Source organism: Argopecten irradians, chromosome 2, assembly GCF_041381155.1.
Source record: "Argopecten irradians isolate NY chromosome 2, Ai_NY, whole genome shotgun sequence".
NCBI classification, from domain to species: domain Eukaryota; kingdom Metazoa; phylum Mollusca; class Bivalvia; order Pectinida; family Pectinidae; genus Argopecten; species Argopecten irradians.
In genome coordinates this window covers 27542858-27664753 of record NC_091135.1, presented here as the reverse complement: position 1 = coordinate 27664753, position 121896 = coordinate 27542858, and the positions used below count along the sequence as shown (strand labels likewise).

General features: G+C 36.6%; 11 protein-coding genes across 14 annotated transcripts; 9 read left to right on the top strand and 2 right to left on the bottom strand.

Annotated features, from left to right (window-relative positions):
- The first annotated feature begins 1333 nt into the window (after positions 1–1333).
- On the top strand, positions 1334–38524 carry LOC138315008 (transmembrane ascorbate-dependent reductase CYB561-like). 2 transcript variants are annotated; one of them, XM_069255717.1, is made up of 6 exons: positions 1338–1483; positions 19826–19884; positions 23894–24141; positions 29762–29970; positions 30908–31071; positions 33798–38524. In XM_069255717.1, exons 2-6 carry the CDS (start codon positions 19832–19834, stop codon positions 33949–33951), a joined length of 828 nt encoding a protein of 275 aa, XP_069111818.1. In that variant the 5' UTR covers positions 1338–1483; positions 19826–19831; the 3' UTR covers positions 33952–38524. The 2 variants fall into 2 exon arrangements, with proteins under 2 accessions (XP_069111819.1, XP_069111818.1); XM_069255718.1 differs by lacking the exon at positions 19826–19884 and having other exon boundaries at positions 1334–1483.
- LOC138315007 (uncharacterized) lies at positions 5613–13959 on the bottom strand. Of its 2 annotated transcripts, XM_069255716.1 has the most exons (3): positions 13839–13959; positions 6584–7570; positions 5613–5741 (listed from the first exon to the last, which is right to left on the bottom strand). In XM_069255716.1, the coding sequence occupies exon 2, from the start codon at positions 7554–7556 to the stop codon at positions 6594–6596; it is 963 nt and encodes a 320-aa protein (XP_069111817.1). In that variant the 5' UTR covers positions 7557–7570; positions 13839–13959; the 3' UTR covers positions 5613–5741; positions 6584–6593. The 2 variants fall into 2 exon arrangements, with proteins under 2 accessions (XP_069111817.1, XP_069111816.1); XM_069255715.1 differs by lacking the exon at positions 5613–5741 and having other exon boundaries at positions 6253–7570.
- On the top strand, positions 37889–41944 carry LOC138316568 (putative per-hexamer repeat protein 5). Its single transcript, XM_069258249.1, has 3 exons — positions 37889–37924; positions 40861–41013; positions 41105–41944. The coding sequence occupies exons 1-3, from the start codon at positions 37889–37891 to the stop codon at positions 41942–41944; spliced, it is 1029 nt and encodes a 342-aa protein (XP_069114350.1).
- Positions 41945–42826: 882 nt separating this feature from the next.
- On the top strand, positions 42827–43848 carry LOC138316567 (putative per-hexamer repeat protein 5). Its single transcript, XM_069258248.1, has 2 exons — positions 42827–42941; positions 43394–43848. The coding sequence occupies exons 1-2, from the start codon at positions 42827–42829 to the stop codon at positions 43846–43848; spliced, it is 570 nt and encodes a 189-aa protein (XP_069114349.1).
- Positions 43849–43855: 7 nt separating this feature from the next.
- LOC138316566 (putative per-hexamer repeat protein 5) lies at positions 43856–44960 on the top strand. Its single transcript, XM_069258247.1, has 2 exons — positions 43856–44045; positions 44170–44960. The coding sequence occupies exons 1-2, from the start codon at positions 43856–43858 to the stop codon at positions 44958–44960; spliced, it is 981 nt and encodes a 326-aa protein (XP_069114348.1).
- A 7-nt stretch (positions 44961–44967) lies between these two features.
- LOC138316565 (putative per-hexamer repeat protein 5) lies at positions 44968–46025 on the top strand. The gene is made up of 2 exons (XM_069258246.1): positions 44968–45157; positions 45490–46025. The coding sequence occupies exons 1-2, from the start codon at positions 44968–44970 to the stop codon at positions 46023–46025; spliced, it is 726 nt and encodes a 241-aa protein (XP_069114347.1).
- A 7-nt stretch (positions 46026–46032) lies between these two features.
- Positions 46033–46688, top strand: LOC138316564 (putative per-hexamer repeat protein 5). Its single transcript, XM_069258245.1, has 2 exons — positions 46033–46145; positions 46322–46688. Exons 1-2 carry the CDS (start codon positions 46033–46035, stop codon positions 46686–46688), a joined length of 480 nt encoding a protein of 159 aa, XP_069114346.1.
- A 914-nt stretch (positions 46689–47602) lies between these two features.
- Positions 47603–48166, top strand: LOC138316563 (uncharacterized). The gene has a single exon (XM_069258243.1). It carries the CDS (start codon positions 47603–47605, stop codon positions 48164–48166), a length of 564 nt encoding a protein of 187 aa, XP_069114344.1.
- A 9766-nt stretch (positions 48167–57932) lies between these two features.
- LOC138316562 (triostin synthetase I-like) lies at positions 57933–59627 on the top strand. Its single transcript, XM_069258242.1, has one exon. The coding sequence runs from the start codon at positions 57933–57935 to the stop codon at positions 59625–59627; it is 1695 nt and encodes a 564-aa protein (XP_069114343.1).
- A 1817-nt stretch (positions 59628–61444) lies between these two features.
- LOC138315006 (embryonic protein UVS.2-like) lies at positions 61445–81304 on the bottom strand. 2 transcript variants are annotated; one of them, XM_069255712.1, is made up of 9 exons: positions 81125–81304; positions 71030–71174; positions 68419–68512; positions 67756–67868; positions 66132–66314; positions 65619–65700; positions 65119–65243; positions 64205–64351; positions 61445–62612 (listed from the first exon to the last, which is right to left on the bottom strand). In XM_069255712.1, exons 2-9 carry the CDS (start codon positions 71085–71087, stop codon positions 62224–62226), a joined length of 1191 nt encoding a protein of 396 aa, XP_069111813.1. In that variant the 5' UTR covers positions 71088–71174; positions 81125–81304; the 3' UTR covers positions 61445–62223. The 2 variants fall into 2 exon arrangements, with proteins under 2 accessions (XP_069111813.1, XP_069111815.1); XM_069255714.1 differs by lacking the exon at positions 81125–81304 and adding an exon at positions 80121–80247.
- A 12039-nt stretch (positions 81305–93343) lies between these two features.
- LOC138316561 (uncharacterized) lies at positions 93344–96411 on the top strand. The gene is made up of 5 exons (XM_069258241.1): positions 93344–93348; positions 94533–94927; positions 95152–95303; positions 95816–96014; positions 96239–96411. The coding sequence occupies exons 1-5, from the start codon at positions 93344–93346 to the stop codon at positions 96409–96411; spliced, it is 924 nt and encodes a 307-aa protein (XP_069114342.1).
- Positions 96412–121896: the final 25485 nt, after the last annotated feature.

Sequence of the window (121896 nt, the reverse complement as noted above, 5' to 3'; positions counted from 1 at the left end):
TTTAATGATATATGAAAAATGTACATAAAGCGTTGGGAGTTGAATTAATCTCCTCCTATAGGTGCGGCGTCGGGCGGGGGAGGGGGGGTTACAAAATATTGAGGACATTTGCCCCCCCCCCCCCATTACGTTTCATCTTCCTACGCCACTGCTTATATTATTTTTTTTTACATGTTAGTGAAGATAAAGTTTTTTAATTTTTAGCAAGAAAATGCTGCAAAACCACTGTAACCAATTTTGTATCATCAATACTTTCAAGCACACTGACCTAATATTTTATGATGGTTTTAGAAACAACAACTTTTTTCTTTTGAAGGGCAAACATTAAAAAAAAAAGATGATAGTCATCAATTACTTTCTCCTTTAAGCGTTTAATCTGCCAAAAAATGTAAAAAAAATGGAGGTTTTCATGTTTTAAATTTAGGGGGTAGTGGTAACATATACAGCTGTTCTGAGTTAAAATTATGGGTTGACTGTGATAATATTTTCTTTAGGGAAACATTGGTTTTATCAGTTTTGTGTATAAAAAATAGTCATAAGAACATTTGGACTTTTACCAGAGCAGATCCTTAATAGCACGTTATTTGATCACCTTCTTGGGCGATTGCGCACCTTTGTGAGGCTCGTATTTCTCCTTTCGCGGTCTTTATTCCTAAATATCGATATAGTTAAAATTTCGAGTTAGTATTTATATTCCTCTTGGAAAAACAGACACTTGTTTGTCATCCAGAGTACATTTGTTTAAAGATGCTCCACCGCCGACAGAGCATAAATGATACCCATCATTTGAGCAATAATTGGTGTCTAATCGTGTATATATTTGTCTAATTAACACAAACAGTAATTTGAAATAATTTATTCTGCCTTTGGTGCATGCGCAATCAATACTGCGTTCCATATAGGACATAGTGCCACAGAATTTTTTCGGGATGCAATTAATTATTTTTGATATTTTTATCTTGAAGTAAAATAAGAAGCTCAAACTTTTCAACGGTGGTAATGGTGTAAAGTAAGTAACTTTTGTCACTGAACAAAAACACTAAATCGTCTGCTCCAGTTTTTGATAGAGAAAAATAATCATTTGTCAGCGATGGAGCATCTTTAAGCTTTTCAAATAGTCTACAAACGCTATTTCTGATATTATAAGTTGTACAATACAAGTGAGAAACATTTTTGTCCTTACTATTAATACAATTTCCGAAATTCTACTATGCAAAAGGAAACATTTTAAAATAATATATAACATTAAAAATAAAAATGTTATTCAGCATGGCATGTGTCCCCTGCGAGCGTCGAACGCGCTCTGAGCACGTGTTATCGACTACATTGTCCTGGCATAAATACCGGAAATGAAATTATCGATTGGAGAACTCCGAAAGGCTTGTCGACGATTACCTAAGAAGAAAGCAAACATTGTAAATATTTGACAGCATTAGATTCGGATACGGGCTCAGGAATACTTATATATCTGTTTACCTGACAGGTAAGCGTCTAAAGCAGTCATGACTTTATCCCAGAAAATACTTTGCATTCACGTTAGGTAAAAGGATTCCGTTTTGTTTACATACGTTACAAATTTGTACAGTAGGAACGTGTTATTTTCTGTAACGATTTAACGCATGTGTTATGTATTATTCAAAGCTCAGAACTGCTATATAAATCCGTTCGATTAATTGCACACACTTTATCAGTATTATCAACGGGCCAACCTTTTTATAAAACTCTGCCATATGTTTGACTCGTTACTCATTATTATTATAATCACATGGAGTGATCTGGTCGGTTCGTCCCCTAGCCTGTCACCATAACGTGGTCAGTTGGAGCCGTGGTCAATAGTCTGATGGACTTCGATGGTCAGTCTAAAAATGCGTTGTGTTCTGTGATGTTATCATTATTAGCTAGGGTCAAATGTACTTGTACATGTACGTTTATAGCTTTAGAAATCTCAAAAGTCTCAGGATTTTTAATAACTGAATGATATTAATAATAATCCCATATTCACTGTCTAAGTTATATGTGCAAATTGTGTTCTAGCCTCTGCTTTGATGGGAGATCTTTTGGTATCCTAATGAATAGTAATGATGACATTAGACATTAATTTGAATAACTTTAATTTGCTACAAATTCTCTAGCTTTAGCAGAAAAGATTTTACACTTTTTACAACTTTTCAGTTTTCTTCATAAGTGTAATATCTTTTTGATATTCACATACATCCATAATAGTTAAACATATTGTATAACCATTTAAATGAAAAGAATATATTGACCTTAAATTTTATGTAACTGTATCTTAAATGTTTACATTTAATCATGTAGAACCACCTAATCTGTGACTTTTGGGTGACCTATATATTAACTTTTACATTAATCTATTAATTAATGCTTGATAGTAAAAGAACTGAAGTATCAGTAGTATAACTAGTCTACGCATAAATAATGAGTTCTTTCAAAACATTTGTTCAATGTATTTATGCTTTACTTAAAACATCAGGTAAAATATTAATACAAAAAATATAAAATTAATTAATTAACATTTAAAATATACCCAAACTTGTATACCATACCCGCCTTATCAACCACCTACACATAAGTGAGTAATTGTGTAATGTATATAGATCACCTGATTTTAATTAATAAAACCACTTTTCTATGGTCCCAAATTACCAATATTATCAACATCATTCACCCTACATATATATATATGTGTGTAATTGTATAAAGACTGTGGCCACTTGGCTATAGAGATTATGTTTTCTCTGTCTGTTTGTGGTCTTAGACAGCTAGGTCTCCCCGGCATGCATAGCCTGGATTACAGCCAGCGGTTAGACAAATTAGTTTACCAACGCTAGCCTTCAGGAGAGTAATTAAAATAAGGGGAGACATGATAGAACTTTACAAAATTATAAGTGGAATATATGACAAGGATTGCAGCAGTTCAGTTGCATTATGGGATCGATGATATCACTTGATCAACGCCACAGTCGTCATTTCACTACAAAAACTATTTCTCAAAAACGAGTCTCAACTAGATTTATACGTAAAATCTTTTTTTTCAATTAGATAAGAAACAATCTGGGACAAATTAACAGAGCGAGTTATTTCAGCAACAAATATCAATATGTTCAAAAGTGAGTTGGACCGATACTGTAGAAACCAAGAACTATTCTTTAACTACAGAGCCAAAATCACATAAGTGTTGAATTTATTAAACTGACAATGTACACGTATTATATTATAATATAATAATTTATTGATGATTTATATAAATGCAACATGAATTGTTCTACCCCATATGATTTGTAATTTGTATAACTGAGTCTGGTAAAGAGGACTTACTCACACAAGTCCTGATCCAGAAATAAACTTATCTTATCTTATCTTCTCTTATATGAAGTTTTGATAATTAACACAGATTACTGAAGAACATGACATTGTTGTATAACTTTGGATATCATTCAGTTAAAATGTTTCATGTGATGGTAATAATATAAGAAAAGGAACTTCAAATGATTGAGCATATTTTATGTTTATAGAAAAAGGATAAACATTATAAGCATTAGTTATCAATGTATAATAGAAAGTTTTAAGAATAAATGAATGGGTGAAAAAACAGATCTGATTATAGCACAGCTAACTTAATGAAGACACAAATCACAAGTTGTTGAGATGATCCCACAGATCATTGTCATAAAAGGTAGCAAAAGTATTCACTTCAACACTTGAAAATAAATAAATAAATAAGATTTAGGGTGAAACTACTGGGGAGCCTTAACTGTAACAGATATATGGCACATTTGAGGAGGTTCAGATGAGGCCAATAGTATTTCTGGATCTAGATATTAATCTCTTGAAAATAGAAAAAAATAAACATTTTGTTTCAATTCATTATTGGGAAGGGTCTTTTGCTTTTGGAAAATAATTAATATTAATAATATATATTTGGTCATTTTATTGATTTTAATACATATTAGTGCATTCTTTAAAATGACAAGTAATGAATAGTAATGATGGCATTTGACATAAATTTGGATATAGCTTTCATTAGCTACCAATACTCTAGCTTTTAGCAGAAAAGATTTTACACTTTTGACAACTTTCCTTCAGAAGTGTAATATGTTTTTGATATTTTTACATGCGCAATAGTTATAATGTATAACCATTTCAGATAACATAAATCTATTGACATTAAATTGACATATAACTGTAGCTTATATATTATATTTAAATGTGTACACTTAATCAGAACCACTTAATAATCTGTGACTTTTGGGTGTCCTATATATTAACTTTTACATGAATTTCATCTTAATACATATAAGTGCATTCTTTAATTAAAATGACAATAACAGCACAATGCTCCTTAGAGTCTGAACAAGTTTGATCTATTAATTAGGAATAATATCTATACATATAATGAAATGATGACAAATGTTGAACTAAATGTATTTTCCTGATTTTGTGTTTCAAACAATCTTTAACCATGCAATCGAAGAAAAAAAAATGTAATCCAGGCATTCATATCCCATACCAGATAATATGAATGGAATCATGCATATCAGTGTAATATAGAAAATAAAATCCAAATGAGGACCTAGAGGTAAGGGAGCATGATGAAATTGTCTGCCTCCATTACCAGTTTCTTTTTCTCTCTCAATAATAACATCACAAAAAGGTACAGGCATTGTACAGTGTATGTATATGTAACGTGCTCGAGTCTACTTAAATAGTATAGCCCTCTGGTAAGCGAGGTGCTCTATAACCTTTGGTAACAAGGTTCAAACCCCTGGTAGCGAGGTACAACTTACACCTTTGGTAACAAGGTTTCTATACAGGTACAACCTCTGGTAGCGAGGTATCACTATTACGCCTTTGGTAGCAAGGCTATAGATATTTAAGTTCAACCACTCAGTGACAGAATTGACAAACTCAGTAAATCAAGTTTCAGTATTTGTATTATTATTTACATGGCCATATAAACAACCAGGAGATTACAGATAACACACAGTACAATATCTAACAGTTATAATACATTATAGCTACAGTAGAATAGATCTCAATAGTATAACTCCACATTAATTCACTTATGACAGATAAATACTATTTTCTTTATAGTAGTATCCCACAACAAATTAATACTATTTCTATTCCCACTAATCTATTGTAGTACCACACTATCTGGAACTACCGCAAGTCTACGACCTTGACAGCGTCGCTAATGTAAATAAACCGAATAGACAAGCTGTAAAACCCCTGTTCTATTAATAGCCTAACTATGACATCACACTTAATACACCAAAGCCATTTACATGGGAAGATAGGGGCTGAGTTACGTAGACCCTAGGTTATCGGTTCCGAGATCGAGAACACGACTTACCTCATCGACTACAGGGGCGCAACTGACTCGGGGGCATAAGATGCCCCCCGATGCCCCGAATTCGCGTGCGGGCACTCCGTCACGCTGATTGGCTGGCCAAAATAACCAAACCGGAAATGTGATTCCCAAGCGCGGACATGCGCAACACAATAGTCGAAGCGGAAAAGGCTGTCTGAAGTTTGCAAGATTCACGATGCCTAAGATGGCAAATAACATCACTTAACGACCGTAATATATAGGTAAACTCGACATCGCGTAGATAAGATACAACTCGCTAAAACCTAGAATAATCGTAACACGTATTGTTACCGCGGGTCAATACGACAATCTCACAAACTTCATCCAGTCACATGGCCGGCTAGTACAACTGTAAACGTAAACATGTCATCGTATATTAAACATTACAAACTTATCTTTACTTAATACATGGAATGATGACCATAATAACCATCTATAGATATATGTACAATAGACGTAATTCTAGTCACGCTACATTACTCCCACCTCACTAAAATGTCCGCCCCGGACATACCTAAATACAACATAAGGTGTAGTTTACCATCTTCCACATGTAGTTATACTTATGCTATGTGGGCTAAACTATCACAAATAATGAATTAGTTAAAGATATACACATAAACATGATATTTCTGTACAATTCTTATTCTTCGGTTACATTCGTCTTAAATTACGTCGTTTATATTTACACTATCAAGGATATAACAATTAAATTAATAAACATGGACTAAAAATTATTTATCGATAAATGTGCTTAATGATTACACACCACTTTCAAACTCTCTAAATATTCTCTATTCTCTTGTATCATACTTCTGAGTTTACTACTAACTCTTCTAGTATAAAAATATTGGATGTACAAACATGTACACTTTCTCACCAGTCTTCACATAAATCTCTATGTACCACTCACAGAAATATTTACCTTGTATAACACTATACAATTATAATAATTCTTACACTATATGACAATAGCATGGTACTAAATACACACTGTACCTATATAATATACACCGTCACTCGTCAACATTCTTACTAGTGTTTGGTTATACTAACACAACACACTATTGTGGCACTATGTGAAAAGTTTAAAATTACTCGCTAGTAATTACTATAAAGATACAAATCATTTACATAGGCCTATTAATATCAAAATATTAGAAATATCCACCCCCCATCCCAACTACCTACTAAAATTGGTCTACGTCTGCGTCGCCTTGTCGGAAGTCTTCTTACATTCAGGGTCCTTGGTCCAAAAGTCGGTCAATTGATACGTCGTCCCGTCTGGAAGTGTCGCCCTCTCTACACGTCGCACACTGAGAAATCCCTCGGGCACAAAATATCGTTTGAATTGCTGTCCCTGGCTCCTCGCTCTGTTCTTGTTCTTCTTCAAGAGTTGTGCAGTATTCCCCTCCAGGATAGAACTAGGGGCACCCAAGAAAAAGAACCGCGGATCCTCTGCCAAGTACTCGAAGTTCAAAACAGTCTGCTTACTGTCCAACATACTATGGTCATGGCTAGCCTGGGGTACCTGTGCTGTCTCAGTAGGCATAGGCTCCTCAGCTGTCACAGCCGTCCCGGGTATGAGGATATCCTCCGGCACAACTACATCCTCCACCATCTCGGCGCCACCCTGTGTCGATTGTTGAGCCACAATAGTCCCACTGGTCGCTGTCTCCACCACTGGTGTAGATGCTAGTATCTTCACTTCAGGGAGCTCCATGTCGCCCAGGCCCAAAAGGTCCACCTCCTCTCCCAGAACCACAAGCGGCGAAGTCCCCCACTCTGACAACAGAGGGGATGGAGGACACCTATCCAACATACTGGTCTGAGGGGGTGTGATGTCCGTCCTCCTAGGTGGGTCAAATGTCACCTGATCCCTCGCCACCTCCCTCGGCCGTCTCCCTCTTGGGTTCCCTCTAGGACTGGGTCTCTCCTGATGGTCCCTCATGTGTTCCCTCAATCGGTAGGCCCTCGCTCCAGGAGTGGAAAAGTTACACATATGGCAATACAAACGTGGCCCATGTACCGACTTGACATGCCGATTCAGCTGGCCTCTGCTGTAAAACCTCTTGCCGCAATCGTCACACTGATGAAGGGGGGTTGGTTGCGCTGCCTGCAGGTAACGCTCTCCTTTGTAGGTAACATAATGTTGGTGAGACATGGTGATATGTTTCTCTGAAACATATGAATACAAACAATCTTTTAATATTTGGTGTACTATCAAATATCCATATAGGTTTTCTCCTGATTGTCTCTATGGCCTGAGTATCCTATCTGACGAGGGTACGAACCACTTCTTTACCCTGCCCAGGTATGGCTTTAACTTCTGCATGTTTACTATTTTTACTTTAGAACGAGGTGCCCTCTTTACTTTGTACACTAGGTCTGACAACTGTTGAATTATAATGTATGGACCTTCCCAGGGTCTGGTTAACTTTCTACTACCACCCTGTAACCTTGTGTTGTATACCCATACAGCATCTCCCGGTTTATATACTGTCGTCGAAGCATTTAGGTCATAGTGTCTCTTTTGTCTGTCACTCGCTCGAGTCATCTGTTTACGTGCAAGGTCATGTACAGCCCACATTCTGGTCCAAAGGTTCTCTAAGTAATCCACTGAGGTTCTCTCGAGATGAGTCTCATCTGTCGGGGGTTTGCCATATAAAAGGTCCACAGGAAGTTCCACTTCACGTCCAAGCATCATCATAGCTGGGGTCTCATTAGTACTTTCATGTACAGACGACCTATATGCGTACATCACTAGTGGTAATTTCTCTTCCCAATCTTTTTGGTCCTTAGACACCATCTTGCTTAGCATATCCTCTATCGTGCGATTCAACCTCTCTACAAGACCGTCTCCTTGTGGATGATAAGGAGTAGTGCGGGTTTTCTCAATTCCAAGCCGCTTACATAATTCTTTGAAGAGGTTCGACTCGAATTGCCTCCCTTGATCCGAATGGATTTGTTTTGGTATTCCAAAGCGAGTAATGAAATTGTTCAACAAGATATCAGCTACAGTACTAGCCTCCTGATTTGGCATAGGAAAAGCCTCTGCCCACCGTGTAAAGTAGTCAGTTATAACTAGTAAATAACGGTTACCCTTCGAGGACTCTGGTAAGTTAACCATAATATCCAACCCTATTCTCTCCATGGGAGCTCCTACTTGATATTGTCCCATTTTTCCTCTGGTACTGCGCCTAGGTTGTTTCCGGGACTGACACTCAGGACAGTGTGCTACCGCTCTCCTCACTGTCCTGTTTACTCCAGTCCAATAGAATCTGGCCTTTACTCTGGCTGCCGTTCGAGTAATGCCCAGATGTCCTGATCCCGGATCTCTATGTAACTTCCGTATAATGTCCTCGGTGAACTTCTTTGGTAAGATCAACTGCCACACTACATTTTCTGATCCCTCTTTGACCCAACGACGACGTAGTACTTCATCTTTTAACTCAATTCTATCCCATTGAGCCCAGTATGCTTTTACGTCCCCTGATAAATATGCAATATCCTTCCACTTAGGACGTAATCCAGCCTTTTTCCACTGCCATATATATTTGAGGGTTTCATCCTTCTGTTGCTGGTCTCTCAACTCATTTTGTGGGATTTCCTGTGTCCAACCACTGGATTTGGTTGTTACCGTTCTAATTATATCATTTCTGTTTTCTGTTTCAGGTAAAATATCTCCATTGTCCTGTTGCTGACGAGCCTCCTTCACTTTCTGACAGAATTTACATTGGTCACATCCTCTCCTCGACAAACCATCTGCGTTACCATGTATACGCCCTGGTCTATGCTGAATAGTATAATCATATGTGTCCAATAATTCCAACCATCTGGCTAGTTGTCCTTCAGTATTCTTGAAACGCTTAATCCAATTTAAGGCTCCATGGTCAGTTCTTATGAGAAACTTTGCCCCATATAAGTAGTGATGAAAGTGTTTCACTGTTTCAACACATTGCCAACAACTCTCTCCGAGTTACACAGTACTGTCTTTCTGCCTTTGTCAATGTTCTACTAAAGTAACAGATCGGGTGCTCGCCATCTTCATATTGCTGTGATAGGACACCTCCCACTCCGAAGTTACTAGCATCTGTGTCTATAACAAACGGTTTCTTTACATCTGGATACTTGAGTACAGGGGAGGTAATCAGAGCCTTTTCAAAGTCATAAATGCTGTCTGACATTCCTCAGTCCAATGGAATTTCTCTTCTTTCTCTGTGAGCTTGTGCAAAGGCTTGGCTATATTTGCAAAGCCTTTAATAAATTTCCTGTAGTATGAGACTGTTCCTAGGAAGCTACGTATCTCTCTCACACACTTAGGTTGCGGCCAATTTGAAACTGCATCCGACTTGGATGGGTCTGGTGCTATGCCTTGCTCATTTACTATATGGCCCAGGAATTTTACCTCTCTTTGTAGAAGCCTGCATTTTTTTGGTGATATTTTAAGACCTGCTCCCCCTATCTTTCCCAGTATAACATCTAACCTTTCCAAGTGTTGTTCAAATGTATCGGCAAAAATAATCACATCATCAATGTAAATCAGAGCTGAATTGCCCCTCTCATCAGCTAAGATACACTCCATGAGTCTCTCAAAGGTTGCAGCAGCATTACAGAGTCCAAAAGGCATGGAGTTGAATTCAAACAATCCACTGGTGGTTGAGAAAGCTGTTTTCTCTCTGTCTTTTGGATCCATTTCTACTTGCCAGTAGCCGCTTTGAAGGTCGATGACTGAAAACCATTTGGATCCCCTTAAGGTATCCAGTGAGTCATCTATTCTGGGTAATGGATACGAGTCTTTTACGGTTACTTCATTGAGCTTACGGTAATCTACACAAAAACGCCAAGAGTTGTCTCCCTTTCTCACTAGCACAATGCCACTAGCCCATGGTGATTTTGAGGGTTTGATCACTCCAGTCTTCAACATCCTTTTGATTTCTGCTTCTGCATCTTCCCTTTTAGCCAATGGTATTCTCCTAGGTGGTTGTTTGATTGGATGTGCATGTCCAGTATCGATCTTGTGTTGGACAATTCCTGTTTTCCCCAAATCGTCCTTGTTTTTAGCGAAGACCTTACTATGTTTCTGTAGTATTGCCCTTACTTGCTCTCTCTGTTCATCTTTGATATGATCTCCACATGATTCCAATACTTGTTCCATGTGAGGGGGTAGAGTTCCTTCTGCAGTATCCATATGCCTAAGTTTTGTATCTCTGTCAGACACGCTGTTGTCTGGAATGGATGTCACTTGATCAGGTCTTATGGTTTCACACTCGGCCGTAACTGTTCGTTTAAATAATGTCTGGGGTTTATCGGACAGGTTAACTACTCTTACTGGTATTAACTCCTCTCGCGTATCAAATATACACCTTCCGACCAAGATCCCTTTATCATTTAATGACTTACTTCCCCTTTCCACCATAGCATTTGGCTCTACAGGACTATCACCAATGACCTCTGCCGATACAATGACCTCAGCAGCTGGGGGTATAACGGTATCTTGAACCATTCTTATACGAAATACCGTTTTAGACCTCTGGCTCTCTAAATGACATGGTATCTGTTTACCATTCAAACTAATTGTTCCTTTCCCTATGTTTATTTCCCCGTTATAGGTCTTTAGGAAGTCATATCCTAGTACTATAGGTACTTCTATATCCGCCACAATCATTTTACATGTGTAAAGATTTCCTGTAATTCTAAGAGGAAATGTAGCTATTCCTTTGGGTGTAACTAATTCTCCATCTGCCATTCTAAGCTTTCCACATCCAGACTCCAATGTTGGTCTCACTCCAGCAGGTAAACTTTGGTACACCTTACTGTGCATTACTGATATGGTTGCTCCTGTATCAATTAAACAATCTACCTCTTTTTGATATACTTTGGTCCATATGAAAAGTCCATCTTGTTTGGTTCCCTTATTTGAAATCTCAAAAACATGTTGGGGTCTCTCTTCATTACTAAGTAATGTTTCGGCTGAGGCATACCCCTCTGTCTCAACCTCTAGTGGTTTAAATGCTCGGCTTTGTCTTGTTTTCCCCTTTGGTTCTGACCTTGACCTTTCTTATGACCTTGGTTCTGACCTTGACTCTTATATTTCTTCTGATTTGGCTGAGACGCCTCCTTGCAGTCTGCTGCAAAATGTCCAGGTTTCTGACAGTTGAAACAGACACGTCTCGTTTTACATTCTGCTGCTATATGTCCCTGTCTGTGACATTTGTAACATTTGATGTTATTAGGATTCTGGACCTGTTTCTGTAAATCATCAACTCTCCTTACCAAGTGTTCAATCGGGTCATTCTCACTGTTCTCATCAGCATCATTTGTTATCTGTCTGAAACTCTGGCGGTCACCTCTCCCTTTACTTCTGCCAGTCTTGAAAGCCTCAAATTTAAGGGCTAAATTCAGTGCTTCATCTATGTTTTCAGCGCTACCCTGACAAACAGCCCATTCCATATCTTGGTCATTTAAAGCATCTCTAAAGTATCGATAACCTAAACTGTCCCTGACCTCTGTGGGTGCAGTAGGGTATCCTAGCCTAACTAATCTTTTCACATCTTGTGCTAATGATACCAGAGATTCTTTGTTCTTTCTCGTCCTTGACTCTGCCTGTGCCCTATACATCTCACACTGGTTCCTTGGTTCAAACTTGGCGGTAAGTGTTGGTACCAGTTGTTCAAAACTTCTCAACTGCTCAGGTTTCAGATCCCCTAATATACTTCGTGCTGTACCTGCCATGCAAGAGGCCAGCTTTAAAGCTTTTACTTCCGAAGTCCAACGGTTGATTGAAGCCACCAGATTAAAATGAGTCAAATACTCAGTCCAGCTGGTTTTTCCATCATAGCTGTCAGGTTTTGAGTACGAAACTTTGTCCTGATTGGTGTTGCTATGGTATCGGTAAGGGCTTAACTCTATATCATCTCTAGGACGTACACATATCTCCCTCCCCTTATCTCCATAACACTGGTCATGTGTCTCACCGAAGTAAAATTGGTCAGCATGGTCAGTTCTGTGGTGATCTGTCCAGTGAGACTCTCCTTGATAACTTTGATTACAGTTATGGTCATGTTGATATGACGGTTTACCTACCCTGTTAGACTGGTCAGGTCTATTAATGTCTCTACAGGTCTGGTCATGTTGATATAATGGTCTATCTATTCTATTAGACTGGTCATGTCTATTAATGTCTCTTTCTGTCTGGTGTGACACTCTATATGGGTCGTTCAGGGATAACCCTAGTAGACTGGTCTTGTCTACTTTCCTCTCTACACTGATCATGGTCATAATAACAGTCACTCTCACTGTCTGATAACCGAGTAGGAGTCTTAGGTACTTCCATCTTATCTAGTCTGTCCATTATTTCTGACAACATGGTTCCTATTTCCTTCTGATGGTTTGTAAACATTTCCATGGTCACCAACTGGTCAGTATTGTCTCCCTGGTCAGGATTGGTCTCTGGGGTTTGTATATCTTCTACTTCATCACCACTATCATCCCTATATCTTATAGGTTTTTGTCTCTTTCTTTTACCCTCTACTTCAACATTTATAATGTCCCCCAAACCTTTCCCACTGATCTCTACTACCCTTTCTGACTGTTTCTGGCCTAAATTCCTATCGGTGTCCCTATCTTCCCTAGCAACTGTCTGTGCTCTACGTTTCTTTGAATTTTTAGGCATCTTAATACTGAGATTTCAAAACTACAATAATACTGTCACTGACACTGAGTGGTTCTATAAGGTACTAGTTCTATACTGGATCCCACCGCTGCCACCAATGTAACGTGCTCGAGTCTACTTAAATAGTATAGCCCTCTGGTAGGCGAGGTGCTCTATAACCTTTGGTAACAAGGTTCAAACCCCTGGTAGCGAGGTACAACTTACACCTTTGGTAACAAGGTTTCTACAGGTACAACCTCTGGTAGCGAGGTATCACTATTACGCCTTTGGTAGCAAGGCTATAGATATTTAAGTTCAACCACTCAGTGACAGAATTGACAAACTCAGTAAATCAAGTTTCAGTATTTGTATTATTATTTACATGGCCATATAAACAACCAGGAGATTACAGATAACACACAGTACAATATCTAACAGTTATAATACATTATAGCTACAGTAGAATAGATCTCAATAGTATAACTCCACATTAATTCACTTATGACAGATAAATACTATTTTCTTTATAGTAGTATCCCACAACAAATTAATACTATTTCTATTCCCACTAATCTATTGTAGTACCACACTATCTGGAACTACCGCAAGTCTACGACCTTGACAGCGTCGCTAATGTAAATAAACCGAATAGACAAGCTGTAAAACCCCTGTTCTATTAATAGCCTAACTATGACATCACACTTAATACACCAAAGCCATTTACATGGGAAGATAGGGGCTGAGTTACGTAGACCCTAGGTTATCGGTTCCGAGATCGAGAACACGACTTACCTCATCGACTACAGGGGCGCAACTGACTCGGGGGCATAAGATGCCCCCCGATGCCCCGAATTCGCGTGCGGGCACTCCGTCACGCTGATTGGCTGGCCAAAATAACCAAACCGGAAATGTGATTCCCAACGCGGACATGCGCAACACAATAGTCGAAGCGGAAAAGGCTGTCTGAAGTTTGCAAGATTCACGATGCCTAAGATGGCAAATAACATCACTTAACGACCGTAATATAGGTAAACTCGACATCGCGTAGATAAGATACAACTCGCTAAAACCTAGAATAATCGTAACACGTATTGTTACCGCGGGTCAATACGACAATCTCACAAACTTCATCCAGTCACATGGCCGGCTAGTACAACTGTAAACGTAAACATGTCATCGTATATTAAACATTACAAACTTATCTTTACTTAATACATGGAATGATGACAATAATAACCATCTATAGATATATGTACAATAGACGTAATTCTAGTCACGCTACACTTATAATAGCTAGATTTCAAATATTTTAACATACATATGCATGTATACAATTATACCAAAGTGATTATGACTGGATCTGATCTAGATTATCTATATGATTATTAAAATTGGCTTGTTTAAAATCCAGAACGTTCCAGATTTTCTTGGGATCTAGCTGAAAGTACATGCTAAAAGTTATCCATTAAAATTGATAATATCTTTACATTATATATATATTTCAGTTTACCTTTTTGTGAATTTCATAAAATTTCATGCATTATAATATATATGTTTAAAACTCTGAATGTACTACGTATGTCAGTGACCGAAAAGAAAAAAAAATCTGTCTATCAATACAAAGTTAAGAAATTAAAAGACAATATCATATGTAAAACTCAAGTTTCCTATTACACAGCTTGATCTTCATGTTTAATCTCTTTATAGGATTAAGAAATGTGTCTCCAAGAAACTAAATAAAATTTCATTGTGGATATGTCAAAAGCCAATTACAGTAAACATGTTTTGACCTTTCTTTTATGTGTTTAGCTTGATGTAAATTAGAGAATATGCTCTGTTGGTATCTTTAACATGGTATTAACCATATTATTGAGACAAAGGAGTGCAATATGTTATTTGTTTTGGTATAATAATAACTGTAAAAAATTATAAACGCCAACAGCTATGTACCTGATGTCATAGAAATGATATATATATCCTGTTTACAAAAGGATCTGTATTTTACTGTACAGGATGAAAGTGGGTATTCCCTGACCAACTTTATCAAAGCTATATGTACTTATGTCAACAGCTAAGCTAGTAAATCATCTTAAATTGTAGATCTATCAAAAAAGATAAATGTTCCTATACTAGTAACAACCAAGCACATGTCTGTCTACAAAATTACATTTTTCATTGTAATATATGTCATTTTGAAGGAATTAGAAGTCATACAGTACGTCAATTGCATACATTTCTTTCAAATACAATTACATGTAATTTTTTCAAATAAATTCGTGAAATGTGTATTTGTTGTATATTATTCATTAAAACTTCAATTACTTTTATGTTATATTACTGTGAGACAGTCAAATGAAAATGGAACATCTGTATGATTTATGTGAGCTAATTTAATAAGCTGCCTATTAATTATAAGGTTATGGTAGACTAAATTTTGATAACTTACAGCAGCGCATGTAAACAGGTAATTTATAATTGTCATTACATGTATACATGTATATATATATATATATATAATACATAGTTGTGGTACACACATTTTGCTTACATGGTTGATATACAACTCTGTACATTATTAGTTGAAAACAAAAATCTCATATCTATATCATGTTAAAATTTCTTAAATTAATTATAATGTATGATGTATACCTACATACACAAGTAACTTTTTATTATTCTGTCAAAGGAGTAGATATGATAGGACCAGTATTTGGCCTTTATTTTTCAGACCGAAAAATATTAACTCTGATCCACATCAATTTCACATCAATAAATACTCTCATACTTGCCATTCATCAAAACATAACTTTTTATAACCATGTACACGATGTGCTCCCCCTATGACGTCATCAAATTGATGATTTTCCTCTTCTCGCCAAATTTTGCTAGAAGTTCATCATCTTTAGGTTAGAAAAGGCTTGAAATGGATTTGGCCGCCACCTGGAGCAACTTTATATTTTGCATGGATATGCGTAAATACACGATACACAACGTGTAAAAATCTCTTTCTGCTCCACGAAGGCGGCCCCATTCATTTTTAGAGAAAACCACTCAAGAAGTATGATTTTTCAAGGATTTTTGTGAAAAATTGGGGGAAACTGCATGTTGATTACGTCATAGTGAACATAATTGGCACATGCCGGATATTTTCTGGATGTAATGACTGTTAGCAAATGTATTCAACAGTTATATGACAAAATATGTTGTTCTTTACTGGAGAATTAATTTTGGGGCCATATTCGAGTCTTAACGTACCTTCTCCTTTGTATACATTATTTAATATATTTACACACAATTACAAATTTGATTTAACACTAACACCTTTTAAGTTACTAAATGTTATTGAAGGTTTTATAATTATAATGATACATTGATATATTATATGCTACAGTTAAAAACAAATTCTGCCACGATTTTTTGTCACAACATGCTTTCCACTCTCCTTTTATACACAATGAAGGGTATGACCATTTTTTTTAGCTCACCTGGTCCGAAGGACCAAGGTGAGCTTATGCCATACCGTGGCGTCCGGCGTCCGTCGTCCGTCGTCCGTCGTCCGTCGTCCGTCGTCCGTCCGTCCGTCCGTCCGTCAACAATCGACTTCTTCTCCATAACCGCTGGTCGGATTTCAACAAAATTTGACTGGTAGCATCCTTATGGGCTACTAACTGAAAATTGTACAAATGATGGGGCTGACCCCCCAGGGGCCTGAGGGGCGGGGCCAAAAGGGGTCAATTTGGCTATTTCCATATAAACGACTTCTTCTCTGAAACTAAGCATGAGATAGCACTCATAATGCAATGGTAGTATCGTTATAGGGTGGGGATTAAAAATTGTACAAATGATGTGGCTGACCCCCCGGGGGCCTGAGGGGCGGGGTCAAATGGGGTCAATTTGGCTATTTCCATATAAACGACTTCTTCTCTGAAACCAAGCATTGGATAGCACCCATAATGCAATGGTAGCATCCTTATAGGGTGGGGATTCAAAATTGTACAAATGATGGGGCTGACCCCCCAGGGGCCTGAGGGGCGGGGTCAAATGGGGTCAATTTGGCTATTTCCATATAAACGACTTCTTCTCTGAAACTAAGCATGAGATAGCACTCATAATGCAATGGTAGTATCTTTATAGGGTAGGGATTAAAAATTGTACAAATGATGTGGCTGACCCCCCGGGGGCCTGAGGGGCGGGGTCAAATGGGGTCAATTTGGCTATTTCCATATAAACGACTTCTTCTCTGAAACCAAGCATTGGATAGCACCCATAATGCAATGGTAGCATCCTTATAGGGTGGGGATTCAAAATTGTACAAATGATGGGGCTGACCCCCCGGGGGCCTGAGGGGCGGGGTCAAATGGGGTCAATTTGGCTATTTCCATATAAACGACTTCTTCTCTGAAACTAAGCATGAGATAGCACTCATAATGCAATGGTAGTATCGTTATAGGGTAGGGATTAAAAATTGTACAAATGATGTGGCTGACCCCCCGGGGGCCTGAGGGGCGGGGTCAAATGGGGTCAATTTGGCTATTTCCATATAAACGACTTCTTCTCTGAAACCAAGCATTGGATAGCACCCATAATGCAATGGTAGCATCCTTATAGGGTGGGGATTCAAAATTGTACAAATGATGGGGCTGACCCCCCGGGGGCCTGAGGGGCGGTGTCAAATGGGGTCAATTTGGCTATTTCCATATAAACGACTTCTTCTCTGAAACTAAGCATGAGATAGCACTCATAATGCAATGGTAGTATCTTTATAGGTTGGGGATTCAAAATTGTACAAATGATGTGGCTGACCCCCCGGGGGGCCTGAGGGGCGGGGTCAAAAGGGTTCAATTTGGCTATTTCCATATAAACGACTTCTTCTCTGAAACTAAGCATGAGATAGCACTCATAATGCAATGGTAGTATCGTTATAGGGTAGGGATTCAAAATTGTACAAATGATGTGGCTGACCCCCCGGGGGCCTGAGGGGCGGGGTCAAATGGGGTCAATTTGGCTATTTCCATATAAACGACTTCTTCTCTGAAACCAAGCATTGGATAGCACCCATAATGCAATGGTAGCATCCTTATAGGGTGGGGATTCAAAATTGTACAAATGATGGGGCTGACCCCCCGGGGGCCTGAGGGGCGGTGTCAAATGGGGTCAATTTGGCTATTTCCATATAAACGACTTCTTCTCTGAAACTAAGCATGAGATAGCACTCATAATGCAATGGTAGTATCTTTATAGGTTGGGGATTCAAAATTGTACAAATGATGTGGCTGACCCCCCGGGGGGCCTGAGGGGCGGGGTCAAAAGGGTTCAATTTGGCTATTTCCATATAAACGACTTCTTCTCTGAAACCAAGCATGGGATAGCACCCAATAATGCAATGATAGCATCCTTATAGGATGGGGATTCAAAATTGTACAAATGATGGGGCTGACCCCCAGGGGGCCTGAGGGGCGGGGTCAGAAGGGGCCAATTTGGCTATTTCCATATAAACGACTTCTTCTCTGAAACTAAGCATGGTATAGCACCCATAATGCAATGGTAGCATCTTTATAGGGTGGGGATTCAAAATTGTGCAAATGATGGGGCTGACCCCCAGGGGGCCTGAGGGGCGGGGTCGAAAGTGGCCAATTTGGCTCTTTCCATATAAACGACTTCTTCTCTGAAACTAAGCACGGTATAGCACCCATAATACAATGGTAGTATCCTTATAGTGTGGGGATTCAAAATTGTGCAAATGATAGGGCTAACCCCCCGGGGGCCTGAGGGGCGGGGTCAAAAGTGGTCAATTTCCATATAAATGACTTTTTCTCTGCAACTTAACATGGGATTACGCTCATAATGCAATGGTTACATCCTTATAGGGTTTGGATTCAAAATTTTGCAAATGATGGGGCTGACCCCCCGGGGGCCTGAAGGGTGGGGTCAAAAGGGGTCAATTTAGCTATTTCCATATAAACGACTTCTTCTCTGCAACTAAGAATGGAAGAGCACTTATAATGCAATGGTAGCATCCTTATAGGGCTGGGATTTGAAATTGTACAAATGATAGGGCTGACCCCCGGGGCCTTAGACGGCAATAGATGCGAGGTCGAAAGGTCAATTAGGCTACTATTTTCATATAAATTACTTTATCTCTGAACCTATGTATTGGATAGCATATTTGTATGGTATCAATAGCATCATTGTATGGTTGTGATTCAAAATTAAACTTTGGGAGTCAATTTGCTTATTTTTCTAATTGTCAGAGTCTTGTGATAATTACTAACAAAAAACCAGGTGAGCGATACAGGCCCTCTGGGCCTCTTGTTTATCTAGACCACTAAATCTCCTAAAAATGGTCCATGGGATTTTGATAGACTTAAATACTTTTTTTCTTCTAAAATGGGAAAATGATAAAGACAATGTTTGTATTTAATTTTAACAGAGCAGACCTATTGAATATATTTTTTTTTTCAGTTATGTAGTTCCATCAAATCAATTTCAATTATATATAAAAGTGCCAATTATTTTTTTATGAAGCACAATGAATTGATAACCTGTAAATGTTACACTTACAAACAGCATATCAGAGTTTGCACCGGATTTTCTATAAATCATTAACAGTTTCTTCTCAGATAAAATTGGCCCCCTTATAACTGAAACTATCCAAAAAACAAAACCTGCATAGCATTTATAAATAATGTGATGTTCCCTAGTAAGTCGCAGAAAATAAGTTTGTTTCTCATTCAGAATTATACTGTTTGCAGATTGAGCATTATTTTAATGTTTTCTAGAGTAAGATGGCAGAATCCTCCAATATCATCAGTACTGTCTCCCATTCTTATACAAACAGGTATGACGTTGGGATTACTAACAAACACGTGGGATACAACTAACTGCTTGCATACACTTCACTTTCATACAACTTTAAATATGTATAATTTTAATTTGTAAAGAAAAAAATCTGAAAATGGGAATTTTGGATATGTTTTTTTTATTAGTACACTTTGTTTTTTAGTCCACCTTTGCATTTTGACTTTATTTACCATGGTCCCGTCACACAAGCATGAATTCTTCTGATTACGATGGACTTGTAAACTATAATTATGCATACACCATATGTATGTCTCCATTACATTTTGATACCTTCATCAAAATCAACTATTACAATAATTTATTGAATTTAAAGATGCACCACCGCTGACAAATGGTATTTTTTCACTATCAAAAAACAGCAGCAGACGATTTAGTATTTTTCTTCAGTTACAAAAGTTACTTACTTTACACCATTACCGCCGTTGAAAAGTTTGAGCTTCTAATTTTACTTCAAGTTAAAAATATAAAAAAATAATTAATTGTATCCCAAAAAAATTCCGTGGCACAATATCCTATAAGGAATGAAGTACTGATTGCGCATGACACAAAGGCAAAATAAATTATTTTATATTATTTTTTTTTTTTTAATTTTTCACGGTTGTTTCAATAATATAAACTTCATTGTCGGACTATATAAAAGCATGCACACATATGGTACGGTGCCATCTCCTCTCGCCAAATAATGATCAGGCCATTGTAATCAAGTTCAAGTCCGTTTCAGACTTGTTTTACACCCAACATGAACAAGCTACATATTCTGACACAACGACCACAACACACACTTTCCAACACCAGTTTGGACGTCGAGCGGCGATCACAACAAAGTATGTCATTCAATTATTGATGACGTTGACAAATGATGACATGACGCCAAAGAAAAAGTAGTTGGTCAAAGTTCACCGCGTCAGCCAATCAATATATGCATACTGAGATATACCACGGGTGGTATATAAAACAAATTGTTAATCAACAGCTGCATTGTTTATTTGATACCGTGAGAGTTTATTAGCACCGCCTATTGTGGTATAAATATGATTATATAACTTCTTTATTTTGCTATTAAGGGCACTAATGAATATCTGACAATTATTTACTCATATAATTGTTTTATAGAATTTTTAGCAAAATATTTGAATTTGTGTTTAAGCTCTCTTGCGAAACATGAAAATTGGGATCTCACAAATATAACATGGTTTACAGTAATTATTGTCATGTCTGTCCATCCTTCTAAATCCCTCTGCATGTATTTGTATGTCTGTCTGTTCATCCTTCTACATCCCTCTGCATGTATTTATATGTCTGTCTATCTGTCCATCCTTTTACATCCCTCTGCATGTATTTGTATGCCTGTCTGTCTGTCCATCCTTTTACATCCCTCTGCATGTATTTGTATGTCAGTCTGTCTGTCCATCCTTCTACATCCCTTTGCATGTATTTGTATGTCTGTCTGTCTGTCCATCCTTCTACATCCTAGGCCTCTGCATGTATTTGTATGTCTGTCTGTTTGTCCATTCTTCTACATCCCTCTGCATGTATTTGTATATCTGCCTATCTGTCCATCCTTCTACATCCCTCTGCATGTATTTGTATGTCTGTCTGTCTGTCCATCCTTCTACATCCCTATGCCTGTATTTATATGTCTGTCTGTCTGTTTGTTCATCCTTCTACATTCCTCTGCATGTATTTATATACATTGTATCTGTTCATCTTATCCTTCTACATCCCTCTTCATGTATGTATATGTCTGTCTGTCTGTCCATCCTTCTACATTCCTCTGCAAGTATTTGTATGTCTGTCTGTCCATCCTTCTACATCCATCTGCATGTATTTTTATGTCTCTCTGTTTTTAGCCCACCATCATCAGATGGTGGGCTATATTCAAATCACCTTTTGTCCGTGGTCTGTGGTAAGTCATTCCTTCCGTCCTTCCATTTGTCCGTTAACAATTTGTGTTATCGTTATTTCTCAGAAAGTACGGAAGGGATTTTTCTTTAACTTTATATGTCGGTTCCCATAGGGCCCTAGTTATGCATATTGCATTTTTGGACCAATCAGATAGCAAGATGGCCGCCAGGCAGCCATCTTGGATTTTAGTAGTTAAAATTTATTTTCACTATTTCTTGGAAAGAATTGAAGAGAGCTTTCTCAAATTTCATATTATGTTCCCTTAGGGCTCTAGTTATGCATATTACATTATGAAACCAATTGGTCAATAAGACAGCCATCTTGGATTCTGGTTGTTAAAGTTTGAAAAGTTTGTCTCTTGTTATTGGTTAATTTGTCTTCAGAGGGTTGTGAAAACTCTGAAGTTATAAGAGTTGCAATGATGAAGAATTCTTTGTGGCTTGCAGAATGAACTTACATCCAGTGTTTGGAACAACTTGGACTGATTCATATCATCACCATATAAATATAAGCACAAACTGCTACATTGTAAGGGTCAAATTAGAGGGGCCATAATTCTGATGCATGCCAGTTTTCTAGTTTGCATGTAAATAAGATTCTTACAACATTTCTCTGAATTTCAAATGTTCTCAATTGTCAACTTTGTGAGCATGTTTGATAATGTATACATACTACGTACTGCAAGGCATGATAAAAGTGTATAATATAATAATATGGTAGTAGGTACATACATGTAGTTAAATTGGTTAGAACACCAATGATCAATACGTATTTTAGTTCATAAGAAGTACGTTATTGTACCAATATATTCAAAGTGTGGATATTGAAATAACAATATATATTAGATAAGCTCTGATTTTCAACTATTTTCATTGACTAATACCTGGTCTTGTGACATCAGTGTTTCCATTTATAGAAACACTGAGTCAATTTTATTCCTTTGTAAACTTCATTGCACAAACGATGCATTCTTCAGGGTGCCTTTCTTTGACATTGCAATGCTTTTCTTATAATTAATATGCACATTAAAGATTGTTTTTGACATTTTTTGAGGCAACAACATATCTAATATAATAATTAAAGTCATTATTTATTCTGCTTGAGTGATATATATAACACCATATGGACTGAAACAAAGGTCTATATTTGATATATGGTGTTTTGAAAGACTCTGGTTCTCTGCAGTAATTATACTGTCTCTCTTTATATATGGCTAAGCTTCTTTACATATCTACATGTTATTTTCACATTTATCATTGAATTAACATATAAACATGCTATCTATTTTACTGTTGATACATAGAGAATACGTGGTTAGTATCTTACAATACAAAGTTTATTTTGGTGCGAGACTTAGGAAAGCTGAGATGACGAGGCTTTACCGAGTCATTTTGGCTTTCTGTGTCGAGCACCAAAATAAAACTTGTATTGTAAGATACTAACCGTGTATTCTGTTTATCCTGCAACCATTATGACATTCAAAACGAAAGCAAATTGCCAGTTATTTACTTAGTTTTGCTCGATGCGAGACGCTTCTTTGATGCACAGGAAAAGATTAATTCACTAAACCGAATGAGAGTATACTCCTTTTTACTGCCGTGGGATATAAGCCCATTCGCAGATAGTACTAGTATTTCTAATAGTGTGTAATATCCCTAAAACAATGTAAAAATACTGAAAAAACAATAATTACACATCAAAGAGTTACTTTACAGTACATATCTTTATCATGAGCCAAGGAAAAGACTACACCGCCACACGAGATTTTCGATATCATAAAAATGACGTCATTCCGATGAATGTGACGTCACTTTTAAACGGTACTGAATGACGTTTCATTCACCGTAAGGTCAAAGTTCGGGGTCAAATTAGAAAAAGTTCCGTCAGATGTGGAACAAATTCACGTGATCGTATAGACGGATAAAGCATATTGTATTGACGGATAAAGCACAAGTTTATCCGGCAGTAGTTATCCGTCAGTATGTGGGGCAGTTGCAGGATAAAATTACCATATGTGTACATGTGTATTATCATCAAAAATTTTGTGTACTTCTGATATTGATAAATTTACACCTGTACAGTTTAGGAACTAAGGAATCGGAGGTGATGGAAAACTACGACTCCCATGATGGTCCCCCTGGTGGCAATCTGGGATCATTCACTGGCCTTGTGCTTCTCGTCCAGGGCCTGGGTTTGAGTGCTGTTATCCTTGTTGCGGTATGGATGGGACATTTCCGCGACGGCTTTGCATGGACAAGTGACCCTGCCAAAGAATTTAACTACCACCCAGTATTTATGGTGATTGGACTCATCTTCCTCTACTCAGATGGTAAGTATATGTAACAGGAGAGGAGGAAATGTAGCAGGCAGACCGGGGCTCTAGTATCCTGGAAACTCTCAACACTAGCTTGATGCCTGCTTGGTCATGATCACCAATGTTTGACCCTTCCCCTCACCCCTGTGGCAAACCGAGTGTGGTCCAATAGGCAGTTTGTAGAGGAAATTCCTTTAAAGGGACAATTCAGTCTAAAAGAACATTACAATTTGCTCACATATTGGAAACAAACCGGTTCTAATGGAACTTAGTTCACTTGGTTTTTCTGTGATATGCCAGAAAAAGCCATGGTGGTGAAATGTATGTGAAATGTTCAAACTCGCTCGCTGTCGGCCATTTCATTTATGGTTGGACATCTTGTATAACAAACCCTGGCCCTCTCTCGTGGAGTAATGCCACCTTTGTCTAGAACTACTCAAATCACTCTAATAGTAGTGTGTTCACCTTATCAGCTAACTGTTTGCCTAAAATCTCATTTTATCAACTCCGCAGTGGTTTTGTGTTTCATTTGTTTATCATACTTGACATTGGATCGAGTATTTGTACAGCATATATATTATACCTTTTTAATTGTATTGCTATACAATTTGGAATTTCAATGATTTCAATTAAAATACTTAACAATGATGTGGAATTTGTCAATATTTTATGTTATATGTTTCAAAAGGAATGTAGAACAATACATTTATGCCATTTATTTTAGTGTAACAGAATAAGCCTGACTGAATTGTCACTTTAAAGCATTTACTATTCCTAAAGTTATACAATGTTTTGTAATCAAATATATCCCAAAAAAAATCTTTTGGTAAAGGGGCACAGAATTTGAATTAATTTTGTCCTGAAAATATTTTTCCCAGGGACAAGAGAGGCAGGGCCATGGGTACAACACTGGGAAATAGAGGTATTTCCATCAGATCACAACTAGTCATAAAGTTTGATCTGCATGGAATTTAGACTTGATAAAAGAGTTTTAATTTGTATACCTGGTAAATGTTGACTCTTATACCTCGTTGGGTATAAGAGGGATGGGGTTCAACTGGGGGAAACACTTGACCACATACTTGGGTCCCAGTACCTTTGCTAGGCCATACAACATATACTTAGCCAGAAGAATGATACATCTTAGTGATACAATGATTTTGCTCCCAGACAGGCAGGATGACAATACTTAACCTGATTTTAACCTAGCTCGAAGATGTGTGCACTGTGCTGGTATATGAAAGACAATTTAGTAAAATAAACTTACTGTATGGTTTATTTAATCAGTTTTCTGTGATTATTGAAGCTGAAGATGTTATTCTGAGACAAGTTTTCTTGTCTGGATCTTGAACTGCCTTCATCATAGAAAAGTTTCGGTAACAGTTAGAGCCACCCTGTGGATTAGTAAATTCATTTACTGGATAATATTTCCCTCTGGCCATAACAGGTGAACCAACACAATTAATCTTCACAAAGTGATAAACTCAATTACGATACATACTCACAGTGTACATTACACTAGCTAGACTGGTGTGGTAAAAACAGAAGAAAAGTTAAATAAAAGGAAACCAAACATGTCAATGATGAATATTTTAATCACGTCAACATACTATCCTCACAGAATATTAATGATTAAGCCGTCATGGTAATGAAATGAGGACAAACAGTAGTTATCTGGTTTGTCTGTCCATAGAGAAATAGTAGTTATCTGGTTTGTCAGTTTATAGAAACAGTCGTTATCTGGTTTGTCTATTTATAGAAACAGTAGTTATCTGGTTTGTCTGTCCATAGAGAAACAGTAGTTATCTGGTTTGTCTGTTTATAGAAACAGTCGTTATCTGGTTTGTCTGTCCATAGAGAAACAGTCGTTATCTGGTTTGTCTGTCCATAGAGAAACAGTAGTTATCTGGTTTGTCTGTCCATAGAGAAACAGTCGTTATCTGGTTTGTCTATTTATAGAAACAGTAGTTATCTGGTGTGTCTTTCAGTAGAGAAACAGTAGTTATCTGGTTTGTCTGCCATAGACAAACAGTCATTATCTGGTTTGTCTGTCCATAGAGAAACAGTAGTAATCTGGTTTGTCTGTCCATAGAGAAACAGTCGTTATCTGGTTTGTCTGTCCATAGAGAAACAGTCTTTATCTGGTTTGTCTGTCCATAGAGAAACAGTAGTTATCTGGTTTGTCTGTCCATAGAGAAACAGTCATTATCTGGTTTGTCTGTCCATAGAAACAGTCGTTATCTGGTTTGTTTGTCCATAGAGAAACAGTAGTAATCTGGTTTGTCTGTCCATAGAAACTGTCGTTATCTGGTTTGTCCGTCCATAGAGAAACAGTTGTTATCTGGTTTGTCTGTCCATAGAGAAACAGAAGTTACACATGTATCTGGTTTGTCTGTCCACAGAAACAGTAGTTATCTGGTTTGTCTGTCCATAGAGAAACAGTCTTTATCTGGTTTGTCTGTCCATAGAGAAACAGTCGTTATCTGGTTTGTCTGTCCATAGAGAAACAGTCGTTATCTGGTTTGTCTGTCCATAGAGAAACAGTAGTTATCTGGTTTGTCTGTCCATAGAGAAACAGTAGTTATCTGGTTTGTCTGTCCATAGAGAAACAGTAGTTATCTGGTTTGTCTGTCCATAGAGAAACAGTCGTTATCTGGTTTGTCTGTCCATAGAGAAACAGTCGTTATCTGGTTTGTCTGTCCATAGAGAAACAGTCGTTATCTGGTTTGTCTGTCCATAGAGAAACAGTCGTTATCTGGTTTGTCTGTCCATAGAGAAACAGTCTTTATCTGGTTTGTCTTTCCATAGAGAAACAGTCGAGATCTGGTTTGTCTGTCCATAGAGAAACAGTTGTTATCTTGTTTGTCTGTCCATAGAGAAACAGTTTTTATCTGGTTTGTGTATCTATAGAGAAACAGTAGTTTTCTGGTTTGTCTGTCCATAGAGAAACAGTAGTTATCTGGTTTGTCTGTCCATAGAGAAACAGTAGTTATCTGGTTTGTCTGTCCATAGAAAAACAGTAGTTATCTGGTTTGTCTGTCCATAGAGAAACAGTAGTTATCTGGTTTGTCTGTCCATAGAGAAACAGTAGTTATCTGGTTTGCCTGTCCATAGAGAAACAGTAGTTATCTGGTTTGTTTGTCCATAGAGAAACAGTAGTTATCTGGTTTGTTTGTCCATAGAGAAACAGTAGTTATCTGGTTTGTTTGTCCATAGAGAAACAGTAGTTATCTGGTTTGTTTGTCCATAGAGAAACAGTAGTTATCTGGTTTGCCTGTCCATAGAGAAACAGTAGTTATCTGGTTTGTCTGTCCATAGAGAAACAGTAGTTATCTGGTTTGTCTGTCCATAGAGAAACAGTAGTTATCTGGTTTGTCTGTCCATAGAGAAACAGTAGTTATCTGGTTTGCCTGTCCATAGAGAAACAGTAGTTATCTGGTTTGTCTGTCCATAGAGAAACAGTAGTTATCTGGTTTGTCTGTCCATAGAGAAACAGTAGTTATCTGGTTTGTTTGTCCATAGAGAAACAGTAGTTATCTGGTTTGTCTGTCCATAGAGAAACAGTAGTTATCTGGTTTGTCTGTCCATAGAGAAACAGTAGTTATCTGGTTTGTTTGTCCATAGAGAAACAGTAGTTATCTGGTTTGTCTGTCCATAGATAAACAGTCGTTATCTGGTTTGTCTTTCCATAGAGAAACAGTAGATATCTGGTTTGTCTGTCCATAGAGAAACAGTAGTTATCTGGTTTGTCTGTCCATAGAGAAACAGTAGTTATCTGGTTTGTCTGTCCATAGAGAAACAGTAGTTATCTGGTTTGTCTGTCCATAGAGAAACAGTAGTTATCTGGTTTGTCTGTCCATAGAGAAACAGTTGTTATCTGGTTTGTCTGTCCATAGAGAAACAGTCGTTATCTGGTTTGTCTTTCCATAGAGAAACAGTCAGTAGTTATCTGGTTTGTCTGTCCATAGAGAAACAGTCGTTATCTGGTTTGTCTGTCCATAGAGAAACAGTCGTTATCTGGTTTGTCTGTCCATAGAGAAACAGTAGTTATCTGGTTTGTCTGTCCATAGAGAAACAGTAGTTATCTGGTTTGTCTGTCCATAGAGAAACAGTCGTTATCTGGTTTGTCTGTCCATAGAGAAACAGTCGTTATCTGGTTTGTCTGTCCATAGAGAAAAAGCCGTTATCTGGTTTGTCTGTCCATAGAGAAACAGTCGTTATCTGGTTTGTCTGTCCATAGAGAAACAGTAGTTATTTGGTTTGTCTGTCCATAGAGAAACAGTCGTTATCTGGTTTGTCTGTCCATAGAGAAACAGTCGTTATCTGGTTTGTCTGTCCATAGATCAAGAGAAACTGTCGTTATCTGGTTTATCTGTCCATACAAACAAATACAAAGTAAGTGCTAAATTCTATCCTGCACATTCTTAAATTTCTTTTTCATGAAAGTTTCATACAAAATTCAAAGATCCGTTATATTCAGTAAATGTGTCATATATTAAAAGTATTGTATTCATCTCAATTCTGGACCTCCCTATAAGTAACCCTAACCCTTTTTAGGTCTCAATACCTCAAAATAAATTCAGACAGAAAATATGAAAACTATGTGTTTCTATATCAATTTCTTTTGGAAAATTATTTATAGCTTACTTGGTGCAATGCTTCTATAAAAGTCAAGTCCAACTTTGGTTCTACTAATCACCCCATGTTTGTTTCAATTTTCTAAGCGCCCTGGTTGCTTATTGTGTTAAATGCGGTAGGTTTATCTGGCCTGGTTTTATTGTGTCGCCTGCAACGCAATGGTCGAAATCTGTCAATATTTGCAAGAGTTATGGGACTTTAAAATTGTCAAAACAGATAAATCCATGGTTTCTGCTCAATAATTTTAGTATTTATTGTACAATTTCAACAAAATTTTATAAGTTGCTTTATTTCAATGTGATCTCGGTTGAGTTTAATAATGGTTGAAATCCGTCAATATTTGCAAGAGTTATGGGACTTCAAAATTTTCAAAACAGATAAATCCATGGTGTCCGCTCGATAACTTACATATTTATTGTCTAATTTCAACAAAATTTGGGATATTACAATATATCAATGATATCTTAGATGGGTTCGATACTGGTCAAAATACTTTAATATTTCAAGAGTTACAGGACTTTAAAATCGTCAAAACATGGTTTCCGCTATATAACTTCAGTATTTATTGTCCGATTTCAACCAATATTTGGTGTATTGCTTTATATCAATGAGATCTAAGATGGGGTTCGATACTGGTCAAAATCCATCATTATTTGCAAGAGTTATGGGATTTGATATCTTCACCTAATTATTAACAATATTTTCAACTGTAAATAACTATTTTTTTGTGATGCTGTGCAGGCGACACATCCACTTCCATGGAATTCTTGTTTCATATACATATCGAGTACATATGCATGTACATGCATTAGCAATCCTGGTCAAAACTCAGTGATATTTATACACAGGTACTGTAACAGTCCATAAGTAAAGTGTTTTCTTCACAATTAAATACATTATTTTAAACAAAAAATGAGTATAAAAAAACATCAATAAATTAATACTAATTAAGTCTTGTAAGTCTGAATGCAATAATATGTCTATAATTGTATTTAAGCTATCCTGGCATATCGAGTGTTCCGTAATGTGAAGAAGATCTACATCAAGGTTGTACATGGATTCATACATCTAGGAGCCCTGATTTTTGCGGCTGTTGGCCTGAAGGCAGTGTTTGATTCTCACAACTTGGCAGCCACCCCTATACCTAACTTATACAGTCTACATAGCTGGCTAGGACTCATCACCATCATCATGTTTGGTCTCCAGGTCAGTGACGTAATGCTTTGTGTCATTCACTGAACGTTTTGTGTCGTATATATTTCATTATTATTATTTTTTTTTTAATTTTCATAAGATATGGCATTGTTTGACCTAATAAAATACATAAAAGTCAAATTCATTAAAAGTGTTTGATTTACAGAGTTTCGTTGGTCATGTCATAACCAAATATTTGACTACATGTATATTCAGATTGTATTAATCAAGTTTTCCCATGGTCCAATCCGATTAAAATACAGATCCATATTATCACTACGTTGGATAAGAGGATCTGAGAAAATCCCATTAGGGGTCATGTCCAGGTGACCTTTGGAAATGGCCAATCAAATTGCCGCTGGCAAAATTTTGACAGTGAATTTCAGGGGACGAAATAGTTTGAAAATCTGTCGGAATTATTTCTGTGTACGTATACGTAGTCATCTTGCCCAAAGAGCACAACAAAGCTAATCGTATATGTATGTTGGGGCGAAATGGCGTTGTCAATTGATATAGCAACGTGCAGAATATGCATTTGATCTGAATTACACGTGGTATAAAGGTCATCCGAACATGACCCTTTACGGGATATTGTCAGATCCTCTATTGAACGGAGTGGTTATAAGGATCTGTATTTCAATCAGATTGCCCATGGTCTCCCCAACTTCAAGCTAACAATGTACGACTGTATATTTCAGTTATCTGGTGGTATTAGCTTACAGACTCATGTAATTGACATTGATATAAAACAGGTTATGCAATAAATATTGACTGTGTTTCTTACAGTAAAACCTATAAATAATAAAATGATTGATGACAGAGTATTTGCTGCGATAGTGTGAGGCAAAGTGGTCGGTGGTTTTTGCACATGGTCTCAGGCTTTCCTCAGTCACTCAAACTTTAACAGGACTTTTGTAGCAAGCCATGCACAATGTTTACTCTGTTACAGTGGTTGGTGGGCTTTGTGACCTTCCTGGCTCCCGGACTGTCCCAGGGAATACGTGCCATGTACATGCCACACCATGTATTCTGGGGAGTAGCCATTCTGTGTATGGCTGCTGCCACAGCTCTCATGGGAATCACAGAGAAGGCCATCTTCCTGAAGGACGTCATGTAAGTACAAACTGTATCACGTGGTAGTTAAAGTTACCTAGAACGAATATACATTCCGAACTAATTATACTTCACATCTATTTATCCCTAAATTTTTCATTAAGTGTTAATTTCCACTACTTTTAAAGCAAAATGTCAATACCTTATTGTAGAACATTTGACAGTTAATTTTCATAGTACGCTTTTACTAGTAAATATTGTACTATTTGATTTATTATCCAAACTGTATAATTGTGTCACTGGTATTTAAAACAATGCTGACACCACCAAGACAGAGATTTGAAATAAGGGAAACTTATGTTAACACTAAGGCTAACCAAGTTTGTTAAAAAGCTTTCGTGATGAGATGAAAAATTTACTGGTAATCAGTTCTTCTTTCGAATGGTTTAAAGACAATACCTCTGAATTCTCTATCTTCCAGTATTTGTTATCAAAGAAGTTTTAGATATTTTAGTTAAAAACCCATGTGTCTGAGAAACAGGAGGCATATAAAATGGGTCATCAGTAAAACCGAGTTATTATGCACCATCAGTGGGGCATGCAGTATTCTTTCCTGTCCCATTCTATTCTGATTTTACATGGAGGTGGGTAATTCATGTCTTACAGACATGCCTACTTAATCTTTGTCTTGTCTACTCAGTATTAGACATGCCTACTTAATCTCTGTCTTGTCTACTCAGTATTAGACATGCCTACTTAATCTTTGTCTTGTCTACTCAGTATTAGACATGCCTACTTAATCTTTGTCTTGTCTACTCAGTATTAGACATGCCTACTTAATCTTTGTCTTGTCTACTCAGTATTAGACATGCCTACTTAATCTTTGTCTGTGTCTACTCAGTATTAGACATGCCTACTTAATCTTTGTCTTGTCTACTCGTATTAGACATGCCTACTTAATCTTTGTCTTGTTAGCTACTCAGTATTAGACATGCCTACTTAATCTTTGTCTGTGTCTACTCAGTATTAGACATGCCTACTTAATCTTTGTCTTGTCTACTCTTGTATTAGACATGCCTACTTAATCTTTGTCTTGTCTACTCAGTATTAGACGTTCGAATCATGTGGGCCTACTACTAATCTTTGTCTGTTTCTCATATTAGACATGCCTACTTAATCTTTGTCTTGTCTACTCAGTATTAGACATGCCTACTTAATCTTTGTCTTGTCTACTCTAGTATTAGACATGCCTACTTAATCTTTGTCTTGTCTACTCAGTATTAGACATGCTACTTAATCTTTCTGTCTACTCAGTATTAGACATGCCTACTTAATCTTTGTCTTGTCTACTCAGTATTAGACATGCCTACTTAATCTTTGTCTTGTCTACTCAGTATTAGACATGCCTACTTAATCTTTGTCTTGTCTACTCAGTATTAGACATGCGTTACTATTAATCTATTTTTTCTCTACTCAGTATTACACCTACTAATGCTACTTATTATCTTTGTCTTGTCTACTCAGTATTAGACATGCCTACTTAATCTTTGTCTTGTCTACTCAGTATTAGACATGCCTACTTAATCTTTGTCTTGTCTACTCAGTATTAGACATGCCTACTTAATCTTTGTCTTGTCTACTCAAAATAAACAAACAAACAAAGTATTAGACATGCCTACTTAATCTTTGTCTTGTCTACTCAGTATTAGACATGCCTACTTAATCTTTGTCTTGTCTACTCAGTATTAGACATGCCTACTTAATCTTTGTCTTGTCTACTCAGTATTAGACATGCCTACTTAATCTTTGTCTTGTCTACTCAGTATTAGACATGCCTACTTAATCTTTGTCTTGTCTACTCAGTATTAGACATGCCTACTTAATCTTTGTCTGTGTCTACTCAGTATTAGACATGCCTACTTAATCTTTGTCTTGTCTACTCAGTATTAGACATGCCTACTTAATCTTTGTCTTGTCTACTCAGTATTAGACATGCCTACTTAATCTTTGTCTGTGTCTACTCAGTATTAGACATGCCTACTTTAATCTTTGTCTGTGTCTACTCAGTATTAGACATGCCTACTTAATCTTTGTCTTGTCTACTCAGTATTAGACATGCCTACTTAATCTTTGTCTTGTCTACTCAGTATTAGACATGCCTACTTAATCTTTGTCTTGTCTACTCAGTATTAGACATGCCTACTTAATCTTTGTCTTGTCTACTCAGTATTAGACATGCCTACTTAATCTTTGTCTGTGTCTACTCAGTATTAGACATGCCTACTTAATCTTTGTCTTGTCTACTCAGTATTAGACATGCCTACTTAATCTTGTCTGTCTAATCAGTTTGACATGCTACTTAATCTTGTCTACTCAGTATTAGACATGCCTACTTAATCTTTGTCTTGTCTACTCAGTATTAGACATGCCTACTTAATCTTTGTCTTGTCTACTCAGTATTAGACATGTCCTACTTAATCTTTGTCTTGTCTACTCAGTATTAGACCATTTCTACTTAAATCTTTGTCTTGTCTACTCAGTATTAGACATGCCTACTTAATCTTTGTCTGTGTCTACTCAGTATTAGACATGCCTACTTAATCTTTGTCTGTGTCTACTCAGTATTAGACATGCCTACTTAATCTTTGTCTTGTCTACTCAGTATTAGACATGCCTACTTAATCTTTGTCTTGTCTACTCAGTATTAGACATGCCTACTTAATCTTTGTCTTGTCTACTCAGTATCAGGTTAATGGATACCATTAAATTCTTCATTTCCGTTACAGTCAGTATGACAAGAAGTCAACAGAAGGCCTGGTGCTGAACTGCCTGGGCATTGTGATCGTAGCCCTTGTGGCCCTGGTGGCCTTTGTTGTAACACGTCCCGAATATAAACGTCAGCCATCCCCAGAGGAAGATCACATACAGTTGGTCGGCTGACTGGAATCGCGTCCAATCAAACGTCTGAAGTGGATCTGACTATAAGGCGCTGTCTTGTGACAAAACTGATCTGAACAATTACTACAGAGATACTAAAGTCTCTTTCTAAACAGTCATTTCTAGCGTTAAAAACATAAGGAATAAAAACAGATAAAGAACAAACTTTAAACATAACCTGTATCTTAAATTATTGCATGGTGTATACTGCTTGTATCCAGTAAATGTAAGCAATATGAAAATAATCATTACTGAATCTATCTTCTAGTACATATGTAACAATGTATTTGAACATTATTGACAAAATGTAATAGATCTTTTATTCCTTTCTTATTTTGCTCTAAGTTGAAATTTATTAGTATTCATATGGTTACTTTTCTATTTAGTTTCAAGTGATTGTTAGGTTAAGTTCTTAAATCTCCCCCATTTTTGTCCATTTTTGTTGCTATTATTACATTTGTAGATCAGGTTCAGATCTTGTTTTCATTGAGTTTGTCTATTGTTTGTTTTATTAGTGGTGTGTGACCACAGATCTCTGTCCTTGTTGTGATGTCAATATTGTTATATTTATGCTGTATACTAGTTGTTAAGTATATTAATGATTCAGTGCTTTCACACTTTGTGTATACATGCATTCTTTCTATTCATGGTCCAATGTTGTCATTAGTTTCATTGACCCAATTACTATCTGTTTAAACTGTTTCTGATGAACCATAAGGTTCAAGGAAATAAAAGAATTGAATTGTTTAAACGGGGTCCTACACTTAATACTGAGACATAAAATGAGAATTAGGCTGGGATTGTTCACATAATGTGTATATACTGTATTGAGGGCTTCAGTAAAAGAGATTATCAACATTCCTGTATTTTCATAAGAATTTACTCACATTCCGATGAAATACTATTGATAGTGTACATGTAAAGCTAGTTTTGTGGGAATGATATCATCATGATTTCATGAGGTATTGCTGTGATCGCAAAATATATGATCTCTAAATATTTAGAATGGTTGACTCATGCATTGTCTGTATTTTTAAATACAAGTATAGATTACTATTATATTACATACGTTATACACAATTTTGAAATGATATATATTGGGTACTGGTATACTAGTTTTTAATTTATTAGTTCATCATTCAAATCGCCTTACGTCCATGGTCCATCCATCAGTTCGTGAACAATATTCCTTATCATTACCACTATTTCTCAGAAAGCTTTGCAGAGATCTTTCTCAAATTCCATTCATAGGTTCTCCTTGGACCATAGTTATGGAATTCCTATATTATTTAGACAACAAAGTGGCCAATATTCAGCTATCTCGAAATTCTGATGGCTGAAGTTTGTTACTGCGATTTCTTGGAAAACACTGAAGTGATATTAATTTGTCTCAAATTTGATTAACACGCTCCCTTTGGACCCATGTTAGATGTATGCATATTGCAATTTGGTGAATGGTCATAAGGCAACTGTCTTGGAATGAAATTTCATATGTAAGTGCTCTTGGTATATATAGATCTGCAATCAGTATCTGTGTATGATTCATAAACAACATACTGATATATACAGCAATATTGGATTTTGATACTTCCTCAGAAGGTACTGAAGAGGTCTTCTTCAAATTTAAAATATAGGGCCTTCTGGTCCTTGTTATGCTCTGCATATCCATTTTGGAATGAATCCAAACACAACATGATGGATAGTGACCAAATTGAATTGAACATTTTTAAGTGTAATGCTGCAATGTTGACTTTGTGGAGTTTCCCAATATAAGAGGAAAAAGAAGGGTAAAGCAGATAAAAGATCCTTTATTTTCATTGACCTTCATTGATCATTCTATAGGGGGTGCCAAGATCTCTCTGGGATTTCTATAAAATTATATTTTTATGAACACACGTGCAATAATGATATATTTATACTGATTAAGCACAGAACCACTCTGCTTCTCCATTACTACAACAATTTGTAATAAGTTACTAGGTTCAGGAATTTCTGTATAACATAATTTTATAAAACAATTCATTTTGTTGCTGTTTAGATGTGTGCTTAAAGGTTTTTTTAAATACTCTTCCATTCTCAATACGGATTTGGGACCGGCTACAGCAGAGTTTGCCTATGTGTAGCTAATCAGGAGTACATGCCGCTTTAATGTGGTTCTAATGATATTAATCATTATTTTTATATTCATCTATCATGACTTATTTGATATATACTAGCATATGATACCTAGTCACAGGACATGTTTGCTATTTTGAAAAAATCTGTTTGATTAATAAGATGTTTTAGTTAAGAATAAACATTTATGAAATTATAAATGGGATATATGATTTGAACAATCCACCATTTACTATGACTTTGAAAATTTTTCAGTTCTTCAACATATCAGACCATGACATCAATTAAACTAGCACACAATTTGATTGTTTTCAAACTGATATATAGTTCAAAAGATTATGTTTATAATTTGGAAATTATTTGTCCAAGTGGTTTTAGTTTTGTGTTTGTATTTTTATAAGAAGTAGGAGTAGGAGTAACAAACATTTACAGAATAAGATTTGCAGCAGAATTTAATAATTACAAAAAATGCAGTTCATAAATGGTGTCGTAGGTCATAAGTGGTAAGGTCGAAGGTGAGAAAGAGCTAGCTGCAATATTGTAGCTCCAAAGACTTTCAGACAGATGATGATGTCGTTTTTAGAGTTGCAATAGGTGCCTATTACTGCTAATGGAGCAAAGTAATGATCATGCAAATCATACTTAACCATTTGTTTCCATTTTGTTGTACTTCTTTTATATTGCTTACCTACTAGGCAATAAAACTGAACCGTGTAAAATAACAATTCCACAGAAAGACATTGTCTTTTTCTCATATAAATATGGTCTTTTCGAAGAAAAAATATACGGCAAATCTACAAATTGTGAACTTGACATCTTGTGATCGGTAAGGTAGATATTAAGAATGGTTGTTTTGTTTGTTTTGAACCAAAAAAAATATTTAAATGCATGTATGTAAAAAGGTGTTGAAAATTGTACTAATTGTGATGATGGAATGTAACCTATCTTTCTATCCTTGGGGAAGGGGAACAGAGTTTGTATAAATTTTGGTTCTGACCTCCGGGAGGCAGGAGGGGCGGGACCCAATAGGGGAAATAGAGGTAAATTTTTTAAACCGCTACTAGTCATAGAGTTCTGCATGGAATGTTCCCAAATTTGGCCAGATACATCCTTGGGCGAAGGGGAACAGAGTTTGTATAAATTTTGGCTCTAACCCTTCGGGGCGAGGAAGGGGGGCACCAATAGGGGAAATATAGGTTAATCCTTTAAATCACTACTAGTCATAGAGTTTTTCATGGAATGTAATCCTTTAAAACACTACTTGTCATAGAGTTCTGCATGGAATGTAGCCAAATTTGGCCAGAAACATCCTTTTGGGAGGGGGAACATAGTTTGTATACATTTTGACTCTGTCCCCCCGGTGGCAAGATCAGCAGGGTGAAATAGGGGTAAATTGCTACTAATCATAGAGCTCTTCACAGAAACATATTATAAGCATGAAAGATCTAACAAATTGTGGCTAATGTGTGTATATTTAATGACGTTGCATGATTGAAAAGTGATGTGATCATCGTTTTTTATTTTGTTCACGTTGCCAAATGACCACCTGGTGTAACTGTTGTTGTGGTGTTATTACAAACCTGTTGTGGAGTTGATATAAACCTGTTATCTAAGCATGTTTAAGTAATAATCTGGCATGAGGAAGTCACGAAAACAGAAACTTAATTATCTTTGGAAATTTTCTTTTTTGGGAACATATGTACGATAACGAAGAAGAATTATAAAATTTACATGCGTTTGTACTAAAAAACACCAGAACTCCAGAATTAATCTATATGAAAGATTATTCTATACATGTATATAACTATATATTCAATTCAAGAATATGTGGCTATGTGTATACGCATGGTTCATGTTCATAGTGAGTCTGATAAGTTCTCATTTTTCATTTATGCTGACACTACACAATGTATATATTTTAAGAGACATTTTTGTTGTATTCTTCAATTCAAAGTGTATTTGGTTATATTTTGATATTATTGTTAGAACGTTATATTTTGTATTAGAAATAGAAAGTTGGAAGGTTTTGGATTGTTTCCTTGATTATAATGCCTTATTTACATGCTATTCATCTAAGAACTTGAAGGCTGGTATATTGATTAGCCCTTTTTAAGTTCAAACAACCTGATTTAAAAAGCATGTCAATATTTTCACTCTCTTAATTATATAACCCATTGAGAATTACAGTCTTGATTTTGACAAAATACTTCTACTATAACCCATTGAGAATTACAGTCTTGATTTTGATAAAATACTTCTACAGTATCCTACAGCATTTTTAAAGGTAAAAAAGGTCAGCTCACGAAGATAGCCTTTAGTTTCTGAGTAATATAATATTTGAAATGTTTGAATTGGAATGTAAGTCCCCTGATGTAAATGTATCAATTGTACTATTTCTTTTGAAATAAACTATTCACCTGAAGCTGTTAGGTAAAACTGACATGGGTTGATGGAACTGTTAGTTTTATTTGTTATTTTAGATCAGGGTATGCCTGAAATCAAAATATAAAAAATAAACGACATTCTTCAGATAAAACCAGAAGTGAGGTCTATTTAAGCAGATTGTAATTCTATGTATGCATATTTACAGTATGCATAATCATATAGGGCCTTAGAAGTGTGGTCAATCCCACCCTCGATACTCCAGGGGATACAATTACAGTTATATCCATCCTTGAGCTATCTCATCGTAAATTGACGGCAGTTCACGAGAAAAAACACTGACCAATAACATGTCTGAAAAGACTTAATTTGAATTGAAGATTACAGAGAGAGGACACCCAACTTCAAAGGCACACCGTCAAACATAGTGTACCGTCATCGATTCTTTTGATGCATATCAATGGACGAAACTACTTGCTCACATACAGAGCTGTCAATTTTACTATAAGATAATGCAAGGGTGGATATAACGACAGTGACAGTAACCCCAAGAGTATCAAGGATGGGTCAAACCAGTCGGAGCTGCTCAACAATATGAAACTTTGAAAGTCGTCAATTCCATGGCGCTGCATAATCGAAATTTGATCAGTAGGAAATAATACAATTTAGTTTAGAGTTATTAGTATTTCTTGACAATTTATAACATTAGATGGTTATATTAAGCAACAAATTTTACAAGATAGATTCCTATTGGGATGGTTAGTATGCCTGTACCAGAGAGAGGACATGTGTGATGGGTTTGCACGGCCTATCGAAGACAGGTTCTGCATGTTACTGAACAATTGAATGTCTCAAATCTGCTTACATGCATTTATAAGAACATGTCTAAGAACTCTTCTTTATTCTATTGATTGATGAGTGGTTCCCATATCGATTGTAGCGTGACTGTGGCCTAATCCCCAGGTGGTAGGCTAGTTCCTGTGACTCAGAAATAAAACATTTGAAAGTTCGGCAAATACATATGTCCTTTATACTAGAACATGTGCATTGACCGAACTTTGAAATCTTTTATTTCTGAATCACAGGAACTAGCAGGCTACCACATGTGGCCTAATCGGTTTATCTTGAGTGTACCGATTGGAATCTACAAAACTTAATTTTCATGTCAAGTTCAATTCATTCTCGATACTCCAGGGCTTCCGATCACTTACGATCTCTACACAGCTCAACATGTACTTTATGGACAGTTGCTGTTATGAAGGCAAAGTGTTCCAATGGTGCGACTACTTTCCCTCAACATATTTACACAGAACATCAATCGATGCTAAAGAAGAATGGTTGAATATATGCAGTATATAAATCTAAATGCGCACCCGCTAAATAACGTTTATTGCTCGATTACATCGATTTATTCGACATTGGTGTTATAGTCGAACTTTACACTTACTTTTTAACTTTATGATACTACTCTAGAAAATGTTCAACTTTTTAACATGTTCCCTTGGCTAGCAAACAACTCTCAGTTGGCGACACAAAGCAAAATTAAAGGAGACAGGAAATTATTTCAAAAGGAATATATTTCATTGCGCACAAGGCTAGGGAACACCTTATAGCATGTAGTTGTATATGTATTCTGTAACTTTTACAATTTTGTTTATTTTCTGTTTTCCAGATACAATTACTGTTTCCCAATACTTATCCCAGCTGACGATCAACATTTTAACTAGCTCGAGATACTATGGCCCTGACACCAGACATTATGATGGATAGACCAGATATCTATCCGTCATAATGTCTTAGTCTGGTGTCAGGACCAGAGTATCCCGGCTACATTTGAACATTTCATGCTTGAGCATTGTCAGGTCAGCTGCAGCGACTGACTCCTGCGATCCAGGTAAAATATCTTTTATAATACAGCCTGCACATTCGGATGCATAAACTGTTGTCTTCAATAGATTTGGTTTGACCCGGGTTAATTACACGAAGATAGCACTATGTTCATAGACAATGCATTTCCGATCACTGTTATGTTGAAAGTCATAGACAATACGTTTCTGATTACTGTATTGTTGAAAGTCACAGACAATAATTTCTGATTACTGGGCCCAAGGGAAACCTATATATGTAATTTGAGACCTATCCCTTCAGTCATTTCTTAGAAATAGCGGTAATGATTTTTAGCCCAAATTCCAAGATGGCGGCTTGCCGGTCATCTTGTTGACCGATCGTTCCCAAAAGGCAATACACACAAAATGGCCCAAGGGGAACCTACAGATAATATTTGAAAAAGATCCCTTCAGTACTTTCTGAGGAAAAGTGGTAACAAGAAAAACGGAGAGACGAACAACCTGATTACTATAGGGCACCCGCATCTCGATGCAGGAACCTAATTAAGATGCAAATTTCCAATGATAGTTAGAGATCGATTTTGCAAAGGCAGGAGTAGAAGTAGGCCTGGTTACAGGAGTGAAAGTAGGCCTGATTACGGGAGATGACCTAGGCCTGGTAACGGGAGCGGAAGTAGGACTGGTTACGGGAGCGGAAGTAGGACTGATTACGGGATTGGAAGTAGGCCTGGTAACGGGAGTGGAGGTATGCCTGGTTACGGGAGTGGAAGTAGGCCTGGTAACGGGATTAGAAGTAGGCCTGGTAACGGAAGTTTAAGTATGCCTTGGCTACGGGAGTGGAAGTAGGCCTGGTAACGGGAGTGGAAGAAGGCCTGATTACGGGAGTGGAAGTAGGCCTGGTAACGGAATTAGAAGTAGGCCTGGTTACGGGAGTGGAAGTAGGACTGATTACGGGAGTGAAGACAGGCCTGGTAACGGGAGTAGAAGTAGGCCTGGTTACGGGAGCCGAAGTAGGCCTGGTAACGGGAGTGGCAGTAGGACTGATTACGGGAGTGGAAGTAGGCCTAGTAACGGGAGTTGAAGTAGGCCTGGTTACGGGAGTGGAAGTAGGCCTGGTAACGGGAGTGGACAGTAAGGGAGTAGAAGTAGGCCTGGTTACGGGAGTGGAAGTAGGCCTGGTAACGGGAGTGGAAGTAGGACTGACTACGGGAGTGGAAGTAGGCCTAGTAACGGGAGTGGAAGTAGGTCTGGTTACGAGATTGGAAGTAGGCCTGGTAACGGGAGTGGAGGTATGCCTGGTTACGGGAGTGGAAGTAGGCCTAGTAACGGGAGTGGAAGTAGGTCTGGTTACGAGATTGGAAGTAGGCCTGGTAACGGGAGTGGAGGTATGCCTGGTTATGGAAGTGGAAGTAGGCCTGGTTACGGGAGTGGAAGTAGGACTGATTACGGGAGTGGAAGTAGACCTGGTAACGGGTGAGGTAGAAGGCCTGGTAACGGGAGTGGAAGAAGGCCTGGTTACGGGAGTGGAGGTAGGCCTGGTAACGGGAGTAGAAGTATGCCTGGTTACGGGAGTTGAAGTAGGCCTGGTTACGGGAGTTGAAGTAGGCCTGGTTACGGGAGTTGGTGTAGGCCTGGTACGGGAGTTGGTGTGAGCCCGGAAACAGGAGTGGATATAGGCCTGGTTACGGGAGTGGAGCTAGGCCTGGTTACTGGAGTGGAAGTAGGACTGATTACGGGAGTGGAAGTAGGCCTGGTAACGGGTGAGGAAGAAGGCCTGGTAACGGGAGTGGAAGTAGGCCTGGTTACGGGAGTGGAAGTATGCCTGGTTACGGGAGTGGAAGTAGGTCTGGTTACGGGAGTTGGTGTAGGCCTGGATACGGGTGTTGGTGTAGGTCTGGATACGGGAGTGGAGCTAGGCCTTGTTACGGGAGTGGAAGTAGGACTGATTACGGCAGTGGAAGTAGGACTGATTACGGCAGTGGAGGTAGTTAGGACTGATTACGGCAGTGGAGGTAGGCCTAGTAACAGGAGTTGAAGGAGGCATGGTTACGGGAGTGGAAGTAGGTCTGGTTACGGGAGTTGGTGTAGGCCTGGATACGGGTGTTGGTGTAGGTCTGGTTACGGGAGTGGAGCTAGGCCTTGTTACGGGAGTGGAAGTAGGACTGATGACGGCAGTGGAAGTAGGACTGATTACGGCAGTGGAGGTAGTTAGGACTGATTACGGGAGTGGAGGTAGGCCTGGTAACGGGAGTAGAAGTATGCCTGGTTACGGGAGTTGAAGTAGGCCTGGTTACGGGAGTTGAAGTAGGCCTGGTTACGGGAGTTGGTGTAGGCCTGGGTACGGGAGTTGGTGTGAGCCCGGAAACAGGGAGTGGATATAGGCCTGGTTACGGGATTGGAGCTAGGCCTGGTTACTGGAGTGGATATAGGCCTGGTTACGGGAGTGGAGGTACATGTAGGCCTGCCTACGGGAGTTGAAGTAGGTCTGGTACGAGGAGTGGAAGTAAGGCCTGGTTACGGGAGTTGAAGTAGCCATGGTTACGGGAGTGGAAGTAGGCCTGGTAACGGGAGTGGAAGTAGGCCTGGTAACGGGTGAGGTAGTAGGCCTGGTAACAGGAGTGGAAGAAGGCCTTGGTAGCGGGAGCGGAAGTAGGACCTGGTTACGGGAGTGGAAGTAAGGACTGATTACGGGAGTGGAGGTAGTTAGGCCTGGTTACGGGAGTGGATGAAGGACTAGTAACAGGAGTTGAAGTAGGACTGGGTTACGGGAGTGGAAGTAGGCCTAGTAACGGGAGTGGAAGTATGGTCTGGTTACGAGATTGGAAGTAGGCCTGGTAGGGAGTGGAGGTATGCCTGGTTACGGGAGTGGAAGTAGGCCTAGTAACGGGAGTGGAAGTAGGTCTGGTTACGAGATTGGTAACGGGAGTGGAGGTGTGGAAGTGGAAGTAGCCTGGTTACGGGAAGTGGACTGATTACGGGAGTAAGTAGATCTGGTAACGGGTGAGGTAGAAGGCCTGGTAACGGGAGTGGAAGAAGGCCTGGTTACGGGAGGTAGGCCTGAACGGGAGTAGAAGTATGCCTGGTTACGGGAGTTGAAGTAGGCCTGGTTACGGGAGTTGAAGTAGGCCTGGTTACGGGAGTTGGTGTAGGCCTGGGTACGGGAGTTGGTGTGAGCCCGGAAACAGGAGTGGATATAGGCCTGGTTACGGGAGTGGAGCTAGGCCTGGTTACTGGAGTGGAAGTAGGACTGATTACGGGAGTGGAAGTAGGCCTGGTAACGGGTGAGGTAGAAGGCCTGGTAACGGGAGTGGAAGAAGGCCTGGTTACGGGAGTTGAAGTAGGCATGGTTACGGGAGTGGAAGTAGGTCTGGTTACGGGAGTTGGTGTAGGCCTGGATACGGGTGTTGGTGTAGGTCTGGTTACGGGAGTGGAGCTAGGCCTTGTTACGGGAGTGGAAGTAGGACTGATTACGGCAGTGGAATTAGGACTGATTACGGCAGTGGAGGTAGTTAGGACTGATTACGGCAGTGGAGGTAGGCCTAGTAACAGGAGTTGAAGGAGGCATGGTTACGGGAGTGGAAGTAGGTCTGGTTACGGGAGTTGGTGTAGGCCTGGATACGGGTGTTGGTGTAGGTCTGGTTACGGGAGTGGAGCTAGGCCTTGTTACGGGAGTGGAAGTAGGACTGATTACGGCAGTGGAAGTAGGACTGATTACGGCAGTGGAGGTAGTTAGGACTGATTACGGGAGTGGAGGTAGGCCTGGTAACGGGAGTAGAAGTATGCCTGGTTACGGGAGTTGAAGTAGGCCTGGTTACGGGAGTTGAAGTAGGCCTGGTTACGGGAGTTGAAGTAGGCCTGGTTACGGGAGTTGGTGTAGGCCTGGGTACGGGAGTTGGTGTGAGCCCGGAAACAGGAGTGGATATAGGCCTGGTTACGGGAGTGGAGCTAGGCCTGGTTACTGGAGTGGAAGTAGGACTGATTACGGGAGTGGAAGTAGGCCTGGTAACGGGTGAGGTAGAAGGCCTGGTAACGGGAGTGGAAGAAGGCCTGGTTACGGGAGTTGAAGTAGGCATGGTTACGGGAGTGGAAGTAGGTCTGGTTACGGGAGTTGGTGTAGGCCTGGATACGGGTGTTGGTGTAGGTCTGGTTACGGGAGTGGAGCTAGGCCTGGTAACGGGAGTAGAAGTATGCCTGGTTACGGGAGTTGAAGTAGGCCTGGTTACGGGAGTTGAAGTAGGCCTGGTTACGGGAGTTGGTGTAGGCCTGGGTACGGGAGTTGGTGTGAGCCCGGAAACAGGAGTGGATATAGGCCTGGTTACGGGAGTGGAGCTAGGCCTGGTTACTGGAGTGGAAGTAGGACTGATTACGGGAGTGGAAGTAGGCCTGGTAACGGGTGAGGTAGAAGGCCTGGTAACGGGAGTGGAAGAAGGCCTGGTTACGGGAGTTGAAGTAGGCATGGTTACGGGAGTGGAAGTAGGTCTGGTTACGGGAGTTGGTGTAGGCCTGGATACGGGTGTTGGTGTAGGTCTGGTTACGGGAGTGGAGCTAGGCCTTGTTACGGGAGTGGAAGTAGGACTGATTACGGCAGTGGAAGTAGGACTGATTACGGCAGTGGAGGTAGTTAGGACTGATTACGGCAGTGGAGGTAGGCCTAGTAACAGGAGTTGAAGGAGGCATGGTTACGGGAGTGGAAGTAGGTCTGGTTACGGGAGTTGGTGTAGGCCTGGATACGGGTGTTGGTGTAGGTCTGGTTACGGGAGTGGAGCTAGGCCTTGTTACGGGAGTGGAAGTAGGACTGATTACGGCAGTGGAAGTAGGACTGATTACGGCAGTGGAGGTAGTTAGGACTGATTACGGCAGTGGAGGTAGGCCTAGTAACAGGAGTTGAAGTAGGACTGATTACGGGAGTGGAAGTAGGCCTAGTAACGGGAGTGGAAGTAGGTCTGGTTACGAGATTGGAAGTAGGCCTGGTAAAGGGAGTGGAGGTATGCCTGGTTACGGGAGTGGAAGTAGGCCTAGTAACGGGAGTGGAAGTAGGTCTGGTTACGAGATTGGAAGCAGGCCAGGTAACGGGAGTGGAGGTATGCCTGGTTATGGAAGTGGAAGTAGGCCTGGTTACGGGAGTGGAAGTAGGACTGATTACGGGAGTGGAAGTAGACCTGGTAACGGGTGAGGTAGAAGGCCTGGTAAACGGGAGTGGAAGAAGGCCTGGTTACGGGAGTGGAGGTAGGCCTGGTAACGGGAGTAGAAGTATGCCTGGTTACGGGAGTTGAAGTAGGCCTGGTTACGGGAGTTGAAGTAGGCCTGGTTACGGGAGTTGGTGTAGGCCTGGGTACGGGAGTTGGTGTGAGCCCGGAAACAGGAGTGGATATAGGCCTGGTTACGGGAGTGGAGCTAGGCCTGGTTACTGGAGTGGAAGTAGGACTGATTACGGGAGTGGAAGTAGGCCTGGTAACGGGTGAGGTAGAAGGCCTGGTAACGGGAGTGGAAGAAGGCCTGGTTACGGGAGTTGAAGTAGGCATGGTTACGGGAGTGGAAGTAGGTCTGGTTACGGGAGTTGGTGTAGGCCTGGATACGGGTGTTGGTGTAGGTCTGGTTACGGGAGTGGAGCTAGGCCTTGTTACGGGTGTGGAAGTAGGACTGATTACGGCAGTGGAATTAGGACTGATTACGGCAGTGGAGGTAGTTAGGACTGATTACGGCAGTGGAGGTAGGCCTAGTAACAGGAGTTGAAGGAGGCATGGTTACGGGAGTGGAAGTAGGTCTGGTTACGGGAGTTGGTGTAGGCCTGGATACGGGTGTTGGTGTAGGTCTGGTTACGGGAGTGGAGCTAGGCCTTGTTACGGAGTGGAAGTAGGACTGATTACGGCAGTGGAAGTAGGACTGATTACGGCAGTGGAGGTAGTTAGGACTGATTACGGGAGTGGAGGTAGGCCTGGTAACGGGATTAGATGTATGCCTGGTTACGGGAGTTGAAGTAGGCCTGGTTACGGGAGTTGAAGTAGGCCTGGTTACGGGAGTTGGTGTAGGCCTGGGTACGGGAGTTGGTGTGTGAGCCCGGAAACAGGAGTGGATATAGGCCTGGTTACGGGAGTGGAGCTAGGCCTGGTTACTGGAGTGGAAGTAGGACTGATTACGGGAGTGGAAGTAGGCCTGGTAACGGGTGAGGTAGAAGGCCTGGTAACGGGAGTGGAAGAAGGCCTGGTTACGGGAGTTGAAGTAGGCATGGTTACGGGAGTGGAAGTAGGTCTGGTTACGGGAGTGGAAGTAGGCCTGGGATTACGGCGAACGGAAGTTGGAAGTAGGCCTGGTTACGGGAGTGGAAGTAGGCCTGGTAACGGGAGTAGAAGTAGGCCTGGTTACGGGAGTGGAAGTAGGCCTGGTAACGGGAGTTGAAGTAGGCCTGGTTACGGGAGTGGAAGTAGGCCTGGTTACGGGAGTTGAAGAGGCCTGGTTACGGGAGTGGAAGTAGGCCTGGTTACGGGAGTGGAAGTAGGCCTGGTTAACGGGAGTGGAAGTAGGACTGATTACGGGAGTGGAAGTAGGCCTGGTAACGGGTGAGGTAGAAGGCCTGGTAACGGGAGTGGAAGTAGGCCTGGTTACGGGAGTTGAAGTAGGCCTGGTAACGGGAGTGGAAGTAGGTCTGGTTACGGGAGTGGAAGTAGGCCTGGTAACGGGAGTTGGTGTAGGTCTGGTTACGGGAGTGGAGTAGGCCTGGTAACGGGAGTGGAAGTATGCTGATTACGGGAGTGGAAGTAGGACTGGTAACGGCAGTGGAGGTAGTTAGGACTGATTACGGCAGTGGAGGTAGGCCTAGTAGGAGTGAAGAGGCCTGGTTACGGGAGTGGAAGTAGGTCTGGTTACGAGATTGGAAGTAGGCCTGGTAACGGGAGTGGAGGTATGCCTGGTTATGGAAGTGGAAGTAGGCCTGGTTACGGGAGTGGAAGTAGGACTGATTACGGGAGTGGAAGTAGACTGGTAACGGGTGAGGTAGAAGGCCTGGTAACGGGAGTGGAAGAAGGCCTGGTTACGGGAGTGGAGGTAGCCTGGTAACGGGAGTAGAAGTATGCCTGGTTACGGGAGTTGAAGTAGGCCTGGTTACGGGAGTTGGTGTAGGCCTGGATACAGGAGTGGATATAGGCCTGGTTACGGGAGTGGAGCTAGGCCTGGTTACTGGAGTGGAAGTAGGACTGATTACGGGAGTGGAAGTAGGCCTGGTAACGGGTGAGGTAGAAGGCCTGGTAACGGGAGTGGAAGAAGGCCTGGTTACGGGAGTGGAGGTAGGCCTGGTAACGGGAGTTGAAGTAGGCATGGTTACGGGAGTGGAAGTAGGTCTGGTTACGGGAGTTGGTGTAGGCCTGGATACGGGTGTTGGTGTAGGCCTGGATACAGGAGTGGATATAGGCCTGGTTACGGGAGTGGAGCTAGGCCTTGTTACGGGAGTGGAAGTAGGACTGATTACGGCAGTGGAAGTAGGACTGATTACGGCAGTGGAGGTAGGCCTAGTAACAGGAGTTGAACGAGGCCTGGTTACGGGTGTGGAAGTAGGCCTGGTAACGGGAGTAGAAGTATGCCTGGTTACGGGAGTGGAAGTATGCCTGGTTACGGGAGTGGAAGTATGCATGGATACGGGAGTGAAAGTAGGCCTGGTTACGGGAGTGGGTGTGGGCCTGGATACGGGAGTGGATATAGGCCTGGTTACGGGATTGGAGCTAGGCCTGGTTACTGGAGTGGATATAGGCCTGGTTACGGTAGTGGAGGTACATGTAGGCCTGCCTACGGGAGTTGAAGTAGGTCTGGTTACGAGAGTGGAAGTAGGCCTGGTAACGGGGAGTGGAGGTATGCTGGTTACGGGAGTGGAAGTAGCCTGGTAACGGGAGTGGAAGTAGGCCTGGTAACGGGTGAGGTAGTAGGCCTAGTAACAGGAGTGGAAGAAGGCCTGGTAGCGGGAGCGGAAGTAGGCCTGGTTTCGGGAGTGGAAGTAAGACTGATTACGGGAGTGGTGGTAGGCCTGGTTACGGAGTTGGATGAAGGACTAGTAACAGGAGTTGAAGAAGGCTGGGTTACGGGAGTGGAAGTAGATCTGGTAACGGGAGTAGAAGTATGCCTGGTTACGGAAGTGGAAGTAGGCCTTGTTAAGGGAGTGGAAGTAGGCCTTGTTAAGGGAGTGGAAGTAGGCCTGGTTACGGGAGTGGGTGTAGGCCTGGTTACTGGAGTGGGTATAGACCTGGTTACGGTAGTGGAGGTACATGTAGGCCTGCTTACGGGAGTGGAAGTAGGCCTGGTTATGGGAGTGGAAGTAGGCCTGGTCATCTCGGCTTTCCTAAGTTTCGCACCAAAATAAACATTTTTTGTAAGATACTTACCATGTATTCTGTCTCTATATATAATTTTGGTATCAGGAGAATTACGGCTAAATAAAAATTACAGTATATTACTAACTGTGCGTAAAAGGAATAATGAAATGCATTTTAAAAACAGCTGCATCGTACTATGCAGTGACCACATCTTCATAACAATGTATACATAAGAATAAACTTCAGACAAAAAATGAATTTATTTATTCAACAATAAAGCCAAATTCTCTTTACTGTTGAATACTTTGACATATGGACGCCAAAAGACATTACTGTCAATAAAATATACTAATTCAAACTAGTTTTGTTTGATCTCTTATGCGTTGTTTCACGCTCGTTTGTACATCACATAGTGAATAAAAAGAAATGAAAGTTTCATATGGTTTTTTTTATATTTTTTTTTGTAAATGTTATAAAGATATTGAATATTCACAGGTGTAGGGACGATCGTAAGCTTTAAATAGGCTGTAACTGATCATTGTTTAACAACCAAACCAGAAAAGCGGACGTCGTCACCTGGCAGGTTTGATGAGAGAAAAAAGTTACCACATCTGATTAACTGTGTTACTACATCTGATTAAATGTGTTTAAAGGCATAAAATTAAGAATTATTTTTTCGTCATTTTGCTGAAATATTATTATACACTGTGTGACGCGCACGACATCCATAGCGTTTTATATAAATGTAAATTGTTTTAATATCACTATTTGACATTTTTTACAAATTTTTGTAATGATGTCGCTAGTCTTTTTTATATTTATTTTCCCGCACACAAAGTAATTGCCATGAAGCATTTGTGAGAACACATCCACTAGTGATATTTGTGTTTGTTTAGGAATTTTGCTGTATTTGAAACATTTTCCCTGATTTCGTATCGCTCCCGCAATGTGGGAAAATAAATCACAGACAAAGGAAAGCTGGTTAACAGTATATCTAATGTACAGAAAGGGACAATTCAGTGAGGTTACATAACCACCGGGACAATTCAGTGAGGGTAATTATGTTACATAACCACCGGGACAACTCAGTGAGGGTGATTTTGTTATATAACCACCGGGACAATTCAGTGAGGTTACATAACCACCGGGACAATTCAGTGAGGATAATTCTGTTACATAACCCCCGGAATAATTCAGTGAGGGTAATTCTGTTACATTACCACCGGGACAATTCAGTGAGGTTACATAACCACCGGGACAATTCAGTGAGGGTAATTCTGTTAAATAACCACCGGGACAATTCAGTGAGGGTATTTCTGTTACATAACCACCAAGCAAACTGTGGCATAAATGTATTGTTCTAAATTCCCTGTGAAACATATAAAAATATTCCACAACGTTAAGTTTTTTAATTGATACTGTTGAAATTCCAAATGGTATATCAATACGATTAAGCAACTTAAGTTAACAAATGCATCACATAACCACTTAGGAATTGATTTTTGAACATGCGCTTAATAAGGTTAAAAACACTGTAAGAGCGATTTCAGTAGTTCTATAAACATAAGTTGCTCTACTCCACTGACAAGGGCAAGGTTTGGCATATAAGACGTCCGACCACATTGCACCACAAATTGCTTTTCAAGCATATCACTGTAAAACCAACTAATCTGATTAGAACACGCTTATTTCCGATCTATGAGAAAATTTTAAGATACTCTATGAGTGAATTGTCCTTTTATACGACGCAGATAAACCTTTACCCGTGTATACCAATAAGATATCTCGGAAACAAACTAGATGGCTTTTCGTTGGGTGGAAATTCGATTTTACGTCATGGCTTTACGAGAGTAAACAATGATATGACATCAGGATTCGGACACGTGAAAAATGGCGGCATCTGTTTGATATCTGCAACGCATTTTGACGTTGAAAAAGATCAATAAAGATGACATCTGTCATCCATATTACCAATAGGAAACACATCAAATATGCATAACATCAAACGAAATTTGCACTCAATTCTTTGTGATACATTTGTTAATAAAGGAAAATGAAAACAAATATTTCTAGATTTAATGATGATGGCTTTGGGGCTGTTTTAGACGTTTCCGTTAGATGTTGATCTTTCAGATAACGAACATTGCTGCTTCGTCGAACCTGAGTTACCTCAATACGCCTGCAGAGATACCATTCAACTATACTAAAGTTATCAAGGCAGCAAATGAAAACGCTCTCTTACATCCCAATGAGGAAGTATTAGTCCTTAGAGATTTAGATGAGTCACGATCAAGTTTAACCAATAAGTTTGTACCAACAGTCAGAACAACTCGGAAGGTATCTAGTAAAATGAGGAGTAACGAAAGGCGACATGGTAACTTTGGTGATACCGCAAACTCTAGAAATGGCTGTTGGAACGCTCGGAATAATTCGAGTGGGAGGCATCGTCCTGAATGTCATGTGAACATCCAAAATTCGTTTTAGTTGATTTTGGTAAAAATAAGAATTTCCTTTATCCCATCACATCCATTTTACAGCAATACAATGAACATAGAGCGAAAGCAGGAACTGACCAAACGTCGATGAAAGTCATATCTCTTAGACAGATTCCACGAATTTGATAATGAAGAAAATCTTCAAAATATACTGTCGCAAGTTCTTAATGGAACTACCACAAGTTTATCCAGAGAACAGCACAATAATCTTTTCAACTTCCGGATGCACTTCTAATCCAAAATTGGTCTATCAATCACATTTCGACTCTACATCCTTCCTCTACACTACTGATAATACAATTGATAAGATTGTTTTCATTAGCAATCAGCTAGCCAGAGCTGTAGGATCTATTGTCAGCAATATAATTAGGAAACAAACGAGGCTGATGATAGAATCGTCTACTTCGAATGATCAGAATGCAGATTTTCTTTGGCGTATTATAAAAGAAGAGCATTGTAATGCCGCTTTCCTGTCAACATTTGTAATATCTGATTTACTTGAACTTCCGAAGCCTCTCACAGACGATGAATTCAGACTATAAAAATGTTTATGGGTGGTCAGATCATAGACAATAACTACGCTAGAGTATTGGAACGATTTTGTCACCAACTGTTGGTATCTTAATTATATCTCTACAATTAAAAGCATCATGCAGCGAGCCTTTACGGATTGGAGATGTCGGTAGACATACACTATCTACAACGACAGATATTTTTCTCAAATAGAACTTGATTATTAGGTGAATCAAGTTCTATTTGAGAAAAAAACATCTGTCGTTGTAGATGTCTATTTTTTTTCCTTAGATTTTTTTACTTAAGCCAAAAAATATGTTTGTTTAGGGTTACATTGGCAAAAAATAGGGTCAGTCGGTCGGGATTATTATTTCTTTTTCTTTTTTTTTTAGTGTTTTTCACTCTAAAATGATGACCGGATGAAAAATATGTTTGTTTAGGGTTACATTGGCAACGAACCTCCTCTGTATGCTTATTGTATACTTGAACTGTTTACCTTCAGACGTGGAACACATTTACCATAGATGCACATTTGTCCCAAGTTCATACTTAGAAATATTAACATTAATCTTTGATCTAAGCATCTGGAAAGTAATCATATGCAAGCACGTTTGTATTTTTCTTTCTTCAGAAAATACGTCTATGCTGACGCCGACGACACCGACGTTATATACATATCGAAACTATTCATACGCTTAACATTCTTGTATATTTCATGCATTTTAATTTGGGCAGATTTTCTTTTAAATCAGATGACATAAAGTTTGTGGCTTTAGTGGATGACATTATAGGAGACGTATATATTGATGCTTTTATTGTAACTTAAGATACTGTGGCCCTAGTTACGTCAATAGTTTCAACAATGCCACTGCAATTGATGGTAGTGATAGTGACAAAGAGATAATGGTCAATGCTGTGATATGCAATAAAGAATGAAAAGGCACATAGTTATAGGATTTGGCGTGTAGGCAACTGTTTTCCAAATTGTGTGGACGTATTGAAAAGATAGAATTTATCTAAGTATTTTATTTCCACAAATTTTCGACATCAATACCATTTTTATTACTGATTGATAAACAAACAGTAAGAAACACATTTTATCAGAGAAATACAGATGAATCGTAAGCCGTGGATGTCAGGAGGGAACAGAGCCTTCCTCACAAGGGCCACGCCATAGGTGAGTTTACGTTCATATCGTTTAATTTGTTTCTAAACAATATACATTTATTGCCGTAGTGTGAGGGAGACACGAAGATCTGTTTCACCTTGACAATTCAAGGGCTTCTCATTTCTCAATCACACCAGGGCATGAACTGTTTTTTTATTTATATCAAGAAACTGCTATTACAGTATATGTTTTAAGTAATATGTACCAAAGAATGCATAAAACTCTATACCACATCCTCGATACTCCAGGGGTTCAGAACACTTATGAACTGTTTTTTTTATTTATATCAAGAAACTGCTATTACAGTATATATTTTAAGTAATATGTACCAAAGAATGCATTAAACTCTATACCACATCCTCGATACTCCAGGGGTTCAGAACACTTACGATCTCTACACCCCTGGACTATGTCACAGTAAAATTGAAGGCAGCTCAGGGGATCAAATCTGAATCAGTCACAGGCATGCAAAAAAAAAAAATTCTTTGAAGACTTCAGAGAGAGGGACGCCAAACTTCAAAACCAGAGTCAACCACAGTCTACCGTTTTATGGCTCTTTTGATGTACATCAAAGAACTAAATTACCTGTTCTCTTCTGTTGCCTTTAGTTTTACTATGAGAAAATCCAGGGGTGTAGAGATCGTATATGATCGGAACCCCTGGAGTATCGCGGATGACTTTACCAGTGTACAAAGAGACTTAATAGACAGTAGTGGTATTTAACAAAAAGGAGGCAATACAACATAAATAGTCTTCAACAATTTAATTTCAAAAATTTAAAATGTGATAAAAATGATTTCAACAACTCCTTAACTTTAACAGCACATTTATTTTTGTCTGATAATATTTGTTATGAAAACACGCGAGAGGTTCCGAGAGGGATACTCGACAGGGAAATTGGATTACTCGATATTTGTTTCCCGTACATTCAACGCTGTTACACCAATCACCGATGCTGTTATATCGATGATGAAAAGTACTTGTTTTGTGTCATAAGTATATTGAGATAAGTCGCTTGTAAATCGCAGATTGGAATTAAACACCGTGTCACAGTGTAATATGTCAAATATTGAAATTAATTACTTTAATGAATTACAGGTAAGGTATTCGAAATATTTCTCATCATGAAAGGATACATGTATATGTCATCACACCAGTTCGCAATCTCTCCAGTAGGTTAGGGAAGTAATCGATCGATTGTTCAAGTATACATTATATCGTTGAGAGCGAATGTTAAGTGGTAGTAGAATGGTATTTTATGTAGGTTAAACATGTATCTTACTTATCTAAATACATTCACAAGGAAAACTATTTGTTTTTGTTCGCAATTTTAGATTGTTAAAACTCTAGATCTGTTCATTTTACGCTTTGAAACACGTATTTAACACATAGGACATATATATGTAGTTGGTACTTTGTTCTTGCTTTATTATAAACATCCTCCCGAAAAATCAAGCGCGTTCATCACGGGAATGCATAAAGCAAAACATTACATAAATAATGCATAAACCTAAAAAACTTTTGCAGTCAAACTGAAATGATTGTATCGACTTTAAACTGAATTTTCTTTATAGATCCCCATATGACTCAAAAATCAAAGCTGCATTATGGATAAAATCTGCTTTATCGTTTAATATATCATTCTTTTAGTGTTGCTTCAAATTTAATGACTGTTGGCAGGTGTGGTCTATAATGTATATAAATCCCCAATGTTTTGTTTGATATTTACTGATAATGATTCCGCCAAACCACCTAGTCCAGAACAGACGTCATACCAACTTCCTGGAGAGGTCGTCATACCATCGACAATTCCATACTCTGGAGGCAATTAGAGGATAGATGAAAGCTTCAAAATTATTCTGAACGGTAATATTTCTCATGATTAACAAATTAGGCCAGGCAATTAGCATCTTAGGTTAGACGAAAATTCTAGCAAAGGTTTCTCAACTGTTTTGGGTAAAAAGACAGCAAACCGCGTTAAAAAGTCCATCCGAATCCCCCATGGCAAAAACTTGCTTTCGGTTCAAATCGAAAAATATTTTTACAAAAATAAAATTTTGGGATTGTTTTCTTTATCCACTGGTCTCCTAACACAGTTTCAGGCTGATCTGCCTATAATATAGTTTAAAGATGTTATATTTGTCAAAAGTATTGGAACATGAGAAAGCTGTCTAATGCAACCTTTTATGTCAACTTATCTACATTAAAGCACATTTATTAATTCTTTTTCGCAGTATCTCGAATGGTGATTACCATGTCACAACAAGTTTCATTTTCAGTTTGCTTAGTAAACTGATAAGATTTTCTGTAAGTCAATACGTTTTTCTACCTGAATAGATGACTGAACTAAACAATACTTGATAAATGCACATTCGATATTCGTGTTTGTTTGTATTTAATTTGCTATTTAGTAAGATGATTACATGTATGTATATATGGTTCAAATGTATTCGAATTGCATGAATGGATATTTCCTTAAACATAAACGCGTTATAATCACTAATATTATTCATTGTTGTTACCCATTTACATTCAACAAACTGCAAATATTTGTTTTCATAGAATCTGACTATCAGCTTCCATCCTTAAAAAATAAAGCTTACTTCGACATCTAAAGATTTAAAAATTATCATTAATCGATTTTTATCCTCAAATTAGTTAAAGTGGACACAAAACGTGTGTCTATGTCACTTAAATTCAGAACTAAGACTAGATCAGAAAATTAATAAGCAATGATGGCGGCTATTTTGGATTTTAGTCCAAAACGAGGTTTTGCTATGAAGGATTCAGGTGGACATTTTCATGTGACAAGGGACATAGTAATAATATATATAAGCACTCCGTCAGCTTCAATTGAGAAAGCTTTGTTAACATTTTTGTCTAACCTATAATGGGAAAAAAATTACTGCTTGGCATGAATAGGGAAAACATTAAACCCAAGTTTTTTTTAAACCCTTGTATCCGAGACTCTACGAGGTAAAGACGGACGTTAAAGCAGATCTTTTTTTCCGGTTCGTGAATTTCTTTGTGCAGACATTTTGGAAACACAAACATTTTTGAAAAAAACCCTTATTTATTGTTACTAAGCAATTTTTTTATTCATGATAACATTAATTTTGCGTTAGATTTATTATTTCCCAATGTCAATAAAAATACATATATCGACTGATATGTATTCTAATTTTGTTACTCTTTTAAATTTATTTGATACATATGTTAACAGTGTATTAAGTTATGCATCGGATGTCTGGGGTGGCTGTAAAGCTCCAGATATTGAAAAGATACAGCTTGAATTCTGTGAAAAGGTATTACATGTTAAAAAAATCCACATGCAACTAATGGTTTATTTTGAACTTGGGCGTTTTCCTCTTTTTTACACCAGTTAGTATCGAATGATAAATTACTGGTTGAAAATCATAAACTCTAATAACTGTATTTTGAAAACAGCCCATAATATTTTATTGAATTTACCAAAATCGAACATTGTATTTAATTGGGTAGAATGTGTTAAAGATATATTGTACAGTCATGGTTTTGGTGATGTTTAGGTAAACTAGCATAAAGTTGTTCCTTCAAATATTTTACCAATAATCAAACAAAGATTTTTTTTTATATATATATAATTTATTTGAACACAATATTGACTTTGTCAATATGAACTTCTATCCGATAACATAGAGATATGAAGCGGCAACAAAACTTCAAATTTAGGATAACTTTGCTATTTCAAAGGAAGGTATTGAAAATAAGAATATTTGGATGGTGAATATAACCCCATCCTCGATACAAAGGAAGCAAAGCAAAACGGACGCGGCCCCATAATTATCATCTCGGAATAATTTGAATGTTTAAAGCTAAAATTATGTAGATCTATTTAAATTTGAAATTCTCTCAATCTGTAATGACCATGGCCGTACGCGACTATAATATAAGCTTAGCGTATGAGAGAAATACATTTTAGTCTAATCATAGCTTCTGTATGTATTGGTATATTTAAACAGAGAATTAATGATATAGCTTTTCAAGAGTTGTCATCTATATTAGAAAACGATAAAGTGCTATTTATATCGTCACCTACAAACTTATTTGACAAAGTATATCCCAAACAAAAATCGCATTGTATTGACAGAAATAAGGTTATCGGCACATAACTTGTGTATTGAATCCGGATGTTTTTCAAAAGATAGAAGTGAGCGTGATTGTAAGTTTTGTTACCCTCATCGTGATATTGAGGACGAATATCATTTTATTCTTATTTGTCCAATTTACCAAGATATTAGAAAGAAATTTATAAAAAAGACATTATTGGGAAAAACCATCTGTATTTAAATTAACCAAACTTTTGAGTACTGCAAATATAAAAGAATTAAATCTACTTAGTAAATATATTTATAATGCAACTATTTTGAGAAAGTCATTACTGTAATGCTTTGTCCATTCTCCACTTATCCTGTATGTATGCTAATTGTGTTTTGATATTATTCTTTGTAAAAAGCAAATAAGTTGAAAAACTTAATGCAAATAAAGAATTTGAATTTGAATTTGATACTCTCGCCTATCAACAATTAATTACGGCACGTTTTATTGTAAAATATAACGGAAATCACTGATTTTGCAAATAACAAAGAAATATTTACGCGTTTCTACTCATGTCGTTTGGAAATGGTGGACTTTTGCGCTTACAAATAACACCTAGGGTCATTTTGAAACGAAACACCCATTCATTCTCGCCATTCCAATATTGGAATTATAACAGCGGGAACAATTCATAGTCCATAGATGAAAATGGAATCTCAGAATGTATGCTAACATTGGTATACAGTAACACATAGTGCGTCTACTGCATATTTCATCTGCCTGAAAGCTTTGTTTCTTTGTTTAGTTAAATTAATGTCCTATTCACAGGCATGGTCATGTAAGGACGGCTACCAATGTATGCGGTGTATTACGAGTATGAAGTGCGTGGTGCGTCTTATGGGAGAAACCACACAGTATAATTTCGGTGTAAACACTTAGTACAATTGAGAGTTGGCGTTGTGTATGATAATACATAAATTAATGTATGTAAACGCGCTAATGACAAACACTGCTAATGATAATTTTATAAACACAATGACACGGTCGCATTAAAACGTTACCGAATTTTGCCTCTTTTCAGATAACTATCATGGCTGCTCCGTCGGATCTGAGTTATCTCCGTACTCCAGTAGAAGCACCAATCAACTACACTACAGTTTTCGAGATAGCGCAGGAAAATGCTCTGTTACATCCCAATGAGGAAGTTCTTGTCCTTAGAGATTTAGATGGATCACGATCAAGTTTGACCAATGTAAGTTTATACCAACAGTCAGAACAACTCGCAAGGTATCTAGTAAAATGGGGAGTAACGAAAGGCGACATGGTAGCTTTGGTGGGACCTCAAACCCTAGAAATGGCTGTTGGAACGCTCGGAATAATGCGAGCGGGAGGCATTGTCCTGAATGTCATGGTGGACATGTCCAAAGAGGATGTCCGGGCACAATTTCAACATGTACATCCAAAATTCTTTTTAGTTGATTTTGGCAAAAATAATAGCTTTTTACATGCTGCCAAGTCTGTCTTAGAGCAATACAAAGGGTTGTCGGCAGAGTCAGGAAATTCACAATCTGTCGAAGTCATGACCCTTAGCAGGACAGACGTCAACGACATCGACATTGCAGCCGATCTACAAAACATCAAATCTAGCGATACTGCCGACGTTGATCTACCGCAAATATATCCAGAAGATAAAGCAATTATTTTCAGAACATCCGGAAGCACTTCGAATCCAAAGCTTGTTTGCCATACACATTTCGAGTTCACATGTACCGGAATAGATTTGATGTCGCCCTTAAAGCCTTTTGATAACGTCATTTTTAATAACAACAACTTCGCCTTCAGTATAGGATCTATCATCAGCAATGTAATTCGAAAAGAAAAGAGAATTATTTTGACATCTTCTGATACATCTACCGGTCAAATTGCAGATTTCATTTGGAATGTTTTAAAAGAAGAGCAGTGTAGGTTCGCCCTACTATCAACATTTGTAATCCCTGATCTACTCAAACTACCAGAGACTGTTATCGAGGGTGGATTTAGACTCCAATGCATCGGTTTGAGTGGTCAAGTAATAGACAACAGTTATACTAGAGTTTTGGGGCGATTCTGTGACCGCATGAAGACTGAGTATGGCTGCACTGAGGCTTTGGGTATAGCCATGAAATATCACACTGGAAACAGTGATCCCCTCCGAGCAGGAGACGTCGGTAAGCCGTACCCTGGTGTCGAGTTAAGGGTGGTGGACGCCCAAGATAACCCCATCAAAAGAGATTTGATCGGCAACGTCCAGGTGCGCTCACCTAGATTAATGAAAGAATACGTGGGTATGCCAGAACTTACTAAACGCGTCTTTACCGCGGAACAATGGTATAGGACGGGCGATGTGGGTAAGATAACACCAAACGGAAATATCATCCTATTAGGCCGGGAAAGAGATGTCATTTACAGAGGATCACAAAAGATATATTCATCTGTGTTGGAGGCCATTTTAAAGGAGATGGAAGCGATCAGAAACGTTTGCGTCGTGTCAGTTCCTGATCTTAGGTTAAAGGAAGAGGTGTGTGTGTGTTACGTACCATTTGGGGAGATAACTGCAGAAGACGTAAAGGGATATCTGAATCAAGTTTATGTGAAGGAAAATACTCTTGGCGGACTTAACGAAATTCCGTCATACATACTGCCATTTAACGCGTTTCCAAGACTATGGAATGGTAAAGTTGATAAGATAACAATACGTCAGCAAGTTATTGCACGTTTAGGATTGTCTGAAGAAAGGTATCACTGATCTGACTACAAATAGTCACTTTACTGAATTAATATGAAAAAAAGTCCATACATTTGTAACATATGGCTATTAGAAGGACATCAAACAACTCTAATTATAATATGTTAACTACCTATATTGTGCTTATTTCGATACTTTATAATTAACATAAGCGATGATATTGGGAGACAATAGTGCATATAGGAATTGCTATATCAATAAACAGAATTCAAGTTGAAACATGTTCTTTTTGTTATTACTTCACAATTTTTCATAAATCGAAGTTTCGTACAGTAATAACTTACTAGACTTAAGACAAAAAAAAATTAAGTTATCAATTCAATGCATTTTTTTCTCTGTACAACGGAACAATCATTGTATATAAGGACAACTTTGAAAAGGTTTAAGCAAAATATTTTCTTAAACGACAAAAATCAAAATTTCGTGAAAATACGTAGATAAATAGTTATGAGGCAGACAATTGTACTCGAGATATCTGAGTGGCTTTTTTCATTTCTAGATATCCTAAGAACTCATTCTAAAGAGTTTTTCTAAAAGAAGATACATAAAAAGAGTTATTTTCTTACTTTAGAACAATATCATAAATTCAATTTTGACATATTTTGTATCATCAAAATAATGGTAGTGTTGCAAACTACTGTGCATTCTCCATAAAGTTAACCATATACCAACAATGAGCCATGACATGTATGTCCACTTCGTCTGTCGGAAGTGTAGCTATATAGATAACAGTGATGCGGTCGTTTTGCCTTAAGCACAGTCGTTAGAGCATGCGCAGCGGACCAGTAAGTCCGGGGTCGCGGGTTCGATCCCGGCTGGTGACACACTACTCTTCTATTTGGTGTTGTTAGATCCTCCAGTGCCGGTATTTCACTCACCTTCAGAACTAGCGTTGATCTACCCGATATTTCATTTATATCGAATACCACTTGAATATCAAATGTGGACAATAAGTCTAGAGTAAAATCAATTGCGATGTACTTATATCTTACTCGATTACACGTATATTTGAACTGAATTTAGATAGAAGACAATGCAATGTCACGACGCTCTTTTTTGTTTGTTGTATTGCTGTTTAATATGAGGCTCATGCGAATAAAGTATCCATGACAAAGTTTGGTTCCTTGTAATATCAAAGCAACAACAATATCACAAAAATATCAATTCTACCATAATAAGTGGCAGCACATGGCTTATACTCTGTTCAACCTTTAACATTTCGATTGGCTAATGCTATACTAGTATAATATACCAAGCATGGATTTTCATGTTATACATTATTTAATAATAGAATGCAATGATGATATGTATTGTATATCTAAGATGCCCGATGGGCACGAAGTGCGAAGCACTTCTATATAAGGTAACACATACATGAAAATATAAGAAAAAACACAATCTTCCAAATTCAATCTTACACACTGACAGCTTCAGTTTGCGGCCGCTATTATTTTCCCAGTGTAAAAAATCCCATCAGCGTGATTGCGATGCTTTGAAGTCAACTCATTATATAATCATGCTAGGTAACTTTCAATCTGCAATAAAAATTAATCCGTTTTCAATGTTATTTTTTCGAAAAAATACCACGTAAAGAATGCTTTAAAATCATAGAAAATACACCGTAAAATTCATCTCAGTTATTCTAAATCGTAATTTTTTTCCAGGGGGAGACCCCCCCCCCCCCGACCCAAATACCAAAAATTTGAAACCAGGAATCAAAATTATGAAAATTGTTTCCTCAGGAAGCTTTCCATGCCTTGTTAATGGAAATTGAATCCCATTCTATTGACAGCGTCATTGAAGAGTAAACATATGTCAAAGTTTTGCAGATCTGTATTGTATATACACCTATTTTCAACGAATATCGTCTTGCACATTTTGAAATTTATTGTTAATTTCAAGAAAAAAACTTTCTGTCGTCAGATTGGGGACTTCATACTATGACAATATTCACTTGTGTATTATTGTATACATTCTGTCAATTTGTATATTTGGTTACTCAAACATCTGGCTGCGCCCTTTAAGGCCTTGCCTTCAGTCATGTTATACATTGCAGATTCCAAATAAACCTTTGAATACAAACGATATCATCATCATCAGTGGAGTAGATATTGTATGACTTGATACATAGGTGGAGTAGAAATAAGTGCGAAATAATTTGGAAAAAAGATTGAATATGTAGGCCCTTCAGTTTAAGATTGAAAGATTGCATAATTTTGTCTGAAATACACAGACATGTATACAAGTATTTCCAAAGCTAAACTTCAACGTGTACACGAGGTATGGTGTCCAAATTGACCACCAGGTTGATTGTCTTATATGTCCACAATGTTTGGTATACAACTTATCTCTATTCCACTATCAAGCTTGTTGTATGATGCGATCGTTAGGTCTATGGGATGTCTAGATCTGTTGTATAGTTCGGTCACTTTCAGTTACAAAACAAATTTTGGCGTCGTTTCACATGGTCTCGTAGAAGGATTGCGGAACCGTATTATCCAAGTTCCACACTTAAATAGAAATGTAGAGTGACCATACCATTTATTGAGATTAACAATAACAATATAGGATAAGATAGTCGACGTGATGTAAATGGTCAGTCAGTGATTACCACTGCTGGTTCAGCAACAGGAATAACGTAGTCACCCCCTGCGTCCCCTTTCTCTATGTCTGCTTCGTTGCCTATGCACTCATCTTTTTTATATTCAGAAGGATGTTCACTATCGCTAGGCAGTGCCTTTTTATGCCCACCGGGTTGAATACTAGAGGTCGCACCACCAATCAATCCTTTGTACTTCAAAGCTAAAACAACACCGGTAGATATAGCAGCTACCCCTGCTACCCCTCCGACCGTACCGCCGGCTATCTTGCCAGCGTCATCACTCTGTCCTGTCTCCAATGACGATACTGTCCCCGATCCTACCCCTGCCCCCGACGCTGTAGTAGTAACTGTTGTTGTAGTAACAGCTGCAGTGGTCGTGCAACCTAAAATAAACATATATTGTTGAAGTTTAAATCAAACTTGAAAAATAACTGACAACTTATAAGTCGTTTACATTTAAACTCAATATTTTGAAAATAAATTATATACTGTAAGTGTAAAATAACGTTTTGTTATAGCAATTTAGCAGATTCCTGGTGTAGTCAACAAAAATCTTCCTAAAAACGCACTACGTATGGTGCAGATGAATTTGCAATACTGTTTATTAATGCAAGACTATAAACTATAGCATAGTCATACATATTACCGCGGTAGCAAGGCAAAAGAAACATCAGTCATCAATTTACCTAATTTACAATTAATGCTATTTTTCTCTATCGAATAAACAAAAAAAAATCCAAAAGTAATTTTCTTAATTGGGATTTCTAAACTGTTATTTATATTTATGCTTTATGTGTAATTCTGTTGGGTGTAATTGTTTGTCGTTTTTGTCTTGTCGGAGTTATCTCCCTTAAACTAATATAGCATTGGTCAAGGAACGTATGGGGAATTTTCACAAAAATAATCATTTCGCAAAACAACAGTCAGGTATTCATGAGCATCAATATGAATTAATTGTAAAATATTTCACTGTTAATTTAGATATGTATCACCAAGCAAGTTTTATATACCCACAGTTTAACTTAATTGCCTAATTGCTGGGGCCGAGTTGCCGAGTGGTTAAGATTTTCCGACATATTACCACAAGCCCTGTACCGCTGGGTCGAGAATTCTTATCCAATTAAGGGTAGTTTCCAGGTTATAACCGCAGATCGATAGTTTTACTCTGTCTACTCCAATTTCCCCAACCATCATACCTGGTACGTCCTTACATGATCCTGGCTGAATCCGCAGAACTACTACGGGGAGAAACTAACCTGTTCTTGTATCGGACATGACGAATCCACAGAACTACTACGGGGAGAAACATACAGAACTACTACGGGGAGAAACATACAGAACTACTACGGGGAGAAACATACAGAACTACTACGGGGAGAAACATACAGAACTACTACGGGGAGAAACATACAGAACTACTACGGGGAGAAACATACAGAACTACTACGGGGAGAAACTAACCTGTTCTTGTATCGGACATGACGAATCCACAGAACTACCACGGGGAGAAACATACAGAACTACTACGGGGAGAAACATACAGAACTACTACGGGGAGAAACATACAGAACTACTACGGGGAGAAACATACAGAACTACCACGGGGAGAAACATAACAGAACTACTACGGGGAGAAACATACAGAACTACTACGGGGAGAAACATACAGAACTACTACGGGGAGAAACATACAGAACTACTACGGGGAGAAACATACAGAACTACTACGGGGAGAAACATACAGAACTACTACGGGGAGAAACATAACAGAACTACTACGGGGAGAAACATACAGAACTACTACGGGGAGAAACATACAGAACTAGGCCCTACTACGGGGAGAAACATACAGAACTACTACGGGGAGAAACATACAGAACTACTACGGGGAGAAACATACAGAACTACTACGGGGAGAAACATACAGAACTACTACGGGGAGAAACATACAGAACTACTACGGGGAGAAACATACCTGTTCTGGTATAGGACATGACGAATCCCCGGAATTCTTCCGAGTCATCTGATGTCATAGCAATGGTCGCAGATGTACCTGTAGTGCTGTAGTCAGAAGATGGATTCCAGTTTGACTCTCCACAAAGGGTAGCCTGTGTACTTCCATCTGTGGATATATTCATCAAGAATTATATATATTTGATGTCATTCTCTTCTATTTACGACTGAACGATACATAATGTGTCCTTTGATTATAAGAAACTTATTTTAAAAAGGGCTAGGGAAGGTAAGGGTCTTTTGTGGCACCCAAATCTGATATTTTTTAAAGTCTGTTATTTTAAGATGTTAATCTTGCATTTCAAATATTAACTACATACATGACATATTTGATAGTGTTATTAGGTAATATATTAGTTCTAGTTGTCATGGCAACCATTTTATTATACACAAATTAAGCAAATTGTTAAAAAATCATCAAAATTGGCCCTTTTTATGCAGTTTTTCATCTAGTTAACATAGAGCGCTTTCTAGAACAAACTTTATATTTCTCAAAATGATGTATTCTTCGTGTCTTCTAATGTCCTTAAAATATAAAGTATGTTCTAGGTTGTGCTATATTCCTTTTAAAAGAAAAACTATCAAAAACACGCCAAAAGTGACCAAATTTTCAAATTTGAATAATTTATGCAAAATTACCATGGTTATATAGAAAAAAAATACTTTCTGTCAAGAAAAATACCATTAAGTTTTTATCAGAAACGTATTTAATATTTCAAACGCAGTAACTTAATTTCTAAATACATAATTTGAAATTTGGTAGAATTAGGGGCCAAAAGGAGTCATTACCGTATCTAGTCCTTTATTGAGATTGGATATGCATGTATCTGGGAGATTAACTGTTTAGAAGTAATTGCGAATATATGAGCTATATACCGTATTGGACCGTTACTTTATCCAAACTGCATGAACCGTCCTGTTCGATATCTATATAGATAAAGGACAGTAACAGCGTCCCGCATCCACCCTGTGCGCTGATCGTCCACGTGCAGCTACTGTCTCTATAACAACAAATATATATTTAAGCAATTTTATGCCAATAAAAAATGTTAAACGCGTTATCAAAACATTGGAGATGAATTATTAAAAAAAACTGCCAAGACATTTTTCATCGTCTCCACGGTTAATTGCCCTACAATATTGCACAAGTTTCATCAAGTGTGGATCCCACACGAAGACGACTTTCAGAGCCACTCGCTATGACATTAAGTAGTTAGTTGATTTATAAAACGGTCACCTGTATGTAATGTTTTGACAGACTGTGATATATTCGTATGGTCGTCTCTTTGCAATAGTTGGACTCTTGTTCCTTTACTAGTCTTATCGGACGGAATAGTAAATTGATCCAGAAAGGTAGTGGAGAAATGAATACTTACGAGGAGTACACTGTTGGAAAGTTGGCTGTTGTAATGTATTGTGTGGTATCCGTAGCTGTCAAACTGGCTGCTGAACTGCATGCTGAAAGTATATTGTTTTCTATTTTTCGTCTATTTCATTCATATGTTATATATTACATTGTAGTTCTCTCTTCTTCTGATCTCATAACATCAGCCGGCCATTGCTCTATGACACATTTTAACCGTATAATTATATACGTTATTCAGGCATCACACAGTTCACACTGTGACACAGGTACAATATACGAGGCAGCCAAGAAATGATCTTGCGTATTCGATTGAGCTGGTAGCTGTCCAGAAATAATATGTTTATTGAAAGGCTAAAGAGTATTCTATCATTCAAACTACGGTAGTGTGCGTTTATTCAAAACTTGAAAATAGACAATATGAAATATTTGAAGAATAATGATGCCCCCTCCAGTACATATATATCCGTACACTAGTATCTTTACAGCTTATGTAAGTACATGTAGTGAAATGAGCTGCTATTACCTCCATTTGAATTGGCAGTTCCTGCCATATAGGTGAGGGTGAAGCCATTTTGGTTGGTATCTGCTACAGCATCTGAGACAAAACTTATATAGGCAGTCCCTGATGCAGCGACTGTGGTAGTGGTTTGGCCTGATGTGCCCGTAACACTAGATGAAAACAAATTAGGCCCTGTGTTGTCGGCACCTTTTAGAAAAAGCGTTGAACAAGTTACATATTATTTTCGTATATTTTGTCAGGATATGTCAAATAATAAAACAAAAAAGGGACACAATAAAATCGACATCATATTTCACATGATATATACCGATATCATCGTGGCTTTCTCAACAACGTTTTGAATAGGTTCACTCACAATAATTTGTCAGGTTTTCAACACCCTACCTGGGCTAAAATAAATTCAATAGATATATGGTAATTACAACTCCCATTTGTAAGTTCACTGTAAATGCTTTAATAATATGGTTTTGGGTTGTTTTATGTTCGTGAACTTCAATTATACATATGTATCTAAGTATATATTTTAGTTAGAAAAACATATCCCTTTTTTGTGAGAATATTTAAGGTAGTTTACACTCAACTCCTTTACCTCATGATCACCAAAAATCATCACCAAAATCCATTATCATGAGAAATAAAGCATTATTTCTTGGCAAAGCAATGAAATGTATCACATTAATTAAGCACTACATATATCACAAAACATTTTGTTAAAGACTAGGATTTACCTCAGGCGTATGCTTTTTATGTATAGAAATTCCTTAAAGATGACAAATTTGAATATCAATTTAGAAAAAAAAAACAGGTTTTATTCTTCGAAACTTAACTTCATAGAACAGTATAGAGAATATGGGGGCTATGAAAATAACACTTTAAAGTAACTTCCTATCAACAGCTAGTGTCATTTAAGTACTGCATCCCATGTATGTGGTGTGGCGTGTGTGTGTTTCGAGAGGCTGTGGTTCATTTGTGTTGTGGCTGCTTGTAATAGAGGAACATTTATACTTTTTATTGTGCTATCTCACTACAGCACGTCGTCGAAGACACTATACAAGCATATCTTTAACACTTTACTGACAACGGGCGAAGCACTTCATCCAATCCCTTTATGCTTAGCGATAAACAGGAGCAGTAACGGCATTTTTATTGAAACACGTTTTATAAACTATTGTGTGTCTAGGCAAGTGTTCATTGCTCAGAGCCTACCCCACAGGGGCTAGCGCTCAATCGAAGGTCAAAAGTGAGGCGACGTCAAAAAAGACGTCTGGAAAAAGAAATTTATAAAGAAGAAAAGAATATCCAAAATTACAATTCTTTAAGTCGCCTTTTACAATCATTGAATTATTACATTTACGTTCTAGTAACAGTCATTTAAGGACTGCCTTCCGTGTATATGTAGATATTAGGTGTGTGATGTGAGAGATGCATGAGGAGACTAGTATATCCGTGTTATGTCTTGTATAGAAGAACTCTACACATTTTATAGTGCTATGTCACTAGAGCATGGCAACACAACCTACCCGAATACCCTAAAATGGTACCTTGTTAATGATAAGTAAAATAAAGCGGCATGTTCCTGTGCTCTTATTGAAGGGTAACAAGGGAATTGGTCGTAAGAAGCACCTACCATCATAGATGTTTAGTATGTCGTTAGCCCTCAGTTGATTAATTTGGACATATATCAGAACGTCTGCGTTGCTAGGATCTAATGCAGCGACCTTCCAGGCACAGTTCAGGTTTCTATTGCAGAGAACATTACAAGTATCTATGAGCAAATATAACAATAGTCATATTGATAATCAATGACATAATATTTAAAGTCATAATATGCATGGTTGATGGCCGGTTGTCACAATATGAGATTGTAAAATCACTACAGTTTGAACTAGATGAAATGCATTCTGAAAAGTACCACCTATGTACATCTAAATGATCGTAGGTATTATTTAGTTTTGACGGTGAACACTTGTGGTAAAGTAAATCATGTTTAACGTTAATTCTTTCCAAAACACGTTTATGCTTGAAATGCTAACATTCAATATTCCAATGCACTGTCCGAGACACACGCTCGGTTGCATTGCACTACACGCTTATCATAAGTGTTGCGTAGTGTAGTGCAACCATCCATGGCTCTTCGACGATGACTCCAACCAAACTGTATGACAGATAAATGTCAGCGATGGTGCTGTAGCAGTTACCTGAGATATACATCTAGATACCAAACAATGGCATGTACATTCCTAAATGTGCAAAATGCTAACATAAGTTATATTTTGTAAGAGCTACGTACTCGGTGTAGGGTGCCGTGTTTGGGTAGTTTAAACTACCTTTTTCGTAGGTTGATAAGGTGGAATCCAAGGACGATCCAGAACACTGGCCTCGAACTAAACGTAAAATTAGTTCATCGAATATAAATGCATCATAAAAATCTTAAATTGTAAATAAAGTAAAAACAAAACAAAATACTAATCTTAATCAAATCGAGTCAACAACTCATTGCGTAAAATACAAATGAATCAACAATTACATTGCGTCTTAGTCCTGATGCACTACAAAAATAAATCATAAGTCTATTAGCATCATTGTTTTGATTGCTGTTAATAGCTAAATAAGTAATTTAGAATTAAAGTTATATATGCTTTAACGGGACGAAGATTTTTACATCCTAATTTTAAGCTGTTAAAATCATTTAAATAGACAAACATGTCCTATATTAACATTAGTTGCAACACAGAATTTCTTTCACTAACAGTGAAAGCTTCTATTTTTATATACATGTGTATGTGTAGATGAAAAACACGTATTAGTCACTTTACAATCACTAATAACACTGTAAAAACGTGAAATGAAATTGAAGACTACAACTTAACTTCATGGCATCACTGTGTGTACTGAATCTTTAACATATTAATATCAGAGAGATTTCATATGTATACATGGAGGATAGGGGTGTTCCACCCGAGGGTCATAAAATGTGGTACAACCCGAGGCTTGCCAAGGGTTTTTACCACATTTTGTGACCCCAAGGATGGAAGATCCCCTATCCTTCATGTATTACATAATCAAAGAGTCTTTTTCTCTCATATCATTACCAAATGTCTGTTAAAATACCTTTAAGTCCTTAATCTTACTTCATTTTCAGATTTTTTATTGCATGATTTTATGCTAAAACAATACGATATTCTACAATAAGTCGTGACCTGACCGACTTTGTTCCTGTACCCAATCACATCGTACACGTATCAATTAATTAACGTCCTATTAACAGCTAGGGTCATGTAAGGACGGCCTCCCACGTATGCGGTGTGTTGCGTGTATGTTGTGCGAAGTGCGTGTTTTAGGAGACTGCGGTATATTCATGTTGTGTCTTCTTGTATAGTGGAACTGTTGCCTTTTTTATAGTGCTATATCATTGAAGCATGCCGCCGAAGACACCAAGGAACACACCATCCGGTCACATTATACTGACAACGGGCGAACCAGTCGTCCCACTCCCTGTATGCTGAGCGCTAAGCAGGAACAGAATTTACCACTTTTATAGACTTTGGTGTGTCTCGGCCAGGGGACAGAACACGGAGCCGTCCTCACAGGGGCAAACGCTCAACCCAAGACCAGAAGGCCAAAAGTGAGACGGTGCCAAGGGAGGCATTAGGAAAAATAAAGTCAGTTAGCAAGAGGAGAAAATATAAGATCCTAAATTTAGTCACCTTTTACGATCATGCAATAGGGGCAGCAGGTACAATTCTAACGCCCTACCTGCGTACATCCGCGAAATATATAGCGCCAATATCTAAAACGAAAGAACAATCAAAGAAAAAGTGTTTATTTTTTGTTATATATGTATTTCAATTTTAACTATAAACATTGTTGATATTTTTAAGAAATTTGGCGGAAAATTTACGGTTTTGTCACTTCAGTCAAAGCACTGCGTCGTACATGACGTCACAACTTTCGTCGGAGTTCCATTTATATATTGGCGGTCAAGGCTACTACGAGTCGCTCTCGATCACCACGATCAGACGATATTTTGGTTCTGGAGATTTTTTGTTATATTAAAATTTATTTCACTGTTGTTCGTATGGGATCCAGCGAACAAGATTTCGAAACGAGTGTCCGACCTTTGTTGTAATACAGATTTGAATGTATTTAAAAGTGATTCTTGTTTAGAAGCGAAGCGGGGACTGCTCTCGCCCAGATGGTAGGCTATCGTACGTTAATTATGTGTTTTTCATATTCGACAGCATATTTGAATGATAAATTTGTGTCTATCATTCAGAGTTTTATAATTATTCAGCGACTGTGTGTTATGTTGTCAGTAAGTTAACAGAAACTTGGAGGCTACAGTACGGGACATGATTGTCGGTCATTTTTGGACTAACCGTACGCGTTTTACGTTCACAAAATGCGTAAGGACACGCAAACTATTCACTATATAATATAGTATACCTTTAGACGATAAACATGTACGTCACATCCTAATAGGATACGCTTCATTGTACTGACACAGGTTCAAGATATTATATCAACAGCATTTACGTGCCCCTGTGCAACATGTTAGCCTAGATGGCATATCAACAGTTTCCTCCATGCTTAAACAAATTAATATGCGCGCGTGAAATGCCATGTAAGATAAATTTAACATACATAACTATCTAACATGGGCAAACTCTACATACAATGGGTGAAATGAGAGAAAAGCTCTTCTTTGTCAGTACGAAAATTATGACTCATATAACTTTAACGGTAGAGTTATTTTAACTGTAAACTATACTCACAATGACTTTCTATTTAAACTAGTATGCATACAATTATAAACCTATCACATAACCACAGTATTTACACAGATATATTCACCTTCAAAATAACTTAGATAGTAATTTATTCCTTGTATAATCAAATACCTTCATGAAAGCAGACGAGAATGGCGATACAAAATAGGAACCACCAACTATACACCATGTTGATGTCTTGCGATGGTTGTCCGTTGCAATATTCTCTTGTTGGCGTCTTATGATGATCATCAGCAACGATACCGTCTTATTTGTACTGAAATAAATTTTAAAGTTATCAAAACTCACACATTAATGTCGCTTTCGTTGGATTATCTTCACGATCTAACCAATGTTCAGTTGACGTTGAAGTTAACAGAAATTGATGAGATTTAAAATTAAACATGTGTAAGAGATGTAAGATCCTAAATGTAGTCTTTTATACTGAAATAGAAGCAGTAGGTACAATTATAACACCTTTAACTTTAGAGACAAAGTATTATATGTACAGTGCCCGTTTTTACCAATATTCGTATTGTATTACTACGTGTATGACTCAAGGTGTACGGACAATAAAGGATTTAATGAAGTCCTTACTTCCTTCTGTATTACAAGGCATGCTTGTGGATGATACATGCAACCTGAGTACATGTGTGCATACATACACCATCTTGGTTTGAACGTGTTATAAAGGAAGTAGCCAGTGACAACATTACTGACCGGCCGATCTTTCCTTAGACGTAACATGATCGATTTGTACAGAGGTGCGACTATGTTTGGGGGTGGTATGTACGATGGCCCATATCAGCCGACATATTACACTCACAAGTTGTATGTGTAGAATGTACATATACAAACTTTACTAACAGTCTACACTCCAAACTTACACGTGTAGAATGTACATGTACAAAATGCCAGTTTACTCTTGACACTTATGAGGTATGACTGCTCAGGTACCAAGATTTAGTCAAGGTATTTTCGAGTGTAATTAATCGACTTTTATATTCTAGCAAACGTGAGTAAACACAAAGGGATTGACTTACATACATACATTACACTTTGAAACGTTCAGTGCAAATAATTACGAACGTGCTGTGGTTTACTTTGATATTATACAGAGCATCACATACGAGGTATTCTTCGAATGATTGTAAATGTTTTTTAAATTCCTATTTATCTCCCTGTACATTTCCATCTACTTCACATTGCTGCGTTACTGGAATGCACTGCCTAATGCATCAAAACATCGAAGCAATGACATGATATGTAATACCGTTAAGTTGGTTTATTAGGTAAACGTCCTATAAACAAGTTGTGTTATTTAAGAACGGTCTACCACGATGCATTGCGTTTGTGAATGCCAATGTTCTGGGTGACTGCGGACAACTCTTTAATTCTGGTCCTATGTTTTATTTTTATGTAGAAAATTTATGACTTTAGCTAGTTTTAAATTACCCAACACACGAAGCATGAGTTGTGAACACATAGTTAGTTAACAGTAATGCGAATAATAGAAACTTTGGATTTGATATGTTAGTTTCTGTATATTATTACTAATAGTATTTTAAATAAATTCAGATCTAGCTATCTGAAACGCATAATTTACATAAACACCGAGTGGTTGAAAGGCCTTAGAACTATACCGAATCATGTATTTTACAACGTAATCGGTAGCCTCAATTTCGTAAAATCGCCACAGGCACTACTTGTATTCGTTCTAGGTGTTGTTTTCACATCTTTTCTACACAAGGAATCATAAGATATTTTGCTCGTTAATTATACGAAAAAAAACGTTTATATGCAATAAATTTGGGCATTGGTATGACTTTCATTATAATTATATAAACAAAATCATAATATAGCCGGCAGTTTGAAGTGAACTAACGTGACATGATTTTCTGTAACTTGAGTCCATAAATCGCGCGACATACACCCTAGTGTCCAGCGACACGCACTTTGGTACTTAAAGGCCACTTCATCTGTCTAATTGGCTAATTCACCCCCTGACACTTGTTTGGCTTGATATATAGATGTCAATACCCACGTCAAAATGTTATAGTAGATATTGTTTTCATTACACCTTTTCTACACATCATTATTTACATTGTCAATATGACACGTGCGATATGATTGGAAATACTCCATTAGTTATATTTGTAAAATATTAGCTGAATAGACATGCTTTTGAACTATTTACAAACGTCAATAAAGTGTTAAGGCTACTCAAACATTATCATAAGTGGAGAAGTATGTAACCTTTACTTATATTTAACTTGAATGCGACTTAATCATCATAATTATCATGATTGACGATAACACACAGCTGTTTGTTTCTCGTAGTATTCGATAGGATCGCACAGAAAGTGTTGATGAAATGAAAATTTGTCGACATGTTGATTTCCTAAATGATGAAGAGGTTTGAGTATTGTCGTAAAACAGGAACGGACTACACGTTTGTCATTGCTCTAAATACATGTGGCAACACCGGTTGGTTAATTAGGCAATATAATTGTGTGTATGTAATTGGTAGTTTTTTTTTGAGAGACTGTAGTATATTAGTTTTACGACTTACAAATATATTGTTTCCCTTAATTAAGATTACCTAAAGGTCTCAACCAAACAAATAAATCTGGAGGGTTCGAGCGTAGATTTTATAAATACTGACCTTACAACATTTAAAATGATTTGTTCCATAGATGGATAAGGAGGTTTCCATATATTTGGAATTAAGTCTTTTTTTTTTTTAATAGAAATGCAGTTTTAAAATATACCTATGCAATATAGAAATAAATCATCGAGGAAGGTGTAAAGACGCCCATTGATTGTTTCCAGTAGTAACATCATACAAATTGGCATTGAGTGGAATATGTAAAAAAAAATTGGCAAGCGCTTTTATTGTTTTGGACTAAAGACAACCTTAAATTCTCTCTATCGAAAATTCCTGTTTGAAATGTAGACACACGTTTAAAAAGCATACAAATATACACGACAATACTGTGTAATTTAATATATATTTCATAGACACGTGTTAGCAATTAACGTGAAACGTAAATTTTATATGTTCTATAAATAGTAGTGTTCCTATCAATAGTTATATAAAGACAACAACACATAATCACCACCAATTCTTCATTTAATCTACTTAATCTACATATTATCATTGATGACAAATCTATTTACTAATCCAATACACCAGTACCGTTGACATCTGAAGTGGGTGTGTTCCTCGACTGGTACGGAAGGCAGGGGCGATCTTTTGATGACGTCATTCATTGTGCTGGTAGCTGGTTCCGGGTGATACTTACAATTAAGGCCATTTTACAATGTTACATTTTTATGTTAATAACAGAGACTAAGACACAATTGAGAAGCATATGCAAAATTCAGTATAGCATGAAATTGAATGCTGTAATGCACAGTAGCAAATTCCTTGATATGTTTGGCATACCGCTTTATTTATTTAAGGATTGCTTATTGTATAATATATTTTGTAGTGTGAATGCCTATATGTTGTTGGATGTTGTAGTATACTCATGCTGTATCTTGTAATAGTGACAGGCATGTCCTTGCTACAGAGCTATCTCACTGTCTGAAGCATGCTCCAAGATACCGAACAGTACACCCTACCCGTAAACATGCTACTGACAAAGTCCCAGCCAGTCTTTCCACTTCCTTTAAGCTGAGCGCTAAGGAGGAGCGAAACCTAACCACCCTTTTATAGCCTATGGCCTGTCTCGGCAGGGATATATAGCCCGAGCCTACCTCACAGGGACGAACGCCCAAATCAAGGCCAACAGCGGTACAGGGGAGACGTCAGATAGAGGAAGTGTAAATAATAGGTAGATGTGAACAGATAAGATTCCAAAATTAGTAGCCTTATACGAATTCTAACGCCCTACTCGCAGACAATATAGCTATCACTAAACACACAAAATAATAACCACCACATTGTAGTAGTAATGCTATATTATATAATGTTCATATACAATATATTCTATTCCAACATAATTCAAATGTGTGTGGTAAAGCTATCAAAAGTAATTAAGAAGAAAAAATAAAAATATTCAAACACAACAGATATACCATAAATATCATTCATGTAACATTCGGGTATCGATATATAAGAAGCAATTGAATCTACCGACTTTAAATGCGGTGTATTGTTGATATTTATTTATATGATCATATGTCGTACTGTGGAATCTATGAAGTCTAACTGAATATATAACTCAGTGTCAATGATTCCCTGATTAAGGTTTAGTAGCAGTATGAAAGGTAGATAACTCAGTGTCGACATACACAATTCCCTTATTGAAATAATAGCGATTAAAGTCGCCACAATTTTGTTCGCTTTTCGCTTTTTTGCTTTACAATGCCAAAAAAGCTATAGTACTGAGATCTGGTCTAGACTGTTAAAATAAGTTTTGTTGCTTGTCTCAGTTTATGGCCCATCCACAGCTAAATTATATATATTAAGAATTTGTATGTTTGTTTGTTTGATCAATTAACGTCCTATTAACAGCTATGGTCATGTAAGGATGGCCTCCCTTGTATGAAGTGCTTGCGGGTATGTTGTGCGAGGTGTGTGTTTTGGTAGAATTCAGAAATGCACGAACAAAATGTCAAACCAAGTAATAATACTCGGTATGAAATGTAAACCAGTCGAGAAAAATCATAATATATGGTTTTCCATTGACATTTAAAATCAATATCATTTATGTGTATTGCGTTTATGTTTAAATAATGATTTTTTATATTGTTTCACTCAACATAAAGTCTTATACACAGGAAACATACTATTAAGTGTCACAGTGCTGAAATAAGATACACGGGTAACTCTAGAAAGGCTTTAGGAAACCTGTAGTAAATTAATGGGTTGGTTAAAATGATAAACGTTTTAAATAAATAAGAAAAAGGCATGTTTATACTTGCGGATATAGATGTATAGTAATTGTGAATACATTTAAGATTATATCATCAATATTATATGAGATATTACCTGCTTTCAAAGATGCTAACTGTGAAGAACAAAACAACTGCATGATACAGGGCAATAGCTCTGTGGTACAGTAAACAATTATATGGTGCAATATGGCAACTCTTTATGGCATATAGCTGTATGGTGATTTGTAGCTGTATGGTGATTTGTAGCTGTATGGTGATTTATAGCTGTATGGTGACTTATAGCTGTATGGTGATTTGTAGCTGTATGGTGATTTATAGCTGTATGGTGATTTATAGCTGTATGGTGATTTGTAGCTGTATGGTGATTTGTAGCTGTATGGTGATTTGTAGCTGTATGGTGATTTGTAGCTCTATGGTGATTTGTAGCTGTATGGGTGATTAGCTATGGTGATGGTGATTTGTAGCTGTATGGTGATTTGTAGCTCTATGGTGATTTGTAGCTCTATGGTGATTTGTAGCTCTATGGTGATTTGTAGCTCTATGGTGATTTGTAGCTGTATGGTGATTTGTAGCTCTATGGTGATTTGTAGCTCTATGGTGATTTGTAGCTGTATGGTGATTTATAGCTGTATGGTGACTTATAACTGTATGATGATTTATGACTGTACAGTTAAATAAATATGCTACTGTATGATGAGTTAAACAAATATGTTGTAGTATCACATCTTTACAGTATCTTAATTCATTTGTTACGTAAATTAAAGATATGATTTTTGGCAGTACTGCCAGAATTTATTTTGAACTCTTTTATGTACAAACGATATGGCAACGTGTCATACTACCTCACTACTATTTGGCAGTGAACTGTGGTGGAAGTTGTCGACATACCGTTTTACGATATGGAAGTATTTAAACGAAAGACAGCTCATAGCATACAAGGTTTTGATTCACGTTCACCAAACGCTGTAACAATCTCGTCATTAGGGTTACACTCAATTAAACGCAAAATCGACCAAGCAAAGCTTCTATTTTGGAACAAACTCTCAACCGGTGAAGATTTTTTTTTTATGGAAACAACTATTTGATCAGCGATTTTCGGATTTTATAGCAAATAACAGCAGCCAACATGGATTCTTTTAGACATACATAGTATTATAGAAAATACAACATAGAATACTTCTTCGATTGGAACAACATGAGACTCCTATAAAAACAGCATGGAAACACTTTATTAAGAACGTAATTCATTCACGAGAAGAGCAAGTATGAAGAGAAACACTGACAAAAAAGACCGGTCTTCACCTTTTTTCTGGTATCCACCAGAAACCATACAAAAAAACACATGGGAAGTCGCTGAACTTATCAATATATCGTTTTTATATGAAAGCGATGTCGTCATTTGGCTTTGTAGCAAAAACGTTGATAACATAACTGTACATTTTATAATGCCACATTCTGTACGAGGAATTTGTGAATGTTTTAGAGGTTACTGACTACGTCAAATTTACTGAACTGGATCATATCGAACAGACAAAATTTATCCTTGGAGGACAATAAGGTGATATTAATGTAACGGACAAAACTGGCAAGAAATGGTAAAACTTATTGCAAAATTAATACCAAAAATGTACTTGAAAATTCGTCAAATGTAATAACTAGCAAAACTAGAAATTATCCACGATAATATTATGAACTCTGCGTAATCTGAACTTTCTATAAAATGAAAAATGAATATGAATGTAAAATGAATGTAAATATCAAAATATGAAATAATTCACTTTCTGTTATTTTCTGCAGTGCATACTCTTCCGTTCTTTTCTCCTTTTTTGTTCTTTTTTAACAAGTTTATATTATGAAACAGGATGGGAAACATTAAGCAACCGTCGAAAGTCAAGAAAACTAACACTATTTTACAAAATACATAATAACCTTACTCCTTCATATTTATATGACCTCATGTCTAATCCAGGACATACCGTAAGCAATTTCAATTTAAGAAATCTTAACAATTATGAAAAATCATTTATACCTCATACAACAAAACTTAGGAATAATCTTGATATCCAAACACGTTCTTGTAATTCTATTTCAACTTTTAAAAACAAAGTTTCTTATCAAGGAGAATGTGCTTCCAACTTCTACTTATTCGGTAACAGAAAACTGAATATAATTCATACTCGACTAAGGCTAAATTCCGATCTTAAACGTATTAATTTAATCCAATCCCCTCTATGTAGATGTTCCCAGGCCATAGAGATTGTTGAACACTATTTATTAATATTTTCATTATATGTTGTCTCTAGAAACTTATTGATACGTAAACTTTTACAAGACTTGAACTTGATTGATATAACTGCAGATCTGTTACTTTTTGGTTCCGATGTCCTGCTTAGCGCTCAGCATACAGGGGTGGACGAGTGGTTCGCCCGTTGTCAGTTTAATGTGACCGGACGGTGTTGCTTGGTGTCTTCGGCGGCATGTTTCAGTGATATAGCACTATAAAAAGGGGCAACAGTTCCACTATACAAGATGACACAACATGAATATACCGCAGTCTCCAAAACATGCACCTATCATAACATACACGCAACACACCGCATACACGGGAGGCCTTCCTTACATGACCATAGCTGTTAATAGGACGTTAATTAATCAAACAAACAAACAAAAAAAGCTTTGTCTCAAACAGATAGCAAAATTTTATTTTCATTAGTTCGTAATTCATTCACCATTCTAAACGCTTTGATTGAATTGATTTCCATTTACAAATTGTATTTGATATCGTAGTTGGTTTGACATAATAAAACGCGTCTGCAAGCAGCAAGGAACCCTTAGCTCGGATTAGCGATGTATGAAGTTACAGTATGGTGCATACAAGAAGAAAGGCATAGACATTTTATGGTGTGGTGTTTTCATGTATTGAATGCTTCAGAAAGTGTTATGTAGACGGCAGTTTTCTGTGTCAATCGACTACCCGATTTTTTAACTTGTTGATTATCTAAAAATGTATTTACACAATTAATAACTTACTAACCAGCAATCGTATTTTTTCAATTCTGATACATATACAGGTATTAGTAGTTAAATCAATGGATTCTATTTAAATTTACTGTTGAATGTATCTATTACTATACTTTCATGTACTTTGAACAAAGGTGTATAGGCTATCTAATATTTGACATTTAATTCATTTAATGATATTATTTACAAATGGATTCTGTATTTTACAGTAATTTTATTTTATACAGACATGAGGGTACAGAGACATTTACATCATGATTGAACTTCATTGTAAATTTTATCTCAAAGCTAGTTTTGTGTGTTATTCAATCATCATTTTGTTTAATAATTGCGGTCATATGTATATATCATCATTATTTTTTATGGGAGAAGATGGATAATAAGTTTACAACTTGTGTCTAATCCCATTTGTATTTAACGTGCAAATAAAATATGTTTAAATCAAATCTCCTTTTTGTGTATCTGTAATCTCATGTATATGGGAAAATAAAGATTATCTATCTGGACATGTATAATTAAAACCTATGTATTGTAATTATTGTAATTGTTGAAATTGTAATTTTTCTGAAAAAAATTACTTACTTTTTTATTTGTTGTTGAATAATATATTGAAAAATCTTCTTGATTCCTGATTATGGGAATTACGGCACATATATCTTTACAATAACTAACTAAACTCCATATTGAGTTTATGGAAAACATTTGTAAGTAACAATTATTTATATGACATAGATTGCTTCGAAGAATAACCAATATGAATACAAACAGTAGAATCTCTACCTTATTTGTTGATTCTTGTTTAATGCAATTGTGCGTTAATATTTAGACTGCTCGGAAAAACTTGTTGATGATAAGTTTATATTCATGAACAATTTAGTTTATATTTACTTTCGGAAATGAACCAAAATGCACGAAGCAATATTTTCAGTTTCTGTGATTTTTAGCTGTAACTGTCAAATTATGCTTTTAATTTCATTACGTCAAACAACATATGAGTTACAGAAAGGCTGCGCGTATTTCATCACATGAACGACATATTATGAGTTAAGCTGACGAGTACTGTAGTAGAAATTCTGTTACAAATATGGTTTAGACGACTTTAGACGAATTACATATGAAGGAAGTAACGCGCAAAGGACTGGAATTCTTTGTCATAAATGACCGTTAACAATATGATTAAGTCTTCAAAAACTTCAGTAAATAATTCGATGATATATGCAGAAAATCACTATTTAGGAATAGTAGGAGTTTCAACGGTCTCAATTTAAGTCTTATTTGAAGAAAAGTCAAATCCTACCTAGATTCTGCCGTCGACCTGCGCTTGTGACATGTTTTTCTTCTCTGTTTGCATCTTCTATCGTTAACTTTATATCATGAAATCGTGGTTTGTTGTGTTATATGTGTGTTGATAAAGTGGTAACTGCCTTGAATTTATTTGTCTGCACGGTTAGGATTGCTTCTTGGCCTATATTTACTATTTAAAGTAATTTGTGGAGATTTCTAAGGACCTGTGTTACCCGGAACATATCGAATTCATTATTGTGTGCCATATCTAGGAGTAGAGTATATAAACGATAACATTTGATTCCTTATTTAAGATGAAGAGGGAGGGGTTCTGAATTCCTCACTTGTGACCATGTAGCGTGGCCAATAGGTGCACACTGGCTTAAAATCGAAGAGAAGTGTTCGAACAAATTTATTTTTTGTGAACTTAATCTGTTTGTGACGCATAACAGTACACTGCATTGTTAAGTTTTATTTCTAACATTTTATGCCGACGTTTTATTAGGTTACGGTACATGTCACTACACATCTAAAATTGGATATCTTAAAAAACAAAAACGTTTTAATGACGTGGCGTTCTCGGTCAATAAATGATTTAGATAATTAGACGTAGCTCCATACAACAATCTATAATTAAACCTCGGGGTTTGATAGAGATCATGAGAGTCCTCAGCTGGTTCCTGTCTGCTGTATAACAATAAATAGATCAGGATATTATACGATGTAGTGTGTGTGCATAATAGACACAAATGTGCAAGTAAATAACAAAACTTCACCTTGATATGCTTTTTACGCATATTATTTAAGGAAACTTATGTCGCTAATATATAAAAAAAAATCATCAATCCCACATACTATAACATATTTATTACAGAACTGCATTCGTAATGTGAGGTAATGCCAGTGTTAGTCATATAATTTATTATCTGCATGTGTATAGACGACAAATACCAATCTAACTTAAAGTTTTGTGTTACATAGTTTGCGAAGATAAAGAGTAGGAAGAAGTCATCTTACCTTTGCGGGAGAATTACATATCCATACCATTGTAAATAGAAGTACACTATAAGTGTCCACAGTTTACAGTAAAGTATCTTCCATGTCCCACTGCGGGAGCGGTATATATGCCTCGTTTAGTGGCAGATGTGGTTTGTGAGGCACACACAGAATGTCTTTATAAACATACGTATACACACCGTCTATATCCTTGTATTATATTACCTGTCGATAAAGAAATATCCAATGAACAGTCAATGACCCATTGCGTAGGTAGACGGCCCAATCTTATCGGCAAAAAACATAAATGGGGTAGGCAATGATTTAGTATACAACACAGGTATACACCAGGTTAATGAGTAAAATAGAACAGTTCTTTCTGTTAGCTAATACAGATCAACGATAAAGTAAACTGTTTACTTGGTTTGTCTAGGATAAATATCGTTTTGCCTTTATTACTTTTTATTACTAGTTTATCTATCTTCATAGATGACGACCAACTTCCATCGTGTAGTTTTAGTTATGGATAAGTTATAGACAATTTCTTTGAATCAATGTATGCCACACCCGTTTGTCTTGTACGGCATGAATTATCGAATACATGTAACAAAAGAAGATCATAATATTGAACGCATGGATTGTTTTAAAATCGGTGCGTATTTAGGTCACGAGTGATGTATAAACAATAGTCAGTAGTTAAATCAAGCACAACACGTTGAAACTACGGAAAAAGAGCCACCTGCCAAGTATAGGAGTGATACTTCGTAATTTGGACAAATATCATTTTCATTGTTTTCATTCAGTTATACTGTCGAAGCTAGGATCCCGATGTGGATTTCCCCGATTATAAGACAAATATGTTTGAACTGAAGATATACCATTAACAAATTACTCTTGGCTGTATGGATGTCATAAATGTGATAAAGAAATATGCAACTTTTATCTGAGGTTTTATTCCGAAAAATGTGAGTTTAAAATTAACTACTGAAAAAACATATTCCAGTAAGGACGTAAAGATATGCGCTTTAAATTATTTTGCATTCCCTTTATCTTTTAATTTGAATACTTTTCAAAAAGGATCTATTTAGGAGAAGCTGAACAGGATTTGCCTGCTACCCTATATATTTGCATTTTTTTTAGTATATAAACCTCCTAAATATGAATTTAAAAGATATCATCGTGTCCATTCTATGTCCTATCGACATTCTTCAGATTAAGCCGTTTCACCGAGTATGTGGCTTTCATCATTTTAAAAGAATGGTACATGGCTTGCATTTGGTTTGAATTGTGGTATTGAAATAGAATAGAATTACTGTACGCCACCCAAAATAATCCTTTATAAGACGGAATTACGTAACTCTTTATATACGTGTGGATATAGAAGTGTCGATACATCGTTATTAAATCCATTGAATGTATCCGACATCGTGATCTACCGCGTTTCGATTTTACATTTAGAAAAGAAATGTGGTATATGAATCTGACGCCATAATGTAAAGCTCTTTATGAACGTCATTCAGTACAGATCAACATATCAACAACTCATTATAATATAACATACAGATAAACAGGTAGTCGTCTTGAATCTTATTTACACGGACCGTTAGGTTTGTTAGCACTGCTTAAGACGAGGATACGCATTACAAATGAATGTATAACCAAAGCATCCTGAATGAACGTGGATTAGGGAGATGGGTTATCTTTGATCATCCATTACTTATTTCATTACAGAGCTTTAAAATGAACATTTTAATAAATGATTTTTTTTTAAACATTCTTTTGATTTTTCCGATGTAGAGATTATTTTTTGGAAATGAATGGAGTTAATACACCTAGTCAAAATATTCTTCTTATGAATTGATATTACCATTTGAGGGATAGGAGATAGGAATATCTCGCCAGTAAGCTAAGATGTCCCCATTCTTACCAATACTCTGCCACCTCTGGAGGACGAGTATTAAACCACGTGGAAAAGTAGGTTTTCGTGCAACCACCACAACGTGGTATGTCATTTAAATGATCCCCACTACAATGATGGATTCAGTACGAATCTTCAGTGACATCAGTTCAGGACAATTACCAGATCCTGATCACCAGTCATCGTTATTACTATAGTCATAAACTACTTAAAACTAAACACAACATGATTGTGAGGTAGATTGATGGTAAATGTAGTAGTATGAAGCCGCCGTTAGGATAAAAGAGTTATGCATACAGCACAACTCATATTTCTTTCGGATAACGTTGTCCTTCAAAAGACCACTACTGCATGTTGATTGGACGAATACAATTTTCCTACATTAATCCAATAAGATACATGAGACAAATTATCGTGACAGAAAGTCATATTAATCTTTAGTGATACTAATCTTTTAATAATAATTTACGAGAATCATCAATGGTAATGATCAGACTAAGATTTCTCTAAACACACCTAGTTCCAATACAATGTGCATAAGTTACATTAGAACATTCACTTCGGTGCTTCTTGTTTCGAGAAATCGGGGCAAGGTTTATATTTGTCTTACATTTAATTCAGAATGATAGCGGATATCTTATACCAGGTCTGATACTTTGAATAGTTTTAAAGAGACCATTGTCCCTAATGTTTCTATTTAAATTTTTCATGTGTAAATAATAATAGGCAGGACATCGACAGCACATAAACTTATATAATGGAATGTTCCACTTCATAAACTCGAACCGCTTTGTTATCATTATACCAAGCGGTGAAAAGCGGCAAGTAAATATTTATGAATACTTGGTTATTTCCTATGCCAACAATGTAGTCTATAGGTATTAAAACTGAAGTATCAGACGGTTATGTGAATAGGATGGCTATGTATGACCTTAAATTAGAGTGATACGGGCACATTAAATGACCTTTTTTCGGTTGTAAATTTGAACATAGCGTTCATAGTTATTAATGTTTGTGATCGTGCTCTATCGAACCTAATATATCAGTTGTGATAAGGATTATGTCCGCTTTTCATAATTCTTATTTTTGATTATAAATGACTGATATATATTTACAAATATGCGTCATATGTCTTCTTATATCAGTTTTATCTTTTTATAATGTACCCGGTAATTGTCGCGTTTCGGTTGCCATTAGAAATGTATTTTCTTTGTTTGAGTATGTGTAAATAAAAAAACAACTAACTTCAACTGAAATTTTATACGAAGATGTGAATATGTAGACGTATGGTTGGGAGATATGTTTGTAATTATATTTTATGTGTACAGTAGCAAACGTAAATGTGGAGATGATACTTTTATACATTTTGTAATATAGATTTTCCATAACGTAATGAATATTCCTTATAGAATACATATATCTTTCGAAATACATGTACATTGTATATCGTGATTAATGAACAATTTTCTTAAGGGGAATTCGAATTATAAAACAGTTCCAGAGGAAGAAAACACCATCCATAGTTGTATGATAATATTATCTAAGTTATCTATTTTGATGTTTTATATCTAATGGTTTTATATTTTGGTATTTTTAATATCAAAGGCACATATATACATATATTAATATATTGTATATATATATTTCAATTTTTATTTCCAAGCTTTTTGTGACAGTAAAGTCACGCAGGCAACGTAAAATCACTGGTGAGAAAAAAAACTTTTTCAAACGCAGAGTATGCGTACATCATCGCAAAATACTGTGTGTTAAAATTGTACATATTATATCTAGTTTTTAAATTGATATATGTGAATATGTATCACTTTTTCTCTGTCACACAGGTTTCCCGTTATAGTACAACTTAATGTGCAATCTCCGAACGGACGCCGTCACCAAGGGTCCCCGTCAAAGTTTACATTTAACAAAAAGTGTTCGACCCACAAAAATAACAAACACAGTCAAATGGTAATTGAATATAACAGAAGGTCTCGCCTTCTCGATTTCTTTTGAATGTTTTTATTTGATTTGATAGAACCAGCGCACAATATGGATAACAGTATACAATATCAATCCTCGTCACTGAGTACTTCAGTATCAAATAGGCCGGGGTGAAAATGTCAGGTTAATAACTTCACCGTGTCGTGAAATGTATTGAAATCGTGTTGAGTGTATTCGTTTTCATAGACTTTGTGATTTGGTGTTATATTTAAAAGGCAATACAAAATTCTATTAATTTGTCTTTCTACAATGATGAATCTCGTTTTTCAACTTCAACACAATTCAAGTGTTCTTTTACCTTGGTGAAGTCTGATATCCTCGAATCATAAGACCATGACATGCTAGTTAATAGTATCACATTAATAATGGGATTTTTTTACTTAACATGAAATAATGATGATACCACGAAAATCCATTGTAATTTTCGCTAACTTCATACTTTAAGATGTACTATACCATAGCTCGGTGTTTGCAAGTGATATATGGTGTTGATACATTTCGCATTCCCCTAGATTGATCGATCCATATCATTTCAACAATTGTTGCCAGTATAATGTGAGGTGTGTTTTCCAGTGTCAGCTGTAGTTTACTCACCGCGTTAGGACTACAACCAAACAAAATATAAATGCAGGGTTCTACTATTATAAGGAGACACAATACGAATATACCTTGGCTGATTTAAAAAACAACCAATATAATTATACGGCTTATGGGCAGCAAGGATAGTTTTAGGGCTGTATGTAAAGTGTGTGTGTGCATGTCTGTATTTTTGAGAGGCTGTGGTATGTTTTTAGTGTGCCTCTACTTAGCTACTAAGCGTCTGCCGAAGGCACCGGACAGCACATCCCACCTAGCCATAGTGCACTAACAACAACCAAACCAGTCGTCCAACTCCCGGTATACTGAGCGCTAAGTAGGAGCAGAAACTACATCTTATATTGACTATGATGTATCGCTGCCAGGGACAAAACCTATAGTCTTCCTCATAGGGGCAAGAGCTTAACTGAAAGCCAAAAGTAAGGCGGTATCAAGGGAAAAGTTAGGAAGATAAGAAAATATCTGCAGTCGAAAACAGGCAATCGTTCAAATTGTTTGAATCTATTCCAGCATCTTTACATCTTCAATCCAATAAGCGTTTCTTAATAGTTAACGGATGTCATTCATTTAATTTAAGTTACAAGTGCTATTACTGAACGAAATATTTGAGCATGGTATGGTTTAGTTTGTTTGATAAAATTTACGCCCCATTAACAGCTAGGGTTATTTAAGGACGATCTCCCGCGAATGTGGTGTCCTGCGTGTGTGAAGTGTGAGGTGCATGTTCTGGTAGACTGCGTATATTAGTGTTGTGTCTTCTTACAGAGCGGAACTCTTGCCCTTTTTATAGTGCTATATCACTGAAGCTGCCGCCGAAAACACCACAGAATCACTATCCAACCGGTCTAATATTATTTTCTTCAGTAATCTATTGAAGATCATAAGTTGTGATAAATTAAGCTGTGCAAATCATTTAAGTGCATGGATAAACATGTATGATGCTTTTGGAATAGCACAGACGTTATGCACAGACGTAATATTTGTATTTTTATGCTTTATGTATACATGCATACGCGTATACATGAAAACATATACATATGCATGTAAGTCTTTTTATAATAATTACTAATATATCACTATAACAATGATAAATGAAATAGTAGACCCACTAGTTGGCGTTTTAGTCTGGCCGTGTGCACTCTTTTTACTGCGCTGTAGACGTTAATATCATGAATTTTGCAAGTTCTGCCAAAGTTCAATTTAGACTCATATATGACTTTGTATATTGAAATCCATCCGTTGTAAGTAGTGTTATTCTAAGAACTTTGGTATTATTGGTGATGAATGACATTAAACCATCTCTTGATTCATGAGTATGGTAATTATGGCACATAAAGCTTTTAATGACGTTACATAAAATGCCGCAACAAAGAGTGCAAACATGGTTATTTGATAGCATTTTTGTAAGCTTTCAGAAATGCATTATTCTTTATGTAATCTTAAATGTTGTTGATAAATTGATATTTCGTCCGAAGTATCTGAAGCATACTTTTATTTTTCTTTAATGTTAACTGTTTTACATGATATTGGTCATACGTCTTTAATAAATCTTAAAAAAATATCGTTACATGTCTTTCATGGCAAAAATGTATTCAATTGGCATATTCCAGGCCATTAAACAAAAAACTTTTAACGAATATCATGAATATTTCTACAAGGATCACAACAGGAATCAATAAAGATATCTTAAGCACGCAATTCCCCAGCTGTTTCATAAAATATATTGTAAATTAATACATTGAGTAACTTTTTTGTGTAACGATCACATTACATTATTGTATATAGTCACACCAGGAGCTTAAACACATTGAAACTCGTGGTTAAGTATACGGCAGAAACTCTGAATTGATTTAATTATACTACTGTACAGTAAAACCTTATTTTTTTGCTTAAATCAATCATTCAGCAAAACTTAATCTAAAATGTCTGCCATAATGATGGATTGCTGTATCCGCGATCACATTTTAAACCTAATACATGCGAATAAAAAAAACAATGACAGGAAACTTGCATGACATTTACAGTATTGGAGTGGAATTGAGTTAGATAGTTGGTAACTTCGGCCTTTTAAGTACAGATTATTACACAATAATGTATATTTTTACCTAGTAAATTATAGTTAACCTTCACAAACGTACACAATTGTATTAACTGCAATAATAAAGTTACTATATATATATATATATATATATATATGCCATTGCGTGTTAGTTATGTTTACGTCCTTACAACACAAAAAGAAGTCATTAGTGTTACTGATCTATTGAGAAAACGAAATAAATAACAAAACGCGTATTTAAAATATTTGGAAATCCCTAAAGTAAGTACTTTGAACCACTTTGTTGTGTTAAATGGTGATTGGGGTGTAATGAAAGTTAAATTAACCATTCCAGCACGTGAATATATCATGTGGCATGCTGTCAGATAAACTAAAACGCTAAAATCATGAATATTATTTGTATTTCTGGAACGACATATGTGATAAAAACATTAATCTAATAACTAGAACCCGTAATAAGATTGTAACTCACACCTAGCTTTGTACACGCAAAACTTAATTTTTGTAAAGTATAACCAATTCACCATATTTCATATACTGAAGGCCATATAGTAAATACTATCAAAGTACATATTGTACTGTTTTTCTCCTTTTATACCTACACGTGTAATACTGGCTGGTCGAGGGCAATACACTCGTGTCGTCTGAGGCTGTATTGCATGGCTACCAATAAAGCCTCATGACGTCACAGAGTCAACAAAACTATTATTTTTAGATACAGTTTTAACATTTTTTTCAGAAACTAGGTCGGATTTACTTAAAATATACAAAACAACAGGAATTGGGTGGAAAATATGCAATTGACTTGTATGGAGAATTGACTTGTAGTCGAGTTTATTTCAAAATGGCGGAAAATCATCGTAGTAAAATTGCAATAAAACGTTGAGGTATGAGAGAAAAATACTCTTTCATACGTGGACATGAAGGATAGGGATATTCTACCCTCGGGGTCACAAAATGTTGTAAAAACCTCGGCAAGCCTCGGGTTTTACAACATTGTGTGACCCACGGGTAGAATATCCCTATCCTTCATATCCACATATAAAAGAGTCTTGTAGTACACAATGTACAGTTTTTGAATTCTCATTAGGTCGCAGTTAATAGGACTATCAACATAATCAACATGTTTTTACGTATATGTTAAAGATAAACCGATATCAAAGAATCTCAAGTACAGGTATATTCACTGATAGATGTTTTTTTTTATAGAATATCAATTACAAAATTATTTATCTGCAGGCAATATCATTATGTGGTGAGGCATTTTAAATATTTTTTCATCTATGATATTAATATAATGTATAGACAGATATACACTAAGTGGTTGGGAATTCTCCATGTCACACGTATCAATCTATAACGTGAATTAAACTATCAACAGCCATTGATGTTAATGGATGACCTCCTCTTGAAAACGCGTGTTTGTGTTATGCGAATGAGATATAGCTTTGTTTACCTGTATTTCTCTACATGTTTACTCGGGACACCAAATCGGATCCATTCCATGTGTATAAAGAGTATAAATAGTATTATCGTGTAGGGTAGGTTGGCTATTCCAAACCTGCCTCGTTAAAACAGTTTATCATATACAGCCAGGTTGTGGCATGAACCGAAAATAACATATAATCTCTACTAACATTACGTAAGCTAAGCACGTACCAAGTGTCCTATTTCAGGCCTTTATTTATGTCAACCAGTCGGAGTGCATTGTATACGTACTGTACTTATCCATTTGACTTCTGTATATATTTGTAACAATGACAAGATAGTCTGGCATTGTGGATATAACATTGGGGTTGTTGTTGGAATTTGTAGTTATTGATCTTCATTAACATCCTTGGTCATAAGGGTAAAAACGAAAGCGTAAAAAGACAAGTCGATTGTACAATGTGCACGGATTATACTATTGGTACATGTATGTTTGCATGTAGACGAATGAGCAGCGTATACATGTTATTATTAAAGCCAAGTTTTTCCAGTTAAATGTTTTACAAAACTATAATACACAGTATAATACATAATATACAAGTCGCTATTCCTTCACGTCTTTGTTAACTAACATTACATATTTACAGACGACTTCCCTTCTTTGGTACATTTCGCCATTATCTGTTATATCTGCGTGTATGTAGGTAGTGTTTATTTGCAGGTTTTATGTGGGATCAATGTGCCGAAATCAGTCCTTCCACAAGTTCCACATTCCACATTTGGTGTAATTTGACAGTGATCGATGTATGGTATGATTATTTTATAAAGGAAGACCATAGTATAGGCGGTTTAGTTTTTGTTTTGTTTGTCATTTACTGGTAGATATGTGTATTGTTTCCTGTCAATTATTTGGTGATTCCAGTCGTAGATCTATGTTAACGTCATGTAAACAATACAATGCTCATTGGCCCATTCTTAATCAGTGTAATGAATCCGTCAACAGGTATGCTTTAATTATAGAACCGTCACCCATAATCACACAGGTAATGTTACCTTAGACAATGCAGATATCGATCAGCAGATAGCAAAACTGTCGGATAGATGTCCGATAAGTCGTGACACAGGTGAAATGGCATAATTTAGCCATGTAATCTCTGCAGCGGAGATTAACACATCTGACCCGTAAACAAAAGTGTATGGTTATACAGGTACATGGAAATAATATGGAAACGCATTACTTCATTTCAACAGACAAAAAGTATATCAAACACGTCGATTACAAATACAATCGGAACCGAGACTTTTAATTACTTATTTTAACTGCACATTAGCATTACAATTGTTTAACAGAAACCATGATAATCAATTCATTAATGGAAGTTTTGACACGGGGACATGACATGGAATATTGATGAAGAGCAATTTCCAACAGTCATAATTACAATCAGATGGGTTACATGGAATATTAGAAACATAACAACTTCTCCTTTGCCAGCGTTTCTATTATAAAGAAATGCATTGCTTGAACATATAAACAAAAGTAAGAATTCGGAAATAATAGTTTCAAAATGCCGATAACTTCTACTAGAATTGTTATCTAAAATTTGTTTCATTCATGTTTTCTTTTCATTAGTAACATTGTATGAGAGTTAGCTCCCCTTATTGTTAATTTCAATACTTGTACGTTGTCATAAATGATAGTGGATACTCAACTTATCCCTACTAAAATAGTTAAAGCAAAAAAAAAAAAAAAAAAATTGAATATTGTAATGTGTGAAACGGAGTTGTCTCCCATCTGCTTTAAAATTTTAAATCACTCGGAACACTTTTGATGTAACTATCGTATATGAAAAACCTGTCACACATTGACCAAGGATAAGAACATCCTAGACTACTTTCATAACTGGTTGCCACCAAGAACACTGCCCATTGACAAGAGTCAGCCCATCGATGCTGTGTGCTATCCGTTTCGAAAGAGAAAAGATTAATTCAATTTCTTAATATAAAAGATTCATTTTCTGTTTATTTCCTATGCACTTCGTACTTAGGGCGTAATTACGTATTTTCAACGGCGAAGAAAATGTTTTTTCTTCCATATTTTGACATTTATCATATCCGAGGAGTTCCGATGTTTTATTTTAAGAGTTGTCTCTTATGGTGAATTTAATTTGTATGGATAATTTTCAGCAAATTTGGAATTTTTATGATACAATGTATATGTATCAATTGAGACAAATATTCAAAGAGTTAATAAAATGTTGAACTTCTATAACTTCTATTTTAAGAAATTGAATTAATCGTTTCCCTTTCGAGACGGACAGCAAACAACATATACATGATTTAATGAATAAAATATTTTTAGAGAAAAACAAACAACACCAACACATGTTTTTTAATATTCAGGACAATGTCTTTTCTCATTCTTCCTAACTAACTTTCTTTTTCTTCTCACAGGCATTATAAAAAGGACAACAGTTTCACTATACAAAAAAAGACAACGCGATCATACCAATGCTTACAAGACCCTGGCTGTTAATATGACGTTGACTAATCAAATAAATAAACAAAATAGGCTGTGTCTGTTATATGTTTTATTAATGTTTAAGAGAGATATAACAAGACACCTATGTTTGGAGCAGTAGGTATAACGACCTATTAATAGCCATATTCTTCTAAGGACGGACTATGTGAATTGTGTAGCGTTGTGTGACTGTCTATATGTTCTTGAAGACTGCGGTATATGTCTTCTTGCAAAAGTGGAACTATTTTATAATGCTATCTCACTGAATCATGCCATCGAAGACACTGCACAAGCATATCCCACACAGCCTTGCTGCAAATATAATTAATATCTTGAAATGACAAAAATTTAGATCTAAATTCGTATGGTAAGTTTTTACACACCCTCATTTCATACACGCAACACACAACATACACGGGAGGCCGTCCTTGTATGAATATGGCTGCTAATAGGACGTTAATTTAAACAAATAAACAAAATCTTACAAATACATCGTTAGTATTGGTTGATGACACTTTAGATTATAAATATTCAGATGTTACATGTTTTTAAAATAAAACCGGAGTCGACGATGAGTAGCTGCCGTTTGCTCTACTAAATGTGTATACGGCGGCCATTACAAATGTGTGAAATAGAATGGTCTCGGAAGTATTTCATTGTGCAGAGTTATTTCATTTCACAAATGGGATGTAACATGGGGCAGTGGAGTACATAAGATCCAAATTAATAGGTATGTGTACGTTTTCCCGGCATTGCATGGACGATATATCAGAAATATACCGCTGACGTAGCGTAGGCCAAATCTGCGCCTATCTGTATTTCAAAGTTTTAAGAGGTACCGCGAGCTGACATATTGGACAAAACAATTTTAAAAAAAAAAATCCTAATAATATCGGCAGGTTAAGCGGACTAGAAATTCGTCTGCAAGATAAAAGGATCAAAACAAATTAAACTATTAAAATGCAACCATATTGGGAGTCGAAGCAACACTATACGAAATTAAAGTGTGGTTCACAGATAATGAGTGGATACAAGACATATTTTGAAGTATATAATTACTGTTTAGCGAAGCTTTGGTCAACTGAAGTATTGCTTGCCTTTTCAAAAATGATATAATCGTTTATGATAGGTCGGATGAAATTCTTTCCGAATAAAAAGTACAAAAAAACCTATGAAAATAATCCGGATTTGTATGATAGTATTTCAATCAAGACATGTGGATGACGCAATTCATGGAACTTATTTAATAGCCATTCAACCGACTTGAAATGTTGCCAGACATCTGTTGAATATATTATTACACGGAATAATACATTTGCACTAATGCGTCCCTTCAGGTGGATAGGAATATTAAGAATTTTATTTACAGTTTGATAAAGGCGTGTCTCACTCTCGGCATCTGACACATCTGACATACGCGCAGCATGTATTCATATCTCGAACTATATGAGAATGATCTCCCCTTGAACACCTTTGGACAAAACCTTGCACAGTGAAAAGATAAATAACATGCGTAGTTTATTACTGAATTCAAACAATGCTATAGAATTTTATCATGTACTTAGTGTATCATTAGAAGCTTGAATAAACATTTTATTTGTATGTGCTATAATGACGAGTTCGTGTTTATAAAGCTAAACAGCTAGACACGACACACAAGAATCTATGGTAGATAATACACACAGTGAACAATTCAGATGTGCATTGAAAATCACCAATATGAGGTTTGTGACTATGTCAAGAAATATTCAGTCATTAAACTTTTCCCAATCAAGTATAGTATATAAAATATAAATGTTAATTTTTTTTTAATCCAAAAACTGCAATTACCGGACCATTCAATCCTAGCCACATCAAAGGAAACCTATCAAAAATACATAACGAAAAATGTATATTGATTATATTGATGTCCTGTTAACAGTTAAAGTAAGTGTTGTCTTGCGTGTGTGAGGTACATGGTTTGGGATATTGTGATATATTCGTGTTGTGTCGTCACAACTTTTGTCCTTTTATAGTACTATATCACTGAAGCATGCTGCCGAAGACACCAAGCAACACACTCCACTCGGTCACATTATACTGATAAAGGGCGAACCAGTCGTCCCACTCCATGAATGCTGAGCGCCAAGCAGGAGCAGAAACTACCACTTTTATAGACTCTGGTGTGTCTCGGTCAGGGGACAGAATCCAGAGCATTCCTCACAGTGGCGAACGCTTAACTCAAGGCCAAAAGTGAGACGGTGCCAAGGGAGGCATTAGGAAAGATAAAATCAGTTAGGAAGAAGAGAAAAGATAAGATCCTAAATTAAGTCGCCTTTTACAATCGAACGCCCTACCTGCAGGGCAGACTGCCAAAGTAGTGAAGTTTGTTGCTGGACTGGGTGTGAAAGATCTACAACAGTACCGGTGTCAAATTGATTCACAGACGTCGCAGTTCAGATATGTTTCATCAGGTAGTGTCACTGAGATGATAAACTGTATTTCTAATCTTTTGGAGAGACAGATATTGGAAGATCTGCAGATGAAAGTACAGATACAGCGCATCACAGCAAATTCAGTTTGATCACACTGTATCAACTGCAGAAGCAATCATGAATGCAATTCGAAGGTTCCTATTAACAAAGAATATCGATGTCACCAAAATAAGGTTCATGGGTTTTGATGGATACAATACCATGTACCACTCTTGCATCATGTTACAATTTGATTGCAGAAACAGTGAGTGATTCTTGACTTTGAGTGATTTTTGAGAACAGCTCAGTTGGATTTTTTTTTAAGATTATTTAACATATTGATTAATTCATGACTGATGAGTTATGGTGACATTCAAGCAGAATCAATTGCTTTTCACATTACTAAAATCACTTTAGATAATTAAACAATAATACCGTTGTCTTGCTTTTCTCAGGTGCACATGTATATTGGACACCATAGATGAAATCTACGCCCAGAAGAAGGAGCCTGAGGTCATGGGAACTCGCCTGGCAGTAACAAAGAAGAAGGTTGTGGCGACCATCCTGTTGCTATGCGATATCCTGAAACCTGTGAATGTTCTATCATTGTATCTACAAAATGAAAACATTAACTCCACCTCCTTGCCACAGCATGTTGAAAACACCAAACAACAACTCCATGATCTCATTTCTTCTTATCAGGAGTATGACATGAGTAATTTGGAAAAGAGTCAGACAGAATTTTCAAAGTGCTCACAGATATTTCAGGAAATCGATGACAGAGCATATTTGCGCCGCAGAATGAGACGCGAGACAGGAATCACCACAGAAAATTTTCTAAGGGAAACTGGTAATGATCATCAACTTAGAAGCCATAAATATATATATATTGTTACATTATGTATGTTCATGTATATTGATTCAGCAGAAGAATATGTTGATGTAATATCAAGAGCAATAAATTGTCACTATTTAACATATTAAACACCTGGTGTAACAGAGTCAGTTATATATGTCTTGAGGGTAAACAATAGTCTTCTTCATGATCTATTGTTTCCCTTTTAATCTGTTTAGGAATCCCATTAATCTACAGTTTCGTTCAGGAAGTAGAGGATGCTTTCTGTACTGGAGATCTAGCGTTGACAGCTTTTGGTTTCCTAAATCCCCAAAATCTTCCAAAAACAGTTTCAGAATTAGGAGCTTACGACAAGGTGTTTTGTACCTTTGTAAACTCCAATCATCTTTAGTTGATAAGTCTATCCCTTCTGGTAAATGGTGGCGTATCGCCAAATCAGTTATGAATCTAAAATCAAAAAATGAAACTGATGCCCCATTGGTCATAAATGGGGAGTTAAAATTGCATACTATTGATAAAGCTGAATCTTTTAACGACTATTTTACTTCTATATCTGTCTCCAATAAGAATGCTGATGATTAACCCCCTAACTGTCCCCAACCTCAACATCTCTTCTCTAATATTAATATCACTAAACAAGATATTAAAGACCAGTTACATCTCCTCAACATTAATAAACCAACATTAATAAACAGCTGGCCCGGATACTATTCCCCCCAAATTTATTAAAAATGTATCTAATTCGCTAATTAAACTCGCCTGGCAGTAACAAAGAAGAAGGTTGTGGCGACCATCCTGTTGCTATGCGATATTCTGAAACCTGTGAATGTTCTATCATTGTATCTACAAAATGAAAACATTAACTCCACCTCCTTGCCACAGCATGTTGAAAACACCAAACAACAACTCCATGATCTCATTTCTTCTTATCAGGAGTATGACATGAGTAATTTGGAAAAGAGTCAGACAGAATTTTCAAAGTGCTCACAGATATTTCAGGAAATCGATGACAGAGCATATTTGCGCCGCAGAATGAGACGCGAGACAGGAATCACCACAGAAAATTTTCTAAGGGAAACTGGTAATGATCATCAACTTAGAAGCCATAAATATATATATATTGTTACATTATGTATGTTCATGTATATTGATTCAGCAGAAGAATATGTTGATGTAATATCAAGAGCAATAAATTGTCACTATTTAACATATTAAACACCTGGTGTAACAGAGTCAGTTATATATGTCTTGAGGGTAAACAATAGTCTTCTTCATGATCTATTGTTTCCCTTTTAATCTGTTTAGGAATCCCATTAATCTACAGTTTCGTTCAGGAAGTAGAGGATGCTTTCTGTACTGGAGATCTAGTGTTGACAGCTTTTGGTTTCCTAAATCCCCAAAATCTTCCAAAAACAGTTTCAGAATTAGGAGCTTACGACAAGGTGTTTTGTACCTTTGTAAACTCCAATCATCCTTAGTTGATAAGTCTATCCCTTCTGGTAAATGGTGGCGTATCGCCAAATCAGTTATGAATCTAAAATCAAAAAATGAAACTGATGCCCCATTGGTCATAAATGGGGAGTTAAAATTGCATACTATTGATAAAGCTGAATCTTTTAACGACTATTTTACTTCTATATCTGTCTCCAATAAGAATGCTGATGATTAACCCCCTAACTGTCCCCAACCTCAACATCTCTTCTCTAATATTAATATCACTAAACAAGATATTAAAGACCAGTTACATCTCCTCAACATTAATAAACCAGCTGGCCCGGATACTATTCCCCCCAAATTTATTAAAAATGTATCTAATTCGCTAATTAAACCACTACACATCATATTTAACAAGTCTATTTCTACCGGTACTCTTCCAAATGTATGAAAACATTCCAATGTCACTCCAATTTATAAAGGCAAAGGTCTACGATCTGATCCATCAAATTTTCGACCAATCTCTGTAACCTCTATTTTTAGTAAAATACTAGAAAAGATTGTTTTCAAATACATGTTTAATTTTCTTTCAGAGAATAATATTATTTCCAAAAATCAATCTGGGTTTTTACCTAAAGATTCAACTACTTTTCAATTATTGAATATATATGATACAATTGTTAAACATATGGATAAGGGTAAAGAAGTAAGAATGGTCTTCTGTGATATTAGTAAAGCATTTGACCGCGTTTGGCATGATGGTCTTATATATAAATTTAAAAAAAGGTATTAGCGGAAACATGATTAAGTGGTTTTCATCGTACTTATGTAATAGGATGCAGAGAGTGGTCGTTGATGGATTCAGATCTTCTTGGAAAACCATTCAGGCAGGTGTACCACAAGGTTCAGTGTAAGGTCCCTATCTCTTTCTTTTATACATAAATGATATTAGTGAAAATTTAAATTCTAACGTAAAACTATTTGCTGATGACACAAACATTATATACACTTATAGAGGGAGACGGACATGAATCTGCAAATATCTTAAATTCTGATCTTAGAAAAATCACTTTGTGGGCAAACGCTTGGGGAATTGCTTTTAATCCAGATAAAACAGTAGCTCTTCTATTTTCAAGGCGGACTGACTCCCAGGCTTTACATCCTGACCTAGTCTTTAATAACCGTACAATAGTGAATGTAACTAACCACAAACATCTTGGTATCTTCTGTAATTCTATGGCTAATTGGTCGAATCATGTCAATTTCATTTATGAAAAAGCATATGAAAAGATAAATATACTCAGAATGTTAAAATACAAAATAGATAGAAAGTCTTTAACAACTGTATATACTTCTTTTATCCGACCAATTCTTGAATATGCTAGTATCGTGTGGTCAAATTGTTCCCAAACAGAATGTGACCTCTTGGAGTCAATCCAGCTTGAAGCAATACGTATAATTACAGGTTTAAGAAAGGGGACTAGTCATAATATATTACATAATGAAATTGGTATTGTACCTCTCATTAAGAGAAGACATCTTCATCAAAATATCACTTTTTATAATATCTTCAACAATAACTGTCCCAACCATATAAAAGACCGACTACAACCATTCATTAACACCAGTACTGCCTATACTTTTCGTCATACTTGATTGTTTAATATTCCAACCACCAGAACTCAAATATACAATAATAGCTTTTTTTCCGTCTTTAATGTCAGAATGGAACTCTCCGTCCTGTCCGTTTCCCTCTATGTCATCCATACGTCCAATAAGAAAGGAATGTTTCCAATATGTTCGGAAGCATTTAAATATTCTGGCGAGAGGCAAACAAATATTACATTGTGCCAATTAAGAAATTCCGCTAGTAATCTAAACTCTGATTTATTTAATTCTCATTTAACCGACAGTCCTGCCTGCCTGTGTGGTTTTCCAATTGAAGATTCCTATCATTTTTTCCTTTATTGCCCTCTCTATAATAATCAAAGAACTCGCTTGTGTAATTCTATTCTTGCACTAGATATCAACATTCCTCATTCTATCGACACTTACCTCTATGGATATAATCGCCATTATTTTAATTCAAATGATAAACTATTGAAAATTGTACATGAATACATTAGAGATACCAGACGTTTTGTATGAGATGTCATTGACACTGAGAGCATTTAATTCTATTCATTAAGATATTGTGAACATTTATTAAATATGCTTTTCCACCAACGAATGCTATTTTCTCTCCATCAAATACATGAGCAAACGAATTGATGTTTTCTACAGAAAGTCTTAACTTCTTTTCTACTTCTAAATAAAAATATAAAATAATTTATTACATCCCGAGAAATGTCCATGCCACTGTGCCCTATATGGAACACATTCATTCACCAAATGTATTGTAAATTACTTCAATAGATATATATTAACATGATTAAATGCTAATTATTGCTCAAATAATGAAATTCATTTATTCCTTGTTGGTGGTGGAGCCTCTTTAACATATTGTAAAAAATTGTGATACTCTTCTGACAATAATTTCTTATGCTTTATTTTAAGCTTATGAGATTCTCCTAAATTATTTGTAATTTCTGGTAACGAGATGCTATTTCTATTGATGGATTTTATGTATTGTACTGTTATTCATGTAGCTACCGGGGAGAGGGCTAATATAGGCATAGCCTGTTGCCCAATCCCAATCGTAATACTACAATAAATATTCTGAAATGAAAAGGTGTTTTTCTCGATTTAAAAGTATTGTTGTCATACTAAATCAAATGAATTGATATTTTTTAATTACAGTGAAAGCTTATATTTGATTTGTTGCGATTATGAATTCTATCTCTAACAAATTACTCTAATTTATATTTTGGTTTAAATATATCAAGACAGAAATAGAGATAATAGTAAAATTCTTTGGGACCCGCAAGGAGGACACTCTTCTTGGTCACACTGTTGATCAGTCTGCACTTATGGACCCAATAGTCCTACAAACTGAGCGTAACAACTTCAAAATGCAACTCTTCATGTTGAGTTAACTGAAATCCTGATGTTTGGATTCAGTTTGTTGCCTTTCCAGCTTCCTATTGTGTTTTGTTTATTTTCGGTTCTTCTGTATTTCAGTTTTTTGATACCAAAGTCTATAACAGTGGTAGTTTCTGCTCCTGCTTAGCGCTCAGCATACAGGGAGTTGGACGACTGGTTCGCTCGTTGTCAGTATAATGTGACCGGGTGGGGTGTGTTGCTTGGTGTCTTCGGCGGCAAGTTTCAGTGATATAGCACTATAAAAAGGACAACAGTTCCACTATACAAGACACAACATGAATATACCGCAGTCTCCCAAAACACGCACCTCGCACAACATACACGCAACACACCGCATACGAGGGAGGTCGTCCTTACGTGACCATAGCTGTTAATAGGACGTTAATTAATCAAATAAACAAACAAACAAATGTTGTTTTACTAACTTTGTTTTGTTTCACTAATTTGTTTAGTTTTACATACTGATACGGACTATTTGATATATTATAATTACTGAGTAATTGAAATTTATAGTAAACAAATAATATTGTGATTGAATCTAAGTGAGTCCCGTATACTTTAATCTAACAAATGGACAAGACGAATTATTATTAATCTGAATAAATTATTTGTTTACAGGAGAAATGGGAACCTGTTAGTTTGTGACATCTACAGGAAGTTTTGTAGGGATGCTGTACTGAGAGAATGCTTTCTTTTGGTGTACAGACTCATGTACTTCACCACCATCATGCTTCTTCAACTGCTGTGGTAAAGCGAAGTTTTTCCTTGATGGCCAACATAGTTACATCAAAGAGGAATAGGTTGACAGTGGCACATACAGATGCCACCATGCGCATTTGCCACCAAAATAAGGAGCTTACCGATGCTGACCTTGATGCCTTTGTGGACATCTTCAAGGGACAAAAGGAAAGAAAAATTCCACTAAAAATAATATGCTAATCATTAAATATTTAATCACAACTGAAATAAGATATATTGTTGTCTTTTGTTTACTTTGGAAAAAAATCCAAATTTGTGAAAATGCCGCGTAATTTTCCCAATTAAAAGGCACAGACCCCTGTAAAATATGGGTAGAACAATCACTGGTATTATATTTGTACCTGCTGCTGCCCCTTTTGCATGATCGTAAAAGGCGACTAAATTAAATTAGGCTTAACGTTCTTTTAACAGCCAGGATTATTTAAGGTATGTTCGTGTCATGCCACACTAATAGTGAAACTCTTGACCCTTTTATAGTGCTAGATGTATCACTGAAGTGTAAGCTGCCGAAAACACCTGACCACATTATACAAATCAGTAAACCAAATCCCTTGATGCTGAACGCTAAGCACACAATACTTTTACAGACGGTTGTTTCTTCTATAATTAACGCAGTCTAACGATAGACGTTAGAAAGAAGAGAAAACGTAACATACCAAACTAAATCGCTCTTTTCCGATCATGCAATGAGGCACCAGGTAAATTGTTATAATTAATTTGGATAATTGGCAATCACAGTCATACATATATAAAATATATGTTAATTGACCTTTTTTCACTGTAAAATAATTACTCTTACTGCTAATATGTGGCAGCTGCATCACCATTGTTAACCCACGGTGCTAGTTTGTCATAGTTGTTATAGTTATTAAACCACACGTCCACACCAGATTTTAGCTGCCTCCTGATAGCGTTAGATTATTCCACGCCATTCTTGACAGTTATAGATAATTCAAAGTGTGTGTTTAATTCCTGTTTACCAGAAATAACAATGAACGTCAAATAACATTGTTGAGTTAATTTATAATTCTAGTTAAACTCAAGACCGGTTATACGCCATGACATTTGGAGAAGGACGAGTTGTTTCCCTTTAGACGAAATTATCGAAAGAGTACCTATATAAATACTTCACTAATTGTAACCGTTGCAACTAAATAAATGCTACATATATTCCACCGATGTAGATATGGGCGAACTATAACTTAAGTTTAACAAATGCAATAAATAGTCACCGAAGACTTGATCAACAGGATCATGTACCTATTAAGGTAAACACGTCACTGTAAAATTAATTTAAGTAGTTGAGACAAAATTTTCTTTACTACATGGATGCTGAGTGGCCTAGTTTCGGCATACAACACGTCGAACCACAATGTATAATGACGAGCAGCGAAGGAGTTTGAACATTTCAAACACTGAGTCCACATTGGATATTGCTGGCATATTGCAGTGATGTCAAATACTTAAACTGTCGTTAGAACTATTTATCTGATCTCGATTTTAATTGTCTCTAACGTCCTATGATGTGTTGCCGTCAGCTAGGGACCATTACCAGGCTATTTCTGTATGCAATGTGCAAGGCTGGACTATCTTCGTATTGTGTCTACTTGTAAGTGGTTCGTTTGACCTCATTATAGTGTTACCTTACTGACACATACCACTAAAGACACCAAAGGTTCATCAATGGGGCGTGCACCCAACTCAAGCCCACAAAGTGATGGCAAAGAGACGTTATGACAAAAAAAGTAAGATCCCAAATTTAGTCGTGTTCTAAAATATATGCAATTTATTCAGCAGGTACAATTATAACGCAGGTGATTTGTTCTATGATCCCATATAATTAGGATACCATACCAAATATAATTTTAGCACAGGTGATTTGTTCAATGCAGGTAGGACGTACAAATTGCACTTGCTGCCGATATTGCATACCGTAAAAGGCGACTAATTAAGGATAGCTCATTCTTCCTACCATACTTTATTCTTCATAACGTCTCCCTTGACACCGCCTCACTTTTGGCCTTTACTTGACCGGTCGCCCCTGTGAGGATGGCATTAGGTTCTGTCTCTTTGCCAAGACACATAAGTGCTCAGTATAAAGGGAGTGAGAAGACTCGTTTGCTCGTTGCAGTATAATGTGTGACCGGGTGAGGGGTGTTGCTAGGTATATTCGGCTTCACGCTTCAGTGATATAGCGCTATATAAAGGGCAAGAGTTTCACTATACAAGAGGACACAACACGAACATACACGTTTATACAAATATACACACAAAACACCACATACATGGGATACCGTTCTTACATGACCCTGGCTATTAAGGCCCCGCAGGAAGGGCGTTATAATTGTAACTGCTGCCCCTATTGTATGATCGTGAGGCGTCTCAATTTAGGATCTTTTCTTTTCTTCCTAACTGACTTGGCATTGCCTCAAGTTTGGCCTTGAGTTGAGCGTTCGCCCCTGTGAGGCTCTGGGTTCTGTCTCCTGGCCGAGACACACCAAAGTCTATAATAGTGGTAGTGTCTGCTGCTGCTTAGCGCTCAGCAAACAGGGAATAGAGCGTTTGGTTCGCCCGTTGTCAGTAAAATGAGACCAGGTGGGGTATGTTGCTTGGTGTGTTCAGCGGCATGCTTGTGATATAGCACTATCTCATAAAACACGCACCTCGCACATCATACACGCAACACACTACATACATGGGAGGCCGTCCTTACATGAACCTGGCTGTAAATAGGACGTTAAAATAGTCAAACAAACAAACAAATAAACAAACAGACAAACCCTGGCTATTAATAGGACGTTAATTAATCAAACAAACAAACTAATTGTTCTTTGATCGCATGTGATTGGGACAGCACGTACAATTATTACACATGTGATTTGTTTGCAGATCATACTTCTGAAGAATCACAAATGTATCAGGTATAAACTACTGCCTTTATCCCGAACAATAGTAAAAGTTTGTGAACGGAGTAAAAACATTCTCTTGATAGCATATATACTATCAAAGTGGATCAGCTGGGCAAGAAAATCAATTGATGCAACTATCTTTTTATCCTGAAGACACTTTCTGCAATGTCTGATCGTGCGCCACTTTGTGCGTTCAAAATGAATCTACCAACATAATGTTGAAAGGTATTTAAGGCACGTTCGTCTGTTTATAGAGAGTTGACGAAATAACAACTTTCCTATGTAGTGTATATAGCCGTATTTCTTGAGTTTTATGTTTATGTTACGGGTACGTGTGATCTCTCTATTTATTTATGGGTCACTCTTTACAACTCTGATGGACATATGACCTTACCCTATCTAAGACAAAATACGATTTCAACGAACTATACATAATACATGGCATTGGAAATACATCTACTCTCAATCGACAGTCAGAACTTCTTTAATTTTAAGTATGATACAACATAATTTCATACCGTAGAAATATCTTATCAGAAAGTAACCTTCAACAACTCTTATGTCTTCAACGGTATTATTTTGTTAAAAGTGATTGGTAAATGTTTTGACATACTTGAGTGATTAATGAGCTGAAATACTTACACAAGAAAATTTATTTTACTATTGCTATGCCATGAATTTTGCTGAGCTAATAGACTGATTAGCGAGAGGCGAAACTGTATGATCTATGAGTGAATGACGACAACCGATTAAGTTGTACCTGGCGGTATACACACTTCACCGATCACCAATATTGGAGCTGGTTTTGTCGTCCAAGTACAGCATGTATACGCTCAATTAACGTATTAATCAAATTGCGTCAAATTGAGGAGAATCATTTCAGGTAAAATGTAGACAGGAATTGTGTGTATTACATGTTATACCAAATAGATAATTACTAATTAGCATTCTAGTACATGCTTGCGACCGTTTTCTTTTTATGAATCTTATCAACATTATATGCACGCGATATATCGACTAATAAAATTAAGCGTTTCACGAGAAAGTAATAAAGCGCAGATATGGGTTTACTTTTATTGGTTTGGCTATTGAATACAACTTCTTGATTATTATAAATTAATATTAATTACAAATTGAAAAAAAAACCATAATGTATAAACGATTTTTCCATGCGTTAATGCAATATTTAATGCATATTTACAACAATATTAAGTTTTTACGCTAAACATCGTCAGCCATACATTTCAGGCATTAGACTCTGTTTAAACTAGTGATCTTTTGCATACATATATTTTACTTCTTAGGTGTACTTGAACATACAACATGTAACACAGCTGATAAAAAGAAGCAACGTGAAGTTAGCATTGGATTCGGGATTCGAATAACGAATCCGGTGCTAGCGCCTTATTCGTTATTCAAAAATGAACAAATAAATAACAATTTCAAAACCTATTGTTATTGAAAGTTATTGAAAAAAACAATAACGAATACGGTGCTGGCACCGGAATCGTTAACGAAAAGTTTGAATAACGAAAACGATCTAAGGAGGTGTTTTATGGTTTTTAAGTCTTGAACAATTTATAAAGGTATTTAGTTTTTGCGGCCCTGCAGGTAGGGCGTTAGAATTGTACCTGCTGCCCCTATTGCATGATCGAAAAAGGCGACTAAATTTAATGCCTCCCTTGGCACCGCCTCACTTTTGGCTTTGAGTTGAGCGTTCGCCCCTGTGAGGAAAGCTCTGGGCTCTGGACAGAGGCAAATTCCATGAAACGCTGAAGCGCTTCATGTTAGATTTGCCTCTGTCCCGTTGGCATTCATATTGGCTATGAATGCCAACTGAAAGTCGTTCGATGCTTATATTTACATTTGGTTACTATTTTATGTTTGATTAAAAAGGGATTTTGCATTTATAATGAATTACTCATTCGTTATCGTCAAAGATGGAACAGCCGTTTTCCGTAATCGCTGGCAATTGTGACGTCACAATAATAATGACGTCATAATAATCGATAGGAGTTCATTATCCATATGATTGCCAACTGCGTTTGGTAAGGTTACATAGTGGGACTGCTGTGAAAATGTAAATAAAGCATCGTGTCACCATTTTATAGCATCACGTCACCATGTTAAAGTGTCGTGTCGCCATGTCATAGCATCTTATCGCCATGTCATAGCATCGTGTCGCTATGTTATAGCTTCGTGTCATCATGTTATAGAATCGTGTCGCCATGCTATATCATCGTGTCATCATATAATAGCATTATGTCGCCATGTTATAGCATTAATGAATTTACCGCATCGTGTACACCACATTGGCCCTGCAGGTAGGGCGTTAGAAGGGCGTTAGAATTGTACCTGCTGCCCCTATTGCATGATCGTAAAAGGCGACTAAATTTAGGATCTTATCTTTTCTCTTCTTCCTAACTGACTTTAATCTTTCCTAATGCCTCCCTTGGCACCGCCCCACTTTTGGCCTTGGGTTTAGCGTTCACCTCTGTGATGAAGGCTCTGGGTCCTGTCCCCTGGTCGAGACACACCAAAGTCTATAAAATTAAAAGTGGTAGTTTTTGCTCCTGCTTAACGCTCATAATACAGGGAGTGGGAAGACTGGTTCACCCGTTGTCAGTATAATGTGACCGGGTGGGGTGTGTTGCTTGGTGTCTTCGGCGGCATGCTTCAGTGATATAGTACTATAAAAAGGGCAAAAGTTCCACTATACAAGAAGACACAACATGAATATACCACAGTCTCTCAAAACACGCACCTCGCACAACATGTACGCAACACACCGCATACATGGGAGGCCGTCCTTACTTGACCATAGCTGTTAATAGCATGTTAATTAATCAAACAAACAAACAAACAAGTCACCACATTACAGCATGGTGTCACAATATTAAAGCGTCGTGTCACCATGTTCTAGCATCACGTCACCGTGTTATAGCATCACATCACCATGTTGTAGCATCACATCACCATGTTGTAGCATCACGTCACCATGTTATAGCATCACATCACCATGTTGTAGCATCACATCACCATGTTATAGCATCACGTCACCATGTTATAGCATCACATCACCATGTTATAGCATCACATCATCATGTTATAGATTCGTGTCGCCAAGTTATTAAGACTACTCGAAATGCATTGGGATTCTGCCTTATAGTCAAACGCAACACGATCCCGATCACCATATGTTAGACCCAATCGGAATAACTGGCCAATTTCTGCGAACAAACTGTTTTGTGATTCTCTGGACAACGGCCAAATTACCGACTGCATGTAGGGCTATATCACAGAGGGTTACCTCACTTGTAAAACGTAAAGCGTTATTTTTGTCTTTGCATAGCTTTACCTTTTTTCTGCATGTACACTGTAGATATACATGTACGAACATCAATGACATGAATAAATTCCCTGATTTATACTATGAAAATTAGCGTTTAACAAGGTGTATATGTGAAATATTTATTTAAATCAACATGAATGCTTGAACAAGAATCATCGAACGATTTTTTTCTCTTTTAGCTAGAATTTTTTTCACAGAAATTCATCCAACGATAACATTTTTGGAATGGAATATATAACTTAACACATTACACAATTTTGAAGAATTTGTATACTGTAATGTCATTGTACCCCAGTTTGTGCGTTATTAAACCGTTATTTTTTTACCGAATTATCTTTATTTTGTATGGTGATCGTTCGATATTGAAACTCCAAAGGCTAGATACATATGATGTAAGATGTATACGTGGCATTGTGTTAAGACCATTAAGTTTTTGTTTATTTATAATATGAAAACTATATAGACGTTTACTTTGGCTTCAGTCTGTGATTTTGGTTGCGCGGCATCATCAGTTCAATTATACAATGTATCATAAAAAATACATTCTACGGAAAATGATAAATAAATGCAATGCATATATATATACATACTCAAGGAAACACTACGGTAACCGTACATATTACACACACCTCTTCTAATTTTACTAATCAACCGTTATAATCATACATACAAATTTAAGTTGTCGATATAACTTTAATTTCATTAGAATGTCATCATAACTTTAAAGAAGTTTATAAAACAGACATAACCGTTTTAATTGTATCATAAATTGTCATTTCAATTGTGGCAGGGTACATGTACTTAAGGGATTTTGAATTACTTAAGTAATTATTATTGGTGTACTTATGTATGTATCTTTAGAAATTAAGCTGCACCCCTATTGTTTATATGTAGCTTTCTTATTTACCTGTATGTTACCGGGCATATCTATTAATGAGTGAGTGTTGGATGGAATAAAGAAACAAAAACTTAAACTGCCCATTCCTCAAGCAAAAGGTTATTTTATGTGTTAATGACGCACAAGGTCAATTGCATCTAAGGATTTCATTGTATCTGTACAGATTGAAAGACTAAAATGCCTCTTTACCACTAGAAATTTGAAGATATAACAGCAATCGGACATCAGTTTCATAATAGAGATACGTAATTAACAAAAATACACGGTATATTTGACCCTCATTTTCTCATTCTACTGACTTCAAGGGAAGATTTTAATATTCTTGACTATAAGGTAAAATGCAAATACATTCCGAGTAGTCTTAATAGAAAACGACGATGCTATCACATGGTGACACGATGAAATAATACGGTGACATAATGCTATAACATGGTGACACTACAATAAAAAGGTGACATCATGCTATAACATGGTGACACGATGCAATAATATATTGAAATCATGCTATAACATGGTGACACGATGCTATAACACGGTGAATTGATACTATAACACGGTGACATAATGCTATTGCATAGTGACACGATGCAATACGAGGTGACATCATGCTATAACATGGTGACACGATGTTATATCATGGAGACCTGATGCTATAATATAATGACACGATGTTATAACATGATGACACGATGCTATAACATGATGACACGATGCTATAACCTCGTGACATGATGCTATGTCATGGTGACACGATGCTATAACTTGGTGGCATGATGCTATATCATGGAGACACGATGCTATAACATGGTGACATGATGCTATATCATGGAGACACAATGCTATAACATGGTGACATGATGCTATATTATGGAGACACAATGCTATAACATGGTGACATGATGCTAAAACATGATGACACGATACAATAATATGGTGACACGATGCAATAATATGGTGACACGATGCAATAAAAAGGTGACATCATGCTATAACATGGTGACACGATGCAATAACCGGGTGGCATGATGCTATAGCATGGAGACACGATGCTATAAAATGGTGACACGATGCTATAACCTGGTGACATGATGCTATATCATGGAGACACGATGCTATAACATGATGACACGATGCTAAAACATAATGACACGATACAATAATATGGTGACACGATGCTATATCATGGTGACACGATGCTATAACCTGGTGACACGATGCTATATCATGGAGACACGATGCTATAACATGGTGACACGATGCTAAAACATAATGACACGATACAATAATATGGTGACACGATGCTATATTATGGTGACACGATGCTATAACCTGGTGACACGATGCTATAACATGGTGACATGATGCTATAACTAGGTGACACGATGCTATACTATTTTGACACGATGCTATACAGGGTGACGTGATGCTATTACATGGCGGCGTGATGCAATAAAACCTATAGTCTTAAGGCAGCTATGGCGTTCCATATATTTTGATACATGTTCCTCGAACATACAATTGGTACGTAAAACACCTACAGTTTCTGAAATCATAGATGCATCCGCGCGGCCCAAAATTGCACGTGACATACTCAATTTATCGAGAAATAAAGTTGAGTACCCTTTGGTTGAAATCAACGGGGTTTATACTATCAATTCACCACTGAGTGTGAATATTTGATAATCATGTATAGGTTTCATTTATTTTCATACGTTATATTACATTTATATCAAATCAGCATAACGACCCAGGATCATAAAACGAGCATATGAAAGTGTTCATAATTACTCTTTTACCAACATGTCATTAAAGTTTACTACGTGTAACTACTAATTACTCTTTTACCAACATGTCATTAAAGTTTACTACGTGTAACTACAGATTATTTAGACGATATGATCGTTTAATGTACTTTGAATTTAATCATTTGATTTGATGGTGTTTATTTACCATAAAACGCCATTAAGTTGATACTCAACTTTAAAAGGTGTTTGTGTAAGATCACTCAGCCAGTGGATTGAGGTAAGGATTTTCGTGACACAGTTTGTTTAAAGGTTCACGAATAGGACAAATATCGTGGTATTTTACCTGCTGTTAAATCATGTAACTTATCAGGTGTGTTGACATTCAAAGCAATTTAAAAATACTACATTATCACCGTGTGGTAATGACACCGGAACTAGTTACCCCTTGAAGCGAGAGTGAGAAAATCAGGATTTGAATAGAGCTAAGAACATAGCTTTTATCTGCATTTTGAGATGTGTTTGGATACTGACGTTTGTTACACGTGATTCCGAATATATCAGCCACACATTGATATATAAATAGTTTTCGAGAAGTGTCACAAAAAACTTACTAGATGTAAACATGCCACCACACCAAGGGAGGTACCGACGTAAAACGCTTGTCGGTCGAACAGATGCTGGAAAAGAAAATTCCATCGACATAAATACATATTTGCTACATTAGTCTATTATGATATATAAGGGTAGATTCACAACAAAAATACTTCTTAGCCCCATCTATTTATGTTATGGGAGCACTTTTAAATCTCAGTGGTGTACGGCTCATAGCTGATAAATTATTTGGCGGTTGTACGGCTCATAGCAAACGAGGTGTACGGCTCATAGTGACCTCAATATCGCTAATTGTCATAAAGATAATAAATTTGGTGTAAAAATGTATGAATAATGTTTGTCTGATGAATATACATATCTTTTTCGTCAGATGACATATAACGTTAACGAATATAAAACATTTCCCGACAATACGTACATCTATATATAGCTATGTAGCCATCTGGATAGTAACAGATAGGAATGTTGAGAAAATTGAAAAGTTTTGGTTAAAACGTATTTCATTGTCAATTCAAAAGACAAAAAAAATCAGGCAAAAGATATTACAAATATGAAAACCTCATACAATGACGAAACAGGAATCAATAGAATTGCAATATTAATAACATTAAATACAAAATTTACATTTTTTTTATAAAACCAAGATGCACGTGACTGAAAATACTTTGTTTTGTATGATCAGCGTATAGCAGCTTGCTAGTGAACTTTCAAATTTATATCAACATTCAAGTTTCTTAAAGATGCTCCACCGCCGACAGAGCATACATGATATTCATAATTTGAACAATAATTAGTGTTCAATCTTGTATACATAACTCTAATTAACACAAAACATGATATAGAATAATTTATTTTGCCTTTGGGTCATGCACAATCAGTACTTCATTCCATATAGGATATAGTGCCACGGATTTTTTTTCGGGATGCATTTAATTGTTTTTTTTTTATATTTTTAACTTGAAGTAAAATTAGAAGCTCAAACTTTTCAACGGTGGTAATGGTGTAAAGTAATTAACTTTTGTAACTGAAGAAAAATACTAAATCGTCTGCTGCTGTTTTTAAAGTGAAAAAAATACCATTTGTCAGCAGTGGAGCATCTTTAAGTTATCTTATAAAATAATTCTACCATTCACATATATATTACATTGGAAGAAAAGAAAAAAATGACTTAGACTTATGACCACAGATACAATTAAAACTGTTGATGAGGTTTTCACGAAACAAGTTTAACTGACTGCACCGATGTCTTAACTTTGCATGTGCATTTGGATTCGAGTCACCAAAAATTGTAGTAGGCTGGATCTTTTTCATCATAATTACATGACATATTTTTTTAAAGTTGCTAATGAAGATATTGATCTAGTCGCTTCATCCAAGTCATTCCACATACATGAGGAGGAGAATGTATAAAAGAAGATTTAGTTAGAGAAAGTCTGTGAAGAGGAATTCCATAATTGCTGTTAGTTCTTAAATCATAGTTGCAATGTATAAGCATCAGCGACGTTTGGACAAAGAAGTGAATGGAGATAGTTTGGTGCTTAATAATACTCGATTTTGTAAACTTTCTGTAAGTTTTATCATTTGCTTCTGTACGAAAGTGTCTCAAAGCCCGGTTCTGGTGGCCGAGTTGTTATGATGTCCCGACATATTTCCGCAAGCCTCTCCATCTATTGAATCCCACGTGAGGCAGTTGAATGTTACTGACCGCTGGACGGTGGTTTTTCTCCGGGTACTCCGGCTTTCCTCCACCAACAAACCATGCACGTCCTTTAATGCCCCTGGATGTTAATATGACGTTAAACTAATAAAACCAAAACCAAACGTTTCTTAATATATAGCTGAAACATTTACCTATGAAAGTAAACCAGTGATAATTTTTGAGACTTAATCTTAAAATCTATTATTAATTCTTTTTCATGTGCAATATACTACACATAGGCAAATAATTTCATTCTTATATACATTCAGTATCGCTATCACACTCACTCTCAAACATCTTACTCATATCATCTTCATAAATCATCATCATCTATATCGTCATCATTCAATGATTTTTAGGTCATCTAACCCGAAGGGTCAGGATGACCTATAGTCATCATGCACCGTCCGTCGGCGTCCGCAAACTTTTCATTTAAACGACTTCTTCTCAATAACCATAAGGCCAAGAGTACTCCTATTAGGTCTGTAGCATGCAGGGATGAAGGGCTACCAAAATTGTGAAAATTAATGACCTTGACCTACTTTCAAGGTCACAGGGGTCAAATAGGCTGAAATCTTTGAACGACTTCTCCTCAATAACCATAAAGCCCAGAGTACTCATATTTGGCCTGTAGCATGCTGGGATGAAGGGCTATCAAAGTTGTTAAAATAAATGACCTTGACTTTATTTCAAGGTCACAGGGGTCAAATAGGCTAAAATTTTTGAACGACTTCTCAATAACCATAAGGCCCAGAGTACTCATATTTGGCCTGTAGCATGCCGGGATGAAGGGCTATCAAAGTTGTGAAAATAAATGACCTTGACTTTATTTCAAGGTCACAGGGGTCAAATAGGCTAAAATCTTTGAACGACTTCTCAATAACCATAAGGCCTCGAGTACTCATATTTGGCCTGTTGCATGCGGGGATAAAGGGCTATCAAAGTTGTGAAAATAAATGACCTTGACCTACTTTCAATGTCACAGGGGTCGTATAGGCTAAAGTCTTTGAACCACGTCTTCTCAATAACCATAAGGCCAAGAGTACTCATATTTGGCCTGTTGCAAGCAGGGATAAAGGGCTATCAAAGTTTTAAAAATAAATGACCTTGACCAACTCTCAAGGTCACAGGGGACAAATAGGCTAAAATCTTTCAACGACTTCTTCTCCATAACCATAAGGCCCAGAGTACTCATAATTGGCCTGTAGCATGCTGGGATGAAGGGCTACCAAAGTTGTGAAAATAAATGACCTTGATCTACTTTCAAGGTCACAGGGGTCAAATAGGCTAAAATCTTTGAATGACTTCTTCTAACTAACCAAAAGGTCAAGGGTACTCATATTTGGCCTGTGCCATGCTGTGATGAAGGGTTTCCAAAGTTATTGAAGGGAATGACCTTGACCAACTATCATGGTCAGGGGGGGTCAAATATTCTAAAATCTTGAATTTTGAACTTCTCAAATTCTGCCAGTGTGATTTAGCTGATACTTGCATGAAATGATCCTTGTCATGGTCGTGACCAACTGTTTTTATATCTTATGTTGATCTGAAATCCAAGATGGACACCACTCCCGCCATCTTGAAATATAGTTTGAACTTATTCTCAAGTTCTACCAGTGGGATTTTGCTGGAACTTGTCTGAATAATTTTAAGGATTCTGACATTGTCCCAACAAAGTGTTGTTATTTGTCGGGTTGACCCGAAAACCAAGATGACCACCAAAGCCGCCATCTTGAAAACACATTTTGAACTTCTTGAAGCTCTACCCATGCAGTTTGACTGAAACTTGCATTAAATGATCCTTACATGGTCATGACAAAGTATTTTTATTTTTTAACCATGACACAATATCTAATTAATTTCCTATACAGCTATTGCCAAGGTAGTCAGATGGCCGTTAAGGCCCTTGGGCCTCTTGTTATTATCGTCATAATCATCATCAGCATCTTTATTTCTGAATTTGACTATTGATTAGGTACCAATATATATGTATATATATCATAGTAAAACGCATTACCATATCGACAATTTCGTGGATATTGAATATAATTGGATCTACAAAAGATAACCCAATTAGTGAGTGGGAACGAAAGTAGTGCGTTTTGTACGTGTCTTTATGTTGCAGTTCACTGGTTACGAGAAAGATTGTTAACTATTAGTAGCACTTATAATGTTATAATGATGCATATGATGCATTACCTTCAGTCTTAAATAGTTATCACCTTCTCATCACTGAAAAGATATATAATAGTAACTACATGTATAAGCCGTACAACTCCCTTCACATAAAGTGACTATGTGCCGTGCACCTCCCGAGATAAACAGTTGCTTTTCTTGTGAATCTACCCTTATATATCATAATAGAGTAATGTAGTACTAAAATATGTATTTATGGTCGATGGAAAGTTCTTTTCCAGCATCTATTCTAGCTTTGATGTTATGCTAGCAGATAATCGTTATGAAAAATCTCAAAGGGAGGAGGAACGAAACAACGAAATGTATGCAAAGTTTCTCCGTGAACGCAGATGGGTTCTCGCAGCACCTTTTTCCATATTTTAAAAGTATTTTGATTTTAAACACAAACTTATATCACTCTCACTTTATTACAGGTATATGCAGCATTTGTATTTACACCTTCACTTAAATGCATTGACATCTGATTAATTACTTTAATTCTTAAAGACTTGAAATGATACAACACGCATGCTAATGGAGACATTCCGTGGCACTTTAAGGTATTGCTTTATGAGGAATGAAGGAAGATAATAGCAGCTATGATACAGAATAATGGCAATAATACAGAATAGTAGCAATATTACATAATAGTGGCAATGTTACATAATAGTGGCAATGGTTACATAATAGTGGCAATGTTACATAATAGTTGCAATGTTACATAATAGTGGCAATGGTTACATAATAGTGGCAATGTTACATAATAGTGTCAATGTTACATAATAGTGGTAATGTTACATAATAGTGGCAATGTTACATAATAGTGGTAATGTTACATAATAGTGGCAATGTTACATAATAGTGGCAATGTTGCTTAATAGTGGTAATGTTACATAATAGTGGCAATGATACATAATAGTGGCAATGTTACATAATAGTGGTAATGTACAAACATGTGGGTGGGACAAAGAAAAAAAATATTTCGTAAGAAATAATCTTTAAATATATACTTCTTATATACAGTTTCATTTTGAGAAACCAATGATCACGAATTCCCGATTTTGATAATTAACGTGTTTAGCATTTAAAGGTTTAACTATAATATTAAAATGATAGTCATCATACCAACTTCATTAACATTTAAATGCGCATTTTCATCATTTGCACTGAATCTATTAGTATTTTTTCAGTATACGTAATACAAATTGAGGATTCCAATTAAGAAACTAGGAGTAAACAGACTAAATACTCATACATTAAGATGTTATTGATATGTGATTTCCAGTTTATTAGAAAAACTTATTTTATTTTCGATGACGAAGTTAAAAGCCCGCGACTACTGTATGACTCTGGAATAGTGTAAATGCTTTTATGCATCTTCAGTCCTGTTACAAAAGACTATAACAAGGATTTGAATGAACATGGCCACCATATTTAAAATATATGGTGACATTTTTAATCTAATATTCAATCTATAAATTTCAACATACAAATTGCATAGCCATACCATAACAAACCCTTTATAACACATAAGGAAACCTATAACACATAAGAAAATCAAAGCATCGAAATAACAATTACACAAATTAAAACCAAAAGCCTGTGTGGGGGTTGCCAAACTCCGCCACATTATAGAAACTACATAAGGAAAACAATGTTATACAAAGACATTGAATTATAATTAATGGGAGGTTGTGGGTGGGTGAAAATAACTGATGAAACTTATATTAATCAGGAATTCAAATTTTTTTTCAGGCGGCAGAATGCTTTCCATGATCCTTTGCTACTTGCAAAGGGACATAACTTAAGTTTACGTACTGGCAATTGATAACAAAAGGAAATAACAAATATTGTGCAGGCTTCCAGCATAATATATATAACAAATATTGTGCAGGCTTCCAGATGCATAAATTAAGCTAAGTGTTTGGCTGCCTTTTATGATCGGATACTAATCATATTCGTATTGCTTGAAAATTGTATTGTAACCTATGTTAGATAAATCTATATTACAATTAGGCATGAAATGTATTCAAAACATGTATATATAGTTATGTATTAGAAATCGATAAGCAGCATTGGTAGGTGGTGAATCGAAAGTTGTTGACTCATTTATATTGTTTACCGATTTTTTACTTCTCACTATAACCAGGACTACACGTCAACCGCAATATCGACTGACAGTACACCTACAATTAAATAGAAATGAATAGTATACTTGATTAAAGTTATATGTGCCGTCATGTTCATACTCACGATAGAAAATAAGCTTTTAATATTTATAATCACCATCAAACATTACCAACATTTTGAGAATTATAAAACTTGCAATGCATAGGTTATGATTTTACAAGTACAAATGAGAGCTGAAAATGATTTTTGGCAGTACTGCCAAAAACATTATACTTACATCTATTCTGCAGGGAAATGACTACACACTGAAAGACCATGAAGCCAAGTTGTAGTCTACGGTTTCATTTAACATTTTTGCAGTGTTATTTGGAATTATAGAGTGATTTCGGCAGTTGTGCTTCCATCTAAATATACATAAAGCATAAAAAAGGAAAAATTTTATAGTGCATAATTTCTGTGTTGTAATTAATGTTTATAAGGCATCATACATTGTATGTCCATTTGGATGATTGTCACAGCGTAATAATACCAAATCATATGGTTTGCAATAGATCACAGGTACAAATTATATGTCAAAATGCTCGTCCAGTAACGTCACATATTACTTTAATTGTCAGAGACTTTCGGTCTACCAACACGGAGACAAAATTAAACTAAAATAGAACATTTATCTGGCGTGTTCCTAATAATTTGTGTCACTATCATGCCTCCAAAACGCTGAGAGCTTTAAATCAATTCCATATATTATTTGTTTTCATACAGCATCCGACTTTCTGATTGGCAGATTCTTTTTCTTCATAGACTATGAAGAAAAATCCGAGAATGGCGCAAAAACACTACATTATCATGACGTCATAATAGAGACATCGACGTTGCGAATGGATTTAGAAAAACAAATCCATTGGAAAATCCATGGAATCGTACGTTTAAACGTATTTTATGTTAACAAGTAGTCTGAAATATTAATTATAATTGATATCAATATTTTTTAACTTCAACGGGATAGGAAATAAATTTTGTTTGCAAACCGTTGTGTGAATCCGCTACGCTATGCGGATTCACACAGTTTGCAAATAAAAAATTTTTCATACAATTTACAAAATTTCTTTCATACAATATCCATTCTGAAACTTATTTTAAAATACACATAGATATATTTCACATGAAATGTTGTCCATTTAAAAAAGTTGTTGGTATTTTGTTATGTATAAACTTTATGTAATAAAGAAAACAAACTTAGATAGACACTAATGCGTTACCTTTCTCTCTTTAAACCTCGTTTGTTTGGATTTCAAACGTAAACATGGCGTATTTTGCCACTTCATTTCAACATGCACAAATATCATAATCAAACATGCATGGTAGACATATGTCGCAAGTTACGTAGTGATCACTGAAATTGATTGTCACTCCAGCCAGGATCACGTATAGGGAGTAATCTGTCAACGCTTTGAAATCAGTTGTATAAAATAGGCATATCGAGGAATAGACAGACAAACTGGATACGGCAATTAGCATCTCGTCATTCCTGTGACTAATTACCTTAACGTTTTACTTAATGCATAGTTTATTTTAACTGGGGGGTCGGAGGTCAGGTATATTTAATGAATTGAACTAGACAGTAAAAACAGAAAACAGCACAATATACTAATATAAATCAGTTGTGCATATTGTCTCAAGAAACACTACATTAAAACAATCATTCTAAGACTGCTTTACACGAAAATGATTGTTAAGTGTATGGAAATAGTTTGTTTGCTCTCCGTTTGAATACTCATGCCTGATATTAATATCAGGGGATACGTTAAAAAGAAGAAAGTAAGATAGGAAGAAAAAACAGTTAAGATCCTAAATTTAGTCGCTTGATACGATCAGTCCTGTTACAAAAGACTATAACAAGGATTTGAATGAACATGGCCACCATATTTAAAATGTATGGTGACATTTTTAATCTAATATTCAATCTATAAATTTCAACATACAAATTGCATAGCCATACCATAACAAACCCTTTATAACACATAAGGAAACCTATAACACATAAGAAAATCAAAGCATCGAAATAACAATTACACAAATTAAAACCAAAAGCCTGTGTGGGGGTTGCCAAACTCCGCCACATTATAGAAACTACATAAGGAAAACAATGTTATACAAAGACATTGAATTATAATTAATGGGAGGTTGTGGGTGGGTGAAAATAACTGATGAAACTTATATTAATCAGGAATTCAAAATTTTTTTTCAGGCGGCAGAATGCTTTCCATGATCCTTTGCTACTTGCAAAGGGACATAACTTAAGTTTACGTACTGGCAATTGATAACAAAAGGAAATAACAAATATTGTGCAGGCTTCCAGCATAATATATATAACAAATATTGTGCAGGCTTCCAGATGCATAAATTAAGCTAAGTGTTTGGCTGCCTTTTATGATCGGATACTAATCATATTCGTATTGCTTGAAAATTGTATTGTAACCTATGTTAGATAAATCTATATTACAATTAGGCATGAAATGTATTCAAAACATGTATATATAGTTATGCATTAGAAATCGATAAGCAGCATTGGCAGGTGGTGAATCGAAAGTTGTTGACTCATTTATATTGTTTACCGATTTTTTACTTCTCACTATAACCAGGACTACACGTCAACCGCAATATCGACTGACAGTACACCTACAATTAAATAGAAATGAATAGTATACTTGATTAAAGTTATATGTGCCGTCATGTTCATACTCACGATAGAAAATAAGCTTTTAATATTTATAATCACCATCAAACATTACCAACATTTTGAGAATTATAAAACTTGCAATGCATAGGTTATGATTTTACAAGTACAAATGAGAGCTGAAAATGATTTTTGGCAGTACTGCCAAAAACATTATACTTACATCTATTCTGCAGGGAAATGACTACACACTGAAAGACCATGAAGCCAAGTTGTAGTCTACGGTTTCATTTAACATTTTTGCAGTGTTATTTGGAATTATAGAGTGATTTCGGCAGTTGTGCTTCCATCTAAATATACATAAAGCATAAAAAAGGAAAAATTTTATAGTGCATAATTTCTGTGTTGTAATTAATGTTTATAAGGCATCATACATTGTATGTCCATTTGGATGATTGTCACAGCGTAATAATACCAAATCATATGGTTTGCAATAGATCACAGGTACAAATTATATGTCAAAATGCTCGTCCAGTAACGTCACATATTACTTTAATTGTCAGAGACTTTCGGTCTACCAACACGGAGACAAAATTAAACTAAAATAGAACATTTATCTGGCGTGTTCCTAATAATTTGTGTCACTATCATGCCTCCAAAACGCTGAGAACTTTAAATCAATTCCATATATTATTTGTTTTCATACAGCATCCGACTTTCTGATTGGCAGATTCTTTTTCTTCATAGACTATGAAGAAAAATCCGAGAATGGCGCAAAAACACTACATTATCATGACGTCATAATAGAGACATCGACGTTGCGAATGGATTTAGAAAAACAAATCCATTGGAAAATCCATGGAATCGTACGTTTAAACGTATTTTATGTTAACAAGTAGTCTGAAATATTAATTATAATTGATATCAATATTTTTTAACTTCAACGGGATAGGAAATAAATTTTGTTTGCAAACCGTTGTGTGAATCCGCTACGCTATGCGGATTCACACAGTTTGCAAATAAAAAATTTTTCATACAATTTACAAAATTTCTTTCATACAATATCCATTCTGAAACTTATTTTAAAATACACATAGATATATTTCACATGAAATGTTGTCCATTTAAAAAAGTTGTTGGTATTTTGTTATGTATAAACTTTATGTAATAAAGAAAACAAACTTAGATAGACACTAATGCGTTACCTTTCTCTCTTTAAACCTCGTTTGTTTGGATTTCAAACGTAAACATGGCGTATTTTGCCACTTCATTTCAACATGCACAAATATCATAATCAAACATGCATGGTAGACATATGTCGCAAGTTACGTAGTGATCACTGAAATTGATTGTCACTCCAGCCAGGATCATGTATAGGGAGTAATCTGTCAACGCTTTGAAATCAGTTGTATAAAATAGGCATATCGAGGAATAGACAGACAAACTGGATACGGCAATTAGCATCTCGGCATTCCAGTGACTAATTACCTTAACGTTTTACTTAATGCATAATTTATTTTAACTGGGGGGTCGGAGGTCAGGTATATTTAATGAATTGAACTAGACAGTAAAAACAGAAAACAGCACAATATACTAATATAAATCAGTTGTGCATATTGTCTCAAGAAACACTACATTAAAACAATCATTCTAAGACTGCTTTACACGAAAATGATTGTTAAGTGTATGGAAATAGTTTGTTTGCTCTCCGTTTGAATACTCATGCCTGATATTAATATCAGGGGATACGTTAAAAAGAAGAAAGTAAGATAGGAAGAAAAAACAGTTAAGATCCTAAATTTAGTCGCTTGATACGATCATGCAATAGGTGCAGCAGGGGACAATTCAAACGCCCTACCTGCAAGGAGTTATAGTTAATCTAAGTAAAATCAAAGCATGTTAATTTACTCACGCTAAGCACGAAAGTGAACTTTAAAAGAGTAAATATTAGTCCCCCAATTCTTTCGCATTTAAAGACGCAATCTAAATTACGTTATATTGAAAACGATTCATGTTATGATCCAATGGTGAATGCATTAAAATAATCGTGATAAACGTTTTTACCCTGTTTTGTGGAAGTTCCGGTATCTGTATACGTATGTACTCGCCAACTATGAGTTTGGGTAAAGTAGTTGTTTTCATCATCAATATTCGATAACTAAATTTGCAAGAGATTTGAATACAAACTGTATACACATATGTTTAACCTATATCAATAATAGCAATATAAGAAAACTGCATACATGTCCAGTAGTATATTACTTGCATAAAGGTTAGCATCATTAATTGTGTCGCCTGCAACGCCAGGGGGACACTTATATATCACTATGTCGGCGTCGGCGTCCGGGAAACGGTTTTCGTGCGATAAGTTAAGTATTTATTTCTGATATCAACTTAATTTGGTATATTGCTCTATATCAATGAGATCACGGATGAGTTCGACAATGCTCAAAATCTGTGAATATTTGCAAAAGTTACGAGACTTTAAAATCGCCTAAATAGATAAATCCATGGTTCCCGCTCAATAACTTTAGTAACGATTGTCCGATTTCAACCAAATTAAGTCTATTGCTAAGATATAGCATCTGCCCTAGAAGTACGACGATACAATTGTACCTGGCGCCGCCTTTGTATGATCATAGATAACAATTTTATATTAATATCTTTTCTAAAGTGTCCCGTAACACTGCCTCCCTTCTGACAATGAGTGTACACCCTTTAACGCTCGCCCTGGTGAGGAAGACTAGGTTATGTCCACTGGTCGAGATACGCTTTAGCCTATAAGATTAATACAAGCGTATAATATTAATGCAATTTCTAGTCCTGGTTAGCGCTCAGAATATAGGGAGGTGGACGACTGGTTTGTCCATTATCAGTGACATAGCATTATACAAAGGGTTAAATTTCAACTTGCACAAATGCTGTTGGCGTAATGTAACCGGGGGTGTATTGGAGTAGAAAATATAACGCCAATCCGGGTTCAGTCATTTCGCCAATTTATTAATGGAATTAAGTGGACCCTGTAAATATACAGGAACATACATTATAATATTACGACATAATAAGTTAAAGGTACATGTTCTTGACTATATACAATCAAGAAAAATAACTCTAACGGTTATAACCTAACAACTATTACAATTCATTACATCTTATTCAGATACGTTTAACCATTTGCAAATGATGAAATGAATATATTAATGATATTTCATTCAAGCGATAAATATAATCTTTACGTTTATAGATATACAGAGCGTTACGTTAATTTAAAATCATCGTAAATTAGAACATAATTTATCTATACGATAATGTGACATTTTGTCAAGTTCTATACATTCATACTACCAGAATCTATATAGACTTTGGAATATAATTATTTCAATATAAAAATATGATTAGATATATACCTCCATGTGGTACAGAGCCCAATACATGGCTAGATCACCATGACCATATTCATCGGTAATACCTGGCTGGGGATGCTCTAAAAATAATCAACAATCAGAACATGTATATATCGTCTGTAGACGA

Bases quoted from the DNA above. Each gene is read 5' to 3' on its own strand.
- LOC138315007 (XM_069255716.1), bottom strand. From the start codon at position 7,556: ATGTCTCACCAACATTATGTTACCTACAAAGGAGAGCGTTACCTGCAG.
- LOC138315008 (XM_069255717.1), top strand. From the start codon at position 19,832: ATGGCAGAATCCTCCAATATCATCAGTACTGTCTCCCATTCTTATACA. The intron at 24,142-29,761 runs GTAAGTATATGT...ATTGTATTTAAG, and splicing joins CATCTTCCTCTACTCAGATG to CTATCCTGGCATATCGAGTG. The intron at 31,072-33,797 runs GTAAGTACAAAC...TTTCCGTTACAG, and splicing joins ATCTTCCTGAAGGACGTCAT to TCAGTATGACAAGAAGTCAA.
- LOC138316568 (XM_069258249.1), top strand. From the start codon at position 37,889: ATGTGGCTATGTGTATACGCATGGTTCATGTTCATA. The intron at 37,925-40,860 runs GTGAGTCTGATA...TTCCAATGATAG, and splicing joins ACGCATGGTTCATGTTCATA to TTAGAGATCGATTTTGCAAA. The intron at 41,014-41,104 runs GTAGGCCTGGTA...TGGTAACGGAAG, and splicing joins GACTGATTACGGGATTGGAA to TTTAAGTATGCCTTGGCTAC.
- LOC138316567 (XM_069258248.1), top strand. From the start codon at position 42,827: ATGGTTACGGGAGTGGAAGTAGGCCTGGTAACGGGAGTGGAAGTAGGC. The intron at 42,942-43,393 runs GTAGGACCTGGT...GAGTTGAAGTAG, and splicing joins CCTTGGTAGCGGGAGCGGAA to GCCTGGTTACGGGAGTTGAA.
- LOC138316566 (XM_069258247.1), top strand. From the start codon at position 43,856: ATGGTTACGGGAGTGGAAGTAGGTCTGGTTACGGGAGTTGGTGTAGGC. The intron at 44,046-44,169 runs GTAGGCCTGGTA...GAGTTGGTGTAG, and splicing joins GACTGATTACGGGAGTGGAG to GCCTGGGTACGGGAGTTGGT.
- LOC138316565 (XM_069258246.1), top strand. From the start codon at position 44,968: ATGGTTACGGGAGTGGAAGTAGGTCTGGTTACGGGAGTTGGTGTAGGC. The intron at 45,158-45,489 runs GTAGGCCTAGTA...GGTAAACGGGAG, and splicing joins GACTGATTACGGCAGTGGAG to TGGAAGAAGGCCTGGTTACG.
- LOC138316564 (XM_069258245.1), top strand. From the start codon at position 46,033: ATGGTTACGGGAGTGGAAGTAGGTCTGGTTACGGGAGTTGGTGTAGGC. The intron at 46,146-46,321 runs GTAGGACTGATT...GAGTTGGTGTAG, and splicing joins GGCCTTGTTACGGAGTGGAA to GCCTGGGTACGGGAGTTGGT.
- LOC138316563 (XM_069258243.1), top strand. From the start codon at position 47,603: ATGGTTACGGGAGTGGAAGTAGGTCTGGTTACGGGAGTTGGTGTAGGC.
- LOC138316562 (XM_069258242.1), top strand. From the start codon at position 57,933: ATGGCTGCTCCGTCGGATCTGAGTTATCTCCGTACTCCAGTAGAAGCA.
- LOC138315006 (XM_069255712.1), bottom strand. From the start codon at position 71,087: ATGGTGTATAGTTGGTGGTTCCTATTTTGTATCGCCATTCTCGTCTGC. The intron at 65,244-65,618 runs GTAAGTATTCAT...TTGTTGTTATAG, and splicing joins TTTCCAACAGTGTACTCCTC to AGACAGTAGCTGCACGTGGA. The intron at 62,613-64,204 runs GTATGTTTCTCC...TGTTTATTTTAG, and splicing joins CATGTCCTATACCAGAACAG to GTTGCACGACCACTGCAGCT.
- LOC138316561 (XM_069258241.1), top strand. The intron at 94,928-95,151 runs GTAATGATCATC...TAATCTGTTTAG, and splicing joins AAATTTTCTAAGGGAAACTG to GAATCCCATTAATCTACAGT. The intron at 95,304-95,815 runs GTAAACTCCAAT...TCCTTGCCACAG, and splicing joins ACAAGGTGTTTTGTACCTTT to CATGTTGAAAACACCAAACA.